The 141,817-nt window shown below is 42.6% G+C and overlaps 11 protein-coding genes and 1 long non-coding RNA gene across 19 annotated transcripts in view; 5 read left to right on the forward strand and 7 right to left on the reverse strand.

Moving 5' to 3' along the window:
- Positions 1–846: 846 nt before the first annotated feature.
- slc22a17 (solute carrier family 22 member 17) lies at positions 847–18,145 on the reverse strand. Its single transcript, XM_080793934.1, has 10 exons — positions 17,587–18,145; positions 15,267–15,813; positions 11,202–11,305; positions 9,216–9,370; positions 8,263–8,428; positions 7,302–7,426; positions 6,954–7,059; positions 5,972–6,195; positions 2,056–2,167; positions 847–1,423 (listed from the first exon to the last, which is right to left on the reverse strand). The coding sequence occupies exons 2-10, from the start codon at positions 15,738–15,740 to the stop codon at positions 1,147–1,149; spliced, it is 1,743 nt and encodes a 580-aa protein (XP_080650060.1). The 5' UTR covers positions 15,741–15,813; positions 17,587–18,145; the 3' UTR covers positions 847–1,146.
- Positions 18,146–27,224: 9,079 nt separating this feature from the next.
- Positions 27,225–29,265, reverse strand: cebp1 (CCAAT/enhancer binding protein (C/EBP) 1). The gene is made up of 3 exons (XM_080794213.1): positions 29,185–29,265; positions 27,883–28,176; positions 27,225–27,613 (listed from the first exon to the last, which is right to left on the reverse strand). Exons 1-3 carry the CDS (start codon positions 29,185–29,187, stop codon positions 27,287–27,289), a joined length of 624 nt encoding a protein of 207 aa, XP_080650339.1. The 5' UTR covers positions 29,188–29,265; the 3' UTR covers positions 27,225–27,286.
- A 1,188-nt stretch (positions 29,266–30,453) lies between these two features.
- ngdn (neuroguidin, EIF4E binding protein) lies at positions 30,454–38,050 on the forward strand. The gene is made up of 11 exons (XM_080794212.1): positions 30,454–30,487; positions 30,731–30,790; positions 32,544–32,615; positions 33,180–33,317; positions 33,725–33,809; positions 34,335–34,387; positions 34,671–34,791; positions 35,907–36,081; positions 36,925–37,078; positions 37,243–37,306; positions 37,447–38,050. The coding sequence occupies exons 1-11, from the start codon at positions 30,467–30,469 to the stop codon at positions 37,464–37,466; spliced, it is 963 nt and encodes a 320-aa protein (XP_080650338.1). The 5' UTR covers positions 30,454–30,466; the 3' UTR covers positions 37,467–38,050.
- A 1,970-nt stretch (positions 38,051–40,020) lies between these two features.
- On the reverse strand, positions 40,021–60,908 carry pabpn1 (poly(A) binding protein, nuclear 1). 3 transcript variants are annotated; one of them, XM_080794191.1, is made up of 7 exons: positions 60,450–60,908; positions 50,925–51,033; positions 50,279–50,346; positions 48,726–48,832; positions 47,866–47,953; positions 46,951–47,123; positions 40,021–40,775 (listed from the first exon to the last, which is right to left on the reverse strand). In XM_080794191.1, exons 1-7 carry the CDS (start codon positions 60,582–60,584, stop codon positions 40,586–40,588), a joined length of 870 nt encoding a protein of 289 aa, XP_080650317.1. In that variant the 5' UTR covers positions 60,585–60,908; the 3' UTR covers positions 40,021–40,585. The 3 variants fall into 3 exon arrangements, with proteins under 3 accessions (XP_080650317.1, XP_080650319.1, XP_080650318.1); XM_080794193.1 differs by lacking the exon at positions 60,450–60,908 and adding an exon at positions 59,785–59,926; XM_080794192.1 differs by having other exon boundaries at positions 40,630–42,017.
- A 419-nt stretch (positions 60,909–61,327) lies between these two features.
- On the reverse strand, positions 61,328–75,947 carry zfhx2 (zinc finger homeobox 2). Of its 5 annotated transcripts, XR_013966177.1 has the most exons (6): positions 75,049–75,227; positions 73,125–73,283; positions 72,206–72,281; positions 66,845–71,013; positions 63,419–64,788; positions 61,328–62,486 (listed from the first exon to the last, which is right to left on the reverse strand). XR_013966177.1 is itself a non-coding variant. In XM_080794290.1 (5 exons), the coding sequence occupies exons 1-5, from the start codon at positions 75,836–75,838 to the stop codon at positions 64,345–64,347; spliced, it is 4,854 nt and encodes a 1,617-aa protein (XP_080650416.1). In that variant the 5' UTR covers positions 75,839–75,947; the 3' UTR covers positions 61,328–64,344. The 5 variants fall into 5 exon arrangements, 4 of the variants coding, with proteins under 4 accessions (XP_080650416.1, XP_080650415.1, XP_080650417.1 ...); XM_080794290.1 differs by lacking the exon at positions 75,049–75,227 and adding an exon at positions 75,833–75,947 and having other exon boundaries at positions 61,328–64,788; XM_080794289.1 differs by having other exon boundaries at positions 61,328–64,788; positions 66,845–71,010; positions 75,049–75,228.
- A 658-nt stretch (positions 75,948–76,605) lies between these two features.
- On the forward strand, positions 76,606–80,585 carry thtpa (thiamine triphosphatase). 2 transcript variants are annotated; one of them, XM_080793656.1, is made up of 4 exons: positions 76,606–76,731; positions 78,894–78,963; positions 79,183–79,755; positions 80,034–80,585. In XM_080793656.1, the coding sequence occupies exons 2-4, from the start codon at positions 78,894–78,896 to the stop codon at positions 80,132–80,134; spliced, it is 744 nt and encodes a 247-aa protein (XP_080649782.1). In that variant the 5' UTR covers positions 76,606–76,731; the 3' UTR covers positions 80,135–80,585. The 2 variants fall into 2 exon arrangements, with proteins under 2 accessions (XP_080649782.1, XP_080649783.1); XM_080793657.1 differs by lacking the exon at positions 76,606–76,731 and adding an exon at positions 78,740–78,779.
- A 987-nt stretch (positions 80,586–81,572) lies between these two features.
- On the forward strand, positions 81,573–94,967 carry dcaf11 (ddb1 and cul4 associated factor 11). Its single transcript, XM_080793530.1, has 15 exons — positions 81,573–81,802; positions 83,310–83,532; positions 85,290–85,417; positions 85,738–85,853; positions 86,230–86,294; positions 86,938–87,038; positions 89,479–89,625; positions 89,957–90,011; positions 90,359–90,427; positions 90,702–90,759; positions 91,280–91,465; positions 91,732–91,885; positions 92,802–92,954; positions 93,220–93,326; positions 94,378–94,967. The coding sequence occupies exons 2-15, from the start codon at positions 83,324–83,326 to the stop codon at positions 94,453–94,455; spliced, it is 1,626 nt and encodes a 541-aa protein (XP_080649656.1). The 5' UTR covers positions 81,573–81,802; positions 83,310–83,323; the 3' UTR covers positions 94,456–94,967.
- Positions 94,968–97,013: 2,046 nt separating this feature from the next.
- Positions 97,014–100,366, forward strand: LOC308336269 (fat storage-inducing transmembrane protein 1-like). Its single transcript, XM_080793580.1, has 2 exons — positions 97,014–97,489; positions 98,670–100,366. The coding sequence occupies exons 1-2, from the start codon at positions 97,203–97,205 to the stop codon at positions 99,331–99,333; spliced, it is 951 nt and encodes a 316-aa protein (XP_080649706.1). The 5' UTR covers positions 97,014–97,202; the 3' UTR covers positions 99,334–100,366.
- Positions 100,367–100,858: 492 nt separating this feature from the next.
- Positions 100,859–108,554, reverse strand: psme1 (proteasome activator subunit 1). The gene is made up of 11 exons (XM_080794206.1): positions 108,326–108,554; positions 107,758–107,790; positions 107,514–107,576; positions 106,386–106,484; positions 105,589–105,646; positions 104,072–104,169; positions 103,518–103,586; positions 102,957–103,024; positions 102,799–102,853; positions 102,405–102,491; positions 100,859–101,318 (listed from the first exon to the last, which is right to left on the reverse strand). The coding sequence occupies exons 1-11, from the start codon at positions 108,362–108,364 to the stop codon at positions 101,238–101,240; spliced, it is 750 nt and encodes a 249-aa protein (XP_080650332.1). The 5' UTR covers positions 108,365–108,554; the 3' UTR covers positions 100,859–101,237.
- A 629-nt stretch (positions 108,555–109,183) lies between these two features.
- Positions 109,184–112,410, reverse strand: LOC308335968. The gene is made up of 6 exons (XR_013966102.1): positions 112,271–112,410; positions 111,147–111,286; positions 110,806–111,001; positions 110,635–110,713; positions 110,408–110,484; positions 109,184–110,230 (listed from the first exon to the last, which is right to left on the reverse strand). It is a non-coding gene; the product is annotated as an uncharacterized lncRNA (long non-coding RNA).
- An 8,829-nt stretch (positions 112,411–121,239) lies between these two features.
- On the forward strand, positions 121,240–136,568 carry pck2 (phosphoenolpyruvate carboxykinase 2 (mitochondrial)). Its single transcript, XM_080794201.1, has 11 exons — positions 121,240–121,841; positions 127,622–127,831; positions 129,751–129,935; positions 130,267–130,337; positions 130,714–130,849; positions 131,524–131,711; positions 132,809–132,971; positions 133,547–133,762; positions 134,077–134,214; positions 134,727–134,822; positions 135,687–136,568. The coding sequence occupies exons 1-11, from the start codon at positions 121,810–121,812 to the stop codon at positions 136,151–136,153; spliced, it is 1,902 nt and encodes a 633-aa protein (XP_080650327.1). The 5' UTR covers positions 121,240–121,809; the 3' UTR covers positions 136,154–136,568.
- Positions 136,569–139,727: 3,159 nt separating this feature from the next.
- LOC308335984 (sialic acid-binding Ig-like lectin 13) overlaps positions 139,728–141,817 on the reverse strand; it is a gene marked incomplete at both ends in the record, with an annotated part of 2,714 nt that continues 624 nt past the window's right edge. Inside the window, 5 exons of the mRNA XM_080793223.1 lie at positions 139,728–139,952; positions 140,034–140,055; positions 140,703–140,796; positions 141,060–141,329; positions 141,536–141,817. The exon at positions 141,536–141,817 is cut by the window's right edge and continues 42 nt beyond it. Of these exons, the coding sequence (XP_080649349.1) occupies positions 139,728–139,952; positions 140,034–140,055; positions 140,703–140,796; positions 141,060–141,329; positions 141,536–141,817 (893 nt within the window). The remainder of the gene's footprint in view (positions 139,953–140,033; positions 140,056–140,702; positions 140,797–141,059; positions 141,330–141,535) is intronic.

Genomic DNA, 141,817 nt, shown 5'->3' on the forward strand with positions numbered 1-141,817 from the left:
TAATTTAGGCTTTACACAACCGCTCCCCTTAGAAGTTAACAAAGCTAAGTTTAAGGTATTTATTTACAATACAAACTCCCACTCAAATAAACCCTACGTCTCTGTGCATGTCTTCTTCTAGAGGTATCCGTCACATCATGTGTCCTGTTTTAACAGAGGACGTATGGAGCAGACATGGATCAAATACTACTTGAAAATAACTCTAGTGTTTGCTTTAAATCTCTTGGACTACCAGAGGGTTGGGGTTTACCACACCGTGTGAGCTAAGCTTATTTTCCCATGCTTGCTGTGCTTTCATTCTAGAAACTTTCTCGCAATCAATTAATCGAGCACAAGCCTCCAAGCACTTCAAACGAGCAAAAGAAAAATCACTAGGTATTTGTTAATCTTCATATTTAACCCATGGTTGGTCTGCTCTGCTGTGTAGTAAGCAGCTGGTGTCTATCAGACGGATAGACTGGAGCCAGCAGGACAGGGTGCAGCAATGCTGGTGTTTTGCATGTCTCTAACACCGGGGCTCCACCGGGCGCGTCAGCGTCGCATCTCCGTCACCGTCAGGGAATGATCCCTTTTTAATCAATGAAGGGTGGCTCCACTGCCCGCGTTGCGTTGCGTGACTGCATTAAAATTCGTTCGTTTTTTGACGCACGCGACAGAGACGCAACGTGCCCGGTGGAGCCCCGCCGTAAGTGTGTGTGTGTGTGGGGGGGGGGGGCATCCGCCACCTGATCCTGATGAGACGATGCGACAAAATGTCACTGCACTTGTAAAGTGCACGTTTGAACGACAGAATGGAAACCTATGATGTCAAATGGTGGACAATCAAGCAACCCTGGTGCGTTAGGAGTTACTGGAAGATGATGAAAAGCTGTGTGTTGTCACCTTGGTTCTTTTGTCTCCATCTACACAACCAGTCACAGAGCCGATGGTTTCTCCTCCCCCCCCCCCCTCTCTCTCTCTCTCTCTGCCCACCTTTCTTTAGGTCTGCTTCGTCTCTCCATCACTCTGTGTTTCTGAATCTCGGGCTGCATGGACATGAATAGTGCTGCTGGCTGTGCGGTGGCAGGTTCCACAAGGTTAGGGGAGTGACATCATAATGACGCAGTGACCGCAGCCCTTTTTTCTTTAGGTCGCCGGCCGGGTCCTTTAGGTCTCTGGGTTGGGCGTGGCCAGCAGCGGCACGTGGTCCCGCCTCCGCCGGCCCAGCGGCGGGCGGCGGTACTGCTCCCCGTCGGCCAGCGTCTGGGGCAGCGGCTTCCTCTTGCTCTCTGGGAGCAGCAGGATGGAGAGGACGGCCAGCAGGGCCAGGGACGAGTAGACCACGTGGTGCAGGAAGTAGCCATAGTGGTTCCTCAGGTCCATGATGGGAGAGCTGAGGCGCCCGACACACCCCAGGGCCAGCACCACCCCGACGCCGCTGCCCCTGGAAAGACGGAGGCGTTCACATCGGTTTCTATAGGACATGTACTGTACTTCTATATCCCATTTTGACCCGAGATCAGATTCTAAAAATGTCTTCTACATCCTGACAGTTTTCTGAAAAAGTTGTTTCTATGTCAGTGGTTCTTTCGACTTTTCAAAAATAGCAGACCTACAAGCTCGTAGTGCACCACTCGGTGGCGCGCTATGAGCTTGTAGATCTGCTATTTTTCAATAGCTACACCAAAAGGGGTTCCCGCCCAAAATGGGATATGACAGAATGATGACTCATTGTGTAACATTACATAACAGAAGCGCTGAAACGGTTCAAGGTGTCCGCCTCCCACCCACTTCCATTTCATCTATGCAGCCACGTAAATGTGTCACGTAAATATGCTCATCTATAAGTTGCTCCTTAGTGGAAATGGACATTTTCCTGAATGGAAATGAGGAACGATGATAATGCTCCTGCCTTCCAGACACATAAGACATTACATTACCAATGAAGATTGATGGATTCCTCTCCACAATGTCCTGCATTTTCCATATTGTTCCGATTCCTTTTGGTAAAGTTGCGCTTCCTTTTTCTAAACATAAATTGTTAACCCCACCGTACCAGTACAGATGTCATGTTACCTGACAATGGTGGGCATGATCTCAGCGGTGAAGAGGATGCAGAGGGAGGCGGTAGCCTGCGAGGAGAAAAGGCCCATGACGGAGAACACTGTGATGGCTGCTTCGCTTAGATCTGGAGAGGGGAGGAAGGCAGCACAGTAAAAGGTTAAATGGTTAAGGTTAAAGTCCTACTATTTGTCACATGCGAGATTTGTTCCCCGTATTTGACCCATCTCTTGGAGCGGTGAGCCGCAGCCGTGCTGCGCTCGGGAATCATTTGTAGTTGATCTAACCCCTAATCCAACATCCAATTGATGCCGAGTGCCGAGCAGGGAGGCAACGGGTCCCATTTTTACGGTCTTTGGTATGACCCGGCCAAGGATGGAACCTCGACCTCCCAGTTTCAGGGCAGACACTCTAACCACAAGGCCACTGAGCTGGTTTCAATAAGCCTTATTGAAACTCCGTAGTATGACAGTGTTTACCCTCGTAAATTCCCATATGACACATTGACAGTGTATGTATTTGTGTGTACTTTTTTTCATGTCATCATGATCACCTTAGTAATAATTTATAAACAAGGTAAAATAATGACTACAGTTCATACAGCAGCATCTTACCACTGCCTACAGTAAAGGTGGCCTTACACTAGCTGATAATCGGGCATAAATTATAGTCTAGTGTGATTCTATAAATTCAAGAATGTTTGATATTTGCTCTGCCCCGCTCTGCCCCTGCAAGTTGCAACACCCCTCTCTTCGTCCCCTCTCCTCTTCTCCTCCTCCCCTCCCCTCCCCTCCCCTCTCCTCTCCTCTCCCTCAGGGCCGAGAATCCTTGGGTGCACTGCGCCCGAGTTGTAAAACCGTGTAGTGTGTGCTGCATAAAATAATCGGGCCCGATTATCCTGTAGTGTGTGGTGCTATTAGATTTCAGATTAAAAAAAATAGGCTAGTGTAAGGCCACCTTTAATGCCAACACAACAGTCTTTGGTTATGGATTAAAGTTTACTACCTGGCACGGCTTTGACTTTGACTGCCACTGCAGTCTGCAGTGCCCTATATAAAGTGGGGTGTCATACCCCGTTTCAGCCACAAGAGGGACTCTGAGACACAGGCAACAACAGGGCTTCAGGGTAGAGGTAGACTAAAAGGTTGCTTATTGGCAGAAGCTTGCCCTTTTCTGGCGGGGTGGGAGAACGACCACTCATTAAATTGGAAGTGATAACAAATTTAAATGAGCAGACAAATTTGGAACAAAGTTGGAACTGTAACCACTATCAAATTTAAGCTGATAAATGGGTTCTCTCTCCTTATTGGCTGACAATTTGCAACACACCTGAAAATGTATTTTCTGTTGATTTAAGAGCTGTGGAGACAGGGAGACCCCTGACTGTTACAGAACAAACACTCGATAGAGGGTATGCACGTGACATCATCGTCATACCCGGAAGTTATGCAGGAAGTGCAGGAACACCTACTGAGAGGCAAAAAACTACTTTCTGGCCTTGACTTACTTCCAAAACAGAAAGGTTCTATGTGATTGCATTAGACTACATTAAACTCACTTTGCCATTCACTTTATGCATGCGCGTACCCAGTCCATAGCAATGATTACTATCAGAATGTAGCGCTTTAACATTATTATTTTTTGGTTTTCACCAAAACGTATTACTTAACCCTACCTTTTAAGTGTGTGAATAGGCTGCTGTGAAAAAGGAGCGCTTATGTTTAGCGCATCCACCCCAGCAGTAAATAAAGGCTGGACTAGATTATGCCAATACCGGTTTCAACAACGTGTTTGAAGAAAGAACAAAAGGAACCCAAAGGGAATCATGTGTTTCCGTCGACAGAATTCACACCCATTTTCTTAGCCACATGAGCTCTAGTGTCCCATGGGCCTGCTACTCAGAACAGGCAAACATTTGGAAATAATTGCCGATCTACAGGCTATTTGGGGCAAAGAGATTCGGTGTAGCGGGGGGGAAAGGAGGGGTCCGAGTACAGGCCCCGGATACAGTCTACTGTAGGGTTTAATGATTAAAGGCATTTAACATGAATACAGTTTATACTATATAATCCACTGTTAAATCACAGAGATTTGAAAACCATTTGTCATTACATTAATGTAGCTGAATTACTCAACAGTGTCATATACTGAGAGCATAAAGCCAGTACGGTGAATGTGTTCAAGTACAAAACCATTAATTAATAGCAACAATAGGCGCATTCTTTGCCAAATGTTCATATATTTATGCTGAATGTTTGGCATATTACGACATAGTTAGACAGAGGCCTTAAAATGGTGTTCTTGAGACTTCAAGTAAGGCTGTAGTACTCAGTAATGGGTCTCAGTCTCAAGAACACGATTTTATGGCCTCTGTCTGACTGTCTCGTAAGACTGACACTCATTTCTCCAATGCTATAAGTTTAAGAAATGTACTGCCAATATAAAAGCGCTATTTTGGTTTTGGTTCATTCTCAGATGTATTATTGAATAAATTACATACCTTCTTGAACGATTACTTAATTATTTGAGTAATCTTGGCATACAAATACATTTCAAATAGATGTGCGTTTGTTTTAGTTTGTGTTTGTGTCCATTAGTTTGTGTTTGTGTCCATTACACACTGTGTACTACAGTGTGTAGCCTAATGCAGATAATTAATTTAAACATACTTTTGAATACAGACTGTTATATAGGCCTAATCATAGTAGGAGCAGTAAAGTGTTACCTAATTCTGAGTTTTTCAAAAGTCAGTATAATTGCAGTGTTTCAGATCTAGTTTTGCTCATTCTGAACACCTACGGTAAATCAAAGCTATTATCAGCTTCATGTCAAAACAAACTCAGTTTGCAGAATATTCTGTTAGAGTGAGCATTAATGGTAAAAATCGTAGACCAAACAAACAAGTAGTTGAGTAATCTTTGTGAGGTCAACAATGTTATTCTGTGTCTCTTTGTCTTTACAGGACCCTGGAGTTAAAGTTAACCTCCATGATACCGAATTCCAACATACACACAGACAGACAGACAGACACTTATGAGTGAACTAGCCTCATCAGTCATCATCCACCATCTGTTGTCAAAGCCACCAGGCTTCCACATGAGGGGTTCATTTGAGGCGATCTGACCACCTATATATATGAATACTGGAGAACTCGGGTCTGTTCTCAGACAGAACTCGGACCGGAAAGTGACGAAGAGTCGGCGAAAGGGGAAGAAATCTCGGCAGAATCTGAAGAAGAGTCGTCGCGCGGCGAATCTTCTTCACATTCTGCCGAATATTCTCCACGGTTTGCCGACTTGTCTTGAGAAGTCGGCAAAAAGGGTAAATCCGCCGAGTGTTCTTGTTACCATATATATCCTAGTCCAGTGGTTCCCAAAGTGGGGTCCGGGGACCACCAGGGGTCCTTGAGAGAGTTTCAGGGGATCCCCAGCTAAATGATAATTTGTACATTCTCAAAGTTCAATTAACTTTGATTTTAGAATATATATTGGGGTCCCAGAGATAGAAATGCCATTAAATGGGGAGCCTACTTCAGGTCAAACCTGGAGTCCTTGAAATGAAAATGGTTGAAAATCACTGCTAGAGCCGTAAAAATCTTCTCTTATGGGGGTGCTTAGCATACATTTTCTAATGGGGGTCCGCGGGCTAATGAGTGTCAATTTGGGGTCCTTGAAACAGTGAAACAGTTTGAAAAAAACCATTGTCCTAGTCTAGTCGGCGCAAATTGCCGGAGCAAAGTAGCCTTTAACCCATTTTGGTGGTATAGCATTATGTTATGCTTTAGCTATTGAAAAATGGCAGATCTACAAGCTCATAGCGTGCCACCGAGTGGCGCGCTACGAGCTTGTAGGTCTGCTATTTTTGAAAAATCGAAGAACGACTGACAGAAACATAGCTTTTTCAGAAAACTGTCTGCATCTTTTCGACCTACACTCCATCAGCCCCAGGAGGATCAGTGACGCCAGGCCCGTCATCGTCATGCCGAGCAGCAGGATGCCGCGGCGACCGCACCGGTCCACCGTCACCCACAGCAGCAACCAGGCCACGCCCCCCGCGCACACCGACAGCAGGTACGTCCAATAGAAGCCGGGCGCTTTGCCTCTGACGTCGCCGCGGAACGAGCTGTAGCAGTGGCTGATGCCATGGGAGATGAACCTGAGGGAGAGAGAGAGAGTAAAGGAAATGAAATGGGAAGGGCTTGTTGTGCACGTCCAACATGTCATCATCGCTGTCGGGGCGGAAACCTTGTATGTCCAAAACCGTTCATTTTAAGGAAATGGGAAAAAATAACCTGTGTTCCAATTATGGATCCAATATCGTTATTATTTAGTCACAAGCTCTTGTAAATACCTTTCCTTGGTTAAATATTTATATTACCACAGACAGACTTAACTGCTTTCAACGAAGGGGGATATTAATTTACAAAACGTAAAAAGTCTAAATATAGTGATAAGAGTATTCTGCCTGACAGCAATAATATCTACAGTATACTGTATATCCATAGTATCCTCCAGGAATAATGTATGCATGTGCTTGTCTGTGCACGCGCGCACACACACACACACACACACACACACACACACACACACACACACACACACACACACACACACACACGACGGGTGTATTACTGAGGGACCAAAGAAGTGCACGTGTGTGAAGTCGATCGGATGCATGCTCCAAATGGGCATGCATATCTTGCGAACCATTCTTCCGATCGACCTTTGGCATGTATATTGCTGCAGATCTATGGTGGTGCAGTGTCAAGTGTGCATATTTGATCTGCGGCCTCAAAACAGGACACTGGCGAAACTGCAGTAGGTTCCGTATCTGTGCAGGAAGTGTGACTGGAGGGCAGAGGGGCGAGTGTTGCAGCATAAATGTCAGATGCTCCTGGTGTGGTGGTGACTTACGAGGTGAAGCCAAGCACGCAAATGTTCTTCCAGATGTTCCTGCTATGAAAGAGCTCGGGGTAGGACAGGTGTGGACAGGAGGACGAGGCCGGCTCTGAATCCAGCTCTGCAGGGTAAGGAAAACAGGACAAATGTAAACCCTCAAACAAGGTTTTGCCAGATTTGTTTCAGGTTATTTATTGGCTTCGGAAAAGGCTGGCAATAATAACCTTTCATAACTATAGTGATAAAGTAATAGACATTATCAAAGGAAAATTTTCGTAAAATAAGAGCAAAGACACCACACACACACACACACACACACACACACACACACACACACACACACACACGCACCCCAATACATACCAGTGAAGCTTTCATCATCCCGTATGTCTCTGCTGGAATTCCTTCTCTCGCTGAAGGAGTTCATGTCCACAGATCTCTCAGTCAGCAGGAGCCAACGTGGAGACTCTGGAAACACCCCTGGAATACTGCAGGAAGGGAACCACAAAACACAGGCACGGATCACTGCTCTGTGTCTGGGAGACTTTACATTAGTTGAACTGTATTATATTAGGGGAGGGGAAAGAATCCCAGATTTGGATTACACTTTTCCACCTTTTCCAACAACACATTCATGGGGACGGGATGTGTAAACATCAGGGTTTCTTTCTTTGTAAATCCAATCTTATTGAACTCATGAGATCTCTCAATTAAAGCCACTACAACATTTTAATTTGTAGTTGATTTGTTAACTAATCTTGGAACAGCAAAAAATAGGAAATTTTAAAATTCCAAAAAGGTAACACATCGAAAAATTAAACAAGCGGTGGACAAAGTACTCACATTTCCATTTCTTTATTGTGGAATCATCTGATGAAGGCTGCATAGCCGAATATTTTGAATTTCTTAAATTCCTATTTTTTTATGTATACTGGATTTGGGTTGGCACTCCACTGAAAAACATTGCTGATGCGCAACCTCTTTTTCTTTAATTTCTTTAATTTAGTAATCTTGAAACAGGTCTTGCATGAACAGCGGACCTTAAACAAAGTAGCCTTTAATGCATTCAGACACAAGCTATGGCTGGCTGTGACGGGGGGGGGGGGATTGCAATCGATACGATCCAACAAAGCTCTCAGCAAGTCAGTTTGCATTTAATCAAATGATCATCAACTTCCTGCATTCTCCTGTCCTCTCCCGTTTGTCTGTGTACTACAGACAGACGCACACACGCACACACACGCACACAAACACAAACACACACATCCCGATACACGTTTTGTACAAGTCACAACACACACACACACACCAGACAGTTTCCTACCTGTAGGTGAGGAAGAGTGTGAGTGGGGCGGCCCCGGTGCCCAGCACGCCCCTCCAGGACTGGCAGCCAAGAGCCACGGGCAACAGCAGCAGCTCCCCCGCCACGGTCACCAGACCAGACAGCATGGTCACCAACATCCTCAGAGACGGGTCACACAGCTCCAGACCTAACGGTCACACACACACAGAGCGGTAACGCACAAGCACACTCAATGTCAGTGCGGCAGAGTATGCTGCATGCAGTACTTAACATCAGCATGACTGTACATGTCACTAACAAGAATCTGTATGAGGGATTACCAAGGGGGAGCCAGAAAATAGCAGCCAGGAGAATGAGACTAGCAGGACACTGCCAAAGGCATCAAAAACTGCCAGCCAGCAAACTGGTGCTCTGGGAACCAACACACGGGCATCGATCACGAGGACGCCCCACGCTAACATACGTGGATGTACTCAAGAGCGATGCAAGAGTGCAAAGTACAAACGAACTGGCCGGATGTATGGAGAATCGGGATGACTGGAAACGACGATGGAGGGCTCGTCTGAGGACGACCTAGAGAGAGCATCTCCCTTGTGTGTCAGTTACACGTTACACCAAGTGAGGCTCTTCAGTAAAAGAAATGGTACTGTTTAAATGTTCCTTTAATTTAGAACTATAGCCACCTGCCAGATGCTAAGAGTCCTCAAGCCATGGTGGCAGCTTGGTTTCAGGACCTGGTTTCAGGACTCAATAACCTTGTGTTAATTCTCTTCACTCTCGTTTGGCAGGCACAGCATCATGTGTTTGAGAAGTGAGTGCAAAGATAATCCGCCTTGATCCATTTCAGTCCCTCTGAGGGTTTTTGAGTTAAAATCACTTCAAGTAGAATCATTCTGTCGCAATTACACCTCTTTGTTTTTTATCACATCCATTACAACTACTCCACAAAACTTGGTTGATTCAAAGTTACTCACGCATGATATACAGAGAGAGGTAGGCTCCAGCACTCGCAGCAGCCAGGCAGAAGCGCATTGCAATGAAGACGGAGGGCTTAGGAGAGACGCAAACCAGCACCCCAAACACCACAGACAGAGTCAGGGAGATGAGCAGGGCCTTGGACCGACCGAGCCTAACGGAGAGGAGAACAGAAAAAGTCACACATTAGATTCATGTCAAATAGAATTCAATACTATAGTACTTAGACTTTCATTAGTATATGTTAATAATATACTAATGGATAGACACATTTCCAACAAGACCTTTAACAAAATCAGTTCTATGTCAAAAGCAAGTACTGTATGTCAATGTATAGAGAGAAGATTGTGAGCCCGGTTACGCATGCTGCGCATGGAGTTAGCCCTCGCAACAACTGTCCACGCAAAGGTAAACAGGATGCCATAGTCTTGCATACGCTAGTACATTATTTACTGGCTTTGTACGCCACATTTGTCCTTGCAATAGTTATGTCATCTGATAAAGCCTATTTGACACTATAAAGCTCTTGAAAGCAACACCAATAAAATTATTGCCGGGGCGGTAGAAGTTCCTCTAGGCTAGGCAGTGTGGTCCACCAGCTATTGATTAGAAGAAACAACACTGGCAGCCACAATAAATCTATGACTGACTTAATCTGAGGAATTCAAGCTATACAGTTTCTGATACGTGTGTATGCGTTTGTGTTGTTCATTGTGACATATGTCGTGTGTGTGTGTGTGTGTGTGTGTGTGTGTGTGTGTGTGTGTGTGTGTGTTGTACACCGAGTTAAGTTAGAGAACAAGACAATGGCGGAACTTGATAGTCATTTCATTAGAGCAGCTCGATGCAAACTAACTTGCTGCCTTGTGTTGATCCTTCAGGATGAAGACAGGAGTTTAGTGGACAGGGAGTACAAAGGATTTCTATGAATAGGTTTTTATTATTATTTTCAATATTTGTTTTCATATTGACACAGCGACTTGACACCAAACAACGTTCAGCATCACAACCATGTGTGACGTCACCCTGAACCAATCAATGACCAATAAATCCACAGCATCTCCGTTCACTGTCAGTGGAACATGTTCACCTGACCATCCCCTCTGGCTATTGGATCCGGGAGATGGTAAGCGAATTTCATGCGCTCATATTTCTCATTATTTTATTTTGTGGCTTTCACCTTTATTTTATATTTTTTATGGAGGGACAGACAGTAGGCTGACAGGAAATGGGGAGAGCGATGGGGGGGATGACATGCAGTAAAGGCCGTCGGGATCGGGAGTCGAACCCGCGGCACACTGCCAGACTGGATTACGAGCCAAGGTGCCTGGACCGCTGAGCCACGGCCCAGGCCATGTTTATTTCTTTTTTTACGTTGATTGACAAATGGCCCAAAGTGAGAGTAATCATTTACACACCGTTTATTGAAAAGAACCCCCATCTGATGAGCTTGTCAGCACTCGGAAGTCTGATTGCTAATGCAAGTTTCACATAATACACAAATGTAGGTTTCTAAAGAATTTAAAAATAGCACTCTTGTCATTCATATTAATTGATGTAATCCAATTTCATATTTTGTCAATGTGCGCTGTCAAGATGTCATATTGAGCACGTGTTATACATGAAATGTGCTGTCCCACGTAAAAAATACATAGGATAGATGCACATGTTACATGATACACATGTTACATGATACACATGTTCATATACAAACTGCAGTTGTGTTGGTACGTTCTCTTGCTTCCCGTCTCTTTCACCTCACCTCTGCGTTTTCCACAACCAACCACAAATACGTGTACCCAAACTGACAAACAACAGCGTTAAGCTTCTTGTGTTGCATATACAGAGACCTTCCCACCACTAATGGCCACGTTTCGTACCCAGCTGATCCTCTCCACCACAATTTACTCAAGTATCCCATGGGAAAAACGCGCCTTTGCGTGTACTGTGTGCGTACAGTATGTGTGCATGTGTGTTACAGTTACCTGTCGGCAGTGAAACCAAGACCCAGACAGCCAGTGAGGACCCCAAGGATGAAACAGACTTCCTCCACAGGGACCAACCAGTACTGACCACACACCAGGTCCCACTGCACAGAAGGAGAGGAATAGATTATTACTTTTTTGACAATTAACATTGATTGTGCAATATAAATTGGGGTCCCAGAGATAGAAATGTCATTAAATGTAGGTCTGTAGACTAATGCTGCATGTCAAAGTGGGAGTACTTGAAATTAAACGGGTTGAGAATCACTGCTAGAGCCGTGAAAATCTTCTCTTATGGGGGTCCCTGGCATGTCTCTTCAAATGGGGGGTCCGCAGGGCTAATTAATTTGTGTCAATTTCAGGGGTCCTCGACATGAAAAAGTTGGGGAACTACTTGGTATAATGCAATCCAATAGGATACATTTCTTGTTAGAACATCAGTCAGCCGATGTCCGTCAGGAACAGAAGGGTGGAGGGCGGGAGTGAGGAATAGTGACACAGAGGAACTGTAAAAGACACAAATGGATAGCTGTACACATGGATGAATCATGCATGATTAAGTTGACCAGTGAAAATGAGGAGGAGGAGTTTGTTGGGTAGCAGTCCGCAGTGAACTGTGCAACTGAACTGTGTGCTTCTGGGGTTTAGTTGCTTTGGCAGCTTGCATGACTCCATGGTTTCCATGAATGCATTTATTCAGTGTTTATATAATAAGAACACCTGCAGGCAGCCTCAAAATATATGTGAGGCTCGGGTTTAAGTTGAAACCTACAGCCAGTCCTTGTATCTCAAAACACGGTCAGCAAAGCCAGCAGCCCCTCAAAACCCAAAATGAAATACGGTACACTCAAATGTGGTTCGTCCAGAGATGGTCTTAGGTGTGGCTTGAGAGAATCAGTTTTCAGGGGCACTCTGGTGGCTCATCTTGTTAAAGACATGTTTTACATAATCATATAGTGATGTCATAGTATTAATTATATCAGTGATTGTATGGCCATCTTATGAAAGAAGATAATGACAGGTACTGTACACAACAGAGTATAGCTACAGTACAGGGGAAATATTTATTTTCTCATCTGAAGAGAAATTCTGCATTTGCTCTCAGATAAGAGGGCTTTTTTTTTATCAAATTAAGCCAAGCCACTGATTTGCATCAACAGCTGAGCTCTGCTAACACGCTGATGACCGCTGAAAGCAAAGTGATTTTAATGATGCAGGGAGGACTCAAGTGCCCTTTCTGAGTACAGACTGGGGGCCGATGGGAACAATGCCTCATGTAATTGGTGCCCATGCATATATAGACACATGAAAGCCTGTCAAACACATCACACACACTCGCAACGCGCAACGCGTGTTCTGAGCTAGTAGTCTGGCAAATGGACAGCACAGTTACCCATACAGGCCATACGGGTGGTGTGTGTGTGACAATAGTGGAGCAAAGAAAAGCATCCAAACAAGTTCATAAACTACCCAGACTGGTTTTGTGAGCGAGTACAATAAGCTGAAGAAGGCTCTCGGGCCCGAAACGTCCTTATTGTTGTTTGCTGCTGGAGGGAAACAAAATAAAGCTTTAATCGTTCCAGGATACTACGTGAGCGCTGGTATTATGAGAACAATAAGCACCATAAGGCCTATTGGAGCACCATTTGGACAGCTTGAAATTCTGTCTGTCGACTCAACTGTACACTCATTTACACTTGAACCTTTAACTACGCAAACTCACATATTATTATAAAATATATAAAGTTTGTGTTTAAGATCGTTTGGAATAATATTATTTTCATGGCATTTTTAATTTTAAATAATATACAGTGTGCCGACTGCTCTGACAATCCTATACAGTCATGAAATGGATTCACAAATACAGTAGAGGAAGTCTAATGCTTAGCTCGTTGATCATTGTAGATGTAGTAGATGTAGAAGTACGCTTCTGGCTAAGTGACACATTGTTATTGATCAGTGGTAGAGGCCACTGGTCAGCTAACTTCCTGCTTTGCTGCTTGGGAGACTGCAGACTCAAGCAAATGGGCAGTACAGGATTGGATTGTCACAACGACTTGAGTAATACTCGCTGAGCTAAAACTGAGCCGGGGCCTGGGTATGTCTGTCGCCGTGTCTTTGTCTCTGTCTGTTCAGTCGGTCAGTCAGTCTTTCGGTCTGTAGGTCTCTCTCAGCTTCCTAAGAGCGGCATTTCTCTATTTCCGTCTTTGTGTCTCCGTCTCATTTTACTTTTAGTGGAAACTGTGGGATGAAAGAAACTGAGACAGACTATGTGCACTTTGTGCAGACACACCAAAATACATCTGCACAGCCTCCCTAAAAAGTGTTTATATTCACTCAACCACAGTGGGGTGGAGGATTAGTGGAGACCAAATGTAGTCATGGACTGGGTGTGGTTCTGGCATCAGTATGCAATGAATTCACACACGTTCAGCCCACAGAGGCAAAACTCTGACTAGGCTGGGTGGAGTGGGCAAATCTCCTGCTGAAGCCATTAGTCATAGCTAATCATTAGTGTCAGACAGTCAGAGTGCGCCGTAAGGAATCTGTGATCTTCGGTGTTACATGCATGTTAATGCATTATACGTCTCTATTAAGCCCTAAAAGTGACACGTCATATTACAGATTATAAATTAGGCTTTACTGCCAGGGAGCTTCTAATTTTGTGCCTGTATCATTCCTGATCTGGTGTCACCACAGTTCATCAGAGAACCCTGTGGGGAAACATGGACGTACTGTTCTGCACTGCACAGGGGGGGGGGGAAGGGGCATATCAATCAACACGATCATGTTGGGAAGAGATTCAGGCCCTTCCTGAAGTGAGGAATCGGAGATTCGGGAACCCTCATCAATGAAGAAACAGGATACTGTACACGGTGTACTGTACAGGATACTAAGTCTACACTGTTAGTCTAAAATGCCCACTTTTATATGGAGTACAATTATCAATACATTTTGTTAAAATGTCATCCTGTGGAAAGTTCCACTCTCCCTTTGTTTAGTGGGATTAGGTCTGAGACCAGCAGCATGAACAAATCCAAAGCCCTACTTTTTCTGGAAACGTTCCAAATTGATCTAATACAGTTATTGTTTAGTCACAAGCTCTTGTTAATACTATTTAAGTACCGTCAGACTCAAGCACTTACAATCTAGTGTCCCTATTTATAAGTGAAAACTTTCAAAACAAATTCTACAAGCTTTTTTCTACCTTCAGTGACACTGTTATATAACGAAATATAACATAAGCCATTCATGTATGAGGAAAGAAACATTAAAAATATGAAATGCGGAGATACAAGCTTTCTGCCCGACAGATCACGATATATGAACATAGTACAGTGTATTGTCACTGGGACTTTAGAATCAGTTGAATAAACCTTGGAGGCTTGACAATATTCCTTTAGTCTCAAAATCTCCGCTTACAATAGGAGTCTCTCAACACAACTAATAGGCTATTAAGAATCACCAAAAACATTACATCCTGTATTCAACATGACTTGTCCCACTGTATCTAACTATAGGCGTGCCCTCTATTTTTGAAAAAATAACAAACATAAAGTGACTTAATAACACTCCCTGTCCCTCCTTGGCTTCTGCTGCTGACCTTTCCTTGAGGAGCAAAAGATCCCAATGAACTACTCAATCACCAACGGCAGAAATAGAACAGCTTCCAATTATTTTTAACTGTACAAAAATAAAAGAATAAAATAAATGAAAACAAAACAAAACACATCCTTAGCAAAACCCTTCACAGGAAAAATGAAGAGAGAGAGAGGGCTGTATTTTGCGTGTCTTAAGTACCAGGTCTTATTCCCTAACTTGAGTAAACTAAAGACCTGGAGGCGTGATCAATGCTCTTTGGCCACTCAGAATAGCCAAATGGCATTGATCATGCCTCCAGGTCTTTAGTTTACTCAAGTTAGGGAATAAGACCTGGTACTTAAGACACGCAAAATACAGCCCTAAATGTTTTAAAGGCATAATCCATATGTAGACGAAGTGCTTGCTAGTTTGCTACATAATGCTGCTCAAGCTCAACATCATGTCTGCAGACCGTTACCTTACCTCAGTGACGATGTTGTTCTTCAGGCCTTCGGTGACATTGTAGTCCCAGCCGGCCTCACAGTCCACCACGGCGGACTGGCTCCCGTTGGCGTACTGCTTGCACTGAGACAACCTCCAGCTGTCCCCGGGCCTCTCCCCCTTCTCCCAGGGCAGCGAGGCGTTCAGGACCTGGGGGGTCGGGGTCGGGCCCGGCAGGTGGCAGTGGTGGGGCGGGGACAGCGTGATGAGGGGGTCCGAGGACAGGAGGAACGCCAGGAAGAGGTTGGGCAGGATGGACAGAGCGATGAGCACCTTCTGCTTCTTCCTGCCCAGGGCCAACACCATCACCTCCCCCGTGGGAGGCAACGACGGCGGAGCGGGCAGCGAGGAAGAGGAGGGCGCCGGGGAGGAGGGGGTCGGGGAGGACGGGAGGGACGGGGGGGGTGCCGGGCACGGGGACGGGGAGACCAGAGGGGGCGAGTCCGGTGAGGTCATCGTCAGGGTGTGCACGGGGCTGGGAGTGGTAGTGATGGTCACTCCGGTCACAGAGGGAGGGAGATGTGGAACTCTGACAGAAAATAAATATATATATATATTGTTTTTTTAAGCCGATAATACTACAACTCAAACACTACATTCCAGCCTTCATATCATTTTAAATGAAGATGAAACTTCTTGAGATGCTTTAGTGCCTTAAATTAAATCACTGAAAGATTCATGATGTGTGTATACCTGATGATAACCACTCACGTGCACTCAGTCAAACATTTCCCAGTACAGGTATAAGCACGAGAGCCGAACCATTCTGGCTTAGCAGGTTTTTATATCAGATCATGTTCATGTGTATTAATTTATTACTTGACAGTCATCTTGTTCAGTAGGCTGCAGTACAGTACTCTATCAGCTTGGCATGTGGTTTGCAGAATTTCAGATATGTGAAAGGTAATCACATTTAAGATTATTACTCACAGCAGCAGGTGTGCCATGCAATTGGTGTGCGTGCCTAGCCTGGCACAGCGAGACTTAATCTGCCTGCAGCGCAGTGGTAGATTAGCATCGCAACACGAGGCTAGTGCATGCCATCATCTGCCATGCAATTCCATGACTTAACTTGTGCAGTCAGATTCCAGGGACTGAACATACTACCTGAATTGTTATTAAAAAAGACCTCTTCGCCCATTTCCAACCCATCTTCATCTAATTAGTACTCACTGATGCTCCTTGCAAGACGGGATTTCTCTCTCTATGTATTGGTCTGTGTCTCAGAGGAGGGCTGGGTTGTACAGTTCAGAAACCAAGAACATTTTAAACTTTTGTTGTTTTTCTTAAAGAGTTCTATTTCAGCATTCTAACTTACCAGCAAGATAAAGGCTGTAGTTTCTATTAACTTGGAATCTCTCCCTGTCAATGATGTCATTGGTTGGCAGGTTTGTGAACACAACCACAACCCACCAATGAAACACAGAGTGAGTGGACAGAAACTGTGCCATATCTTACAATGAGCATAGGATCGGGACCAATTATATGAATAATACAAAATGGCCTTTAATAGCACCTTGACAGTCATGACATATTTGTGCCATAACAAACAGACCAGTGTCAAATAGCTCTATAGGACTTCTAGAACAAAAACGCCAGGATTCATGGGCTGACTTTCTCTTTGTTGTGTAGGGCTACTATAGCCTATACACAGTAGTACACACCCCATGCCATGCGGCCCATCATGTTTAACACACTGTGCTTTATACTAGTATCAGGCCATATGTGCACATTATTGTGCTGCTATGGCAGCCAGTGTGTGTGTGTGTGTGTGTGTGTGTGTGTGTGTGTGTGTGTGTGTGTGTGTGTGTGTGTGTGTGTGTGTGTGTTCCATGCAGAGGCCCAGGAAGTCTGCAAAAGGAATTCCACAGGGTTACGTAAGAGAATTCACACCGAGGGGGAAAGAAAGTGCGTGGAGGGAATAGAGAGAGTCTGAGACAGACTGACAGACTGAATGCCCTCGTTATATTAGTGTACTGTAAGTAATAAGATGACAGCTGTGTGTGTGTGTGTGTGTGTGTGTGTGTGTGTGTGTGTGTGTGTGTGTGTGTGTGTGTGTGTGTGTGTGTGTGTGTGTGTCAACTGTCAAATAAAGTGATGATGACGTGAATAAACAATAATAACAAGCATGGGTTGGTGTCGTATTCTTTTCTGACAGACGCGCGCCAGTGCGCCACCTGCCCCGGACACACATCAGGCGATCGGGGATTTTGGACAGGACACAATGTTGCTGTGCATGAAAAGGAGAGAGAGAGAGAGAGAGAGAGAGATGTCGTGGCTGGTTGTTGTCAGTGTCACTTACCCCCGTCAAAGACCGCTCTATGTGTGATGATGGGATCTCTCGTTGTCACCCTCAAAGGTCCAAAACATCGCGGAGGGAGGAGGACCAAGACATGACCGTAGATTCAAATGCAAATGCACCGCATTTGCCTTCACCGTGTCTGTCTGTCTGTCTGTCTGTCTGTCTATGCGTCTCCTTTCCAGTCGACCGTGTCTGTCTCTTAATATTCCAGGGACATATCCTGACTGTGAGAAGTGGTGTGTTCTGTTGTGCCACCACACCGGTGATGCCGTGCGTTGAGACACAGCAAGGACACAGCCAGCCAGGAGACGGAGCCTTTTATTCCACTTTGGGGATGATGATGCGATGCGATCCGACGCGTAGCCTAGGCTACAAAAGACTGGATGCTCGGACTGTTGGTGCCTTTTGGTCTCAAGTTTATGTCTGCCGACATTACACGAAATAATTAAATAATAACATCATCTTAAAGGGGAAAGGCGCGTCGTCGTCGACTCGTCGCTTGCTAGAGCCACATTTGGAACAAAGACGGCTGGGTGGAAACCTGCAGGCTGCATTGGCAGAAGCCTGGGAGAGAGAGAGAGAGAGAGAGAGAGAGAGAGAGAGAGAGAGAGAGAGAGAGAGAGAGAGAGAGAGAGACACAGAGGGAGGGGGTGGGGGGGTGTAAGGGGGTGGATAAAAACCGACGATCCTGCTCGTGGAAAATCGTCTGAATTCGGATAAGGAGACGTCCCCTTTTTGTACTGCTGCTGCACCTTAGCCTGGTGACGCGACGTTAACTGCACCTGGGGCTCTCTGTCACATGGTGGCGCCATAAAGCATCGACCCAGTCTCTTCTGACTCAAGACTGAAAGTCAAGAGGGCAGTGGTTTTCAAACATTTTTAATTTCAAGGACCAAGGTTCCAAAATTGGACATGTCCAGAAATGACCCAAACGGCTTCCACCAACATTTAAGTGCAGTAGCATTATTTACAGCAAAGACCTTATGTAACAAATAAAAATAAGACGACCTAGGCATTTTAGATTAAATAAACTATTAAACAGTCTACCACTCTACCCTGGCTTAGACAAGGGCCCTGGCAGATCTCCCCTAGGTGCTTTACAGCTTGTTGGTTGCACCGAGCCCAACTGAATCACTGCCCTTGCAGCCTCCCTCTTAAAGGGGGAGTGAACCCTACCACATGGTATGAAATCAATTAACAGTCAATTAACCCAGATATACGTTCCCACTTGATGTTTTGAGCAATGTGTTTATATTTTGTGCAATGTGTAATGTATATATATATTTTCCGTAGGCCTACAGCACTTTGGTCGGCTGTTGACTGTTTTTAAATGTGCTTTAGAAATACAATCGACTTGACCTAACTTTCAAATTATATTGTACAATATAATATAAGTTACATTTCTCACTCATTATATGCAAAAGACCATTCAAATATTGCTCTTAAATGCAGACAGACAACAGAGTACACTACACACCCCTCCTCTACAATAGAGAGTATGTACACTTTGTACAGGCATGATTTTCCCATTAGGACACGCCCCCCTCATCTAGACTGAGTGGCAAAACATTGAGCAGCATGGAGTGTTGGAGTTTGGAAGCGCTCGTTGGAAATCACTCAACCGCCCTGCGTAACACCTGTTTCTAAATGTCACATAATGCAGGAGGCAGAACAATGTTGTTTTATGGAAAACAAGCACTTCCAAACTCTGACACAATCAAATGCAGGGCATTTGTTGACAGAAAGTAGCTCATAATGTTTCGAAAAACTTTGCAGATAGAATGAGGATAATTCAAGCTTTTCGTACAGCTGCAATGTTGGTGAGTTTAACATAGTTTAATGCAATCAGACAGGACTTTTCTGTTTGGATGAATGGGGCTGTCAAGGCCAGAAAGTAGTTTTTTGCCACTCAGTGGCCGTTCCCGCATAACTTCCAGGTACGATGATGTCACACGCATATCCTCTATACTTGGCAGTTGGCACCCTCCAATCTAGAGAGGAATGCCAGCACCAATGAGGTGAGTGACCCCTCTAGGTCGTCCTCAGACGAGCCCTCCATCGTCGTTTCCAGTCATCCCGGTTCTCCATACATCTGGCCAGTTCGTTGGTACTTTGTGCTCCTGCGTCGTTCTTGAGTACATCCACGTATGTTAGCGTTGGACGTCCTCGTGATCGGTGCCCGTGTGTTGGTTCCCACAGCACTAGTTTACTGGCTGGCAGCTCTTGGTGTCTTTGGCAGTGTCCTGCTAGTCTCATTCTCCTGGCTGCTATTTTCTGGGTCACCCTTGGCATTCCATCATACAGAGTTGTGTTTGTAACATGTGTGCTCTTATTGATGTTGAGTACTGCCCGCAACATTCTGGTGTAGCACCCATCGAGAGACTTCTGCAGGGTTGGCTTCAAGGTCCAGCATTCACTGCCATATAGGAGAACGGACTCTACCGTTGCGTAGAAGAAGCTTAGTTTGGTTTGACGGGGGAGGTTGGAGTTCCATACACTGGCCATGCCGTTTAGGGCCCTCCATGCAAGGGCCTTCCTCACTTTCAGGTCTTGTTCGGTGGAGTTGACCCATGAGCCCAGGTACTTGAAGTCATTGACTTCCTTCAAAGCAGTGCCTTCTGTTGTTGTTAGAGGTGGATGCTCTGATGGGATGTTATAAGTGATGACTTGAGTTTTCTTGGCATTCAGCCGGAGGCCAACCTTGGCACATTCTGACTCCACTCTGGTCAGGAGCTCCTGCGCTTGTTCCACGTGGTCAGAGAGCAGGCTGATGTCGTCCGCGTAGTCCAAGTCTGTCAGGACTACTGTTGGGTGTCGCCTCGACCTCCTTGGTGTTATGGTGAGGCCAAGGTCCTGCTCTCGTCCATTGATGGCCTTCCTCAACGCGTAGTCCAGGACTATGACGAAGAGGAAGGGCGCTAGGGTGTCTCCTTGCAGTACTCCAGCCACGATGTTAAACTCCTCACTGTTGCCATCTGGAGTCAACACCTTGGCCCTTGTTTCTGCGTACATGGTTTCTATTGCCCGGAGTAAGTTGGGAGGGACACCGTAGGCCTTAAGGATCTTCATCATCGTTCCTCTGTGTATTGAGTCAAATGCTTTTTTGAAGTCGATAAAACACAACACGGCAGTCAGGTTGTTCCTTTTGACCTCCTCAATGATTCTCCTTAGGGCCAAGATCTGGGCCACGGTAGTTCTCCCTTCTCGAAAACCGTTTTGGTTCTCCCTCAGATGAGGGTCGATGGCATGCCTTATCCGGTTCAGGATCATACGGTTGTAGACCTTTGCGGAGATGCATGTCAGGCTGATGCCTCGGTAGTTGTCTGGCTTCGAGAGGTCCCCAGCCTTAGGCACAGGGATGATGTTGGACAGAGACCAAATGTCAGGCTGCTTGTTGTTTAGCAAGGCAAGGTTACAAAACTGTAGGATGACGCTGTCAAAGCCGCAGTTCTTTACCACTTCTGGAGGTATGCCGTCCGGCCCAGCACTTTTGCCCACTCTCAGTGTGGCTTTCGCCCTGGCTAACTCACTGACCGTGAAGGGGCCATCATTGATGTCGAGGTTCTGGAGTAATAGTGGTATGTCTTCCTCCTCTCCCTCAACTGTTGTTCCCAGCAACCTTTGGAAATGGTTGAACCAGGTGTTCACCCTTTCCTCAGGGCTGAGCCCCTCCACCTGTCCCTCCTTGGTCCTCTTCCGTCCAGTCATTTCGTTAATGACCTTCCAGGCCTCACCGTACTGCCTCTCACCTTGCGCTTCCTGGACTCTATGCACCCTCTCCATGAGTTCCTCCCCTTTGATGTTATCGTAGGTTCTGAATAGAAGCTGTTTGGCTTCATTCAGTCGCCCACGTCTCTCCGCAGTTGGCTCTCGCGCAAAGCCAAGCCGTGCTTCCTCCACCCTTCCTCGTGCCACCACGACCTCCGGGTGCCTGGACAGGGTGGTTCTGGATTTAACCAGAACGGGCACACACAGCCTGGTTGCCTCCTCATTTGCGACAACGAAGCGCCTGTATTCATTGTTGGGCTCCTCACCCTCATCCAGCAGCTGAAAGCGCCTTGTGACCTCCTCTGTGTACCTGGCTTGCAGGCCAGGGTCTGTTGAGAATGCCTTCCAGTCATAGCGGATTTTAGGGCTTGGCTTGGGGACCCTGAGGCTCAGTCGCACCCTCATGGAGACCACGCGGTGGTCAGAGCCCACAGAGCTGAACGTGCTGTATGACTCAGCACCCCACCCATGATTAATGCCACTATCAGTGTTGTGGCAGCAGTGATTATGGGGTAGTTTCACCACATTATGGGGTAATTTGCAACTCTAGATATAATGGGATGAATCTAGAGTTGCAATACCCTCCATTGACTCCCTATTCATCCAATTTGCTTTTGCAATCTGCTTGTATTAAAACTCACCAACATTGCAGCTCTAGGCCAAGCTCTTTCAATCTGCCAAGCGTTTGTTTCTGCGTTTGTTTCTGTCAAGAAATTCTCTAAAAACGAGTACTTCCAAACTCCAACTAAGGTCACATTCCCACCTAATACTTCGGTAGACTTGATGCGAATGGGCGGAGTAATTGGGATTCTTGCATATTTAATTTGGTTTTCCTTTACACTGTCATCCGCAGCAATTGGAAAATCAGCAGGGGGGACCTTTATCAATGTGTTCCATTCATAAACCAGTCCCAGTCGGCTTTTTACAGTAAATGGACAGCACTCCATGTTTACGGCACGCACAGACAGACAGAAAGACAGAAAGACAGAATATTCTGTAGGCTATAATACACTGCAGTGTTTTTATGTGTTTCCTTAAGCAATCGTCCTCATTTCGATCAGTATCTATTTAGATAAAAGCGCTATATAAATTCACCATTTATCAATAAACAGATGCCGGCTGGTAAAGTTATAGCCAAATGGAAGCTGTTGTGTAGTTAGAAGTGTACATTGTCCTGTGTATAGGTCACGGGTTGCCCCATGACAGACCCCATAACTCTGAGAGTGTACTAATGTATGGAACCAAACTGATTTGGTTCCATACATGACATGTTGTATCAAATGTTCATTAATAATTAATAATAAGTACAGTATAATTGGAGTCCACCTTTCCATAAAAGTCTCCTTCCTTATTTGTAATTGTGAAGTCATAAGCTCCATTGTGTAGACTTGTTTGACTAACTTTCCGTGACAGACTGTGAGTAGAGGGATACTGGTTCAGTGGTTCTGATCTGTGTGAGGGAAGAGAATGAATAGTGTAAGTCATTCCTAAGGCTATCGCTCACTTGCTGTTCAATCTCCATGTGGAGAAGGTGGGAGTGGTTGGCCCTGATGATGACCTCCAGCTTCCTCAGTACACAGTTGCCACATCCTCCACCGCGTCCAACGTTGCCCCAACGACAGAGCCAGCCGTCCTCATGCAGTCGCCATACTCCAGTTTGAGGTGAAGGTGATAACTTATGATCTAAAACTGGAGTATGTACGAGCCTGTGCTGATCATAATGAATCCCCATAGCAGGCAATCGCAAAGAAGAGAACACTGGCCATTGCAGACTGATAGAACATCTGCAGCATCCTATTACACACACCAAAGGACCTGACACCAGACGACGCAGTATATAGGGTTTAAGGCGTTTCATTTTATACATAGCTATGTGAAAGAACAGAATGGATACTGGTTCTGAACTTCTGATCATAGACGAAGAGACCTGGCACGTGACTCATTGGTTATACAGACCCATTTTGAAGCCTGCTTTTCACCTAATTCAAATCATAGGGTTCTGATTAATAACATACTGTGTGTGTGAGTGAGGGAAGACAATGTCTAATAATGTTCTACCCTTTTCTCAGTAAGAGCCATTCAATTGCCACAGTGCATGGTAGCACAATTTATTACGTACTGTGCTTATGACGGAGCAGCTGCAATTGAGTTTCTCATGGCCACTAACGGAAAATGTAAAAGTAACTACCACGTTAATGGTTAGGAGGGAATAATAATAATGAATTAGCCTAATAACAGGTCTGTGTTTGCTAAACTTTGATGGTACCTTGTTGGATATTAGCATACTTTCTGTCTGTCTGTTTGTCTGTCTCTCTTTTTCTCTCTCCCCCTCTCTCTCTCTCTCTCTCTTTCACACACACGCACGCACGCACATACGCACACACACGCAGTGTGTGCAATGTGCATACATATGCTAATTATGACTGTTAGTACAGGAGTGGAACTACGTTGTGTGAATGTCGTTGTGTAACTTGGTGGGGACAAGGTGAAATACTGTCTTTCTTCACTCTGTGGAGATGTCGCAGTCCTGGGGCCGCAGATTGCCCCACAAAACATCGTGGGGCATTTCAACAGACATGGTCACACAAGAGAACATATAAATGCATTCGTGTCGAAAACACGAAATCTGTTTTGTTTTTGTGCCATTGAGCCATGCTGTATGTCGTTAGAGAACAGTTTCAAATTAATTAAGCTGATATCAGAGACAGGGGAAATGTGTGACGTAATCATCAAGGTACAGCTACTACACAGAATTAGCTCTTTCTTCTCATAGAGAGAGAGATGCATAGACACTGTGACTACATCCATGTTTTAGCTTAGATATACAGGATGGTTTTGTCTCATTTGTCATCTATTATGGTTTTGTTCTATTTAAAGATTATAATTCAAATAATGCCATTATATAAGTAACTATCATTATATTCTCAGCTGTTGCAAGAGAGTATTGATGTTTATAAATGTTTATGTTTATACATTTGTGCAAACAAGGAAGGATGCCTGAAGAAGGTCAGTAGACCTTGAAATTGCAAGTGAAAGCTTGCTAAATAAATACATTGATTGTGCGCAGATCTGAGTGTGTGGAGCTTCCCTTTATTTTTTGTGCAAACAAAATGAAAAGATGATAGATGGTTTCTGTCTGACAGCGACGATATGACGTTCCCTCCTCTCCCCCCTGTCCCCCTCTCTATGTCCCTATCTCTGTGTCCCCCTTACTGCCAGCACAGCCACAGGAAGGCCCTGGCAGGCCTAAATACTGATACTATCTCTGAAGTCTTCATATTTGACTTTGTCCATATGCTGTGTTGAAATCTAACATATCCCACAAAAAGGGAAACCGTGGGTGCCCAACGGTCCATGGCACGATGTCCGTTTCTGTGGCTAGCCAACTTATGATGTAGAATATGGTCGGGGTACCACCTGGTGAGGAGTACAATGGAGAAAGACTACAGACAAATTTGACTTGTGATTTGAATGTATTAATCATTAGGTAAAAGGAAGAGAAAAAGACCATACATTTTCTGTTTTATAATATTTTCCACCTTTATTCTATCAACAAAAAAATCTTGTCTTGGCTTTCAAAGAATCAGTATGCTATAATGAAAGGCTAAATTCTGTCATTCGTCATGTGGCTGTTTTAGGGCAACCCAAAAAGGCTATTCATCACTAAACAGTTCTAGACTTAGACAGTCCTTTGTGTTATGAAGGTGTAAATTCAAAGCACACAATGGTCGCTCATCTCTCTCAGCTGACAAATTTCTTGGGAAAACAAACATTTCAGTATGTTTGTGTGTTCTCTTGTAGCCTACTTTACTTTGTCTTGCGTTATGCTAGACAGCACTGATGAGGGTGTATAGTGTTGTAAATTTGTGTTTCATACTATATCATATTTCTTGGCCACTTTAGTGATGGTGTTGCTTTGACTGTGATGTCTTTCCATCAATGCTGTATCTACAGTAGTACTTTTTTTCTTTGCCCTGTAAGTAATTTACTACCTCTGTCATTAGCGAATGATTTCTCCCAGCAGTATCAATTAAGGTCTTATCTTATCTTATCTTAGGTAACTACATAGATGCCCTTGTGTCTGTGAGATAACAGGAATAAAGTTGGTACAAGTAGGTTACAATGCCAACTTATGATGTAGAATATGGTCGGGGTACCACCTGGTGAGGAGTACAATGGAGAAAGACTACAGACAAATTTGACTTGTGATTTGAATGTATTAATCATTAGGTAAAAGGAAGAGAAAAAGACCATACATTTTCTGTTTTATAATATTTTCCACCTTTATTCTATCAACAAAAAAATAATTCTATAGTCTTGGCTTTCAAAGAATCAGTATGCTATAATGAAAGGCTAAATTCTGTCATTCGTCATGTGGCTGTTTTAGGGCAACCCAAAGGCTATTCATCACTAAACAGTTCTAGACTTAGACAGTCCTTTGTGTTATGAAGGTGTAAATTCAAAGCACACAATGGTCGCTCATCTCTCTCAGCTGACAAATTTCTTGGGAAAACAAACATTTCAGTATGTTTGTGTGTTCTCTTGTAGCCTACTTTACTTTGTCTTGCGTTATGCTAGACAGCACTGATGAGGGTGTATAGTGTTGTAAATTTGTGTTTCATACTATATCATATTTCTTGGCCACTTTAGTGATGGTGTTGCTTTGACTGTGATGTCTTTCCATCAATGCTGTATCTACAGTAGTACTTTTTTTCTTTGCCCTGTAAGTAATTTACTACCTCTGTCATTAGCGAATGATTTCTCCCAGCAGGATCAATTAAGGTCTTATCTTATCTTATCTTAGGTAACTACATAGATACCCTTGTGTCGGTGAGATAACAGGAATAAAGTTGGTACAAGTAGGTTACAATATGTAGTATTTATTAAAGAAAACAATGGAAAACAATCTCCAACATGACAACACTGGCATAACACACCATAACACCACAAAGAATATATTCATAACAAAATCATTGAAAGCTAAACTGCATAATATTTCAAGTAATTCCACATTTAGTAACAAGTGACAGTGTTAGATAGATAAAGGCACATAGATGCATAATCACACAATCCTTGCCAAACCACAGACAGGCTATTGTGCAATCCTTATTGAGCAACTCTTACAATAATGTCTTACAATGACAAGGCGTGTAGATAAGGGTGGCATCTTTTGTCAATCTCACCCAATAATAAATTAGGCAAAGAAATCACATACTTTTGTTTCCCCATTTGGCATATAAAATCTGTATTTGTTACATGAACATATACACTGATCCAGCATGTCATCTATCTAGGATGATTCAATGTGGGCCCAAAATAAATAACGATTTAAATGCATACGTACATTTTCTGAACAAGAGTTCAAATTAGTTTTTCACCTACTGTTTCCAATTCGTCTTCTGAGAATATGCAAACCATTTATTTTACAGTACTTCACCAGTGAAATATACTATACATGAGAGAAGAAAAATAAAAACTCTTGTTTAAATGTCATCTGAGGACATACATGGACGTACAGGACATACAGACATTACCATACATGGGTGGCGTTTCAGTCATGGCACTATACTGCCATTAATCACTTGAACCCTATAGCATCCCTATTCTGGGGGGCGAGAACATCTGCCAAAAATCTGATCTACAAGCTCACAGCGTGTCACAACAGGACGCGCTGAGAGCTCGTATATTGACTATTTTGGGCTAAAGACAGTTGGTGGAGAACGAAAACAGAACGAACTCAGGTCCAGGGTGTAAGTGGTTAACCCATTTTGAGCGGGAAGAACCCATTTTGGTGGTTACATACATTACCGTATGTTATAATTTAGCTATTGAAAAATAGCAGATCTACAAGCTCATAGCTTGAAAAATCGTGAAAATGTGCCTCAAATCTTTCAGAATTTTTTTGTTGACTTCAGGCCTGAATGGGTTGGGCTCAGCAGCAGCCAGTGTCCCCGGTGGCTCTGTCTTCCTTGACCTGTACGTGGCCGTGGCGCTGCGACAGGATGTGTTTGAGAGTGTCCAGCTCCTGCGTTAGCTGCCCTATTCGCATCTGCAGCCTCTGGTTGTCCTCCTGGAGCTGCGTGGCCCTCTGCTGGGTCAGCACGATGCGCCGGCGGGCCTTGTCCCGGCTCTTTCTCACGGCCACGTTGTTCCTCTCCCGTCGCATGCGGTACTCCATGCTGTCCTTGCTGAGCGTCCTCTTTGTCACCTGGGCGCGCAGAGGCATGGGGGGCGACGGGAGGGCGAACTGAGAGAACTCCTGGAGTCGGAAATGTACAGAAATTAGGTTTATTCACCACGAAGCACACACACACACACACACACACACACACACACACACACACACACACAGGAAATCCCCTGCAGTGTGTCCATCAGATCCGACCAATAAGAAAAAGTGTGTGTGAGTGAGGAATCATTATTCATGGCCAACTTCGTAGTATAGATGGCAATTAAGCCTGTTGCTTTCATGCTCTATCTCTCTTTTCTCTCTTTCTAAGTAGACAAAAAACACACATGCACACACACCTGCTGGGCCGCGAGCTGGTTCTGGTGATGGTTGATGCTCCCTGGGCCCATTGTGTTACTCAGGCAAGATGGTCCGTAGGACAGATACGATAGTCCCGTCATGTGCTGTTCGGCCATTCTGTCTCCGCCACCTCTGACCAGTCCTTGAGACTGGCTGTATGACATCATGTCCATCTGTGTCATCTGACTGGCTGGGTTGGAGGAGATAGGGTTCAGGCCCTGGTTGTGAACTTGCCCTTGATAGGTGCTGTTCCATTCCTGGATGACCGTGGACGTCCTGGTGTCAGACATCATCTGTGTGGTTCAGATAAGAATCACAATCAAGATCTCCACTAACCACTAGACCTATACCAATGACCCAGGCCAATGAGTAGCCCCCCCCCTGGGAGTCTATACTTAAGATAGATAGATAGCATTAGTCATTCAAACAGCAATACATAAAATGCATGATTGAACAAAATACTAAAATACTAAAAACACCACTAATAAAACAGTTCAGTTCAGTTCATGTCCCTTTCCTTTTTTCACTCTACACCAAATCTCTTTGCCAGAAATAGCCGATCTACATTCTACAAGGTCACAAGCGCCAGGCCGTGACGCGTTGCAGGCTTGTAGACCGGCCATTTTCACAGACAATTCACGTTTTTTTTGGCTGAATGTTCACCTATTTATGACATATATGCCCAGAATCCAGACGCTAGAGTTCATGTGGTTAATTGCTTTCATTAAAATAAATGTGCAAGAACTTGAAGAACCCTATAGTATTGAGAACCTATATTTTAACACATGGTGCAAAAAAGGGACACCAGGCAGAAAGTGGTAAAGTCTGTGAGATTTATAAATATTTTTTAACCAATGAAATGTACTGCATTGTTTTTTCCATTTCCTGAAAAGTAACGGTTTCGGACATATAGGCTTTCTGCCAAACAGCAACAATATACTTGAGAAAGATAAAGATCTTAATGTGGCTTTGAATCTGACTTTAGCACTATGTGACCTTTCATAGCAGAGATGCTGCTATGAAATGTATAAGAAAGTACAATTCCTTGGGTTTCATCTAAAAAACAGTGGTAAAAAACAGTGATCAAATGTAATACAATAACAACTGTACTTTTTTCTTTCCAAATATTTCCTAATGTGTAATTAATATATGATGTAGTGATGTCAAACCCATAAGTGCAATAATAGCCTATACCAAATTGACCTGTAGATTACATTATGTTGCAGTTAAATTGATACGCTATAGGCTACTGTAGATATTGCAATATTAGATAAATAAAAAAATATTCTGAATTGACTTACCATGATGACTTCCCTTCTGTGCACTACCAACTAAATAACAGTAGCAGCTACTGAATGTTCCTCCAAGTTCCTCTATCTGGTGGCTGACTTGAAATGAGCTGAGGAGAAAGAGTGAGACAGGTAGACTACTCTGTGATGCTCATGAACCCTATTTATATGCCATCATCACTTCCTCGACCAGTGGGAACACACACACACACACACACACACACACACACACACACACACACACACACACACACACACGCACGCGCGCACACGCACACGCACACGAGTCACGACACACCGACCCCCAGGTGTTATGCCCCCCGGTTCAACATTAGGTTAAACGTTTTGGAATGTTTCCGAAACATTTTAATAACACACACAGATATTGTTCGGGGGTCCCTCGATCCAAACTGTGCATTTGAGGGACAGAAGTATCGCTTGTGTGGGACAAGTTGTCCCACACAAGCGATACTGGAGTACCGGGTTAGCAATGACCCGAGAACTACTTTTCTATTAAATGCCTTGATGTCATATTCGACCATAGGCCCATTGGCTATCATTTATAAACTCTGGTGTCTCACATTGTTTTAAAATCATGCTTTATTTTTTATTTTTATGCTATTTTAACATGCTTAAAAACACATCTTGCAGGAAGAGACAATAAGCGCGCTTTACAACAGAAGACTATTAGGGTTAGGGCATTTGAACACTGATGCAATTGCCTGTCATGAGTCACAATGTGGGACAGGGTCTCAATTTGTGGGACGCCTGAAAAGTCTTGGAAATGAGGGACTGTCCCACGCAAAGAGGGACATCTGGTCACCCTAGCCTTACCGCGGGTATCTTAGGGCGAGTTCGGAAATAGCACACTGAGCGCACTGTGCAATGCAATCTAATAGGTGAGTGGCGTGCGCTCCGGTGCGGTATTTCCGAACGCGCCCTTAGTTTGAGAACCACAGATTGGTCTGGTCTTTCTAATCTAATGTGTCTCTACTCTCTCTTTACAGGCTGGAAAAGCATTTGATGACCACTGGTGTTGTAGTAGTGTCACAAAATATGTAGGTTTAATTAAACAAATACCGTTAGTTTATTAAACAACATATCATTTTGCTGTTTCAACTAGGCCTAGACACATTTATTTACAATTTTGCATAGTGATTCAAATTGACGTGGGTGGTGGTGAGCCTGTAGATCGGCTATTTTCTAACCTTCGCTCTTTTCGGAGCACGACATCATCGCGCATTCGTTCCTATGCGGCTCCCGTACTGTACTGTACACACGGCATGACTTCAAAATGGCTGCCTCCATAGACAACGTGAGTGAAACTCAAATGACAATAATTAGTTTATAACGTCATCATTTATGATTTATCTGAGATACCAGATCAATTACTATATTTTGTCGTGTTCGCGAGGTTCTGTTGAATAGGTTTATGGTAAAATGGCTTTATGCTAAAGAACGTAACATCCATTAGCCCTGTTAGCATTGTGGCTGAAAATCCTAGCATTTCCATTCAGTTAAATTAGTTTGCCACATTAATGTTTGTTTCCCCCCGCAGGATTTAATTGAAAGGGATTTACCTAAAGCCGTAAATCTATTAAACAATCTCACAGAACAGGTAATGTGTGTGTGTGTGTGTGTGTGTGTCTTTGTGTCTATATATTATTATTCAGTATAGCAAAAAAAAAGTATTAAGTGACTACTATGTGACTAGATCGAGGCTTGCAGTGATTTATTTTAGAATGACATCAACAAGTGGTGTTTTATTTATGTAAAAGAAACAATGGGAAAGTTTACCTGTATAAATAAACGGTAAAAAAAACAACAACCGCAGGTTATCATTGTAAGTAGCCGCAATTTGCAACTCTAGATTTTTTTACAATGGGCTGAATCTAGCCCCGCAAGCAGAACCCGAATGTAGTAAAGTTTCTGACACTTTGTTTACTTTACCCATTGGGTCCTGCTCCACGCTGGGCTGACGCCAGTTACGCACACACAAATACAATGTAAACACGCCATGAGAAACGAATCTGCGCGCTTTTACCATGTTTATTCATGTCTTGACATACGAATGTGCGAACTATAAGTACCTTACATACCATACCGACACATCTCCTGTGTCGCGGAAGCCGTTAAGTATTTTTAATCCATGATTGATTAAAAATGTCGCTTCTTCCTACCTTGTTTATTGACACCTCATTGTACCGCCTATCTGGCTAGCTAGTGGTGCTACAGCTATGACGGAGCAGATCAGAGGCAGGGACGTAGCCCGCAAAGCCAACCGCACATCGGGAGGCGGTACAATAAACGGTAAATAAACAAGAAGAAATCAAAGCGACATTTTTAATCAAACATGGATTAAAAATACTTAACGGCTTCCGCGACACAGGAGATTTTATCAGAGGTATGCAAGGTACTTATAGTTCGCACATCCGTAATCAATCACAATAAAAAGCGCGGTAATAGCGCGCCGATCGAAGAAAGGTTGAGTTGGTTTATATCCGCGTTCCAACAATCGCATTGGAAAATCTTAGCATGACCAGGGACCCTACGTAAAGCGGCAAACAAATTTCATAAAAGCTTTATGTAGGGTTCCGAGAGGGGCTAGGCTGAATCCAGAGTTGCAATAACCTCCAACTTCCTATGCATTTTTTTGGTTTGTGATCTCCTGGTCTTAAATGACGTTAAACTCACCAACTTTGCAGCTGCAGTCCAAGCTTGAATTATCCTCTTTCAATCTGGTGTCGCTTGTTTATCATAAAAGTCCCCCGTAGACATGTTATGAGCTACTTTCTGTCCAAAATATTCCAAGAGTGACAATATCGAGCCGCCATTTTGATTTTTGCAACGTGCCGTAAAACAAGATGTGAGGGGGAGCGCTTGTTTAATAGAATCTTACCTGCGCAGGTAAGACACCCAAAGAAGAGGCCGACGCCCTAGGGAGGGAGGGACGCTATTAAACAAGCACTCCCCCTCACATCTTGTTTTACGGCACGTTGCAAAAATCTAAATGGCGGCTCGATATTGTCACTCTTGGAATATTTTGGACAGAAAGTAGCTCATAACATGTCTACGGGGGACTTTTATGATAAACAAGCGACACCAGATTGAAAGAGGATAATTCAAGCTTGGACTGCAGCTGCAAAGTTGGTGAGTTTAACGTCATTTAAGACCAGGAGATCACAAACCAAAAAACATGCATAGGAAGTTGATGGAGGTTATTGCAACTCTGGATTCAGCCCATTGTAAAAAAATCTAGAGTTGCAAATTGCGGCTACATTGTAAGTACACCGTTACTGGTGGGGAATCTGGGTGAGAGCTGGGTTAATTATTGACTATGATTTGTCTGACTGTTTTACATCACCTTTTAGGTTGCTACAGTTACAGCTCATGTCCGTGAGCTACTAAAGAAGGTCCAAGAGGGAGCATTTAAGACAACAAAGGTGAGGATACCATTTTGTCAGAAGACATTCTTCAATGGACTGAAACTTGAATCAGTTACTTTAGAGCAGTGATTTTCACCCAGTGGTCCTTGAGGGTATTCCAGGTGGTCCCCAGCTAAATGATGGAAAGTTGGTAACCAAATGGACCCTTCTAGATCTTTAACTCTTGAGAGTGTAAAATGCTGTGGAGTTACATTAATGTTAAACATCTGCATTACTTGATCAACGTTTGCCTGTTATCTCTCCTAATGGTACCAACATCAATACAGCATGGAATTGTGGACAAAATCTTATCCAACAATATAAAAATATTCGGTGGTCCGTGGCTCAAATGCGGAATAAATAATGGGCCTTGATATGAAAAAGGTTGAAAACCACTGGTTTCGAGTGCGTATTATTTGCCACATCAAATATCTTTTCAGTGAAGTACACTGGCATCTGCTATCAGCAGGTCTAAACTGATGGTAGGGATTTGAAAATTCTGTAAAATTCTAGTTGACTTACCATATGTCATGTCATGAATAAGTTTCTGTCCCTCTCATCATCTTCTCCTCTCTGCCTCAGGGGTTGTCTTTTCTGGACCTCAGGTACCACCTCCTGCTGTTCTACCTGCAAGACCTGACTCACCTCATCAGCATCAAAACAGAAGGAGGCCACATCAAGGAGAGTGGAGCCCTGGACAGACTGGTCACCATTAGAACGGTGGGATTTCTCCTTCGTTTACACCTCTCTCTCGCTCTCTCTCTCTTTTTTTAATGCTGTTTATATTAGGCATTTTGTATATTTTTAAATTACTTCAGAATATAATTGAATGATAAGCAGTATAAAATGAAAAATATAGAAAAAAGGTATATAAATGCGATAAACAAGAAAAAGAACAAGAAAAGTTAAACAGTGACAGATATAAACAACCAAACAAAACAGGACAGACACTCTTGCTCTCAAACTCTCCCGGCACAAATTGTGCCCTCTTCTCTCCTCTGTTTCATTAAACAACATTTGTTACAGGCTCACTAGAGAAACCTTTCACTTCATTTCCATTGCAGTTACTTATGAATGTACAACTTTGATGCATTAAAAAAATCATCAAGCGTGTCTCTTGTTTCAAGGTGCTGGAGAAGTTGCGGCCCCTGGATCACAAGTTGAAATATCAGATTGATAAACTGGTGCGCGCAGCTGTTACTGGCAGCCTAGGTGAGGTGACGATAAAACATCTGTTCATTAAAACACTGGTGTGTGTGTGTGTGTGTGTGTGTGTGTGTATAAAATAGTGTGTATACTATAGAGGGTATGTGCATGCATAGAGTGAGTGGCAAAGTGAGTTTTAACGTTGTTTAATGCATTCAGATTGCATTTCTGTTTGGGTGTACCACGGAATGTGATCATTTGATTGGCTGAGCACGGAATGTGATGATGTATGATGATAAGAGCGCCCCTCACTTCACACGATTTTATTTTGCCACTCGGTAGGCGTTCACGTATAACGTCCGGGTATGATGATGTCACGCGCATAGTTACCCTCTTGTCATGCCAGGTTTACATTCCTATTATGCTAAAATTAACGGCTTCCTTGGAGAGAGAGAAGAAAAAAAAACGCTAACACATGGTATGCTTTGGAATAAATGTCAAGAATGCTCAATGCTGTGAGTTGTCAATGGGTTTAACATGTCAGACTGGTCCATAGTATATTTATATATCAACATTTATTTTTCCTTTTAGCTGAAAACGACCCACTGCAGCTGCGTCCTAATCCTGAGAACCTTGTCAGCAAAGTAAGATTCTATCTTGGTACTTTCGATTATATCTAGATACCACAACTGTTTCAACTATCAGGCGTTTGTAGGTTTTGGTTGTTTATTTTTGCACAGGGTACTTTATTCAGGAAATTGTTAATGGTGTATTCTTTAAAAAAAAAAGTGTTTCATTGTCATTTAAAGACAGTCTATCAACGTCACATCGTTAATTGTTGATGTACCAGCTTAACATCACTGCATGACTTTGAAAGTTATACAGGCTGTTCGTTATTGTCTCCTCTGCTGTGTGTCAATCTCACAGCTCAGCGAATCAGAAGAGTCTGAGGATGAAGATGGAAACCAGGCAGCCTCTAAATCGAAGACGCCTGCACCCTCTGGTGGAAGGAAATATGTACCTCCGAGGATCGCCCCAATGCACTATGGTAATGTCTGTCATCAATGCAATTAATTTTCTGGTGCCATCTGGATATAATCTTACAGGTTTGAAATGGAGCCACCATTGTTTCATTGAGCAGTGACAGCTGCTGTGGTGCTGGTCCTCTCACTTGCTGCTGTTGACAGATCCAAAACACTGCAGCTTTCTTTCTCCTGTGTCATCTTTGTGCGTAGAGTGTAGTTGCACATTTCTGTTATGTTGGACACCCATGATCAGTGTTTCCCCTACCATTAACCTTGGAGGGGGACGACGACATCCCCAAGGCAAAAATGTATTTCACAAAGCAGGATTAGAAAGTCAGCCAGATAGTGAAAAAGAGTTTTCTGTTCACCTGATAATACTGCTTTGTGAAATCAATGCTAGTGTAAAATGGTGCATTTCTACAGTGTTTTTATCCAAAGCAATGTGCATTACATTCACCCATCGGCGGTGGAGGAAAGTTGGGGGTTCTGTGATTTCCTCAAGGACGACTGGCGTCAAAAAATGCAACAGTCGGCAGGGGAGTACTTCATTGATTAAAAAGGGAACATTCCCTCCACTGACGGACGCCACGATGCTACAGTGGAGCTTTGGCGTAACCCATGAGGGGCTTGATTTGACAAGCATTTCAGTTTAATCAGTCTCAGTTCAATCAGGTTTATGGTTCATTATATTTGTAACCTAAACATTACAGCAATCAAATATAAAAAATACTATAAAGAAGTAGCAAGTGAAATAGATTTGAGGAATCTTAGTTGACCAGCGCATGTAATTTGTTTCCTTTAGCAATATTAAAAATGTAAACGTAATAGTTGTAGTAGTCATACTGTATAAATCATGTTGTCCAATTACAGTAAATGTAGGTATTGCCCCTGATGTGACCAAAAATAACCCCCCAAAATTGTAAAAAAAACGTGGTGCCCCCCAATTGGCTTCTAGCCCAGGCACACCCCATGCATTCATACTGTCCAGCCTTCTAGCCCAGGCACACCCCATTCATTCATACGGTCCTCTAGCCCAGGCCTTCTAGCCCAGGCACACCCCATTCATTCATACCGTCCTCTAGCCCAGGCCTTCTAGCCCAGGCACACCCCATTCATTCATACTGTCCTCTGTGTCCAGACGGCGACCTGACGGAAGCTGACAGGAAGAAGGAGCATGTGGACAAGCAGCGTCGGGTAGCACTGCGGAGCTCCCTCATCCAGGAGCTGAGACAGCAGTACAGCGACGCCCCCGAGGAGATCAGGGACAGGCGTGACTTCCAGACTGATAAGGAGAGCCGTGATCAGCAGCACAGGTACCACCACACTGTTCTATTATTCACTCGATCTAGTAATATATACAGTAAGTGTAATGTGGTAAATGGAGAAGATATGTTATGATCACGTTCAAGATTGAATGTGTTGCATCGCATCTCGTGTACACGAGAGTAAAATTATTTGGTTTCCGACCGGTTCCTCAAAATTGTAGCAACATTAACCAAATACTGTAATACAACAAGTAGTAATTGTCTCCACCAGGCCGAAGGCATGGGGAGAGAGTATGGTTAGCAGTCTGTCCGCGTGCGTGTCAATCCGTTACCATCTGTTACCAGCTGATCTCTGGCACCTTTAACCCGCTCAATGCCAAATTTTGCACACACTCCCTGGATGAACGATGAACCTCTGCCCAAAAATTTCCAGAACGGCCTGGCCAGGAGGACGACTTTTGAAAAACCATTTTTTTAAATATTACTCATCCAGATCCCGCAAATCATTACACACACACTCTATAGTCATGTGTTCAAGCCGGATCTGTCCGATATTCCATATTCCTGATTGGCCCGTTATGAACAAAAAGCCTCAAATCATGAACTAGGCGTGCAATTTACGTGAAATCTTTCACAGACTTTCCTACTAGGCTGAGGAATATATCCCACCCTTTTCACATTGGCCTGTTCTAGCGCCTCCAACAGGTGGACTTTTGCAAAACATCTTTGGAACAAAATGCCTCAGCTCGAATCATCCAATTGCCATCCAAGGCGTAAGAAGAAATGCCACCCTTTTTCATATTGGCCTATTATAGCGCCACCCGGAGGCCACAACCTGACCTGCCCTGGAGGCACTTTATCTAGTTTAAGATGAGCTTTGCCTTTTCACAGGAAAAAGTATGAGGAGTCGATGATGATTCGTCTGAACATGCCCAAGAGTGAGAGGAAGGCTAAGAAGAGAGGCTTGATGGGAATGTCCGGTCAGCTCAATGCTATCACACACTTCAGTGACATCTCAGCCCTGACAGGTGGTGAGGGACGACAGGTGAGTTGAGCCAATCACTAACTAGATTGTGATTGCAAAGAACGGAATGGATGCCATTGTGTTCCATTGGGTCACAGTGCACATTTTATGTCCATGAAAACAAAACAAGCCCCCCGGTTATGATGACAGTATTATTTTTGACAACTTGATGAATGTCTCTGCAGGAAGGGGATAATTCCCGTCCTAAGAAAAGGAAGAATCCCATGAAGAAGAAAACCAAAAGGAAAGGTAATTAACAAATCTAAACTCGAAACTAATTGCTGCTCAGTGCCCACAATTATTTAACAGGCCGTGGTCAAATGTCATTTGTATGAATAAACTTCAGCTTGTTTTAATTTAATAACCATCCCCTTTCCTGTCCTTTTCAGCTTTCAAGAAAGCCAGATAGAAATAAAAACCACTGATGCTGGGAGAAGACGGAAGACAAGGCAAACGGCATTAGATTATGCAAAATGTAGTTTTCCGTGGATATTTCAAATGGGTTTATTTCTATTGTTTTGGGAAATAATAGCAAAACAAAAAAATAATAAAAAAGACAACTACAATATCTAGACTACATTTCTGGAATGTTTAATTGTGATGTCATGTAACGAAGCTTGGTAAGATTTCATTGTCATCGTGGATTTAAAATGAGATGATAAACTAGATACAGCTCCTTCCCAATTTATTTTAAATATTTTTGTAAAAGTTCCATTTCTTCCGTAATAAAATTCAAAAAGTGAAGTATTTAAAACACTTTGATTATGGCATACAGCTCATGAAAATCTCAAGATTTTTTTCATCAAGAAATGTCGACCATCTGAAAAGTATATTAATGTATGCAGTCAATACTTGGTTTGGGCTACTTTTGAACAAATTATTTCATCAATGGGGCATGATCAGCCTTTGTCACTGTTGGTGTTATGGAAGCCTAGGTTCATTTGTATGCTGTATATTCTTATTCACTTATTAAAATGCAGGTGCTTCACTTTATATTGTATTGGGAATGTCAATATACCAATCAGTGGATACTACTATGCCTGTACGTGCCATGACTTATCTATGCTTCTTAGTGGTGATGGGGTTGTTGGGAGAGGAGTAATACATTATATAAATAACTATATATAAAATGGCTAAGGAAAGACAAGCAAGTCCAAACAAATCAAGATTTAAGTCAAGCAAATGTATTTCAATAACAGTTCAAACATGGGTGTGTGTCTGTGTGAGACAGTAAAACTGATCGTGAATACAATGAGAAATTAGCATTACTGCTGCATAGGACCAAAACTGTCATAGGTTTATTTTGAGTCCGACATCTCAGACTTGATAAAAATAAATCTGACAGTCTTAAGGTCCAAGGCTACATGAGAAATGTTGTGTGGACATGTTGAAGGGTGCACATACCAATGCAGAACAGTCCATGCTGTCTGTAGATGAGGGAAGAGGGAGTTTGCTGATGAAGCCAACCTTTGTAAGCCTGGTAAGCCCTCACCATCTAGGGCTGACCTGACGTGCTGCATCAGCTGATGACTCCCAACTCTGCCACAGGAACCACCAGGACATCCCATCAGACAGGACGAGTGTCACTAAGAGGTCACACTATGTCAACAGAGTCTAGGCATGAAACCCCAACAAGCTCTGAATCATCCCACACTGGTGACAATGGGTAGTGCTGCTTTGTGATTGAACATACAATGAATGCTGCTGGTAGGCTATATGGTTCAATTAGTCAGAAATAAAATCACCAACATTATGGGGGATCTCCAGGCCGATGGTCTGCTGACTGCTGCCAAGTGGTTGAAGTGGGATCATCGATTTGCGATCTAACGAATGGAATTCAAAGCATTGCTCATGTCTGATGATTAGACAAATCTATAGCATAAAACACAATCACCCCATCAAAGAAAATGTTAATTTTCCCCCTTAAATGTCTTACATTTCTATGATTTCAAATGATTGGTATCAGAAGATTAATTATTTACATGCGGTCCCCAACTTAACAGCTCTAGTCTAGGGACACTGATGTTATACCGAATTTTGTGACCCCAAACATAGCCCAGGGTTTAGAGAAGAAAAATAACCCCCAAAATATTTGTTTGCAAATCTGCACTGATCTCATTAAATGACTGAAATCCATCCCCAGGACTTTAAGCCCTGCAATAGCCACAGTGTATCTCATTCTGAGAACATTTTGAGAAATCGAAAAAAGAACTTCACAATTATTTTAATCTCAAGGACCTCACATGGCCAGGCTCTGGAGACTGGTTCAGCAAAGACATGGACATAAATTAATCTGAAATAATTCAAAATAATAAACAAACAATTGTATTTCTGTCTGAAGACATTTGCTAAATATTTGTAGTATTTACACACGCGCACATATACATTTCACCCATCCTATAAACAAGGAGCAGTGAGCAGCCAGTCCGGCGCTCGGGGAGCAATTTGGGGCAGAGTGTTGCTCAAGGACACATCACTGACCTGGTATTGTACGCGTGACAACCAGGGGCTCTGGCTCCCCAGGCGGGCCCACTAACCACACAGCAATGGCCCCCACTTTTTTTGTTGTTCAAATATCACGATCATAAAAACATGCATCTACTCTGGCCAGTTCCTGCATCAAGGCCCTTTCAGACAGACGGACGGACAGGGGTGGGGGGAGTGAAGTAGGCGTCGGCTGGATCAGCGACAGGTGTGGGACATTTAAACGTCCCGGGATGTTTAAAAATAAATTAAAAAAAACTCACCACAATCTCGGTCTAGTCGCCCGCAGGCTTGACCAAATGAGTGCGCGCGACAATTTCATAGGTTAGCGAAAAATACGCTTGCGTAATCGACCCTCAACCTCCAAAATAACACGCACACCTCATTGAAAATGTTTTACTAGGTACGTCAGGTACGTCGCTCCCCGTCTGAAAAAGCCTTTAGACATTCAACCAGAAAAGACTCACACGCACAACACATCATTTTTACACAATGTCTTTATTTTTTTCTAATTACAGACTCATGGGTTAAAAATAAAAATAAAAAAGCAAAACATCTTTTTTTGTTTGTTCAAACCCACTCCCCTATTTTCAAAAACAAAACGAAAACAAAACAAACCTTGCCACACAAAACCCTCCCCTGACCCCTCCCCCCAAAAAAATAAAAAGCTCCGCCCTTGCTCCAGTATATTAAATTAATAATCAAAGCCATTTAGCCCCTCGGCCTTTCTCAGACCTTGCCGTGACTGCACTGCGCATAGTCAGAAAAGGGGGGTGCCCTCAGGTCCTAGTAGATACCCCCCAAAAAACACCCCATTCTCTGGTCCTGCCTTCCTCACTCATGTCAACTTGCCTGCCTGCCGCTCAGCTATCTTGGCTCTCTCTCTATAAATTATGTGTCGGGTGGTTTTGATTGTGTGAGTGCGGTCTGTCCGTTTGCCTCGAGTGTTCATGTGTAGGACTGTTATGTGTGTGTGCGCATGTGTGTGTGTGTGTGTGTATATATGCAGGTGAGTGAGGCGTGTTATTAAACGTAAAAGCGTCGTCAACGTTTGTTGTTGTAGTAAATGCCCCCCGCCTGAGGCCTGTGGTCGCCCTGCCCCCCTCCCCCCCACACGGACAAGATGGGGTGAGTGTGCATAGCGGGAGCGGAGAGAGAGAGAGACGCTGCGGAGACAGTGGGGGGGGCCTGCGCCACCTGGGGAGGGGTAGTCAGCCTCCACTGGTCCTGAAACCTGAAACGACAAGAAGTGGTCTAATATACAGAGAGAGGAGGAAGGGGGGAGGACAGAGGAGAGGTGACGAGGACACGGTTGAAGGAAGGAGGGATGGGATGGATGGGAGGAGGGAAACGCAAGTAATACTAAAAGTACAATTTTTTTAAAAGTAGGCGGCACTCCAGCCATGAAGTAAGATATAGACTTAAAGGGAGAAACAAGGAAGAGGGGTGCAGTCTGAAAAAAAGAAAAACGAACATGCACGTGTGGGAGTCTGCCAAACACGGTCCACATGACAGTGGATAATACATACATATGTAGGCCACAAGTTGGAGGCATGGTTAAGCTAACGATGGATTAAATGGATAGGGGGGGGGGATGATGGGGAGGGGGGGAGGGTGTGTTAGGGGTGGCACTGATCAAAGAACAGTAAAGACAAAGAGGAGGTAGGAGAAGGGGTGGTGATGTACTCCAATATCACAAACTAATAAAACAAAAACATAGTTTGCTACAAGTACATTAAAAACAGATAATCATAAACATCCGTTTTCTTGTTGTTTTAAAGTTTCTTTTTTTTTTTGTCTTCGCTTTGTTTTTGTTTTGCGGTCGTGGGTGTAGTGGAGGTGGGGTGAGTGGAGGCTGTGTTGGTGGATGGTGTAAAAAGCAATAAGTCACAGCCAGACTAAAGGAGACACATCTGCAGCCTGAGATACCATCAACTTCCCTCACTCTTTTTTTTTCTTTTTTCTTTTCTTTTTTTTCCCCACGCCCCCCTCCCCCCAACACCTCAAAACAAAAAAATGGAAAATAATAAATCATGATCATACGTTAAGCCACCAAATTCTCCAACGCTCCCCTCTCCCCCACACGGCCAGCAGATACCTTACCAGCTGTGACCGCCTCACCCTCTGCACACGCACGCTCACACACAATCGCACACCGCGGCCAGTCAGTCTCTCTGTCCAGATGGAAGGGGGTTTCTCTTTTTTTTCCTTTTTTGTCTTTTTTTTTTCTTCTGGGGGGGGGAGGGGGAGGAGGAAGGGAGGGAGGGTTGGGGGGGGGGGTCTTCCTTTATTGAATAGGGGAAAAGGGGATGGGAGACTTTTTTTTTTTTTCCTTTTCATTCATTTAGTATTTAAAAGGGAACCAATGGGGAGGGGGGAGGTTGGGGAGATAGTAAAGTGTGTGTGGTGGTGGGAGGGGAGGGAGGGGGGTGTGTATTAGTAAGGGGAATACCACGATGTTGTTCGCCCTCGGCCCCTGGAAAAGAGAGAGAGAAAAAGAGGGTGAGTTTTTTTCTGCTTTGCTTAAGAAGACGGAACACCAATTTCCAGGTGTGTTGTAGCCATATACTGTATAAATATGTGTAGGTGTATATGCACTTGAAGAATGGTCTGTGGAAATTACAGTCCTTGAGGTAAACTGAGAAGGGGGAAATTAAAATACATATTAAAATACATAAGTGTTTAATTAACAGGAAAGGTTCACCAATCACTATTATAGACATAAATACCATTTTAACGGTATCGTGCCTTTAGTCTTAACATAACAGCTCATATTGGAAGAATCAGACTAGAGTGCTGAAGAGAAGCTGAAAGCAGCTATGCCAATGGTGAGGGAAGAAAAAAAAGTGTGTGTAATTTTGCATAGATTAGGATATCGATTAGTGTGTGAGGGGACAGCAAAGGCACTCTCTCCCTCTTTCTCTCTCTGTGTCTCTCTCTCTCTCTCTCTGTGAGAGAGCCGCCTCTTGGGGGGGGGGGGGGGTGGTCACTGTAAGGAGAGACCATGAGGACAAACAGCACCAATCATATACCCCCAGCAGGACACACTCACACACACACACACACAGTCACAGACACACACAGTCTCACACACAAAAACACATAAGCGCAAACACACGTACAGGGAATAAAAGCAAAAGGGAATCACATGCATAATACAATTTGGGTGACAGACTTCACTTATTAGGACTGCAGCGCCACAACTTTCTTTTGCATACACACTTCAAAAATCAACACATATCCAGCAGTAGCACAAACGCACACACCCCCACCAAGTGGCCACATGAACACAGTGGTTGGTTAAGACTAGATAGATGCTGAGGTCAGGCTGCAGGAATGAACCCTCGTTTCCGGGAGTGAAAGCTGTGGAGGTACAGGTGTGTGTTGACCTTTTTTGCCGAATATATATTTCAAACCGTGACCTTGTAAACCAGGTCAAGGTTTGAAATATCTTAGGCACACTAATCCTTTGTAGAAAAAAAGTCATTTTGGGCACCTACAGGTGCGTCGGAGCAGGCAACAGTCTTCACCAGGGCTTAAAGCCAAAAACAATCCCAAGACTGAAAATGTTTTTTTTTTTCTTCAAATCTGCACTGATCTCATTAAATGACCCCTATGAGATCCTCAGGACTGAAATCAGTCCCCAGGACTGAGAACTTTAAGCCCTGCTTCACTTATATGGCGGCAGTTTATTAAGCCGAGTTACAAAGTTTCAGTCTCACAACCTTCATCAGGTATCCTAATCCTATCCAACACCACTAGTTGGCAGCCTTCTCCATGAATCTAGACAAAAAAAAGCTTTCCAGTGGCAAACTAGGTGCCATATGGAATCCTGCAGGCAAACTAGATGCTATATGAAATCCTGTTAATTAATTTAATTATAAAAAGGGACAGACTATAGTGTTAAACATAAATGTCACCATTTGATGCACAGTAAATCAGTGTTAGACAGTTCAATGTGAACTATCTGTGCATTTCAATTCATGTTAAATCTCCCATATGCTCACAAGGGACTAAGACAAAGCAACACATCAAACAGACCGCCCCAACAAGTTCAGAAGTGGAACAGTCCCATTCTCAACTACCAGAACTACAGCCTCTGGTGACAAGGCTCCTTACAGAGCAACAAGTAAGTTCTTCAGCTCTGCTGTGCAAGAGAACGGGAACAAAGCCAGACGAAATGGAACAGCCTCTGGGCACCCATTTGTGGAGAATGCTTCTCAGATTGCCATGTCCAGTGAGTGGATAGAAGCGCTATCATCAGTGGACGATGTGTTTACATGATTGGAGGGTGATGGAAAATGCGCTGCATAGTTATCCCCAACCTTCCCTAAAGCACACCGATTGGTGTCTGCTGTGCTGGTGATGCAGTTACACTGTTATCACATTATGTATAAACAGAAGAGTAACCATTGGCAACAGCAGTTATCCAAGTCTCATTTGTAATCTTAGTAGAGCCTGATGATTTTATGTGCCAACATTGGCCTATCACAATCACAAATGTATCCATGTTGAATATGACCAGATCTAGAAGTTTAGTGCAGTGAACATGATGCGCTAAATTCCAAGATGACTGTGGATCTAATCAATCCTGTAGAGAGCCTATGAGGTTAAACTAATCCTTAGTCGACACACTGAACTCTGAATAAAATATCAGTACCTGAATTAGAATCCTTATTTTCCTCTCAGCCTCTGCTCGACACCAGGGGTGCCTTGTTCTGCTGTGAGACCAAATCTCAGTGTATAAATTGGCTGAGTTAGGGTTTCTTGGTATGTGTAGGAGTGGTTGGGGTAAGTACACAGAGTGATTAGAGAGACTGACCTTGAGGCTCAGACGCCTACATTCACAAAAGAATGACGGGGAAAGCCCAACACTTTCTGGCGGATATTTCATTTGATGGTGGGCACTCTGGTTATTATGTTGGGTTTTTTGTCTCAAATATTCTTCCACTGATTCCAAACAAAAGTAAGTCCTCAACCCCACTGCACAATTACTGCTGCTCTATCTAGACAACAATACAGCTGTGCTCCCAAATCTTTATCATGATTGAGAAAATAAGTGCTTTGCAGTGACTGGCATGATTAAGTCCGAATATCTCCCATCTCAAAACTGGCATGTTGAACTCAGCTTCTGTCTGAATATAGTACAACATGGCTCCCTCCACAGCTCCAACTCAACCCACAAGAAGCATATACGTTGAGACTCGCAGTAGACTAGTCTCTCAACATACACACGGATGACTAGCCTGGGCCAGCACAATGCATGGTGATCATTGTCACCCTAAAACATGAAAATGTATAACCACATTTTCTGCAGAAAATACCATCCACTCTTTCAAAGAACAGATTATATTTTTATTATTACATTCCATTCGAATTTTCAGCTGGTCCCACTGAGAACCAGTTGGCCCTGCGAGTTTCAGGCTACAATGGAAGCTCCACCAGAAAGAGAGACAGAGTAACCTGGCAGTGAGACCCACACCCCATTACCGATGTGTGCAGTGAAGCAAACGGAGCTTTCCGTTCCAATCATTATAGAAAGGCCGTACAATAAACATTATGTGCAAAGCCAAACCCTGTGCACAGCACTCTGATCTTCACCAGGCTTTATATTAATATATATGGTAGGGCATGAAAGGGGGAAATTAATGCTCTCCAATGGTTTGTATAGGATAAGAGCAGAGTAGTTGCTTTCTAGGCAACTATAGGAACCAAATACCATATCACTTTCATAAAATTAAAAAATCATCCATAGGAAAATGACCAACAGGATGTCATAAGTAAGTGCCTAACACAAACAATCACTATTAAACGCCTACTTGGGAGTATAATAGAAAGGATATCCATCAAGGCATTTTTGTGACGGAGTACAATGTATTACAAGAGGACTTAAACAGGCGCCTGACAATTCAAACAGGCATGAAAGTTGTTCATGCAGTGTGACCTGGGAGAGAGCATGTTGCTGTGCACAGAGAGCCTGCTTTGACTTCAGTGAAGAGTGTTGTGGTTGGTGATGTTGCATGCAAAAAGCCCAGTCAACTCTAATACAACAAACACTGGTGCGATGTGATTCAAACCACTTAAAACTCTATATACACACTTCAATACTTTATACTATGGCCCCTACATCTACAACAAATCTCTTTGCCAAGATGGCCAAACAACTAACTCACTACACAAAGTGTTGTGAGCTTCTATATCTGCCATTTCTACCAAATGTTCACGCCCAGAATATTGGGGACATCAGGACTGCTTGTGCATGTATAGGGTAAATAAATACATAATGACCAGGAATCATTACTCAAGTCATCTTATATATCTTTTATATGATCAACATCAGAGAACAGTAATTGGCCAAATGGCCGAACATTTGTATAAATGTTCTTGACTCTTCACATACTTGCCCTCTCTGGCCTTTACATATGAACCCTCTTCTCTACCATCTTTACCACGAACTCTCACTACATTTCTAACTTCTATTGGCATTTTCCATTGCATAGAACAGGCTCAACTCTCACAAAATAAGATGTTGTGCAATATAGCCGTCATTGACACATCGCCTCAATGATACATTGTACTCAACTCGCCTTTTCAGGTTTTCTATTAAGCAAAAGCACCTTTCTGGCACCACTTCCATGGAGGTTCGAGGTGAGCTGAGGCATTACCAAAAGGTGATGTAAAAACACTGCAGACAACTCATCGGTGTGAGAGAATAGTCACTAGGGTGATTACATAAATTGTGACAGTATGGACTCCCTAATACTGTATAGAAGAAGCTACTAAAAATTGTTACTTCAAACTACACACTACTAGTCTAAAATGAAATAATATTAAGTAACTGCATGGTGCATGCCCCATTTTATTTTTTAACTGTACACGATAAATAGATTGTGTCCAGACATCATTAGCCTTAACATTGTTTAGGACTCTCCTTTGGAGAAGGCTGGACGTTGTGACCACCGGCTACACCGAGGGGGTTCTATCTGCAGTGGAAAACCAAGCTGGTCAAGTCACGCCGGTTCTATGCAACGGAAAGGCCACTAGTTGGCAGACCCTATGCTGACTCCTCCAAGGCTGTTCATTCCTTTCCATCCATAGATCCATCCCTGCCATTTCCTGGTACAGCAATAAAGGGGAGACAACATGGCTCAGTCTGTTTACCTGAAACACTACATCTGCACTTGACTGTGTGATCCAATTCACACAGCAGATGTCAACAGATCACAACTCTATGGGCAACAAGAATGGCTCCTCTTCTTCCATGCTGGCCCTTTCCTCTCTCTCTCCCTCCCTCCCTCCCTCTCTGGTGTCAGAGACAGTGTGTGAGAAGGTGGTGTGTGTCTGTGTGTGTGTCTTGTGCTCCCCAGGGTGTGCTGTGTGTAAAGTGGGTCGTCTCGGCATTGGCTCACCTGAAGGCCCGTCCTCTGCCCCTGGGTGCTCCCGTATAGCCGCTGTAGTATCGCGCACGCGACGAGGAGAAGTTTCCTCCGCCACCACCACCACCCCGTGAACGGAAACGCGCCCGGGGGAAGCCGCGGTCTGTGGTGCTAATGCCTGGCCTGTTTGTTCTCTTAGCGCCGACCTGAGGATGAGAGTAAGGGAAGTTAATTAGGCACGCAGGTGACACCATTGTCTAAAATGAAGACAGTGTCCAAAAGGGGAGGAAAGAAGATTGACATATGGCAGGATAAGAATTAGCCAGATGTCTTAAAGTAAAAGGTGATTTTCCACTTTTAAGTCTTGACTGTCTTGGAATTCATACGAATTGAGTGAGCATCAGACAGTACAGCTACAAGCATCCGAAGGTGAAGTGAGCATCTCCTATCCCAGAGCGCACAGGCTGCATCGATCCACCCAAACCTTTTTAGTGATTATACCATCAGTTACTTTTGATTAATTGAATAATTGAGAAGCAAGTTATTATGCAGATACTGTGCTTAATATTTCAATTCAAATATATTTTTTATAAATAGACTAGATTACTCTGATTAACCACGTATTACTTTAGCCCCATTTTTCTTTTCTTTTTTAAACTGCCGATCTACAAGCAATCATCTCTGTAGAGGGCTTGTAGATGATTTGCATTGTTTCCACTATGAAACTAAATGGTTGCCTTTGATTTAAATAGTTTTACTATAAATTAAGAAAGTCCCATTATTTTCCGATGCCTGTTGCAGCATTACTGTCAAAACCAATTTCTCAATATTGGATTAATAGTTATTTGTGCCTTTTATAATGGCTTCTTTTATGTGAGGAAAGAAAATGTAATCATGATTTCTGGATACCTTCCCCCAAATAATGCAGTCAGCCTGTTAAACTCTCACCTTAATCTGCCTTCCTCTGAACAGGGACTCGTCCAAAGCCATGGCCGTCCTAACAGACTCCTTGTCTGCAAACTCAATATAGGCAAACCTGGAGAAAGAGACATAACATTTGAATGAAAAAATGTGGAACATGAAGGTTCACTTGTTGAATTACTTCATTAAGGAACAACAATACCAAGACCTTATACCAAACACAAATACTGGCATGCTTTTGGCCCATAGTGTTATCTCTTCAAGGTCACAACACCCAGTAACTTAAGAAGTATTGAGTTAGTCATAATAATTGGAGGGGGTAAGACTCAGTATCAATCCAACCGATTTAGGCAAGAGCTAGGCATAACCAATGTGAATGTCGATGTCGGCTTTGTTGGTCGTTTCAAATGCTTTGTACACCCTCATATACAAGAAAATGCAGTGATAGAAATCTCTACTAACTTACTGGTGTGAATTTGGATTTTAATTATTTATTTCCATTTCTGCTAAGCAGTAAGCTATATTATGCTTAGATGATTTCGATATATATTAGGATACATTTGAGCAGCTTCACTTCTACATTATCGCTTGCTCACGATCAGAGCTTCAGACTGTTGCCTCTCGCAATTTTCAAATGCTTCCTCCGTTTGGCAACGCGAGAATAGGAACATGAATGATGGTGATTTTCTTCTTTAGCTGGAAAGTTTGTGTGCCATTTTGACAGGAGATAACTAATCATAATTTGACACACTCTACTTGAGTGTAGTGTGTCTACACTCTAGGATCTGCATGGCTGACTTTGTTTTGGCCAGCTAATGTGACCCTGTAGGACAAAACAGTTTCCAGGAAGGATGCAGGACAAGTTGATATGTATTATTAATCTTTACCCTTTGGGATGCCCTGTAAATTTGTCACACAGGATGGTGACTCTGTTGACCGAACCGCAGCCGTGGAAATGAGCCTCCAGCTCCTCTGCTGTGGCTCCGTAGTCCACCTGAAAGGACGGGAGAGGTTACAGGTCTCATTCACAACTAAACACTCATGCACAAATCAAATCACTTTAAAAATACTCCATTTACTTTGCATATTATGTAAAAGTAAGTAAGTAGCCTTGCCGAGCCATGAGGCAGGAGCCCATCTCCTGTTTCTGTAGCGTGAGGCAGCTTGATGTACAAGTACACCCCCTGGACATGACGCTAGTATGTCGCAGGGACTTAACCCCAATCCAACCCTTGATGCCGAGTGTCAAGCAGGGAGGCATCGGGTCCCATTCTTACAGTCTTTGTTATGACCCGGCCGGGGGTTGAACCCCGACCTCCCAGTCTCAGGGCGGACACTCCAACCACAAGGCCACTGAGCTGGTTGGTTGCACATAATGTGCCAACTTTAAAAGCACCCACAGAAAGGTCGATTCATTGAGGCGATGTGTCAATGACATAGGGCTGCCGTAATTGTCCAAAAATTGGATTCGGATATTAGTTTTAAAAACCCACGTGGATTTGAGCAATTCGAGCCATTCGGATTTCAATTAGAGCCATTCGGATTTTTTAATAATTATATTTACACCAATACAACCTGAGACATAACATTTAAGATCGCATTGCTGGCGCAACCCTCTCTCTCTCCGCGCATTGTTGTTGCTGAAAACTTAGTTGGAACACAACGCATACATTCTCCCTTCTCCAGTAAATTTTTTTTCTTAAATGAGCAATCCTACCACACAGCCTTATCAAAACGAGGCACGGAGGCAGAATTAATTCACAGAACAGAACACTGCATTGCTGCTGCTGCTGCCGGGGCACCACATTTCATCCTTACGCATTTTATTTATCTTTTTATAATTTCCTGAAGGATAAAGTCGCTTCATGATTGAAGATTGATGAGTGATAGATCTGTGTGTTGTCTAACAAGTCCAAATTGATTAAATCAATTAATTACCAGCAGCCAGCTGCATTATTATTATCTGTGGACTGTGGGTCTGCTGCCGACGTTATGAAACTCGAACTGCGCTGCGCTGTATAGTCTGTGTTTAGGAAGAGTGCGAGGCAGCTGATTTATTCTTCAATGTATGCCGTTGTGTCGCGTGGCAAATATAACTAATCTACAAGCTCACAAGTCACAACGCTTACCCATGGCACCGAAAACTAATTATAATAATAAATAAATATTTTTTATTTTTTATTTTTTTATTCAAACCTTAATTTTATATATTCGGTTATTAATTAATTTTTTTGATTCGAAACTATATTCGGATATAGAATATTCGTTGGCAGCACTACACAGCTATATTCTACAACATCTATTTTGTGAGAAATTGTCTCAAATTATGCCTTACACAAATGTGAACACAATTAACAGGGGAAATGTAGCTACACCTGACCTGAACCTGAAATGAAGATAGTTATTAATTATACTGAGACAAAAACTAAGTGTGACCTACATTTCCAACGTAAATTGATCTGCCGTCTGCTTCCATCTTTTCCTCGATTGACATGATGACAGGACCGGCTGGACAAAAAAAAAAAAAAAAAAAAAAGGGAGAAATGTTTTTTCTACATCCATGATCAATTCCATGGAAATAACCCCATCATCATGACTAATAGCACAGTTCTTTAATTAATTAATGTATGCCTAAATGAACATCAATCACATCAATCATTTAATTGTGACTCCTTCATCCTTCATTGAGCCGGATCCAGAGAAGCATCTATAGCAATTAATATGCTTGTCTACATAGATTCTACACATGTTATGCAGGTGGTTCCATTAGCACCAGCTGCTGGTTATGATGGACATGTGTCCATAGCAGTCAACCATTTCCATCATCAAGGAACATGGGACCGTCGCAGAGCTGATACACATCGCCACACATTAATCCTTACATTTTTTAAATATTAAATCCAAGAATTGGTTCATTGCCAGTGTTACATTAACCTTCTGGACCAAAACCTAGAACTCTATGCAATCCTACGTAGTAACGTGCATATTGGTAGGTTTCCATAATATACACCTAAACCATTGGTACCCCGACAGACCTGCATATAAACCCAGACCTTGTATTGGCACTTTGTTTCCAAGACTCTTACCTGGCGGAGGGCTGAGGTTCATCTGTTTCTCCACCTCGTTCTGAAGCTCCTTTAGTTTCTCCGCCTCTTCCTCCATCTCTCTGACCCGGGCTTTGATAGCCTCCAGCTCCTGAACAAAGAAAACAATAGAACAATGAATGGTATGATCAATACATGCTGTACAGTTGTGGACATGGTCCAATTGGTCCACACTAGGGTTGCTGCGGTGTCCGGTGTTACATGGTGTGCGGGCTGACACCGATATACACAAGTCAATTGCAGAGAGGAACTGTCTCACTGGGAATGAGAGGTGAGGCTGCTCCATGCGAGCACTGTGGTGTGTGTCACGGTCAGAGCAGTTCCTCTGGTCTAGTAGAGACAAGAGTCGTAAGAACACAAGACTGGGATGTTTCAAATGAGTTTAATATTCCAAATCAATATGTAGCGTATTGAGAAATGCATTATGGGCTCAAACAATTAAAAATAAATATTTTAACTTTCAAACATTTCAAAATCTTGTAGCACGAGAACGCTTTTTGGCACACCCACCTAAATTTGAGGGGGTTTTTTTATGAATAAAAAACATCATAACATTGCGGTTTACTTAAACACATGGTAGAATTTATGCAAAATCTTGGGCCAGGATTTAAAAATGTGTCCTGGTCCTGACTGTCTGTCAACCAGCAATCTCTCTGAGACAGAGGCAACTCCAGAGGACTCTATACTGATACATCACATCTTCAGCTGTGGTTTTTGTTCACCTTTATAGACCATTTGGATAATATAATTTGATTAGCAAATGATAATTGCAATGTAAATGCCATGTGTATGAGGGTGCATATTGCGTATGGTCTACTCCCGTCTCTAATCCCATCAGATTATTTTTGTGTTCTCAGACATTTCTCACTAGGCATCTTTCAAAAGAAACTCATTTTCCGAAACCTACGAGACTCGATCTCTGCCTAGTCTCATTCACAGACCGCGTTTTCCTTTCCCTCCGTAGCCAGCTCGGATCCTTTCACAACTTCAAAATACTTTGTGATGTAATAATGAACTTTATATGACATGCACAGGGTTTGACACTTAACACCTGCAGGTAAATACAATGGTCGGTCAGGTTGCCTGAACGGGGCAAGTACACATTTTGAGTGGGAATGTCTTTAGTTCGCTATAAACACAACATGAGATATAACTGTCTTGAACGTGGTCAGAGTGCTCTGTGTCTCTCTACCATGTCCCTCTCCCTCCCAGATGCTTCATACAGTCCCACAAACCCAGCTGAACCAAGATGATGTCACCTACCCTGTCTGCCCCGCCCTCTTCTCTAGACACTTTTACATCCAGACTCAAAAACACACCTGTTCTCCCTGACCTTTGAACCCGTTTAAAACATTCATACCATGTACGCCACATTTACCTTCTGTTCTTTGTGCCGTTTGTGTTTTAGTTACATTTTATGCAGTGTTAACTCTTGTGTTTTAACCTGTTATACCAGCCATACCCGTATTTGTTTTGCTGGACGGCCCAAAATATATTTAGCATAAACAACCTGGTATTCAATTCTAAAAGGTTGAGAATCGACGCCCAGGCGGTGTGGTTTTGACGCCAAGGAGAGTTATGTAATGTTGACCCCTAACTGCAGTCCAACAGGCTTGCTTATCGGCCTGGATCTGAATAAACATGCTACTTGTATTTAGTCTGCTTTAAAACAGCCAGTGGGACACACGCAGCCACAGTAAGACTGCTATTAAAGGAAGTGTGACATTATCCAGTAAAGAGAGTTATGGATCATCTCTCATTGCTGGCTCTGCTCTGGGTGATTGCTGTGAAGAAGCGTAAACAGTGCCGCCTGCCTCCTGGACCCAAGGCGCTTCCTCTCACTGGAAACCTCCACCAGCTGGACAAACAAGACCCATTATTTAAGAGCCTGGCCGAGCTCAGTGAGACCTACAGGCCGGTGATGACGGTGTACCCGGGCCCCAAGCGAACCGTGTTCCTGGTGAGATACCACGCAGTGAAGGAGGCCCTGGTGGAGCAGGCCGATGACTTTGCAGGCTGGGGTGCACCATCTTCACCTTCATAGACGCAGTGATTAATGAGATCCAGAGGTTCCTGGATATTGTTCCTAACTACACAATACAAGACATCTCCTTCAGGGGCTACAAGAGAACACTGATCATCCCCATGTTGCACACAGTCCTGAGAGACAAAGGCCAGTGGGCCATGCCATGGTCCTTCAAGTACCACATCATCGCACACACACACACACACGCACACACACACGCTAATCTCCGGCACCGTTGGCCCGGTCGCTGCCAAACTGTGTACACAATCCATGGATGCCAATTCCGAGCCTCTGCCCCAAATTCAGTTGAAAGTCAGATGGACCCTCCTCCAGGTGCATGCATGTTCAGTGCTCCACCAGCACCACAAACCAGGGCCTTTTCACCAGGTTGTCATAGTGTTTGGTAATTGGGAACAATCTGTACAGATGAAACCCACATTTGTATATGAAACAAATTGTGTTGCTGCTTGTTGCACACACATTTTGCTATTGCTGTTGCACCATATTTTATCATTGTGTTCCACTGTACGCAATGTTATGTCACAGAATATAGAACACGCACAAAATAGAAGTGATTTATACTGTATGGAAATACAGTAGTTCTGCTCCCTTCCATAAAAATCAATACGAAACTGCTTTCTAATGCTAAAATGAATAATGACCCATGAATTTGTTGTCAGTCATGGCACTGTGCGAGCAAGATACTGGATCACTATGTGTGTAGCAGGAGTAAAAAAGTAAGAAATAAAGGTGACTGGCCCATAGGCAACCACACTAATAAAGTGTTACAATTACAATAGTCTGGTTGCCCTCACTAATAGTGTTACAATTACAATAGTCTGGTTGACACTAATTAACGATATTTTTGGGGCAAGTGGATATGACCTGAGGGCAAGTACAACATGACCTGTACTTGCCCGACAGGAAAGTGCTTAGTGTCAACCCCTGCATGCGGTGGGATCGCACATAAATCAGCGTTCAGCAACCCAGCAACGGAACAACACTGCTCCGTTACTACTGCTAGTGGTTTTGGTTCACTTGGCGTGCGATGCAACCCTCTCTGACATCATGGATATTAGCAGCTGTGTTGGACATAACTATGCCTTTTGGTTGATCAATACTGAAAAATATATAGAACAAATATACATTCCTCCCGTAACTAAAGAGACTCTATGCTCGACAGGCAGCTAACTTACAGTTCAAATCGCATTCTTTGATTGATTGGTGTAAACATAACTGACAAGTTGCAGTATCCAGACATCAGTTAAGAATTGAGTGCGAGACTGGTCAGCTTGCAACACGCTTTGCATTCTAACCAGCTACAGTAGATGGGTTTCATTTTGTCTTTGAAAATATAAACAAGGCTTTGCGGTCAGAAACGTACAGTTGCTGTAGTAGTCAACTAGAAAGGATAAAGTTATTCGCTCTCTCCTCCTCCTACTAATTCAGTAACAGCATTTGCTAAATAAAATACTAATATAGTCCCCCCCCAAAACATGGCACAATAAAACAGATCTTAAAAAAGAAGCAGGAGGCTAAGAGATTACAGACATTTCAAACAACGGTGATGAATGAATTTGAAAACACATATACAGAGGCCTTGGACCATCAACACCAAATCTGGAGAAGGGAGTTTAATGAATGAGCTTGTCGCAATGGCAGCCATCAGTAATAGTATGCCAGAGGCTGGCTGCTGCAGCCTAAGCTGACCCCGTGTGTTTGTGTGTAGTGACAATGTGGACTGGATAGGCAGGCTCACATTATGACCTCATGTTGAGGTGAGGCAAGTTGTGACTGACTGAATGTCGCTTCCCGTCTGAGCATAATTCTTTACAAGAAAAGTAGTACCATGCTAATTTTTGTTTAGGGCTTCAGATTGCACCCATTTTGGGCACACATGCACTCACAAATCTGTCCAGTTCATAGGCTTTGGTGATTAAACTGGTAAAAGAGAAAAAAAAGGCACCACCTCTAAAGTACTTCACTCCAATTAAAACTCATTGACTGCCTAGGGCGAGTTTAAAACAAGACATTAAACCGTCCCCCACAAACTACACTGGCTCTCAGTCAAACACAGAATCCAGTACAAAAACCGTTTGACCACCTACAAGGCACTCAATTTGGCTCCCCCCTACCTCTCTGATCTTCTCCAAAAGTATGTCCCCTGCTGTTCCCTCATGTCCAGTCAATGAAGCCAAACTCTTGGAGGTCCCCCAGGCCAAGTACAGTGCCTGGGGGATAGGGCTTTCCCCGTTGCTGCCTCCTCCCTCTTGAATGCATTCCCCTCTCCCTCCCTTCCTTCCTTCAAATTCCACCTCTTCAGGATAGCTTTTCGTAGTTGAGCTCTAGTTAAGAAATTAACCCATTTTGGGCAGGGACCCCTTTTGGTGTTAGCATTATGTTATGCTTTAGTTATTGAAAAATAGCAGATCTACAAGCTCATAGCGCGCCACCGAGTGGCACGCTACGAGCTTGTAGGTCTGCTATTTTTTTTAAATCGAAGAACCACTGACATAGAAACATAGCTTTTTCAGAAAACTGTCAGGATGTAGAAGAGATTTTTAGAATCTGATCTCAGGTCAAAATGGGTTACGGTCTCTCCAACCAGTGGCCCCAACACAATTGCGTTCTGAGCCATGCTAGTTTGTCTCCAACCCATGCTTAACCCACTTAGATCATGATTTTTTTGTAAATCAGCCTCAGTTCTAAGTTTCCTGAAAAACTTAGATCAGGTAGAGAAAGCTCTCGTTTATGAACACTAGACCTGTTTGGTAACTTTAAAAAAAAAAGACTAGAGGGGAGCTGAATGCAATAATGTAACCTACCACAGTTGTTGCATGCACGAAAGGGAGCATTTCGACAATGCATAGACATCTGTCCATAATGCATTGTATTAAACCCAAATGCAATACCTTTGCATGTCTGCACCGAGTCGAAACAACACAGGAGCCGTCCTGAGCTGCTGGCCTGGCGCTGCCAGACTCATAGTGGGGATTCACTGACGCTTCCTCCCCACATACGATATATATTTGCAGGTAGGAAGTGTCAGTGAATCCTCGCTACGAGTCTGGCCGTGCCAGGCTAGTCAGGTGCTCTTCCACCCAAGGGCCAAGTTAAAATCCAATTCATAATAATACGTTTGGGAAACTCAAATCTCACTTCCATAGAGTTAAAATAGATTGAATAGTCTCACATAATGATAATACGTGTATTCAATGTGCATGCAACTTCTCAGTCTATCGTTGCCGAAAAGGCAGAGCTACAAGGTCACAACACGGTGCAACCAGACGCGTTGTGAGCTTGTAGACTGGCTATTTTTGGTGCGTGACACGTCTGTCTGTGTCCCACATGGAGATCTCTGTATTTGACGGTCTGCCTGTGTGTGAAGAGTGCAAAAACTGACTGAAAAGTAATCAATTTGCAGGTGTGGGGTTTCAATGGCAATCAATTGGCTGAGGCAGGGGCTGGAAATGTCACAGGTGAGGGGATTTAGGCTGATTAGGCCCACTGGCAGAGCTGACCAGAGCCTTTTGTGGTGGTTCTGGAGAACCGTGGGTCCGACCGACTTGATATTGGGCACTGCACTCCCTGTGGCGGGTAGGGCAAACGGTTCTTGAGTTATGTGCATTACAACCGTACACACGCACACAGACACACAGAGACATGGCGCATTTATACTAGGATATACAGTATAATCAGTCTGTGTGCTGCAGTCTCAGCTTCACGTTGTGGCGTTCAGAGTATGGGTTTTATGCCGTTCAGACTATTGGCACAGAGGCAGCCTAGAGACGAATCAGCCAATCATGAAAAAGTGTCAACTACGGTCGATACAAGAAGTAGTAGCAAATGTAGTCCAGGCCCTTTTCAAGCACCTGGCAATTATAGTAAAGTCAAGTTACTTGACCCAACACTAAATACATAATTGAAGTTTCATGTCCAACCTTGCTTTTGTTGGTGTGAACTGTGAATAATAAACATTCTATCCCTCAAAAATAAATATCCATTGAACTGTGTTGGGCATATTATACTTCTATTATATTGCTATATAAGCCTCATTCGCTGTTTTTGTGGTATGAGGTCTTCGAGTAAACCTGAGACCGGAAAAACACACCCAGGATCCCACCAGAAGCCGGCTTGGTTCCATCCACAAGAAGTGACTAGGGGACCGAGTTTGAACCACTACCTCGGGTCTCTGACAGTGAAATTACTTTTCCACTAATACACGAGTGGACCTGGCGATTGGCTGTCACAGCTTTTAATCACCCCCGCCCCTCCTCCCTTATTTTCTCCTCCGGCCAGTGGGAGGCAAGCTGCCTGCATGCCTTGTGTCACATGACTTTAGTAAAGAAGTAGTAGCGCAACTGTGTGTAGACATTAGACAAGAAATAAGGCACGATGGATCCAGTCTTAATAACGTTGGCATTTCGGGGCCTCTGTGTTGTAAAGGTAGAGTCCAACATCTCTGTACTGCTCGGGGCGGAAGTTCGGAACTCATATTGCATTAGTCACTAATGCAATTATTAGTGTCCAAGTGTCGGAACACCTAATTGCTCCTGATGTGCAGGTTGGTGCCTTGCATGGTTTCCTCCACCATCAGTTTATGAATGGGTTAGTGTAATGCACAATGTAAAGCACCTTGGATAAAGGCGCTATATAAATGCACCATTTACCATTTCTAATAATAGCCATTCGGCTCTGGGTACATTTTTACAGGTCTATTTTGGTCAAATTGGACCCATGAAGACCTCCAGTTTGAGAATTGTGTGTTAACATCTTCTAAACAGTCTCAATCCAAACTTGACAGACTTCCAAGAGACATTCAGAGTCAATTGTAAATAATGCAAAACGGATTTATTGAAATCCAATTCACTGGTGAATACTGCTGCACGATGGTTGAGTAAGAGTTAATGTTTTTGTTATTAATCGACACTGGGTCAGTGGCTCGGGGCCAGCCCTCTCCAGCTCAAATAAATAGTGACGGGCATCCTATTGAAATGCTAATTCCTCATCTACTGTATACCGAGCCTGAGTGATTTCTGGCCTGGGGGGGGGGGTGGTGCCGGCGAGTACAAGGCGGTGGATTGGTTGGTTCACCAATCTGAGTGCCCGTCTCACAGCCTCCCTGGTAGAAAACAGAGAACACCAATGTCTGCCCAATTTGGAGCAATACGCCTCTAGTCTGCACCGACTTCGTATGCCAAATTTTCCAATGGATTTCCCCAGGCTTTTCTTTTTGAGCCGCAAGTGAATGAAAATAAAAGTCTGGGTACCGGTGAGGCTAGTATACTATATGCATAAACGAATTTAAAAAAACTGGGGCACTTTATCTTCACAAGTTCACATTTTATCTTTTTTCTCCCCATAATTCATTCAATTATCCTGTTCTGCCTTTTTCAGCAATACAGCAGTAATGGCACTCCAGCTCTCAATTTAAATAATTTAAAGGTTGAGTAACTTCTTGACCAAGCCAGTTCAAAGGACAAAAATCTAATAATGACATGGAAACACTATATAAAATAGAATCACTACCCAGAATGTGTCATAATAGGATGACCATTCAAATGTTTCACTTTGAATCGAAGGGGGTGACCAGTTCTGAGATCAGACCGACCCGACCACACACACACTGTGACACAGTAAAACTAAATAATAATAGATAAAATAAAATCATACAATGAACATGGGGGTGCATGATTCCTCAGTGGAGTGGGCTCTCATTTTTGACAGTGCTGCACTGCAGCACAGTGGGAGTTGCTCCAGCTCCATCCAGGGTCGCTACCATTAATGACATGGATTTGTTTTCAAACGAATGTCCGACTCAGAGTCCTAACACATGGGGTACTTAGCATCAGATCGGTACTACTACAGAATACACTAGTTGATGTACAAAACAATTATTGACATTTGGCTTTTCGCCCTTTATAACAAAAACGTCTTCCTGTGTTTAAACCTTAAAACACAAGACAATGGTGGCAGTGTGACAGCCAGTCACTAGTAGTAGCACTAATACTCCTCTTGCACTTGTGACCTACAATGCTTTGACGGATCAATAACCTCCATTAATATATCTGCAGCTGTACTAATTCACATTTGCAGCAGCAGTTTGTGGTATCTTAATGGGGTTACATGCATCTGGCCATCACTGCCTCGCCATGTCTCCCATTTTTGTCGCATATCCATAGAATGGTCTTTCGCTCCCTCCCCTTCCTCGTAGCTCCAGCAGAAAACACTGAAGGATGCAAAACCCAGCCCCTAAAATACCGCAACCCTTTGCTTCTGCGTTTTGAGGTTTCACCATACAACACACCGACCGGCTGACCAACCGTGCCTATCAATGGATACACAACGCATACAACTATGCACAGGCGATTTGAAGTTTTGAACCATATGTACCAATCGACCACCCAAAGAGATTCGTGTCCTGCAATGTGAATTCAAGCTACGGATGGCCAGTCAGGTGCAGCAACACGTCTGCCATCTCTATTCTCCACCCCTAGCTTTGTCAGTCACTCGGCTAACTCGCTAGGAGAGAGCATTGACATTAGTGTAAGCAAGCATCTCTGCAGACTGCATGCAGCTTGGGCAAAGACAAATGTCTAGCTGCACCGACACGACAATAAAGAAACGACACATTCCATCATTCCGGAACATCACGTTCCGTTTCCTCAACAACAGACGGAGACGATGAAGCGATAGCTAGCAGACTGGCTTCGCTAGCCTGCTACTAGCTGTCGCTCTTCGTCGTCTCCAGTGCTCGGAAAGCTGTCGCCATACGGCGACGGTCAAGAATAAAATAAAATATGGGTGTTTTATTACCGTGTAGCAGCAGACAGACTGGCACTGCGGAGGCTAATGGCGGCGGCCTGTCCTACCCTCCTCGCCCCTGACCGTCTCCTACATCTCCAAGCATTTTTTTTCCTACGCCGAGGAGGATCCCCCCCACCACCTCTATCACCACCAGGTCCGAACGCTCTTTGGCGCAGAGAAACTGGCGGCGGGCGCCGCTGTTGCGCCAAGATGGCCGCCGGCGCCACGCGAGTCACCACCCATTTCTACTGCACTGCGTGAACCACAATGGCGGCTATTGTCGATCCTGGATGATGGCAGTTAACGCACACACTCACACAGCATGTGCCTGACTGCCACCACGAGATTTTTTAGACACTAAATATACAACTACGACTCCATTTTTATAAACGGTTAACTTGCACTCGAATAAACTTTGACATTATGGATAGGTGTACAGACTTTGAGCGAGAAAGTCGCCTGCTTAAAATAAAATCGTTATTTTCAACCAAACCGACGTGTTCGTAACGTGTTCGCGAACTCGCATCAGCACTTTTGGCCATTTGAGAATACGGTTTTACAGTTAAAAATACGTCATCTTTGTCAAAGCGACACGATCGCGCGACTTAAAAGGTTATTAAAATGATTCATTCCAGACATGATGATTCTAAAACAATGCCCTTCACTCCTCTTACCGGGTCTTCAATCGAGGCCTCTCCCTCTTCTAATCCCGGCTCCTCGTCACCGACACCCGGGTCTTCCAACTCTGGATGACCGGGGTCCGAGTCTAATAGCGATTCCTCCGCCAGTCCATTGCCGAACTCCGCCATGGCCCTCCTATTCGCGTCCGTCTGTACCGACACACCTCGGGGGCTTAAACCTAGCCGGGCCCCTACTCACAGACCGGGGGGAAGAAAGGGGGAAGAAAACGGCGCAAAACGCCGCTTTAGTAGTAAAGTTAAAATGGTGAAATTAAAAAAGAAAAATGTCCGCTTCTATTCCTCGTTTTTCCACCGCTCAAAAAGAATTACACGGTGTCTATCGTTAACGTTTAAATGGCTCGCTCGCTGGTAGTGGCCGTGCTTTACAGTTTATTTACTTGATATAAATGTGTATAAAAAACGAGGTGGACTCAGCGCGAGAGCACGGTGTCTCTTCAGTTCAGAAATGGAAGCCAGGGGGCGGGCTTATTGCTCACTGCAGCCGTAAACGGGAGCTCCTATTGGCCAACGGGCGACTCTAGACCCGCCTTTTTTCTGTGTCGGTGGCTCGTATTGGACAAGAGGCGTTAACATTCCGGGTTTTCTACTATCATGGGCGCACCTAATAGCATTACTTTGCTGTCAATCAATTACACGGCAGACTGCCATTTGTCGAGTGAATTAATTCCCAGCACATTATACAGACTGCCAAATTGACTTCTCTAGTGCCACCTTGGTGACCTTTCTGTGAAAATATAAAAGCACATTGCCTGCAGTACAGTTTACAGTAAAAAAAGAAAAGAAAAAAAATCTACATTATAAATTCATTACATTTGACTAATCTCCATGACATTGCAGTTGCACAGATCAGATTTTGTTGTTCAATGGATTTTATTTCTTTCTGTATATCAAAGAAAGCAGAATGGAGATCAAACACAAAAAAGCAGGTACAGTGAGGGGGGAAAAAAAGCTTAATCAAAACTAACAATAACACAGCCACCATTTTTGTTCAATATTCATACCAATACCAAACTTGTTTTTTGAGCAAAGTGGTGGCATTAAAAACCGTTATGGATCAATAATCAAAACAGTGATGAAAGTAGTAATGAGAATAGGATAAGTAGTATAGTTATAACAATAGTGAGAATCAAAGTGACAATGGAACATGATTAAAGAATAAAAAGCAGATCTCCATAAAAACCTATCTAACTTGGACAGTGCAACAGTGTCTGTGTTTGTGTATAATCCCAGTCATGAGGCTCAAACACCGCCATCCAATTCTGTGTTTTAGACACTAGCTACCAAGCTTCTGACACCAATTGTGAATTCCCAATTAAAGGCCATTGTTTGTAGCACTTTTTCCATTTCCAAATTGTTAAAAACAAAGTATTTTCTGTGCTGTTGTGGAGACGGCTGTGCATCTTTTTTTCCCCCCCAAGCAGAGATAAAAAAAAAACCCAAAAAAAACATACCAAGTGGATTGGCACAAGTGTTGAGCCATGGGATGTCCTTTACAATTTGCATTTAGGAACGCCTCTCTAGGTCTCTGTCAACCTCAGATTGCTTTTTGGTTTTTCAAATGACAGAAAGCAAAGGGAGGATTACTTTGGAATAATCAGGTTTTTCCTTTCTTAATATATTTCTTTACAAAAAGTTTATTTTTTAGTTTTGCATTTTTGTTAGAACTATTGATAGTAACATTAATAACAATATACAACTTAAACTGAAGGAAAACGTCTTTAGTATAGCATCTCCTTCAAAACAGCACCATCTTTATAATAGCTCTCAGTCAATTTCCCAATTTGCTTCTTAGACTTTGAGTACCCATAATCCCATAAGGCTACTGGAGAATAATACCCCCCTCTGTCTAGCATGTCTATTAGACATTGTTGCATCTCATTTCCCAGCAGGTACATAAGCAGAATTAGCAATTATGTATCGAGACAAAACCAAACAAGAAGGGGAACAAAACACACAAGAGACAAACCCTTTCAAACCCTGCTCCCAGTATCTCTGCATGTTTGGCTTGACCTAAAAAAAAAAGTATGTCAGTTTATAGCATTTGCTTGTATTAACTCTAGATATAAAAATCTATACATTGAGCCAAGTAGTTATTTTCCTGTTTCACACACACACACTATTCATGACAAAAAGAAATCCCAATGAATTCATCAAATTAAAGTGGTCAGGCTGTGAATGGACCCTATTCAAACATGAGTAAAATAGCCATTTAATTTATTTGCAAACATTAGATGAGGAGCACTTTCGGTTTCAATTAATATGCTTAGTAATATTTCCCCTTTTTAAGGCTGTCAAGTATTCGGCACAGCTCTAATATTGAAAAATACTTGTAATTAGATTTAGATGTTTGAGGAGTTCCATTCCAAAATTAGACCATTTTGTCGTTTGGAAACATGGCATCGTCTCATTCAGAGCGATAAATGGGTAGAGATTAGATTAGTACATTAGTTGTTTACTGAAGATGTTGGCTGACAAAACACCAACACCGTTGCAGTCAGGTTCCAATATATTCTAGATATGGATTTTATGGAATGGTGAAATTCTGGTCAAATTGAAACCCCAAAATGGATGCATAGCATTCTGGAATAGAACTCTTCATTTGTATGCACAAATGCTTCTTGTACAATGGTACAGTCACAAGCAGCTAAAGCATGTTCTCGATCGACTAGCAAAAGAGGGAAACAAATAATCAATTTAACTTGTAATTTATATTAAGGCATCCAACATGCACTAGCGTGTCTTTCCATAAACAGACACAGCATTAGAATGCTTAAAAACATTTCATACAAGTAAAATGTGTCAAAGTGCTGTCAAATAAACTACCTTCCTCAGCATTCCTCTCATTTTTCCCTGTCTATTTGGATTGTCATGAAAACAGTGAACATTAGAACATAGACCCATATTTGGGAAAGTGTGAACAGCCCTATTTCTTGTTAAAGTACCTTCAAAATCCCAAGTGAGTAGACATACAATGCTCTTTCAGACCATGATGTCTATTAGCTAATGAACTGGTGAAGAACAGTTTTGCTCCTCTCCCGCTGGATCAATCCACTCGTCTTATATCCAAAGCAAATTTTGCAGTAAAGGAGAAAGTAGCATGATTCCATAGGAGACTCTTGGTGAATCTACTCTCCTTGTCCCCCAAAAAGTGTGCCAGGCCCAATGTCAAATGGCCCACTTCCAAAGACAAGAATATTATTACATTTTGCATCAGTCTTCAGGATAAGTACGTGTAGGACAACAAGCATGGCAAGTTGAGTGACTAGAAATGAGAAGTTCTCATAAGGAAGGTAATATAACCACAGGCCTTGGACCAAAAATGTTTCAAAGGGTGGTGGATTTAGGGCTTGGGATAGGGCTGCACAGTTATGATTTATATTAAGATTATTTTTGGTGGAAAAAGATTTTATATTCTTAATGCATTCCTTGCCCATTGTGAGTCTGGTGGATGGGAAGATGGGTTGTACAGTGTTGGTTATTAACCCTTGTTTAATGGTGAGGAAATGAAGGTGAGATGCCAGATAAGATGTTTGAATTCATTATATAGCTTCACGGTTACAGAATTGTGAAACAGAATAACTTTTTCTGATTACTTTCAGTTAATTGTGCAGCCCTAGCTTGGGACATGTTCATCATTCATCTGAGAGCTGTTGAATGAAGCAGTGTGATTATAGTCTGTTGTATAGGAAGCGGGTGAACTCCATTGTTAGACATCAGTTGTTCAGTCAGTTAAGGGGAAACAAGGGGATAGCCGGTGCAGGGAGAGAAATAGTTTGAGGATTAGTGCTCAAAAATGTGTTTCTTAAAATCTGAGGAGCCCAAATGGGTGCAAGGAAGAGTTATTTGTAGATCAACCCTCATCCAAGTCTTAGCTGCTGCTGGTAGTCGCTGGTGATGGAGGTGATTCGACGACAGTCTCACCTACAGAACCACCACCAGAACTGGCGATCGGACTGGAGAGTGTGATCTGTGACCCCGGGATGGTGCCACCAGGTCCACCACTGCTGGTTCCATTCTTGTTGAGTGTCGCAGGCTGGCCAAAGTTAGTGGTTCTCAGGGTGGCCAGGTGTCGCGGAGAGAACACATGGGATCTGGCCGCAGCTCTGGACTCGAAGGTGATGTTACAGACTTCGCAGCGACCAGTCAGGGTCTCCTTTGGCGCTGTCGGGGGCTGGCCCGCCACGGAAGGGGCCACGGATTCAATAACCGTCAGCTGCACTGGCTTTGGCAGGATGGGTCGGTTGGCTCTGAGGGCGTTGTACTGTAGGTAGCTCCCCGAGCTCATGTCCACTTTCCCCCCTGACACAGGCGACTGTGAAGAGGAGGGAAAGAGGAGTGAGGTAGAGAGCGAAAAGTGAGTTTTAGGTAGCTTTTTCTTTGTCGTAATCCTGTTGTTTACGACAGGTTCAGGGGTGGGCAAACATTTCTGCCATGTGATCTACTTTGTCATTTATAAGGTTGGAGTGACACCATTGCCAGCCAAGGTGACAGTGAACAAACATATCCCCGACTTATCTGCAGATCAGAATAATGCAAACACAGAATAGCTAATCATTTAATATTAAAAGTGGTGCAATTGCCTGGGGTTAAAATAAGTATTAAATACAATAATAGATATATGCCACTTTATGGACTTCTGCAAAGATCTGACTCATTGCAGGTTGTGGGGTTCGGCAGAAGATGGGCTGGGTGGGGTGGGAATGGGTTATGGTTTAAGAATTTATAATTGTATAATGGATGTTTGTGTGTTATGTATAAGTGTATAGTTGTATACTTATTACTTCCTCGTTTTATATTGTCCTTTTATGTTTGAAACTCATATGCATATATTTCTACAGATTTGTATGCAAGAAAAATAGAAATAGAAAATAGCTCTTTATCATTGCTATGGAGCAATGATATTTGAGCTCATGTACCAGTAGCATATTTCAAACTGAAGGACCACCCCACCTCTCCACATGATATAATATACATTCAAATGTAACATTAATGGCCTTAGTTGTGTGCCAGTATTGCGCAATTACAATACTATATAAATAAATACATATATATATTTTCTTCCCCCATGGTCCACCTGTAAATGATGCCGACCATTGGTTGAGAAACAGTTCTATAGTGTTTCAGTAACAGGATTATCACCATCCCTTTAGTAAAAAGAAAACTCATTTTCTGGTCAAGATACCAATTGTATCCAATCCAAGCTGATAAATGGATTCTGCCTCTTGATTGGATGAAATTTGTTTCCCACCCAAAAATAGCAGAAGATGGTGAGGCACCAGTTACTAAACACTATAGCACTGTTTCTCAAGCTTTGGTCCATGGGAAAATATCTGTTAGTGAACATACTACACTCCATATGGCAATGATGTTAAAACAAACAAATATCATTAAGGGTGCTCCTGGTTTGCCCAGAGAAAGAGAGAAAAACCACTGCTGAATATTTTAAAACACAACCTCTGAGAATTCCATTACCGTCATTTAAAGTAGCATCCAAGTTAGTTCTCAGTGATTTTGTGGATTGTCCCACAATGAGTCAGGACCCATTTGAGAGTCTCAGACCACTTTTTTGTGTCGAGTAAATATCCCTTCTCTTTACATTGTTTTTAACACATCTTTTACTAAATTATTTCAAAAGATTTTGACACAATTGAGAAATAAAAACCCATTTCATAAATGTTCTCGGAAATAAAATCCATATATGTGTAAAACGTTTGAAAATAGCTGATCTCACAATGAGTCACATTATGTCTTTAAATAGGGCTAAACTTATGTATTTTTGGAAATGTACAAAATTATCTTCTGGATTTCAGCTGGAAAAGTTTGGGAACCACTGGAATAGACTGTATGCCTACAATATGCAGAAATATAGAGCAAGACATTACTTTAGATTAGACAAATTAATATACAGGGGGAAAACAATGCAGAAGTTTTACTTCTCGTTCCAATATTGTTTGGCTTTGCACCGTTGGACTTCATTTCTCTTGTCTTTCTTAGGACGAGATTGATTGACTGTATTATTTGTTTATCCTGGTTTGCTCCGCAGTATTTTTATTAGCATCTTCTCTTTCTTTTTTTCGTTTCTACTGTATACTATAGTACCTTTTCTTATAATTACGTGTAAGTTGTAACCATAACTGCTGTGCCGCCTCTGGGCGACTGATTTTCCCCCGTGGGATAGTAAAGGTATCCAATATTACTTTTTGTAATAACTTATTGCTGTTATGTGCACAAGTGACAATGCAGTTAACATGAACACAACGCCGACTGTATGCAGAAATCTAGATTTTAGAAAAAATTATTGGTATATTGTTCTAATATAACTTTTTGTAATAACTCATTACTGTGTGCATTTAAAGCACTACACCTACCATTTTCTCCTGTTGCAGTCGCCAGCGCTTTTCTTTTGCCCTGGTGTTCTGGAACCAGATCTGCACCACCTTGAGTGGTAGGCTCAGCTCCGTACCGATGGCCTCACATTCCATGGCGTTGGGGTGGGCGCAGGTCTCGTAACAAGACTGCAAGATGGACAGCTGCAGGCAGGAAAGGTGTGTGCGTGGTCTGCGGCTGCAAGAGTGGAAGCTGTTCTCCGTAGGGCTGGATTTAGCCATGGCTGGGGTGGTGGGACTGGCCACTTTGCTGGGTATATTTGGGCTAACCGGTGCAATGCTAGGGGTCGGAGGAGGGGGGATTGTGCGAGATGGGACATTGTGCATGGGAAGAGCCAGCTGTTCTCTTGATAGCGTGTTGATCTTAAAAGAACCCTTGGGGGTCCAGTAGTTAAGTCCGTTTTGTTTCTGTTGCACCATTGCTGTGGCGGGGGGCTTGTTGTTGATAGGCGTGGTGGGGATTTTGGGTACCATGCGGTTGGTGGCTCCTGGGACGGGCCTCGTTTCTCTTTCACTGTCTTTCTCTTCATCCGTTTTGTCATCCTCACTCTCCTCTTCTAGCTTTAGCTTCAAGACTGGGCGAGGGGCAATGGGCAAGAGCTCCTTGGGGGTCGCAAGGAGGATGGGCGTGTTCATTTTGGGGGCAATTTTGACCATAGTGAGGTTGCTGGTGGTTTCGAGTTTTATCTTTGGCACTGATGAGGCAACACAGCTCACAGGAGAGATCGTGGCAGAAGAGACAACCTCCTTAGGCTTTATGGGAACTGGGGTTACATTTTTCACCACATCCAGTAGTCTGCCCATTTCCACAGGTTCTTTCTCCGTCTTTATGAGTGTGCGGGCCATGGGAGTAGTGGTGATGCTCCCAGGGCTGCTGTTGGTAGTGGTGGAAGGTTTTTGGGAGAATATGGGTTTGGAAAGAGGCCAGGTGAACTTGATGAGCGGTTTTCCCAGCGCCGCCAGGGTTCCATCACTGATGAATCGCACCTCGCCCTTGCGTTCCCTTGCTCTCATGTTCTGGAACCAAATCTGGACAACCTTCTTTGGAAGATGGACCCATTCCGAAATCTGCTCAAACTCGTGTTTCCCAGGGTTGGGGTCTTTGAAGTAGCAGCCATAGAGAATATCAAGCTGGTCAGCTTGGATGATGGTCCTGGAACGCCTCATGTCCCGATACCTTCTGCCCTTTGACCTCCTCTGCTGCTGTTCCTTCTCTTTCTCCCTCTCCCTTTCCCTCTCCAGCAATGTTGCGTTCATTTTCTCTGCTGCCCTCATGTAAATACTTGACTTGTTCAAGCTATTGCAGTTCAGACTGCTGTTGGAAGCTGTAGTGGTTGAGCCATCAGGTTTCACCTGGACAACCACCAGGCCTTTGGATGTGGGCCTCAGACCCAGGCCGTCCAGCAGACGTCCCTTCTGCAACAATGTCCTGTCGACCATGGAGGTCGAGGATGAGGAAGAAGTGCTCCTTTTCCCTATGCTAAGGTCCAAAGCTGATTCACAATCACCTCCATTGGACAGGTAATGGGAGATTTGGCCATGGGAAGAAAGAGACTGAGTGATGAGAGGCTCTGCAAAGCGCGTTATATTTGGCGGGTTGGAAAAGGTGGGCAATTTATCTCCCAATATGGAGGGAGGAAGTGAGAGGACATAGGGACTGAGGAACTGTGCAGAAAATGGAGCGAGGGACAGAGAGAGGGGGAGGGAGTGGAGCATGCCACTTGGAAGCCCTGTGTGGTCCATAGAGTGGGCCTGAGTGCTTGGAGGATCCCCTTGGGCCTCCAACTCCAGATCCACATCTGGATCCTGCCTTTCCTTTTTGACCTCCACTGCTTCCCGTTCAAATTCCCTCTTTCTCTTTTTCAGATTGGCCCTCTGACCTCCTCCGGCATCCTCCTCTTCATACTCGTCCTCCGCATCAGAGAGGAACACGGTGGTGGAGCGCAGCACCTTCCCCCCACTGGGGCCCTTATTGCCGGCAGGCTCCCGCTGTGCTTCGTCTTTCGCGGGACTGTCGGGCCCCTCCTTCAAGGACCCATTCTGACTTTCATCATCAGACACAATGACAGAGGTGTACACTTCTTCAGTCTCAGAATCGGAGGTCAAACAGGTGTCTCCTGGGAGGCTGTTCCTCCCAACAGCCTTCTCTTTTCTCTTCTTTCTACTACTAGACAAATCAATTACCTGACTGCTGGAGGCTTCAGCTCCATCCTCACTTTCCGCTATTATCAGTGAACTTTCATCCTCATCAAAGTCATTATTTAAACCTTCAACTTGGATGTGCGTGGGGAGACCTGCTCTGCCCCTACTGTGCTCTGATCCCATTGCTCTCCGTTTCACTTGGGCGTTGCGTGCTTGGCATAGCCACCTGCGTACCTCTTCCTCAGTGAGGCCCACCTCTCTGCCCAGTGCCTCACAGTCCTCACGAGGAGGGCTGGCAGCATGTTCCTCACTGCGGGACTCAAAGAACGCTGACAATACCTCCGACTGGAACTCGGACAGTATCGGCGGGCCTGGAGAAATGTTGCGCCCCTTTGTGTTATGACAAGGACGAGTGTGGTCTGGGGAATTGGAGTTGCTCTTATACGGGCTGGTTTTCAGGGAGTCAACTGAGCCGCTAGGGCTTGTGCCTGCTTGTGATTTCTGTGGGGTAGAATCCGGGCTAAGTGTAAGGTTTAAATGTATAGGGCTGAGGCTTGAGCTTCGTACAGACGTAGAAGGTGAAAGGTTCTTATTGCGGAAGCTTTTCTCTGTTGCTGTCGGGGAGGTGCTCAGGATAGTTGCTTTATCTCCTCCATCTAGCCCCGACTGATCTGTCAAACTGTCCCCTCTGTCCGTTGTGCCATCTATATCTGCCCCCTCCATCTTCCCCTCCTCTCCATCTTTCTCTAGCTTAATCATTTTGCTCATCAGTTCCTTAGTGTCTTCTTCCTCACCTCTCTCTCTTTTAACACCCACCACAGGCCGATTGTCCCCTTCCTCAACCTTGACCTCCTCTTTAACCATTTTACTCTCCTCTTTTACCGCCTTATCCTCCTGCTTGACATGCTCCTCCTCACTTCTTCCGTCCACCTCTTTTTGCTCTTCCACACAGGACTGTGTCTTTTCTTGGACTTCAACAGTGGGCCCCTGGTTCTGTAAGCTATTGAGTCTTTGGGCTACAAGGGCTTGTTGGGCCGGGCTAAGACCTAGTAATGGCACACACTGGGCCAGGAGTTGTCCTTGCTGGTTCTCCTGGCTCTGCTGGGTTTGGGCCTGGAGCCCGTTGAGGATCAAGGGCATGAGCATCTGAGGCTGAGGAACCAGCTGGGGAGTGGCCACACTGGGAGCTGCGCCAGCCGCAAACAGGGAAGGAACGAGGGAGTGTGATACGGAGCCGGGACTAGACGTAAGGAGGGTGAGAAAAGCAGAGACCGCCTGAGCCGAGGCCACAGGGGAGGCGAGGAGGGAGGGGGCTGCTGTCGACGCTGGGATCTGCTCCCCCTCTTTGGCAGTCACCATCAGGCTCCCAGGAGCAGAGGAGCTTGTTGTGGTGACTAGCTGCGAGGCTCCGCACACCGGAGTGCCCACTGCTGGGCTTGGAACGCTGTTGCTCCCCGAACGCCCACTAGCTGCGGCGGCATTGGCAGCATTTCTGCTCCGGGTCTGGTGTAAAACAGACTTCATATGGCTCTCGAGGGTGATGGCATGATTGTAGGAGACTCGACACACAGCACACTGATAGGGCTTGTTGGACAGAAACGGCCGAGCCAGAACAGGAATCACGACATTCTGGTTGGTCTCCCCGCCTGTTTTCATCTGTTGAATGTGGGTGTCGGAGGAGTAGTGAACACTCAAAGCTGTCTTGGACAGAAACGCCTCGTGACAGGCGGTACATTTAAATGACCGGGTAACCTTTGGAGGTACTACATTTTTATCAACCGAGGTTGCCTTGGCTTCTGCCATCGCTGCGTTCTCCGTTGTGTTTTGCTGCGTTGCTTCACCTGTGGGTTGATTCCCTTCCTCTGGTTGAGCTCCACCTGCCCCCTGGTCTGTTTCACCTTGTCCACACACCTCCATCACTTTGTCTTTAAGCTGCTGGACAGCGTGTGAATTCTCAGTTTGGCAGGGTTCTGAATCTTCACCATGCTTCACTTGTTGGAGGGCAGCTTCTGAAGAATAAAAAAATAAATGCAACACTCAACTGTTATGTTGTGGTAAACAGAACAACTCATTTAATAAGATTAAGGCTTTCAAAGACGCAAATTCATGCCAGGTCAAACATCAAGCACTGTAGTTCTACTCAATGTTTACCATTTACTAACAAATACAAGGAATGTCACATTTATTATAATTAATCGAATTATATACAGTATATATATATATATATATATATAACAAATGCAATATATATTCATTTATCCATATCATTATGTGTCTCCTTTATTTTTCCTATATTGTCTGTCTGTATACATCTGAGAACATAGTATTTCTATTATGTGTTGCCAAGTCTAATTTCTTAAATGCTAAAACATAAAATCGGTCAAACAATTAACCCTTCGCCAAGCCCCACCCACTATGCGATGGCAAGCTGTCCTATAATCAATCATTTCAGTAGCAAGAGCTACAAAGTGTCATCAGGCTGTCAGGCGCGCCCCCCCCCCCCCCCCCCCCCCCCCACTACTGATCTACAAGCTCAAAACGTGTCCCGGTGCGATGCGTTTTGAGCTTGTAGATTGGCTATTTTTGCTACGACAGTAATATGCAATGTGGCTCCTTTGGATTGAGTGTGGAAATATAGTGGCCCTCTCCATCGTCAAAGTTGTGCGTCCCTGCACTACCTCAACATGGACGCACGCACACACATACTGTGAAGTATGTACTCAACTGCTGCTCTCTCTCTCTCTCTGGCTGAGCAGTCCAGGCACCTAGGCCGGTAATCCAGCCTGACTGTTATGTTATGTTATGTGTGGGTGTGTGTGTGTGTGTGTGTGTATATATATATATATATATATATATATATATGTGTGAAATGAAGAAACAGTATCCAACTGAATCACCTTTAACAACCGTCCGACAGGAGTTTTCATGTAATGCACCGTAAGACTACAGTACAGTGATTAGTACTATTATTGCCATCACCAGGTTGGGTCAGTCGTGACGTTTTTCCCACGACGCTAAGCTGTGTATGTGTTCAACAACACAGCCATGCAAAATAACACTGACAGCTATGAGGTGATGGAAGCTGGCCATATCCTTAGCAACGGTTGCTAAACTATTTGGATTGGCATTGGACAATCGCTTTTGGGGTGGGGTTTAGCGAAGGACACATTTCTGACTTGTTTGTAGATACCTCTCACTAACCTGTGGTATTGTGAGCATCCGTGTCCTCAACCTGCCTCAACCCGCCACTGGCACATTGTTTAGACTTAGCGACAGCCTGATAAAAAAAGGAGGGAAAACATCAATGGGATTTCGACAGTGAAAAAAAGGAAATCATAAATATAACTCCTCTTTTCACATAAAGGTGAATGCTATCAGTCACGTGGTGGCTGATTGCCATCCAGCTTGGTGTGACTCATTGAAGCATAGCAATGTTACAGTGCAACCTGACCCAGCCTTTAATTTGACACATAAAATTAACCCATTTTGACCTGAGATCAGATTCTAAAAATATCTTCGATGTTTCAAAAATAGCAGACCTACAAGCTCGTAGTTAAAAACAAGGCTCTAAAATTGGCGATCGTTTTAACTGAAGACACTTCCAGGTTCTGTAAGTTTTAAGTGTTAAGCTAATATTTCTATCAAAGATTTGAGATCTGCCTGGGTAATCCAAAGCATAAATGAATCATATTACTGAATTAAGACAAGAGTAAGACGCAGTTGAAGGCTGAAATGCCTTTGTCTGACTGTCTAATTTGTCTTGTTTGATTAATATTTGTCTCTGCATATTTTCAAGCACGCACCCGGGAGTCGTTACACTACAAATTACTTTGAAGTTACAGATTTTCATTTCATATTACTGAATTACAATGAAATAATAGCTTCAACATGCTTAAAAACAATGCTTCTTGATTGCTAACTTAATCTAAGACATTAAACACTAAATACAGTGCTAGTTGAATTTGCTTTATAAGTTTATATTGATGCAACACTTCGGTTCAGAGTTTTACCTTCCATGAGCTCTATGTATTCTGCATAATTGGTTTTGCAGCTCATCAGTGTCAAACTATTTAAAAAAAGGGACTACAACTGGTGTGATATTTTGTCCTTGTGTACTTACAATGTCCAGCAGTTTGTCTACGCAGTTAGGAAGTACTTTGTGTTGTTCACTGAGATGCAGAGATAGAGACGATGGGTCTGGTTGCCCTTGTTGGCACAGGGGGCACAGCCACTCCGCCACCCCGCTGCTGTCACTGATCACAGACTCTCCAGACTCCTCCTGGCCAATAAATATAAAATGAAAGATATGGCAACATAAAACCCTTTATCCCAAACGGATTGAGTTATTACAGAAGAACAAAGTAATGAGTACCATTACAACACAAGTAAACAAAAACAACAAGATTGTTAATCGTTTTTCACACTGCAAAATTTGATGATTCAAATCCACAATGTGCTGCCAGATGCGTTTGCTGTGAGAATGTTATGACACTTTTTGCATTAATAGCCCATATTGTATAGGAGTAAAATGGCATAGATGGTAGAGAAAATGCGACAGGGGAAAATGCATTCCTTGTTAAGCGAAACCCTGATCCAGCTTCACAGAACTATGAAAATACAGACAGTCTTGATTCCAGCCATAACCACCTTTTATAGGGAGTTTCCCCCCTCTCAGCAACCACAGTATCAAATTACACCTCATTGTAATGATTGCAGGGACTTTTCATTTGAAAACTAACTTAATTTAAAGCCCCCAAGAGCATACCATAACATCTTCAATACTGTATATCACTATATCACACAAAAAGCAGATACATTGTTATAAAAGTGCATGCAACTATAGGCCAACACTCCTAAACATACAATCTCTGGTTGTACCTACTGTACAACGAGTATGGTCTCAAAATATAGCAATTATGTCCAAGTGTCCTGATTATTACAGCCTTAACGCATTTTAATAAGACTATCTGAGGTCACGGTTGCTGCATGCATGCATGACCGTAGCGAAGCCTGCAGCATGCCTCCGATTGTGAAACACCTTCCATGCAATTTAATAAATCATCCAAATCATACAGCCTGCCAAGGTGGATCGTTCCGTGTGGAGTGAATAACGATCTTACCATACAGTAACTGCTCATAAATAAATCTGCAACATGGATTTAATGGGCGTAAAAATGTCCTCATGAGAGACCAACACAGATCCTGATCACTTCCTCGTCATGATGCCAATTAGCAAGCTAGCGAAATCTCCAAAATAACTCCAAACATTAACGTTACAGATTGTGTACAAGATGCTCATTCCGACACTACCAATGAAAAACACAAAAGATGCAACTAATATGACCACTCTAACACTACCGAGCTGGCTAATTAACGAGCGGTCTAATTAGCTATCATGCCGAACCAAGTGATGAATCAATTAGCTAGGAAGCTAGGTTGCCTCAGCGTCGCATTACAGTGGTGTTCCACAAAACGCTGCTTCTTAGTAGCTCATTTACTGACGAAGATAATTACCATAACAACCACAAACATCCAAAACTGCTCAAACACGAGTTTAACATCTCACTTACCACGCTGTTGCTTCTCCGCTAAAAGCCAAAAGGCTGGTTTAATTAATAAACAAAATGGCTTAACCTCATAACAGTCGTGGCACTTCTTTGCTAGCTAGCCTGTTAGCAAAGCAGCAGCAGCAAGCAGCAGGGTAATTAACGTCCCCTCCTCAAACAAGTCTCCACACTAATAAAGGCTCCCTTATGAAATGTAACGTTATTTCGACAAAAATGTCGCGTTTTCCGGACGAACGAGTGTCGACACGCGTCACGTCGACACTTTTAGTTTCGAAATACGTAGTTTATGTCGCACGACGACGAAATACAAATACAATTAAGTATGAAAAGCTTGATTAATAAACTACTGCGCTTGACAAAAAAAAGGAAAATAGAACAGACCTACAAGCTAACGACGCGTTGCGAACGCGCCGCGGTGTTAGCTTGTAGATCGTTTTTTTTTTGGTCAAGCGACACCGGCCTAGAGTCGTTCCTCACCCCGGTGGATGTGTGCTGCCAGTCGGGCATCTACAGCGATCATCCAGCCAGCAACAAGCGCACCAACATCGAGGCCTACAACTACACGCACGGACCGAAGCCATTTAATTAATTAATGCATGTACGTGCATGATCTGCTGCTCCTCCGTGCAGATGTGTGTATGTGTGTGCTGATAGGAAGAAAACACACACACACACACACACACACACACACACACTAACCTCCTCACAACCCTTCCACCCACAATCGCGTTCCTTCCTTCCGCGGGACCCCCACCTACTCTTTGATTATCATTATTATAATCACTGTTATTATTGTTGTTGTTGTGAAAGCATTCCAACACATTTTCAAAACAGTCGCGATCGGTAGAACTAGGTAGGTGCGTGCAACATGCTAACCAAACAAGGGTTTCGTTGCGGTGGTAATTGGCGAAAAGAAGATTAATTAAAAAATGCTAAGCTACTTGTGTGTGGAAAAGGGACTAGTTAGTACCTCTCTTATGGAACAGGACGGCGATGGGGGTGGTGCAGAAAGAGAGGGGGAGGGTGGAGGAGGGGTGGGGGGAGAAAAAAGGAGAGCCGAGAAAAAAAAAGTTTTGGGATTTTTAATGTTCGAAATCTGTGACGGATCGGATTAGTAAAATGCTGCATCAATCCACCCCCGGTGGTCGGTCGATCGACCCTCGATCCGCAGGCCACTGCGCTCAGGCCACGTCGGCGCAATAATTAAACCGATCGTTGTTTTAATTAAGTTGTGGGGAGAGCAATTAGCTAATGCGTTTACCTGCATGGTCGCCCGGGCTCCAGCAGTAGCACGCTTCCCTCTCTCTCGCTCCTCGGGACTGAAAAGTTTTCTTCTTTCTCTCTCTCCACCTCCTCCGCCTCCTCCCTGGCTTGGTTCTCCCCTCCCTCTCATTCGCCCTCTCTCTCTCGTTTCTCCTTCCCCTGTTTCTGTCTAGTAAACACACGACAGCTCCCCCCCAGGCTGATTGCTGACATTCGCACACGATGGATGATCAAATCTCCTTATGTAACATCATGGATACTAATAATCATTATATTATCAGGGGATTTGAATTATAGTTGACTTAAATTTAATGAATCATCAAAAAGCAAGATCATCAAGGTAAACGTATTGAATAACGTAGGCTATATATAAAAGGTGAAAGTGACCTGCATTATTAGACATAATAGTATTGAAATCCGCGCGGAATCCTCATCCAAGGCGAAACAAAATTAATCTCTTATTGCCCTAAATGATTGCGTCAGTCAGGAATAGTATAACAAATCATAATTTATCGATAAATAGACTATATCACAGTTTTCACAGATGCTTCGCTGTTATTGCACATGAACAACACAATATTTTACATGCGTTTCTAGTTTCTGCAGTAAGTGGCGTACATCAACGGCAATAGAATCTCTGTGCAGAATAATGCATATTTATAAAGCAGAGAGGATTAGAAATGCACCATCTGTATGCGCTTGTCCGTTACTGAGACAGGATATGATTGTCCTGAATACTGTGATAGGTGTCTCCATTGTGCCTGAGTAAAATATATTCCTGTCGCGGTTTGGTAGTTTGGACTTTACATGATTTGTTGCTTAAGCCAGTGATTTATTTTATATATATTTTTTTTGTGTACGTCAAGTGAATTTGGACTTCTAATTGTGAATTTAAAGGTCTGTATTTTACAGTTAGTAAACTTATAACGCTGTATGTGCATGAGCTCAAGATGCACTGAATGACTGGACCCATTGACTTGTAATGGTGTGAGTACCAGATCTCTTGTGGCTGCCAGATGTCTGTGGGGTCCTTCGCGCATGAGACCCACGTCATCACGTATCACGTACGCTCAAAACAGCATCACGTATCAATTCAATTCAAAGGGCTTTATTGGCATGAGAAAACATACGTTTACATTGCCAAAGCAGAAAGAACAAAACAACAGTACAGCAATACAATCAAAACAAAAATTATGTACTTTGAAGGTCAGAATCTTCAATAGATTACGTACGCATATCACGTACGCTCTAGCCAAACAGATGTCGTTGGTTAGCCAAACAGAGCTAACCTGTTAGCTCTGCCTTGTCTATCTTCAATTTAGCATAATCGTTTCAGGAATTTAACATCACAATGCAACGTTTGGTACTCCGATATCATGTATTATTAGTCAGTTAAATTAACAATGATTTTACAATATAAATTGTGGTCTCAGAGATATAAATGCCATTAAATGGGGCTCCGTAGCCTGTTGCATGTCAAACTCGGGGTGCTTCTTTGAAATTAAACTGGTTGAGAATCACTGCTACAACTGTAAAAATCTTCTCTTATGGGGGTCCCTGCAATATATTTTAAAAATGGGGGTCCGCATGAATGATAAGATCAATGTGGGGGTACTTGGCATGAAAAAGTTTGGGAATCACTGGTCTTGAGAACCTATTGAATATATTTTCCCATAAATTGGTTATTGCTGGACACTGCCAGAAACTGTGGCTTTCTAAACATAATTGAGCTATAGATAGTCAGTCAGTCTGGTCAAGCTGGTCAGATAGACCTATTTGTTACAGCAGATCTGCTAGCTCACAATGTTGTGATCTTGTAGATCTGCTCATTTCATATAGGCAATGTATGTAGGGTAAAAGGTTAATAATTAGATGTCATACTGTGCAGATTGTAGATTGTACTGCTGATTGGACTGTAGGCCTATTCACATGCAAGTAACTTTAGGCAAAAGTGTCACAAAGCAACAAAAAAAGCACTGGTGGTAGTACTATATCATACTGTATGATATACAGAGTGCAACTCTGTATATCATACAGTATGATATAGTACTGACTGACTGACTGTCTGTCTGTCTGTCTGTCTGTCTGTCTGCCTGTGCAACTCTGTATATCATACAGTATGATATAGTACTGACTGACTGTCTGTCTGTCTGTCTGTCTGTCTGTCTGTCTATCTGTCTGTCTGCCTGCCTGCCTGGGTGTCTGTCTGTCTGTCTGCCTGCCTGTCTGTCTGTCTGTCTGTCTGTCTGAAAGTGCCACTACACTCTCCAGTTGGCGGGTCAGCAGTGATTGGCCAAGTGACTCCTCCAGGCTTTCAGCTATAGACGAATCCACAGAGTGACGCCCCGGGCGCATTACACTTATTACACTACACTATTACACGTATTACACTATGCTATTACACTACGCTATTACACCACCACACTTATTACACTACGCTATTACACTACTACACTTATTACACTATGCTATTACATACGGAGCCCCATTTAATGGCATTTATATCTCTGAGACCACAATTTATATTGTAAAATCATTGTTAATTTAACTGACTAATAATACATGATATCGGAGTACCAAACGTTGCATTGTGATGTTAAATTCCTGAAACGATTATGCTAAATTGAAGATAGACAAGGCAGAGCTAACAGGTTAGCTCTGTTTGGCTAACCAACGACATCTGTTTGGCTAGAGCGTACGTGATATGCGTACGTAATCTATTGAAGATTCTGACCTTCAAAGTACATAATTTTTGTTTTGATTGTATTGCTGTACTGTTGTTTTGTTCTTTCTGCTTTGGCAATGTAAACGTATGTTTTCTCATGCCAATAAAGCCCTTTGAATTGAATTGATACGTGATGCTGTTTTGAGCGTACGTGATACGTGATGACGTGGGTCTCATGCGCGAAGGACCCCACAGACATCTGGCAGCCACAAGAGATCTGGTACTCACAATGGTATCAGATGCTGTACCTATATGCTACCAAATACCAATTAAAACAGGCAGCATGTAATGAGTAATGACAGTTATTGATCCCTGTTAAATTGTGTAATTTCAGATGAGTGTGGAAGTGGAGAGAAAATTTGTATGTGATGCTGACATTCAGAAAACATTGGAAGGCATTGGAGGTTTGTTTTCATATGTCATTATGTCCCCATATAGTCAGACATAGGTCTATATGGTGGTGTGATGTAAATTGCCTCTTATTAACAATTAAGTTTGTTAAACTATAGTCTCCTATATGTATATCAGCATATCGATTCTGATGAAATACATCATTGTATGCTATCATTATAGACTATTCTATAATAACTATATAACTACAATGTATCTCTCTTTTCAACCAGGAGTGTGTATTGGTGAGCATCAGTTTCATGACAAGTACTTTGACACACCGGATTTCTCTCTCACTTTGAAAGACACCTGGCTGCGTCAACGCAGAGGTTGTTGGGAGCTGAAGTGTCCAACAGCAACAGTCGGCAAGGCAGAGAACAGTGGAATAGAACAGCCTAAACAGGCTGCACTGTGCTCTCGCTACTTAGAGATAACTAGTCTGCCAGAAATTCAACAGAGAGTGAAATATGTCTTAAAGGACAGTGTCAGGGATGGCGAAATGTCATGTCAACTGCCAGAGGAAGTAACAGAAGAGGAGACGCAGCTGGTAGCTGACCGAGATGGGCCTAAAACAGCAGATAAAAGCTCCTCAGAGGGGGATGAATCTTGGCTGAGCAAGCTGAATCTGGTGTGCTTTGCAGCGTTTACGACAGTGCGGTGCTCATTCACTCTTGAGGAAGACGTGCATATAGATCTTGACAAGGCTGACTTCGGTTACTGTGTCGGAGAGATAGAGGTCATCGTACCAGAGGGAGAAGACATGCAGCCTGCCATGGAGAAGATCGAGAAAACGGCACAAAAGCTGGGTAAACACTAAACCTTAACTGTATATATTTAACCACCTGACCAGTTTAATACTTCTCCAATATTATATTCCACTTAATATTATTTGAGAGGGATCTAAACAACCCCATTACTTAAGTCAAAGTATAAATACCTGTGGTCAAATATTACTCCACTGTGCTCTTGACCTGTACTAATAATAACCCTTTCAATAACCCTTAATAATAAAGGGTAATAATTAATAATAATAACTCTTATTAACTATTTTAATATTAACCTCTGTGTTTATTTTTATTCACAGGTCTGACTGGGGATCAGCGTGTTCAAGGAAAAATGGACGTCTACCTTCAAAGATATTGCCCAGAGCATTATGCTAAACTACTAAGTGCAAAGATTTTGTGAGAAATTTGATTGAGTCAAACAATGCAAAAATGAGCTGCACATTTCTTAATTGATGCATGATTCTTATTTTGTATAGCGGAGACTGTGGAGTGTATAGTCATATGTCTGTATCCATATTAAAATGTGTAAAAATGATAGCTTAAATGTAATTTAACCCTGTAATGTTGAAAATTCTGAAGTACTAAAGTAAATGTATTTTGTTTACCACAACAATGATAGACTGTGAAGTATACCCGAGTAGTGAGTCTGGCCTATATCTGTTGGAAACTTATATGACTTTTACTACACTACATTTTGAAAGATAAATAGGTATAAACGCCATTAGATTTCCAAGAAGGTAGATTGTCTTTTACTCACTATTCTAGCTTGGCTTTTAATTAAGTCAGCTGTTGAATTATTTTTCCTTTCTAAAATGCTTCCTAGTTCCTCATAGGGCAAACCACTGGCTGGCACCCGCTCTCAACCAATGGGATGTATTCAAAATAAAATCTCTCAACTAAGATAAGTCTGACTGTCTGATTAAGTACAGTGGCAGACTGGCAGTGGTAATGGTGATGGATGGAGGTGTGGACATTTTTTACATTGTACCCAGAGTAATCTAAAGAGAGTGGTGACACGCCGCAAAGCGGGTGCCTATGGGCTATAGTTCCAAACATTGGAACTATTCCATTGAGATAGAATGAGCACTTCCGCATTCCATTGTTAATTTGTTACAATGCGAGTCAACAGGAGTGTCTGTCATTACTCTCTTAATAGATTACTCTGATTGTACCTATTGAACCATGCAGTCACTCAAGTTAAACCTAATGCTGATTGAAAATGTATTCACACAACTTCAAAAACAACTTATACTGAAGTTAGTACTACGAATGTTTTACCTTGAGCCTGCCTGCTTGCTAGGTCGTGTCCAACCTGACATATTATAGACACAGGATCAAATGTTTCAAACAAGGGAAACCAATTCCATTACAATATTGTATTAACATACAGATTGAACAAAATTAACATTTCTTCAAAGACAAAATACATACCTGTAAGTGTAATAGAGGTAATAATAGTGCAACATGCATGCAAAATCCTAGCCCTAGAACGGCTCTTGTTGTTACATACAGTATGCAGTATAATTAAATGATCACAGGCATTCTAGGTCTAGCAAAATCCATGTAGATTTTCTTAGTTGTATTGTTTGTATTGAACGATATATTTATCTTGAACATACCAAAGTCGCTAGCCAAATACATATCATATTCATTTAGACGGAGGATATCAATTTCGTTAACATGAAAAGTTGAAAACTCTTGGTATGTAGGTCTACTACAAATGGATATTGATTACCTGTCTAGACTAACTATTCGTTTAGACAGAGGTGGGGTCTAGGGGGCGCTGGGTGGGGTCACGTGACAGGAACAGGGCAGGGGCTTTCACGGGGGAAGGCTGCCTCTTACATTTTGTAAACAACATGGCGCTTCACGGATTGCAAAGGTTGATAGTTGCTCGGTGAAAGATTGCATTGGAGAAACGATCCACATTTCACATGACATGAGCTCAATATTTTTCTCATCTGAACTGTACTGATAAACCGGACGTGTAATTAAGTGCAAACTACACCGCCAAAGGGCTCTGCAGCCGAGCTGTCAAGCAGAAGACCGTTCGACTATCAATATAGGGGTAATGTTAGCCATCTTGCTAATGGTAGCTTCCTTAGATAACATGAAGAGACTATCTTATTCTTACATCACCGATCTACTGCAACAAACACACAGAGTTGCAAGTTGACAGCAAGAATAAGTTGTTTATTTTATCATGTGTTGCATCGGTGAACAGACAAACAGCCTTGATATGAGCCGTTCATCAGTAATCCTTTATGACTGCTATATAACTATGCTGCTGTGCTCTGAGGCCACGTAAACTACGTAGTCTCCCTCTCTCTGACTGATTCAAGTAAGACTGTAGGACTATAAGCCTGCAGATCCCCAAATAGTCTTAAAATATCTTAAAGTATTATTATATATAATTATTGTATTCCTGCTTTATTAGCACTGGAAAATAGTTGTATATTGAAACTCCTGTTTTCTCAATCCATCAATGGCATTATCTAATTGAGTTGTGTAATTGTGCAGATCAGATCATCATTAGATTTTACTCCGGTCTGTCTTGCTTTTTTTGCACTGTGATAAAGAGACTGTCAACCTTCCTTGCTAAGTTGCTAGTATGTAATCTCCTAGCCCTAGAATGTCTCTTTTACATACATTGCCAAGAATTTCACATACAGAGCCATAGATCGATTGCCTCAGCTCCTGGTTTGCAATGAAACATTGCATGTGATTACTCACCCATTAAATAATTCCAAAGACTTGGAATAAGATATGGTCCTCTACTTTCATATCCATGTTAAAGTTAATTCTGGCACAAAACGTGTATTTAGTCAATTATCTCCACTTTTTCCCGAGCTGTACCCAGACGGCTTTCTCTCTGGACAAAGGGGCCTGGAATGACAGCTGAACTTCATTTATCAAAACTTCCTTTGGCTCTGATCATCACAAACGTCATCAGGGAAACACAAAAGTTTGGGGCACACAATTGGCAGGTGGTGTGATTAATTACCCAGCACCTATCGCAACGCACCTGCCAATTGTGCCCCAACCATTTGTGTTACCCTGGTCAATTGGTGATGCAGTTTGTGATGATCAGATTGATAAATGAAGTCCAGCTGTCATTCCGGGCCCCTTTGCCCGGAGAGAAAGCTGTCCGGTGCAGCTCGTGAAAAAGTGGACATATTTGACTAAACATTTTATGCCAGAACTTTCACATGGATATAAAAGTAGGGGACCATATATGACTCCCAAGTCTTTAGAATTATTTATTGAGTGAGTACACACGCCGACCACATTCATGCCTAGTCATTCAAGCCTAGTCATGCCTAGTCATTCAAGTCTATAGATGCAATCTATGGCTGAGCATTCAGGAATATATGAAATACTGTACATGTATGATCACAGACATTCTAGGGCTAATAGTCTCCCTGTTGCCGTCTACTTCTGTATCTCACTCTAGTCTCTGAGTTATTGAGAAAGTGCATTTGTAAGCTTGGGTTTTCTCAGAACCAAACCCTTTTTATGCTTACCACCTCATTGATTTACCATAAGTCACAGACAACTCTACCCTGCCTTGCCAGGATCTCCTCGGTCTATGGGCTCTCAGTCCAGTTCTGGGATGTCCGGTGGAAGGGGATCCTCCAATGACAACCCAGCAGACGAGTCCGATTCAACAGAACCCAACCAGAGCAGCAGTGGTAGTAGCCGAGGCCGCAGGGCGGCTGACAGGCAGCAGGCAGAAAGACAGTTATCATCAGAGGAGGACGTTGATTTAGCTGAAGTGCTGGCTCACTTATTGAGAAGGTGAGTAGGTTTAGTTGAGTTTACATTTACATTTGACCATTTTAAGCCAAGTGTCAGCTGATGCCTGATGCACAGAGGGAGTGATCTGGGAAGAATGCGATGCAGCAGAAACGATGGTAAAGCTTTGCGTGTCACTGGGATGCACAATGTTGTCATACAAATGAATGCATTTATTGAACCTGTGGACAGGAGGACACTAGACACGTAGCCAACTGTTACTTTTCTGTCCCTGGTAGTTGCAATGACACCAGTGGTAACAATCATGTCAGATCACACAGCAACCAGCATGTGGTATGGAAGATATTGTTCTCTTCCTTGAGTCCATTCCCTTAATAAGTACCCCAGAAGCACTATGGAGCCAGACACAGCTGAGTACAGCATGTAAAACAGTGGCACATGCTGCCAAAAGCTATGAATCTGTCCTGGAGAGGCAGAGAGATACTTCCTCACAGTGGAGCAACAGGGCTGCAGCCAAGCAGGAGATCATGGACACTTTGATTGATTGTGTTGCCATACATCTGTAAATTAGCGAACTCCTGATGGAGGTTATTTCTAAAGATGTATAGCGAATGAATTGCTGTGTGTGTGTGTGTGTGTGTGTGTGTGTGTGTGTGTGTGTGTGTGTGTGTGTGTGTGTGTGTGTGTGTGTGTGTGTGTCCTGTAATTGGTTGGTTGAGTCACAGGTTTTCAAAGAGGGGTTGGTGGCGCCAGGGGACCATTTGGAAAATATAGCAAAATGATATATATATATATATATGACATCTGCATTATAACGGTTGCAACAATAATTGAAGTACCATAGCAAAAATGGGAGGTGGTGGGTCAGTTCAGAATAAATTGATTGAAATTTGTATTCACAGTATGTAGAATGGGTACAGTTCAATGAAAATACAGATTTACTTTGTAAGAACATTTAAAGACGTACAAATATACACTTCTATGCAAGCAAAAAAGGGAAAGACGAGTACAGTATGGAAAAAAGGGGGGGACGGGGGGGGACGACTTACAGGTACCAGTCTCGAATTGCAGCCACCCGGAAGTGCTCTTTGAAGTGCTGCATCTTCATCCAGTGGTATTAGTACATCCAATAAGATCCAATAGAAATTAATTAAGCAAAATTTGGGAAATAATCCTCCTGCTCCTCCAGCTCTCTCTCTCTCTCTGTTCACAATTTCACTCTGAACTGCCAGAGCCACATGCTCTCTCTCCAGGTGCCACAAACATTGTGAGTGCCAATCACTCAATCAGGCTAGTCTGGTTAGTCTTGGGCAGGGTTTCTCAATCAGACAGACATGCACCTCAGCCATACCATGAATATGAAAAATAACTCAATGGATTGACTTCTTATAGAACACAGATCAGCAGATTGCTAGAAAAAAAAAAAAAAAAACTACATAGAAACACATGTGACTCTGGGCACAGAGGTTACAGCATGACATTGTCACATTTTCAGTAAAACGTCCAAAACCATTTCACAAAAATGGCAACAAAAAGGAGATCTACATGTTCAACACTTGGTGGAATTTATAAAGTTTTTGTTTGATTGTTTTTTTTTCTTTTTTTAAACTATTTTGCAATGGGGCCTTCAGGCAGAGGCTATGGCTATTTGGCATTTGCTGGTCCTTGGCATGTTAAGGTTTGGGAACCACTGGATTGATCGATTAATTGGTAACTTGCTTGATGTAATGATGTGGTATTTTGTGTGTAGGCCGCCAGGTAAGGCTGATTGATGTGATGATGTGGTATTGTGTGTGTAGGGGCCAGGTAAGGCTGATCCATGGCAGTGGGGCCACAGCTCTCCAATTGGTCCAGTCATACTCAGATTCTGACGATGACAGTGATGGAGCCTGGGAGGGCCGCCTGGGACACCGATATAATCCCCCCGGTAACTCATCATTTATATTTGTATCAACACTGCATAACTTAACCCATTTTGACCTGAGATCAGATTAAAAAAATGTCTTCTACATCCTCATAGTTTTATGAAAAAGCTATGTTTCTATGTTAGTCGTTCTTCGATTTTTCAAAAATAGCAGACCTACAAGCTCGTAGCGCTATGAGCTTGTAGATCTGCTATTTTTCAATAGCTAAAGCATAACACAATGCTAACACCAAAAGGGGTTCCCACCTAAAATGGGTTAACAACCTGCATAATAATTAAATGATGATTTTCATACTGTGAACGTCTGTTTGCTTTCCTGACAGTGGATACCCAGCCCGACACAGAGGAATTGGATCAGAGTGAGATCCGAACCCAGATCATGCTGGCCACTGCCTCCAGCCTGAGGGGGCGACGCGGCTTCACTCACATGCTCACAGAGGTAATAAATAATACATCAATATTAACAGAGGTATGATCACTGACCATGGGATATATCATATAGCAGATATACAGCGGTTCAAAAAACGTTTTAGCTTCAGACTTGGGACCCAAATGTACAAAAATACATTATAAATAAATTATGTATGACCTATTTTAACGCATCCCACCGTCGGTTACACGTTGTGAGCTTGTAGATCGGTGACGATTTTAGACAACTAAATTGCGACCCAAAATGGAGCACAGCCCTAAGTTTGGGTAACACTGCACCAATACTACATTATTATTACCAATGAATTCGCATTCAGTTCCAATCGATTGTAGAAGTTCTTGTAATGTTGACTGTCTTTTTTCTCTGTGCTCCATGTCTCCGGCAGAGGGAACAAGGCAGGTGTAGAGGATCCAGTTTTTCCCATGGCGAGTGCAATCGCATACGCACACAGTGAGTATGTCTAGACTAGGCATTATGCAACCATGCACTCCTACACTAGGCTAGACAAACACCTCCTCTGCTCCAAGAGGAACAGCATGCCGTCACGACAGCCGCCCTACACTGTCTGTTAGTGTTGGACCGCCCGCCCGCGCATCACTACTGTCTTTTACTGCAGTCGTAAACAAAGAAAATAAATTGGGTAATTCATGTTCTATTGACTGGGTCCTTGAATTTCCTAGATCCTATGCCTAAATGTTTTATCAGTTCTGGTAATTTCCATGGAAACTGAACTGTGGTAAAATGAATGCAGGCAATAAAATGTACCCCCCCCCCCCCCCCCCCTTCCAAAGAACCAGGTATTTAGTACCAACACCACTTGGTTACATAAATCAATTACCAGGGGCCTGAGGCAGAGGTCTTTTCTGTCTGTGTGACCTACAGTAGGACTTCATGTAGCAGAGATCTACATGGTCTCACAGATATGGGACTCGTCATCAGTGACAAGCTGTGTGTGTGCGTGTGCGTGTGCGTGTGTGTGTGTGCGTGTGTGCGTGCGTGCGTTTAAGACCTTTAAGTAACCCGCCACTAGAGACCTGTTTTAATGGACCATGGGTTTGTGACATACAGTACAGTAACGTATTCCTTCCAACAGCTTCCTGCCAAACTACGTGTCCCACAAGGATACGTACCACCAGAAAGCCTTCTGTGGCGTGTACAATGAGGACGGAAACATGTTCCTCTCTGCCTGCCAAGGTAGGAAGTAACATAAGTAATATATGGCAGGTCTCATATTAATGCAGTAATGATTATAGGGTATGCGTGTGACATCATACTTGGAAGTTATGCGGGAACGCCTACTGAGTGGCAAAAAAACTACTTGCTGGCCTTGACAGCCCATACATCCAAACAGAAAAGTCATATTTGATTGCATTAAATGACTTTAAAAAACATTAAATTCACTTTGTCACTCACTTTGCGACTTGATCGGCCATTCACTTTTGTGCATACCCTGTATTGACATAATTAACATTTATTGAACTGATTTGTTAAATACATTGTGGTTATGGTTCAGTTATTATTATTATTTATTATTATTATTTATATTATTTAACAAATTTGATGGCACAAGGTCATATGTGCGTTGAGCCCACAGAAAACGGAGGGCTGTTGCACCAGCTGTGGTTGTCCTTGATAAGTCTAGTTGTTTTTGTTGTTTTTCTAATTCTCTTTTTAGAAGATTATTATTTAATTAATGTGTAAATACAATTTCTTTATTTTTTAAATTATGTTTATATTTTGGTCAATGCATACGAACACAAGCAGATTTATCAAAAACATGACATGTTATGTTTGCTCCTGTTCATGTACTCATTTCTTGCAGATACATTTCTCAAGTTCTCAATGGTGACCAAAGTTGCAACATTTTTTCCAAACTAAACGAGAAAAATAATAAGACAAACATCTTGACAGCTTTTAAGGAGAAGGGGGGAAGGAGACGCTTTCACATACTTACACTTATTTGAAAACAAGGTCAGCATTGTGTACATACTGTAACAATTTCATAAGTGCATCTTCTGTGTCCGTTTGACTCCCCCACGCAAGGAACAAAACGGACTATGTAGACTAGAGGTGGTAGCAAAGCAATGCTTTTACTGACTGAACGCCAATCAAGTCGTGTGAGAGTAGAACATTGCATTGGCTCTGGTTCAGATATGACACCAATTTTGTTCTACTGTGAATACCGGTAGTCAGGTTTCACCAACCACACAAATTAAGTCTTCTCATCTTTCAATCATCATATAAGTGAGTGGCGCTCTTATCATCGTACATCATCATTGCTCAGACACTGATGTAAAATTGTCCATTCATTGTCAATGGGAATTAAATGTTTGTGTAGCTGTAGCACTAGCCCCTCCTTTGTGTGTAACACAGAATGTGATGATTTCATTGGCTGAGCACGGAATGTGATGTATGATGATAAGAGCGCCCCTCACTTCACATGCGTGTGATTTCTTAAATTTTCTAGCTCTAAAAATGTTTCATACTAACAATTTACACTAAAGTTTGACTAGTTAGGACAATTGTTATGTTTCAACGGTGCAACCAGATTCAGTAAATTGCTTGTTTTAAGTTGCATAGAACTTAATAATAATGGTATTACAAGTAGCTGGTGGTGCACACTCCATATGCTAGACTCATTGGTCTACCAGGTGATGGATAATAATACCATATTATTATTTTACACACTGTATTGTGGTAGGTGTCATCATGTCTTTATATAAATGGTCTGGAAACAGACCCTTATTTGGGTCTCCTCGCAGTTGCAGACAAAGGTGAAACCATGAACAAAGTCACTACAGCGAGCGCCTTCAATTTTTTAAGATTCAACATGACTCAAAATCCAGCACTTTGCTATAAAAGTGCAGTTTTATTTGTACGTGTTCCTATTATGTTATATGCCTTCTCAAGGAGTCTGGAACTTCACTTACGAACTCTGTACTCCGTACTCTTGGCTGTCACACGAATGCCACGACTTTCCCTTTGATTAGAAACACCTGTTGTTTTCCAACCAGAGGCTATGTGATGCTGAGTGATCACTGCTGGAGCTGAATGCAAATTTGTTGTGCTTAGCACTTGCCACAGGAAGCTAAATTTAGATCCGTCAAGTATTCGGAAGAAATTGGCATAAATAACTTGTTGTTAATATTGCCACAGCTTCCCTCTCGCATGCCTGCAATTTAATCCAGCGGGAACGAAGCATTGCATTTTTGTCGTTACACAATATGCACTGTCCACAAGATGATAGCATCCCATTGAGCTCTTTATGAAAAATATAAGTATTAACTGACTAAACACGTAAGTAAACCTTGCCGGGGCCATGTGGCCCAAAGGTTGAGGTAGCTTAATATATAATGATGTAAAAGTACACCCTTGGACATGACGGTTCGCAGGGAGCTTGTAGATCATCTATTTTCACCGCGGAACACAGACGCATGACGGGTATATAATACAAAGCATATTATAAGACCGTGGCTATTTTTGTGACATTTTGCCAATAATGAAAAAAATCAGACCGGTCTGAAGTGAGTGGTGCAACAGTGCCCCCTGTTGGTACTCATAGGACATAGTCACATTGCTGTTCCTTGGAGTTGTTGCACCACTCAAAAACATATATGAATGAATCCCTCTGCAGACCAGAACATCCGGCTGTACGACACCAGCAGGGGGCGCTTTAACCTGCGAAGGACGGTGAAGGCGCGAGACGTGGGCTGGAGCGTGCTGGACGTTTGCTTCACCCCAGACACACAGCACATCCTCTACTCCAGCTGGTCTGACTACAGTAAGGCCTAGAGCAGTGGTTTTCAACCATTTTCAAATCAAGGACCATTTTTTGTTCAGCATTTGAGCCGCAGACCACCATTCGATGACATTTATCCTCTCAGAGAATAGTCTGTTGTGGTTGCCACTGCTGGAATTAATTCCCAGGCTTGGCTCAACCTATCAGAGCCACCCTGCGTCGTTACAACACTGCTTGACTCCTCCTTGGTCACTATGCCTACAGTTAGCTTTCATTTCAACTGCAATCCTACCCCAAAATTAGTCGGTTCTGCAACACAGTTATTCACGACAATTGTGTTCATTATGTTCTCTCTCTTTCTCTATCTCTCTAGTTCACGTGTGCAGTGTAGACGGAGACAGTGAAACTCACACCGCCTTGGACCTCAAGTTAGTGTTTCTCCTCCATAGTAACTTATAGCATTGCAGCTCAGGTACAGTAACCTATCAGTGCCAGCTTCTCTACCTCCATTACTGCATGGATGAATGATGCTGACAGAGTTCCTCACATCACATCACATCACTCAAGTCACCAATTATAGGGACTATTATGGCATAGCTGCATACCTCTGTTCAAACCCCATAGAACGATTCCAACAATATGGTGATGAGTGTCTCGTTCATGCACGTCGTGGAGTAGCCTGGCGCAGCATTTGTCATGTTGCTGATGTTGTGTGTCGTCGCCCTGAGCTTGTTGTGTGACAGACGGTGTGCGTTTGTTGTGTTGTGTTGTGTAGTCCCGACGAGAGGAGGTTCTGTGTGTTCTCGCTGGCCGCATCTACGGACTCCAAGGAGATATTGGGGGGGTGAGTTCAACATTTCTATCCATATATTTATTATACACTATTCTTAAAACTATAGAACTTTAAGAGATGTATTCTATGCGATCATGTGCATTACAAATAAAGTGTAATGCAATTCAATTATAATTTCAGTTCACATTTCTGTTGATTTTAAAAAGGCAGGTGCTACATATTCAGAAGAGCAATTTATATACAGTACCCGCCTCAGTAATCGGTGTGAAAGGTCCCCGTGGAGGTTTGGATGAGAATTAATTCAGTCTCTCTCTCACGTTTTCAGAGCAAATGATGGCTGCCTCTACGTCTATGATAGGGAGCAGAATAAAAGAACACTGAAGGTGAGTGTGTGTGCATCTTGTTTGTGTGAATTGTGTTTAGCTACAGAACCTGCTCACAAGTCATTGTTCCACCGTTCTGTGACTGGTGATCAAGGTGAGCTGAATGCGTGTCATCTCACACAAGGCTTTCCACTGTGTCGGGCCACCTGTGTCTGCTAGCTCCGCGGGGGATTCGGTGGCACCTCATTTCTCCTCCCCCTGTTTCTGTGTGGAAGTGACCTCCGCCATCTGTTTTCTCTCTGTGTCTCGTTCATTCTTCCCAAACCCCCCCCCTCCCCACCTGTGTTTCTGCATCAGTGTCTGTAGTACTTTGTCTCCTACTGTATCTCTCTCTCTCTCGTGTCCATGCATGCCCTCCACCCGTACCCTTGTCCGCATGTCTCTTAGTCTCTCACCTACTGCATATGAACAAATATTCAAATTCACTATTGCACTATTGCATATTGTCCCATTCGCAGTCACACTTGACACACATTTCCCACACACCCTCACCCTACCCTTCTCCCTGTGCCCGGCTCAGATCGACGCCCACGAGGACGACGTGAATGCGGTGGCGTTTGCCGACAGCTCCTCCCAGCTGCTCTTCTCCGGCAGTGACGATGCGCTGTGCAAGGTGTGGGACAGACGGACGCTGCGTGAGGAGAGGCCGCAGCCTGTAGGACAGCTGGCTGGTCACCGAGATGGCGTCACCTTCATCCATAGCAAGGTAGCTTACTAGCTAGAGGGATGCGTGGTCGTGGTGGAGGTGGGTTGTCCAAACAAGATGGAGGCTGGAGTTTAATTAACCTGTCATGGAGGTAAACAAGTAGTTCTCCATACTGACAAAACAAAGAAAAATGGCCAAAGCTCGGGGGGGGGGGGGGGGGGGGGAGCCCCCATATATGAGGTTTTTAGTATGTGGAATGTTATGGTTGTACTGAAATAGGCCCTAATATTGTACTGTTAAGTGACGTCTTACAATTTCTGTACCAGGGCGATGCGCGCTATCTCATCAGCAACTCTAAGGATCAGTCCATCAAGCTGTGGGACATCAGGAAGTTCTCGCCCAAGGAAGGGCTGGCTGCCTCACGCCTCGCTGTCACCCAGCAGAACTGGGATTACCGCTGGCAACAGGTCCCCCAGAGAGGTGAGGATACCAAAGAAAGAGGGTAGAAAGGTCTGACAGACGAGTGTTAGGAACAGGAGGCCTACTGTATCTGGTCGATCCTGCCAGTAGCATTTGCTTGTCTCAAAGATTAAGCCATGCATGTCCAAGTACAAATGGCTCGTACAGTGAAACTGATTTCATTTTATAGAATATATGTTTGTATGTATACACGTAATATCAGTATCGGTCGGGCTCTTAAGTTTTTTTTTCACCACTTAACTATTTTTATGTACTCTCACTAAGCATCACTAAAGCATGACAACAAAATATTTTCATTATAGCATGTTTCATCTAAAGAACAAAAGTATATTTTTGAAAGAGGCGGAGGTATCTTCAAAACCAGGATATTAAATGGACCATACCAGCGTTGATACATTGTCTATTCTCAGCTTCGGCCATATATTGTAATGTACATTAAACGTTACCTGACTATTTTAATCGGTATTAGCAAAGCATCGTGTGGGTAATAATTAGTGATGGACTTTTCAATTTAATTTGTAAAAGTTCTCCAGGGATTATTTTCAGATCAGACTTTTCAAAACATCAAAAAATAAATGATTGTGTTGGATTAGTCAATGGATATATTAACCCATTTTGGGCGAGAACCACTTTTGGTGTTTTAAACATTGTTATAATTTAGCTATTGAAAAATAGCAGATCTACAAGCTCAGCGCGCCACCGAGTGGCGTGCTACGAGCTTGTAGGTCTGCTATTTTTGAGAAATCGTGAAAATATTTATTTCAGAAAACTAGAGGATTTAGAATATTTATTTTTAATGTTGAGGTCAGGCTTAAATGGGTTAACTGTTGTACTGCAACATTGCCAGTGTGCTATTGCACATTCACTTCACTATTAATTTGCTCAACTCTATCTTACTTTATTGTCCCAATAACAGCCTTGAAAAGACACAAGCTGACCGGTGACACTTCAGTGATGACGTACCGTGGCCACGGCGTTCTGCACACGCTCATCCGCTGCCGTTTCTCACCAGAGTTCACCACCGGACAAAGATTTATCTACTCAGGGTGCTCTACCGGCAAAATCATAAGTGAGTCTGTGTGTGTGTGGATAGATATAGATAAGACAGTCACTCATATCAGCTGAGACACATACAGTACATCCCCACTCAGTGTATATAAATATGTGTGACACCTAATATGCTCACTGACAGACATATATATATAGATCCTGTATGTATGACAGTGAAATATAAGCGTAATGACTATATTCTATATTTGTATGCCATGTACAGTACTTTCTCCCAAATGGAGGACATGCAATTAGTCTACATTTCTTTCCCCCCCATTACCCAGTTTACGACGTGCTAACGGGCACCGTGGTAGCCAGGCTGGCGAGTCATGATGCGTGTGTGAGAGATGTCAGCTGGCACCCCTATGAGGACAACATTGTCAGCAGTTCTGTGAGTACTGCTGTCTCTCTCTCTCGCTCTCTCTCTCTCTCTCACAGATGTTATGATAGACCCAGTGGTTCTCAAAGTGGGGTCCTGGCACCCCAAGGGGCAGTTGTGGGGGGGTTCTAGCTAAATTAGATAAATATAGCATAGCTTCACCACTTTAACCCCATTTAACACTTACAAGATCACAAGAAATTGCAATGTCGGAAGAGACGCCTGCTCTAGGTGTTTTTGGACGCGACAGTGTGCCTGCGCCCTTTGTGTGTCTTTAGCACGGAATGTGATGATTTAATTGGCTGAGCACGGAATGTGATGATGTATGGTAAGAGCGGGGAATCATTTTAAGATTTTTTTTTTGCATTTTCAACACATCTTATTCCTGGCACAAAATATTTTGTCAGGTCAATGCATAAACTTTCCTTAATGATTATCTGGTTTCATTTATGATATATGTTCTCTATTATTAAGGTTATTTTTGCAGTCAGTTTGTATTGGTGGTGGGGAGGGGGGCGGGGTGGGCCAAAGCATTTCCGGGGGTCCCCGGCCAAACACGTTGAGAACCCCTGAGTTAGACCACAGGCAATGTGATTATAATATATGGCATATAATATAGTTTATCTACAGTACCTTTTTCAAAAAGTGTATTTACAAAGTCCTTAACAACAACAGATGATGTGAAGGTAATGCAGAAGTGCTTTTTTTAGAGCAAATTGTTAATATAATGTTCAAATGAACTGTGAGAAATCCATGAGAAAAACATTGTAATGTGGGGTTTTTATCAAGACCAGATAAATTACATAATCCTAATCTTCACATTAGCCACAATGATGCATCCTCATTTAGTAGAGTCGACAACGACCTAAATCGGACATGATTTCTTCCCTCGCGCCCTTCTCTATAACTTCCGCTGTCATTCCTCTCTACCTCTCTCACTATCTTTCCCTTATGCTCTATCCTATCTCTCTCTCCATCCTTTCCCATTTTCTACTTCTGTTGTTTTCTCTCTCGTTCCTTTGCATTCTATTGTCGTATTCATCCCTCTCTCCTTCCTCCATAGTGGGATGGAGTGGTACGCATGTGGGAGCACAGACAAACCCACCCGATAGACGAGGAGGGCGAGAGGGAGCGAGTCTGAACGCTGGATTACCCCCGCACGGACGCTCCCCAGTTTGTTACGAAAAAGAAAACGGCAGTTTGAACCCTAGTGATGGTCATCATAAGTTAAATTAATGTTAGAAATGTACTGGAGCAAACAAAGTGTGACAATAATGACTATAACTGTATAAATGATGTATAATATTTCAATGTTAGGCCTCTGTTCACAGAGTAAGTCATGGGTGCTGATTTGGAATCAGTGTGGACTTTCTTATTGAGAAAACCGTGGTCTCAGACCGAACTCAGACTTTGTGGACAACTTTGTTCTCTGGTTGGACAGAAATATATAATTTTTGGACAAAGCGAACATGTTTTATTCATGTCGAGGCCAAGACTTTGTGAAGCGGTTGGGATGCAGATATATACCTTCATGCATACTTAACATACATACACATTGATCTGTGTATGTGCTATTAGAGTGTTTATATCAATATCTGTGTTTTATTCCCAAACCTGTTTTGCATTATCAATAAAACATTTCTTTAAATGTAATTACATAGATTGTTTTAAAAATGTATTTAACTTTTGTGTAATTTGAGCCAAGGCTTGAATCAAGGCTTGAATCTGACATGACTTCTCAACGAACCAGCCACTGAATGGTTGGTTGAATTCCACATTTTCACTGACCAATTTAGGTGATAAGCCTTCCCTGGGGTGCCTGGTGGCTCACACAGTTAGTGCACAGACCTCATATTCCTTATGAGTTGCAAGTACCCGGGTTAAGTCCAAATCCCGTCAAGTCATGCCTGGCTGCCCCAGGTTTATCTAAATAAAGCATTAAATAATATAACCTGACCTGAGATTGTCACAGTTCACTGGGAAATCAGTATTTGAAGAAGTTATCACTTGTTTAATTATTAACCACTTTAAGCCCTATATATACACTTAGTTTAGTTTTGGAGTTCCTCAGGGCTTTACTTGTTACGGTCCTTTTTTTCCTGCTACACCCAATCTCTTCGAAAATAGCCGATTTGTTCGTTTGTATTTTTGGGCGGGGGGCTTTGTGCCTTTAATTGATAGTACAGTGGAGATTGACAGGAAACGCAAAGTGGCGACATGCAGCAAAGATTAAGTTAAGTATCGAACCCGTGACTCACTGTCAGGCTGCAACAGAGCCTATACGGTACAGGCGTTAACCTCTCGGCCATGGGCCCCCAAAAATAGCCTAATTACAATCTCACAGATTGTCGTTACACACATTTGTTGAATGAGCATTTACCCAGGGGCCTTAGTAAAGAAGCATGTAATGACAGGAATGCAATAAGTGCTCTAAAATTAGACCTAGACATGGAGGGCCTAGCAATCAACGTCTTATAAATAAAAGATGTTTATGATGATGCTATAATTAGCAAGCCAATGCCAGTGGTGGGTTTTTAATCGACTGGGCCGAAGTTTCGATGGAAGACAAAGCATTGTAGAGGCTTTATTATAAATATACTGTAGTGACAAAGTAAGGGAGGGATCAGAAAACAACGACAATCTTTAGCGGAGAACAAAGGTTGGAGATATTTTTCTCCTGATTGACTTGCTGGGGTGAACATCCAACGAAAATAGCAGAAAAAGGTGTGTGCTTAGTATAGACCTGTGGGCAACTCCTTGTCCAAAAGGTATACTGGGTTTACTCTAAGTGGTTGTAATGCGCTGATAGCTCTTTTCCTATTAGTGTGTTGCATGCCTTAATCTGTCAAGATGCATGGAAATTATGTTCTAATTATGGTACTTGCAATGGGCAAAGTTTCATCATGAAAAGCCAGCCTAACATGATTTCTAGGACCATTTTAGCGAGTCCAAATACAAGTAAATACATTTATATTTAAAATAAACAGCAGTTTTCCAAGAGAGACAATATTGTCAAATTTGGCTCCCGGCAGCAAAAATAAGAGACAGAATTGGCTGTGAGAAGGGCAGCTGTTCCTGGTGCCAAGTGCCAACTGCAGATTGGCAATGGTGAATGACTTAAATTAGTTTTGGCATCAACAGCTGACTCTAAGACTGGAGACACCAGAAGGGAACCATCCAGAAATTTCCAAATAAGGAGCCAAGGAACCATTTTACGCAAAGATTTCTACATTTTAAAAACTTGGTGATGAATTCTGATGAGTGAATAGTACTACATTACAGAATTGAATACCAAATCAATCACAGATTATCACACTGCATTCAGATGTTTTAGGCCAGGCTAAATACTTGTGGTTTCAATCCCCGATGCCAGTTCAGCTGTGCATTCTTTTACTTATTAACAGTTTCAAACCAAACATCACTCTGTAATAGCCTTGTTTTTGGATTAGTAGGTAGGTACTAAGGAAAGGTAGGCTACTATGTTTACAGCCAGGCCCTGCTCATAGAACATTTCATGGTAGGGGACTAGCGGTTCAAACTTCAATGTCACATTAGATAGATGCTATAAGTGTCATTACTGTCACCAAGGTTCCAGTCTGGGCTCTGGATGGGTGGAGTTTGTTGAGGTGAGAGAGAGGGGGGGGGTAGAGTAGAGTGGTATTTTTGTAGACCATGTGCTACAGGCCTGACAGTGATAAGGGGGGTTCCACTACACAAACAAAGCACCAGGCAGACTCCAAAGCAGCTAGGCTCCCATTTGGGATACAATTAATTGGAAGAAGGGAACAGAAGAGAGAAGAAGGAAAATGGGGCATGTGTGTTAAAGATCCAAACCTATAACTGAAGATAATTGATAGTCCAGACAGGAACGGGGAAAAAAGGAACAAAATGGATCTAGAATGCAAAACCACATCAAATGGCTTCTTCCCAGAGATCAACTTGGATAAATTACACAAGACGGCAGTGGATCTCCTCCTGCCAGTGAAACTCGTGCTCAGACTGCTGAACTGGGTTCTGGTGTTCGTGACGAACTTGTTGTCCAGAATTTTAAGCAGCAGCCTAGTGAAGGAGCATTTCCACCTGATGCTATCTGGTCTCATACTGTTTGGACCACTGCTGAGCTTATCGGTGTCTAAGTACAGTATCTTTGCCAATAAGCACCACTTCTTGTACAGGTAAGAATTTCTGGGGGGGGAAATGTTTGTTTCTGTATAGATCTGCTCTCGGATAATACAAATCTGTTCACTTTTACATATTAAGAAATATTGGCAATTTAGTTTACTGACCCACACTCTTGAAACAGAACTAGCTATAGGACCCCTTTATGGGCTATGATGTTATAAAACTTACACAGTATGGGTGAGTGAGTGCACTGAAGTATTATCAGGGTATTTATGTAACTCGAGTCCATCTTAAATTAAAAGATGTGGTCTCTGGTTTGGTGTAAAAGGATCTCACCTGAAATATGAGTTAAACATGGGTCACTGGTGTAAAAGGGGATATACAGTAAGTTGTTAATGCAAAAATTCTGTCAGTGGCTTCAAAAGTGCTGACATAAAGGTAATGCAAATTAGTTGGCTGAACTATGTATGTAAATAGACAGAAATAGATGCTTGCAAAAGACAGCTTGACTCACTCAGGAAAGTGATATAAAAACGTCTGGGTTTCCGAGACTGCCCTAATGTCCTTCCTGGTTAAAACAATGTTCAGAAGTCACTACGTCAGTCAGTCCTTTTTGCTCTCTCATTAACTCAGATTCCTGTGCATTCATTGTACATTGAAAACAATGTATTGTTAGCGCATACATATGGAAATAGGTTGATACAGTAGGCTACATGGTTACACTTGAACCAGTTTGTGATAACAAAACTTAGCCTCTGTTCTATAATAAATAATACATTCAGTAAAAGAACACATAGGGATAAGTTGCCTAACATCACTGCAGCAGTGCAATCATGCATCACTGTGGAACATACTGTATGAGCTTTGAGTGATCTGCAGTTGCTGGAGCACAGCACCCTGTGCTCTGTATCTCAATCAGTAACGGAGTCTCTGTCCTGTAGGTCAGGATGTACGCAGTATGCAGTACTGCTGCATGGGAGGGGGGGGGGCTGCCCTCCATATGTTTATGGGGTCACAAAAAGGCATGTAGGGCCCAGGGGTCCATTTACAGTACAGCTGTTACTGTAAAGGCTGCTACTGTATATGTTTCACCGGAGTCACCACGACTGCACCATATATATAGTATAACTGTAATATGATAACAAATACTAAATGGATGAGACTAGTATTTGTATCTTCTATGTCAATATATACTGCAATTTGACTGAATCTGTTTCAAACACCATCTCCCAGGAAGTTCCTTCAGTCAGCTTGGGGATGGACCTGCATCTTGACCGGCTCCTCCGTCCTTCTCGCCTCCTTCTCTGCACGCCGCTCCCTCTCTCTCTCCCTCCGCCACGTCTCTCGGATAGCGTCCGCGGCGGCTCTGTGGTGGGGCTGCCGGCGGCTCCTCAGCCTGATGGAGGACGCGTCGGGGACATGCTATGAGCCCATGGCTGCATCCAAGGCGGGGTCGCCCCTACTGCTCCTGCACGATGACCAGACCAAGGCCTCCTGTCTCAGAGCCGGCATGGTATGGCGCGGCTACGAGGTCTCGGAAAGCAGCCTCGTCCTGTGCCTGTGTTGCCTCTTGCTCGTTGAGGAGCTGTCCGTTTTTGGGCCTCTTCTGAGCCGGGAGAAGGTCATGCAGAGGTCGCCGGGAGGTGCCCTGAGAGCGCTGTTCCTTCTCTGTACACTCATGCTGTCTCTGTGGATGTTCCTGTTGCTGTGTCAGCTCGCCCACTTCCCGCAGTTTCCCTCCCAGCAGCTCGGGGGAGCTCTGGCTTGTCTGGGATGGAGAGGGCTCTATCAGGGGTGGTACCGCCTCAAACCCAGCTGGGGCTGTCCCGGTTTGCCTGGGGAGGGACTCTTCATAGACGATGATGATGTTGATGATGACAAGCAACCGGAAGAGTAATAATACAAACTTGCTGCAATACAATACGTTTCTCACAAGTGGGATAGGCTAGAGGGCATTATAGCTGTTGCCAGACCTGGGAAGACAGGCGCGGCCGTTTTCAGCTGTCTGCCGGGTTTTTAGACAGCTGGTGGATGGAAAAAAGAAGATCCACCCACGCGGCAGATTGCCGCGATGGCCAGAAAACGGCCGTGCCTGTCTGCTCAAGTGTGGAAACACTGTATGGCTTTTAAGATTGCAGTTCATAAGATAAAGAGACAGGCTTGGCATTAGCACAAATACTGCAGCTTTAATGCCCTACACTACCTGGGACTTGAACCTGGGTGTCTCGCATGAGACCAAACGTCTTCCGCTTTTCCATGCCATAACCGTAATCCCCTGTTTAGGTTAAATATGATTATATAATCGAAATGGTCGTTTAGACATTAGGAGATGGTTAAGTTCAGGTTGACTACTATTATCTGGTTTAGAGTCAACAGAATCAATGTTAAATGGTTGAGTTAAGACATGGTTGTGTTACGGTTAAAAATGGTTGTATTGAGATGTTAAAGTTTAGGTATAATAAGGTTAAGTTAAGTGTTAAATCTCATGTTGGAGGACACAGATACTTTAAACAGCCAAAGACACAAAGTATACATTCTGATAGTAATCATTGCTAGACTAGTGTTTGATCACTAGCAGGGGTCTCCCTGTCTCTGCAGATTTTTAGTGAATTCTCAGGTTGAGATACCAATTTTATCCAATCAGAAGAGAGAACTCAGAGGCTACAAAATGAACAAGTGATGACACAAAGAAACGAGAAGACAAAATTGGAATGGGAACACTATAAAATGGAAGCTTGATAAATGGGTAGTATTTGGGTACTCTCCTGGACCTTATTTGTTGGAAATTGCAACCCACCTGAAATTCCAAAATAAAAGAATCTTACAAAATAAACTGTGTTCAGGAGCCACATTATTATTATTATTATATGTGTTGTAACATAAGAGGTGCAAAGTTCGACTGGCATCCACCGAGTCTGTTTATAGTTGTTATGATGGGTGAAGGTTCCTGAATGACTGGCTGATATATTTGGGATAGAGTAGAGTGTAGACCAGGGGTGACCACACTTTTTAGACTTGAGTTACTTTCAAAATGACCAACTCAACCAGATCTATACACACCAAAAGTATATATTATCCCATTGCTGAAAGTAGTCACGTATTAGACAAATTAAGTCACCTTAATTCAAGTGGCAGATACGAAAAAGTTTATTTATTTAAATTATATATTTTAGGGGCATGTCATGTGGTCTAACTGCACAGCCTGTGTGATCTACTGGTAGATCATGATCTTACCTTTTGGGCACCCCTGGGTAGACTATCACAACTTCTTCAGTCATTTGACCCTGGTGTAGAGTGCAGGCTCCGGCTGGGTTTCTTTAGCTGTAGGTGAACTCTCTGAACTTTAGGGTGTTGGATAATATAATAACTAGTATCCAAGATATTCAAAATATGGCTATATTACCACAAGCATCACAGTTGACAGATATTTAACGTTTTAGACATATGTATACAATATATTTCCTTTCATTTCATTATGATGCCAGTATGCCCACAACAAAAATATATATTTGTTATGTTTGCGTAAATACTATATTACATTAATGTTACATTTTATATGACTTATTTCTAGGCCAACTCTTCCTCAATTAGTCAAACTTCTATGAGTATGAGGCAGGTTTTTGGAAATCCAATTTTGGACAAAAAGGAAACTAACCACAAAAAAACCCACCTGCAAACGGCATTAATTTTTCAGAGCTTTATTTTGTAAACTGATCATGTCAAACGTTTGGCGTTATCACGCATTGTATTGTATCTGTATGAAAGTACTGTATGTCAGTTGGAGGTGTGTGTGTGTGTGTCTTAGTAGATAAGAGCCTTGCAGTCCCCTCTTGGCTTGTTTATCTTGTCATAGTTCTTGCTAATGATGTCATGCAGCACAGCCTTCAGGACAGCAAAAAAGAACAAACATTATATTACACAGAAGCATAGACTGAGAGGAAGACAGACAGAAATAGAGAAACAGATTAAAGCAAAAGAACGAGAGATATACGGCCGGAAAGATAAGGACACTGCAACAGATGGCGAAAGCGAGAGAGTGATACAGCAAGAAAGGAGGGGCAGGACACTGAAACAGAGGGAGAAAGAGAGAGGAGGGGTGCCAGTCCTTTCATCACAGCCTACACCTGCTCTGCATTGTACATTAGCAGCATCAAAACACAGGAACAGATGGAGACATAATTGTGATTAATGGACAGAAGATGGAGCTCCAATCAATCAGCATGTTGGCACAGCAATTAGCCCAATTATCTTTTGAAAATCTATTAAAATGGTGTGTGTGGCTTCGCCTTCTACTGCGCCATCCAGTTCCCAACGTGTATATTATGCAAAGTGGATCACATGATTCCAAACATGTACAGGTTCCCTGTTGTACGTCTTGAATAGTCACATAATCAGTGTAGTGTAGCATCTGTGCAAGCTTTGATAGTGACAAACTATAGCCGATGCCGATCTACAAGCTCACAATCTATGTCCTTGCATAAAGGCGCCATATAAATGCAACATTTACCATGTATAGAGGGTATGCGCGTGACATCATCATCATACCCGGAAGTTATGCAGGAACAGAGGACAGAAAACTACTTTCTGTCCTTGACAGCCCATACATCCAACAGAAACGTTTTATCTGATTGTATTAAACAATATTAAACAACGTTAAACTCACTTTGCCACTCGATTTGCCATTGACTTTATGCATGCACATTGCGCATACCCTCTATTCATTTACCATTTAATGTGTTGCACAGTGCACCGTGGCATTGTGAGCTTGAATATCTGATGTTTGTACAGAATGTTCGACTTTGTTCGCCTATTACGATATGCCAAAAAGAAGGCACACTACAGTTCACTACGGTGCTTTAGGAGCTTCAGCTTTTTAGATCATTATACAAGTAATAAAAAAATAGTAACACATAAAAGATAAACTTTGCAATGGGATGTGATATATAAAGGTGAACATGTATGTCTTACGTATGCATTTCGGATCTCCAGGACTACAAGACGAAGCTCAGAGTACTGGTACTGATCCAGTTCATGTACCAACTGTCTGTAGTCTCCCTAAAACACAAGCATGGCATTCAATCAAATAATCATATTCTTTACATAGCTCTGTAAATAGTCAGTCATGTTCTTCAATACAATTGAAATAAAGTGCTTTCATAATCAAATGAAAAGGTAAATGCACATATAGATGGTGAATGCCTACTCAGATGTGCATACATAGTATAACACTATACAGTACAAGCATTTGTACAGACATTCTCTCTTGAAGCTATAATTAGCACCATGTGATACTCTTATCAACTATCTTACACACACACACACACACACACACACACACACACACACAAAATGGGACACTGACCACATGGGGTTCTTTGGAGGCCTTGGCCACAGCATCTCCTCTCTCACTGTAGTATCTGACAAAATATATATATATATTATTAAAAACAAATAATTAACCCTCATTGAAATACCAAATGGAAACAATAATCCACTCGATTGTTTACTCCACTTGCTTACTTTGAGATCTGAGTCTGGAATCCCTCGATCTTGGTGCGTGTGTTGGTCAAACACTCAAACACTTTTTCCTGTTGGAGGACACACAGATATAGAGGGATACTTTAAACAGCCAAAGACACAAAGCACTAGAAAACCAAGCTTCTGTTTCACTTCCACAGAACAGAAGATGTGAGATCAAAGTGGAACTTTGTTCTGCAAGTATCAGCCCACACTCTTACTGCTAATCAACAGTAAAGGTCCCTGCACACAGAGCGCGTTTTTCAGATTCTTAGCAGCGTTTCTCTTATCAGTTGCAACCACCTTTACAGTCTGTTCACAATGCAGAGCTTTTTTCTGCACAAAATTAAATGATTTCTTAAGGATGTCACACTCATTACCAACTAGAAGGGGTTGCGAGATGGCTCAATTATTTTTCTACCCCAGGAAAGAGAAAAGAAAATAAGCATCACTCTCTTGAGAAGGTTACCATTTATATTTCTTATTATACCTTTAATCATAAGTCTAAAAAATGAACGAAGTTCATTGCTTTCACCAAATTAGCATCACCAATCAATCACTCACCTGTATGGCCACTCCAAAATTATCACCGTCTTCAATTTTAGGAATGTTTAGCTGCACCCACATGGAGACCTACAGTAAAAGGCAAACAATTATTTTTAGGCATTCCTGTTTGTTACTGAGATAGTGTGCAGAGAGAAGGAATGGCATGTACTAACACTAACTCTGGAGGGGGGAAATCAGACCTTTGTTTTATGTGGTTGGTTGTACTGTAGAAATACAGCTACTGTACATTATACTGTACCTTAACAGGTCTGTGTAGCCGTTTATAAACCTATGGCTCCATCTATGGTACATACAGGCCTAATTACAGTTTATGAGATTATGAAAATATAATCAAATATTGATTGATCCGTGTTGGAGATCAGATGGAATCATACTGTATTTAAATGTGAATTAATAGTTGCTTTATTTAAAGATAATGCAGCATCTAGGTAGTACAGTATTGCCCCAGTATTAATTAACTGCATGTTGATACTGTGTAAATGTGTCATGCACGTATAAGCCAAATCAATTCCTTGTACCCGATGTCAAAGAGACAACAGAAACAGACTCACCGTATTGAGTTTCTCCTTCAGGGTGTGGATCTGTAGCTTGACCTCCTTCAGAAGACTCTCCACACGCTCGTTACAGCAGACGGGACCACACGGAGGGCCTGTAGGATTAGGTCAAACCCACGGCATTCGCAATATAGATTCATTGAGCCGAGCAGTAAAATGACCTGGAGCAGTTTCTCGAGCTGAAAAGTTCTGCTTTTCAGCTCGCCCCAAAAGAGAAAAGTTCTGCTTTTCAGCTCGCCCCAAAAGAGAAATGTGGCGTTTACGCAGACATACAAAAATATATGAATTTTCACTTAAAACCCATTTCAATATTAGTGAAAACAACTGATCTACAAGCTCACAAGGCATCACCATTTTCCCCCCCATTCTGAAATGGTTTTGAATTCATAGTTTTTTCCCCCCATATAAATTGTCATTATTTAATTACAGTTGAATTTCATTTTAAGTTATTTTATTGGTTACTAAGAATAAAATATTTACTCAGGACCCATACAAGTGGCAAATGGGGTTGCGACTGTCTTGCGACCGAAACATGGGTCCCAACCCAGTGTTGGGAACCCCTGCCCTGCAGGGTATTCTGTCATGTGATTGTGGGCACACTGGGCAGTGATGCATCCAAGACCGCCTGCAGACGTGTAATGATTTTATTATTCATGCTTTCATGACAACCTGTGTGTGCTTTGTGAAAGGTGGTCTCTCTCAGTGTATACAATATTATAAACACAAGCAATACATTTGAAGTGGTCCACTAACTCCTTGGTTACTAGTTCAGCAGCCGGGCTCATAGAACAAGTCTAGGATGCTTAACAGAGGACAAAACGTTGTTTAGTAGATACTCATAATAATGCCATGATGATACATTATAGTATACTGTACAACATCTTTGAATTAGCTGATTTATGATACATATTTTAATCCTATCACCTATCATCACATGTAGTAGCTGTAGAGTGCCCTAGACTTTCATTTTCATTGTCTCAAATTACCTTTTTTCTAGCCGTTATCAGAAACGGAAAGTATAGCATTCGATTCCTTTTATTACAAAAAGAAAATTGTGGTCAAAAGATCAATGTTACGATGAGCCATGCCCATGCAGCTCAACTATGAACAACCATAGGTTGCCCTTGTTGGACTTTTTATTTATTGTTATCGAACGGAAGCAATCAAGTCGAGTGGCATATTTACTGTATAAAGTGGATATTGCTCTCCTGTTTGTTCCTTCCTTCCGTGTTTCACTGAGCATCAGGCATCTGTTTTATAATGGTCTGTATCTCGCCATGAGAGATTTATGAAATGTGCATTTGTGAGTTATACCCTGGGGGTCTATATCGAAAAAAAGACTGTTTTCTGTCCAGAGATGAAAACTACCGTTTGCAGGAAACTGCGATCACATGGGACATATCAACAGGGGACCCCTTGTTTGATGAAGGAACAGCCATGCAGTGTTTCAGAACCACCACCATGGGATATGAATAAATAAAATTAAAAGACATCTTTCATATCCGTTCAGTTACCTGCATCCTCGTCTTCTTTATCGCCGTCCTTGTCTTTCTTGCCCTCTTTAGCCTCCCTCTGTTACACAGAGACATGTAAAATGGTAAATGGTGCTTTTATATAGCACCTTTATGCAAAGCGCTTTACAGTGATTGTGCATTACATTCACCCACACACCAATGGCAGAGGAAACCATGCAAGGCACCTATCCACACTAACTCTAACTCCTATGATTTCCATGTTACCCTCACAAAAAACATGCAGTAATCCTGGTCTCTAAAACTACCTCCCCCTGGCCAGGTGGGAGTAGTTGATTTCCCCGCCTGATGGAGGGGAAAGGAACTCGTTGGAATAGCGTGTTCCTTCCACACGCTACGTCCGGCCGGGGAAACTCCCCCCTGTCAGGTGAAAAGAAGCAGCTTGGACTCCTCATGCATAGAAGGAAGCATGAGGTCAGTCCACTGCCCTTCCCAGGTTGGCAGAGGAAGTGTAGCAGCCAGGATTACATTAGATAATTGACACTGGGAAAAATGTAGGGAAAACAAAAAAGATTTCCATGTTGCCATAAATTAGTAACTATTTTATAAAAGCCGTAACTCACTACTTACTGACCATTATTGTGATTCTATCACACCTAAAGGGGATAAACAACACCCCTTAGCTGTGATATAATGTAATGTCCCCTTTTAAAAACCAACACTGTTTCGTATAGGGGCCATATGGAACCATTTTCAAATAAAAAGTGGCCAGCTAAAATAAGTAATATTAAAGTAACTGAATAGCCTACCCTACAAGAGCTGATGATTATGATGCTTACCTCCTCCTTCTTGCGCTTGGCTTCTTCCTTAGCTGGGTCTGGTAATGGGATGTCCAAAGGAGCCTTAATGGAAGCCAGGTCTTCAAAGCTGAAAGATGTCTGTGGACAGAAAGATATTATCAGCTTCCGTCCAGTGTATATTCCTAAAGGTTTTATAAGAATCTCCCAAAATGGCGATAATTGATTGAAATATTTATTAACAGTTTGCAGAATTACAGTACATTTCAAGCACAACTCAATACAAAGACCCAATAAAGCATTACACTTGTTTACAAGAGCGTCCACCTTGTTCAATTCATCAGGTAAGATAAGATAAGGTTCTTATTGGATACTAGCAGTAAAATAGTGGTGTTTTACGATTAACAGGTGGATCGCAGGTGGAGTGCAATGTAGCCGGCTCTTGTTGTTTCATACAGTAAACAGTATTTCACATACAGAGCCATAGAACGGTCCCACTTACTTTCTGGTCGGGTTCCAAATTGGCGTCCTAAATGTGATAAATGCTCTGTTTGTACTCACCCATTAAATAATTCCAAAGACGTGGAGTGAAATATGGTCCTCTAGTTTTATATCCATGTGAAAGTTCTGGCACAAAAAGGGGAATTAAGTCAATTATATCCACTTTTTCACGAGATGCACACGGTTGTCTTTCTCTCCGGGCAAAGGGGCCCGGAATGACAGCAGGACTTCATTTATCAAAACTTCCTCTGATCATCACAAACGTCATCACCAATTGACCAGGGAAACACAAAAGTTTGGGTCTTGCGATAGGTGCTGGGTAATTAATCACACCACCTGCCAATTGTGTGACCCAAACTTTTGTGTTTCCGAATTCGTGTTTACGAATTCGTAAAATCAGTCCATCGATCATTCTCTTGAAAAAGTGGAGATAATTGACTAAATACACGTTTTGTGCCGGAACTTTCACATTGTTGTAAAACTAGAGGACCATATTTCACTTCACGTCTTTGGAATTATTTAATGGGAGAGTACAAACGGAGCATTTATCACATTTAGCAGGCCGCCAATTTGGAACCCGACCAGAAAGTAAGTGGGACCGTTCTACTGTATGCCTCTGATACATGAACATTTAGTGCCTAGTCCCTAGTGCAATGAAACTGCAACAACCTTCAACAGCATCTGAAGCTCTTCAATCTTCTGAGGGAAAAAAGTTGAAACCAGAGCTTGTGCCTGTAATGAAACAATGACCATTAGGTAAATAAATAAAATGAATCAATAAGATGAATCAAGAAGGGATAATTCTGTCACTTAAGTTACTCATACAGGTTGATACAAGCAGCAACAACTTGGTGGAACATGGATGGACAGACAGACAAACATACAAATAAATATAGATTTATAACCAAATTACCTCTTTGGTAAGGCGCTGGCTGAAGTCATCAAACTGTAAAATGACATGAAGATGATAAAAAAATATAATTGGATGGCATTTTATATGTAGTTATATGCCTATACTTATATTGTCATTTTCATACAGTCGCCACAAATGCATGGAATCCAATCAGACGTCCTGACTCCTCACAACAAAGGATTGGATTAACAGACAGATAGAGACAGGTCTATCAAACAGATAGCTCTGGTCCATATCCCTAATGCCCTTGCATGCATTTAGAGCTATGGATCAGAGTTATCAGACAGACCGACTGACTGACCAAAGCCTTCACATGTCATTCCATCTGATTGTATGATAACGGTCATGTTTATTCGTCCAGACGCCTGCCTTGCATCATGGTAGCCTAAGCTATATGACTACTATACGCCTATCAGAATAGAGCTATAGCTACCGTTTAAGGGCTGATGCATGCACCAGAGATTCAAATCAATGTTTCAAAAGTTCCAAATTTGCCTGCAACAAACCAGTAGCTCACAGTCACTATTGTCACACATGGCACATCATGCACACAGTCAGATCCGCTCACCTGCTTCTTCGATTCTGGTCGAATAGATAAGGAAGCCATCTCGTTTTTGGATGTGGATAACCCAAATGCAAATGTATCTTTTGAAACAGTACAAGAAAAATACGCGTTTCTCCTCAATTTTACGTCATGCACGACACGTAAAGGTTAAGTTATTCAGTATAAAAGTGACAATGAAGTAGGCTAGACTTCCAAGAAGTTCCGTACTGTCTTTCCAGTTTCCATCTTTGAGCCTGAGTCTGGTGCATTGTGGGATTTGTCGTTGGTTTACTTTCGTGAACTACTGGTACTCGTTAGCCTGCCCTAGTCAAAAAGTCCAATAGGATTCCGATAGAAAAAATCCTATTGGAAATCCAATAAAAAAATCCTATAAGAATTTGGAACAAATCCTATTGGATATTTTCTTATAGGATTATAATCCTATAAAAAAATCCAATAGGACTTTTTCTATGGGATTATTATCCTATAAGAAATTATCCAATAGGATTTGTTCCAAATTCTTATAGGATTTTTTAATTGGATTTCCAATAGGACTTTTTCTATGGGATTATTATCCTATAAGAAATTATCCAAAAGGATTTGTTCCAAAATCTTATAGGATTTTTTTCTCATAGGATTTACTTCTATAGGATTATTATCCAATAAGAAATCCAATAGGATCCCATTTGATTCTTGTACTGGAATCCTACTGGATTCCTCTGCTGGATTCCTATAGGATTCCTAGACTATAATCCAATAGAATTCTGAAAATAAATTCTGAAAGAAATGAAAGCAAACACAATCGAACAGTAGGCTAATTTATTTCAGTTTCAGAGAGATAGAAATGTCATTAAATAGGACTGTAGACTAATATGCATGTCAAACTGGGGGTCCTTGAAATTCTGTTTTTTTTATTTTATTTAAGCTGTATGCAATACTTGCCATTAATATAGTGGTTGCAACTGTATTAATTGATTGCCCGATTGAGTCCCGTGGTGGGAGTTCTGCTCTGGTTTTTGTCAACATTAAGTAGTTCCGGTCATTTTGTGGGGGGGCACTGGAGCCATGCAGTAAAAGTAAATTAATCCACAAAACTAACAATTTTTATTGTTGACCTTTTTAAAATATTAGTTTGACTATGACCCCTCTATCACATGGAACTATCTTTTGGGTGTAGTGATACGGACACAAAAAACATAGTTCCGTGTGATAGAGGGGAAAACAATTTTGCACTAATATTTTAGAACAATAGAAATGATGTTGTGGATTAATTTACTTTTAATGCGTGGCCCCAGTGCCCCCCCACAAAATGACCGGAACTTAATATTTCACAAAAACAGAGCAGAACTCCCACCACGGGACTCAATCGGGCAATCAATGAATACAGTTGCAACCACTATATTAATGGCAAGTATTTCATACAGCTAAAGTTTTAAAAAATCCCTTTAAAGTTCTTCTCTGTGAAACAACATTATAATGGTCAACAACACACTTGACTGTTTTTGACAGTCTTTCAGGATTTCTAAAACAAAATGTACACTCCAGAATTAGAAGAGGCCCAGTCCAGTGGCAAAGTCCTTGCTTTTTAGCGGACTCTCAAGTGGCCATCCATTCCAGACATAGAGAGAGAACACTGACTCCTACGTACATGCTACTCGTAGATGGAGTTGTACACTCTTTTTACTGTGACAGGAAGTTTGCCTGCATCCTTCAATTTCAGAACAACACACTCCAAAAAGGTCAGTGTCTTTTTCAGTCCTTTAGGGTACTGGATTCTGAGTCCCAGTGCCATTGAGATGTCCACACTCTCCTCTGTGATTACCTGGTCATCCATCGACAGCATAATGTGGTCATATTTCATGGGGTGACCCTCCCTGCAGCCTTTCAGCATCATCTTTGGTGTCTTTCAGTGCTGGTCTGAGCTAGGCCCTGGGGAGAGGGAATACCATTAACCATCAGACAAACACACACCCTCTGGCTAGTCTCCTGCAGAGCCACTGTGTCAAAAACAGAAACAACCATATGATAATATAAAAACTAATGCAATAATAAAATGTGGTTCAATTACATAGTGCTTCTCCCACTAGTGAACGGTTCATGGCTCACCTCAACTTCAAACGGAAACTCTGGTTTCTCCTTGAATAGTACAGGCAAGAGCAGAATTGCTGCTTCCGATTGGAGGCCTTAATAAAAAAATATACAATAAGTTATTATAATAATGTTATTTTCATAATCCTTTAAAATCACGAGAACAAATGTCAGTCAAGTAGTGAGTGAGTGATTCAGGGTGCTACTGCCATCAGTCAGTTTTTGTTACTTGATTCTGGCATTACCTTTTTTCTGCCATCGCAGCGAGCTTATTGAGGATTTGTTTGTCCACATCAATGTGATATCTCTCAGATCCCAAGCGAGCTTTAGAAGGCAAAGTAGAAGAAACATGTCTAAAATATAGTCATAACTCATGCAATTAAATAAGGAGACAATTGACACATTATTGTACTTACTATTTTGGATAGTCAGTCTGAGACATGGGAACTCAGAGAGCGTCTCTTATGTGCTGTGGTTGGACACAAAGTTTCTGCGGTACAATTTGATTCGTGTCAACCTTTCTTGAGGAGCTCTAGGTCTGGACGGACCTTCTCCGTTTCCTCTCTCATGACTCTCAAATGTTCTTTGAGAGTCATCTTCTCCTGTATCAATCTATAAATCAAACAAGTTCTACAGATTCAAGTAAATTGCATAACATTGTTGAAAAATACACACATTGGACCTTTAAATGTATCAGCATAAAGGTCCCAACGTTCATTCGGCACAGACTAGTTTTCAGCTAAAACAGATTTTTTACCATGGTGCTTGGATTAACCTCAGCTGTCGAGGTCGCTTCCTTCCAGTCCATTTTTCTGTTATTTGTGCCATTTCCTTGTTAGACACAAGTAGCTTCCTTTCTTTTTTTTATTTATTGTGCAGTGAATCAAGCATGGCATCCTGTGAAACAAAGTTTTTCAAGTTGTTAAAGATGAATAGAAACACTAGAATGCATCCCTTACTAGAAAACCCTTACTAGAAAGTAGGGGAAAAGTGCCCCTATTCTGACACTCACTGAAAATAGCAGATCTACAAGCTCACAATGTGTTATGTAAACACATTTTCATACCAATACATCACTTTCATACCAATACAACAAGTTATACATAACATAAAATAAATAAATACATACTAGTAGATAAGTACTAGAGCAACTAACTTAACATTATATTACTCATGTTGGCTATTCAACATAATATCTGGTCTCAAGCCCAATTTTGCACCAGTGATTCCCATAGGAGATTTGTGGTATTAATTCAAAATTAATCAGGACATTTCACAAAGTTTCAAGGAAAATAGCTATAGCCTAGCCCAAATTTTTAGATTCTCGAATCTACAAACTCACAGCCTATTGCAATGCAATTGGCTTGCAATGCAATGTTATGAGCTTGAGGATTGGCCATTTTCGAATAGCCAAAGTATAACATAGTGGTCTAACAGATTCTTTGCTATTTTACCTGTACCCCGTCCCGGCCCAGGCCCCACTTTGAGAACCGCAATGCCCTACTATAGTCTACTTGGCAGCCCATGGAGCCCCATTGTGAACCCGGACATGTTGAGTACACCAAGGTTTTATGTTAGAAATGTTGAGTATGGGTCCCCAGCATGTAAATTAATAATGGGCCTGCCCTGATATCGTTGGGCAACTGCACCCGAAGATAGTTAAAGCCTGTGTTTTTCCTAAATGGAAGGCTTATATTAAAAATCCATAAACAACCATTTCCACCGTCTTCAAAGCAACCACACCAAAACACGGTACAAAATAACCCCTCCTCCGCGGTTCCATGTGTTAAACTTATGGGACAAGTATAAGTATGCAAACAAATAGCAAATCACCTAAATAAAGTTTCCCCTGTGCTATTTAATAAACAGTTAAACACTCACCTCAAAAAACGCTGAATAAACTGCTGAAAGTGGGAGTCCATCAGGCATCAGTCCAAGACGTGACGCAGTTATATATTATTTCCTCTTCTGAAAAGTTCAAAGCTCGCGCTAAGGACAGTCGGTGTACGCTTGTCAAAAACGAACAGATCTACAAGCTCACTCCGCGTTGCGACGCGACGAGTTGTTAGCTTGTAGATCTTAACATGAAACCGTGACGTAGTGTCAACCAATAACAAACAAAGAGACCGTTTACGTCTTGCTTGAATCACGACAGTTTTCTGAGAAATTCTAGACCGAGGTGTATGTGTGCGCGCGCATGCGTGTGCGCGCGCGTATCACCCCATCTCCCATAAATTCCATCCATAGTAACACCAGCGCCTGTGTGTGTGTGTGTGTGTGTGTGTGTGTGTGTGTGTGTGTGTGTGTGTGTGTGTTTATCACTCCCATTGTAACAATAAGCAATATTTTATATATATATATATATATATATATATATATATATATATATATATATATATATATATATATATATATATATAATATATCTACTATACAAGTGAAAAGGTGTACCCATACTCATTCTTCATGCTCTATCTCCGACCGAACCACACTTTCACCACACATCTCTATATGCAAAATAAATTCGCCACCCTCCCCGAACTGACATAGCCTATTTTTTAGCCGTTCAAGTTTCTTAGTTACTCTGCAAATATTACTTTTATGAAAATCACGATCGAGCCAGCAGATAAACGGGTGCCACAACACGCCGAGAAACAAGGAATTTAACCACGCTACTTGCATACACTGCAACTCGCTTACAATTCGCAAACCTGGCAACACTGCCTGCCTCTTACGTCACCAGCTCTGTTCCTCCTGGCCTCCGTAGTCCGTCGCGCTCACAATCTGTCGCAGCCATCTTGCTTTTCTTTTGGATGGGCGAGTGGACATTTAATGCTAATAAATTAATTATAGGTCCAGCAAGCAAATCATGATGGTCTGATTGTGCTCAATAGGTCACAATAACATTCCGAAATTAGGTGTTGTGTTTTGTATGGCATTTTCCCCAGTAGTAGTTGCATATCTATCTCAGCTTTTGCCTGATAGCACACATGCTAACGTCAGCAGCCATAGCAACATACAGTGTGCGCAGACATAACATGAGTTGTTTACAACACAAACACACGGCCTTTTAACCACGCAATACACACAACAGCTCGGGAGTTATTAAACCGAACGTGGACGCTGTTTCAGTGTTACATTTGCTGCGCATATCGGAATAATTGTAACGGCATGCATGATAAATGTAACAACGCTAAAAAACACCATTAAACATATCGTTTTCAGCTTAAAGCTATTACATTTCATTGAAGCAACTCCTTAGCATTGTTTTCATACCATGGATGTGATAAGATAATGTATCAAACATAAGGGAAATATTAAATAGCATCGGGTGTACCAGTTTGGCCATTTCTTTTTTTTCAATGGGCCAATACATTGATTAAACAAACGTTTGATTGATTGAGTTGTACAACGTTATACAACCCTAAACTAATTTTAGAATACACTACACAATACAATACAATTTTAGAACATATTTTGCACGTTCCATTTTTTTACTCAGAGATCCCTTTAGCTACACATGTCATATTTCCAGGCAACGGACCTACACATGTCAGCTACCATAAACCACTTCAAGTTATTAGGACGAAATAACTGACAGGAGTGACGGTGCTGTGCTGTGAGTAAACTAATAGGGGAGAGCCGCCAAGGATGTAACATTTTGCACGTTTCATTCTTTTACTCAGAGATCCGTTTAGCTACACATGTAATATTTTCAGGCAACGGACCTACACATGTCAGCTACCATAAACCACTTCAAGTTATTTTTTTGATAAAACAGGTCGGGAGTTATTCAACCGAACGTGGACGCTGTTTCAGTGTTACATTTGCTGCGCATATCGGATCAATTGTAACGGCATGCATGATAAATGTAACAACGCTAAAAAACACCATTAAACATATCGTTCTCAGCTTAAAGCAATTACATTTCATTGAAGCAACTCCTTAGCATTGTTTTCATACCATGGATGTGATAAGAAAATGTATCAAACATAAGGGAAATATTAAATAGTATCGGGTGTACCAGTACCAGTTTGGCCATTTCTTTTTTTTCAATGGGGCAATACATTGATTAAACAAACGTTTGATTGATTGAGTTGTACAACGTTATACAACCCTAAACTAATTTCAGAATACACTACACGATACAATACCATTTCAGAACATATAATATTGGCCAATATGTCAAATATGTAAATATTACATATAATGGCATTGAATGGAAGCGGACCATTTGTAACACATGTTACAAATGACCCGCTTTTGCAAGTTTTCTTTGCAGTTGCTTACAGACCAGAATGAACGTGAATTCCGTCTAAACACGATGCAAACTAATGAAGAACATAAGCATGAACACATCCATGTGGATTTTTATTCACCAACACCAAAGACAAAAATTGTACCACACATATACTCCAGGTGTAAAATTAGACGCATTTTGAAGGTAAACACTTCAAACTTCAAACTCCTGGCCACGTAGAGTACGTTGCTGTACACATACTGACGCGATGGCGTCATGGTGGCGTTGACCAATCAAGATATAACGTCCATGTTACAACCGTGAAGCGTTACAACCTTGGCGGCTCTCCCCTACATTTGTTACTAACATTAGGTTGTGGCGAAGTAGACACGTGGCCAGCAGATACTGTGTTTTGGACAAACAGGCTAGGTATTGGTGTTGATTTGGGTCAACTGGACAAACAGCGTGGTGTTGTTTTGTGTCTGTGTTTGTGTTGGAGCGCCTCAGTGTGGCCGTACAGGTCATGTGCAACCTCTTCCACAGAGAGATGGAGACACTAAATCTCAGCTGGACAAACATGTTTGCATGCATGCATCGCTGCCTTGCATGCTGTGTGCTACTGTTGAGTCTGTCACTTACTTTGACTGATTTATGGCATTGTCTTTCTGTTAAAATCCAACTATGTTAATTTAAGAACTCTGGGCATATAGGTCATTGTTTATTCACTGTGCACACGTGTAGCCTATTGTATGTCAGACTGTATGTCTGTCCCACAGTCACAATCCTTTAGTACTTAGGCTGTGGAAATATTCAGGACAAAACAATGGTACATTTCCAATAACCCATTCGTTACTACATGTGGAGTCAACTCCCGCCATTTATTTCTTCCCATAGTGCGTGGCAAAGTCGCTCTGGGATGAGTGCGCGCGTAGCGCGCACGAAATTCTAGTATATATATATATATAAATACACACACACACACACACACATAATATAGGCCTAATATAATTGAAGGTCGCAATTATATTATTATTATTATATGATTATCAAAGGTTAACTATAGAATCGTACATCACCCAAAATCCCATACATGGAAAACCCACATTGTGCCCAGGTCTCGTGACAGCATTATGACATCATCAGGGATGATAGTAAATCAGGGATTATATAGTAAATGCGACCTGCTATGGAGATCCTGATGTCATCAATATTAATATATGGATATATGTCAGAACCTGTTCTGACATTATGTTGATCGTTCCCCATCCGTCCTTCCTCTTCGATGTCTCCCTTTTATCTGATACCTGTCCATTTAAACTATAGACGGGCCTTCTCCAAAGTTATGAGTGCAGCCGGTGAAAACTAGAGTTCTAAACAGGCCTGAAAATGAAGTCCCGGCCCTACCTGTGCCCTCAATGCCTGTTCACTCAAGACACTGCCCCCGCTGCCACCCTCCAGATCTCCATATTTGGAGCTGACCTGTTCTAACATTCCATATGTTGATCTGACCTCATCAAACATGTACACTCAAGACACACTCCATATATGGCCAGTGCACACGACCTCGCCCTCAGGCGTCTTACTGGATTATATAGTTGCGACCGTAGGCCACAGAGCACCGTTGTATTTGTTCTACATTAAAAAAAAATGCTACATTTGTTTTAATGGGGATGATTTTTTTTATAAGCAAACACACTTATATTTCCAATAGGCTTGACTTGAATGATTTTGTTTAAAGGCTTTGGCTGTTGGAAAATAATCCTATAGGGTTCTGTTGAAACAGAACAGGTTCAAATGGAACTTCAGACAATCCTATTGGAGTTTCTGAAGTTCCAATATAATCCTATAGGGTGCTGTTGGAACTTTGGACATGGCTCCAGGTTCAATTGGAACTTCAGAAAATCCTACTGGAGTTTCTGCAGTTTCAATGGAATCCTATTGAAACTTTGAAAAATCCTGTTGGACTTTCCAAAGTTGGATATAACCCAATAAGATCCTATTGGCACTTTGGAAAATCCAATTGGATTTTATAAAGTGCTGACACAATCCTATAGGATAGTGTTGGATATGTGTAAAAATCCAATAGGATTCCTATAGGATTTCAAAATCCTGTAGGATCCTATTGGACATTTCGAAGATCCTATAGGACTTTTTGACTAGGGTGGCTCCAGCCCTGAATGGCTATCCAGTGAAACGAAATTAGTCTCAAACACTCACTATATAAAAACAAAAACAATTGGGCTACTCATTCAGCTATGCATGATGATAACTTAATTATTATTATGTCACATAGAAACAGTGATTTCTAAACTACCGGTAGGTGTTTTTTTATTCATACGCAAAAAACCTTTACACGTAAAAACCTGCTGCAGTTCTAACTATGTACTGTAGGTGGGGTGCTTCTCCTTATTGAGTTTTTACACTCACTTTTGGCATTGCAAGGGTCAAAGTTATAACTGGCATCTCTTGGGCTTCTAGCTATATCTTCAGTACAATGGCACAATGTTTTTTTGTTTTTTTTAACTCATCCATCTGAATAATGTATCTGCAGCTGAATAAAGTGCTTGACAGTGTTCAGTTAGCCTATAAGAATATAATGTTATGTATTTAACACAAACGGTCAGTAACATAATAAGTGCCTAATTAAGTTTAACATAAATACAAAAAACAAACAAATACATTACAATATTTATATTCCCGCCGTATGGACTTTTGATTTGTGTATATACATCATACCTTACTGTACAAGTCAAAGTATCTATCATGTCAACAACTTCATTGTTATACCTTAATACTGTAACTGCCTTTTGTCACATGGGGCAATAGTTGGACTCACTGGCTAAGGACAGGTCTAAGACAAATATAAGTCTACAACGCCCTTGAAACCACCCTTTGTAAACTAAATCCAAAATCAATCACACTGTACATCAATCATAATGCCATATTATTAATATCCAGTAAGGGTTAAGTGTGAATATTCAAGCAGAGGAACAGCATTTACAGATCATTCAGGCCTAGATCTCCGGCTCCTGGCCTGGGCCAACCGTTTTATCATATTGTATTGACTATAATTCATTGCAATTCATTTGGATACATGTTATCAATGACCACAATGGAAATACGGTAAGCTTTTGGGCTTTTTTCTGTTTTATCCTTTTTACAGATATAGATGTACAAATATGTTCATATATGCATTTTTGTCAATAAAACCCTAAATCATTCAATCAATCGATCAGTCAATTAATAATCACTCTTATTCATTTCTGGGTATTTGTTGAGAATTATTCTGGGCTGAACAGATGCGATGGGGGAAAGAAAATACATAGACACTGACAAAAAAATCAATAACAGCATCTTTGTCATCATCTTTGGTGTGTGTCATTTAAGCATGTTCTACAATCTACAGTTCCTGTATTTTACCTGACAAAGGCTTGTAAGGTTACAGACTGACCCATTGCACTGCCACATTGCACTAAATACATTGTCAATATGTGCTTATGTCACAAGTCACAACCATAGACTGTAGGTCACCAGTTTAAGCTTCACTGCATTGGCTTCCGATTGTTTTTAGGATTGATTTTCATTCTAAATATGTCCCAAACCACAGGTCTTCCACTGCTGGCCTGCTCGTTGTGCCTAAAAATGGCATCTAAAAAACACGGTGAAGTAGCTTTCTGCTTCTACGGGCCAACGGTGTGTAACAAACTCCCACTATACCTTCGACAGGAAGCCTCTGTAGACATTTTTAAAGCACATCTCAAGACCTACTTGAGCTGTGCTCAACACTCTACACTGCTTTTGAATTCCTTGTTATTCATGTCCTCACTGTATTGCATTACTGCTATTATTTTAATGTTTTATGCCTTGCTTTTCTGTTCTTTTTTTCCCTCCGTTGCTCTGTAAAGCACTTTGAGCTGCATTTCATGTCATAAAAGGTGCTATACAAATAAAGTTTTATTATTATTATTATTAACATCAACAACAAGACCCCAATGACACATACCAGGTTCATGCAAGGAAACGTCTTTGGTACAAAGTGCCGTGGAAAAGTTGAATGTGGGTAAACAGTATTGCATCAGAGCAACATGACATTGTAGAACAATGCAACACATGCAGACTGACAGTAGAATATACAAAGCCCATTGATTAATATTACGGAAGCAGTTGCTAAATATGACGTGGAAGTGACGTAGCTCTACTGGTTCACTTACTGTAGGTTATTTTTATTTGTGTGTGTGTGTGTGTGTGTGTGTGTGTGTGTGTGTGTGTGTGTGTGTGTGTGTGTGTGTGTGTGTGTGTGTGTGTGTGTGTGTGTGTGTGTGTGTGTGTGTGTGTGTGTGTGTGTGTGTGTGTGTGTGTGTGTGTGCGTGCGTGCGTGCGTGCGTGCGTGTGTGTTTATGTAATCTTCATGCATGGTTGGCTGCTGACTCTGCTTGTCATCAATGATCAGAGCATGAGGTCTGGACTCTGGAGTCTAACCAGAGACACTCACACTTTGGACTGTCACCTCTGTCTCTCCCTGTAATTATCATTTTTGTAAGCAGCAGACTAGTGCTGCACTGCCTGCACATACGTCTCCTTGTTCTTTCCTGCATGCAACTAGTGCATGGTGTGCATACTGTGCAATATCTAGTGTGAACAATGTTCAATACCTATGTAAATACAATAGAATTTGACTATTGATCTGTAAAACAGCCATAGCCAAATGTGATGAGGTCAGCACATTTGTGGATATGGCCGTTATTAGCCCAAGGAGTGTTTTTTTGTGCAAAGCTAATGCTTGGAATGGATTCAGAATCATGAAAACCTCCTAGTTTGATATGTCACATAAAGCATAATGAAAATGTATCTTGCCTTATATAGGATGTTAATGGTGCCGGAGATTAGCTGGTAACAGACGCACAACTGTTACCATGTGCAAAACATACTCTCTCCCCACGCCTTCGGCCTGGTGGAGACAATTAGTTAGTTATACAAATGAAAATTACAGGCTATGGTTATGGTTGATTTGATAGCCATACATTTTAAGAAGTCCAGTGATCCTTCAGATATCATCTTAAATAACTATTCAGTTGCACCGTAGCGGCCTAATTAATAGCCTCATTCATTTTATTTATTGTTCCTGTTCGCAGACGACTCAGCACTGCTGGTCTCGGACAGGAACAAACTGCAGTTTGAAAAGACCCTCAGCTCTGAACTCGGTAGAATCTGCACCTGGCTTGCTGATAACAAACTATCCTTACACCTGGGAAAAACTGAATCCATTTTCTTCGGATCAAATAGTAATCTCAGCAAGGCTTCTTGTTTAGAGTGGGTGACAACATTATCACACGAAAAGATGAAATTACCTACCTAGGTTCCATCCTGGAGGCCAATCTTTCCGGTGATAAAATGGCCACCAACGTAATCAAAAAAGTCAATCAAAGAACAAGATTCCTTTACAGGATCTCCTCACTGGTCAACAAAAACACCTTGAAGACCTTAACAGGAGCCCTCATACAAGGTTTCTTTGACTATGCAATATGCATCCACCTCTTGGTACCACAGCACCTCAAAGGCCCTTAAAACAAGGCTCCAGACCTCCCAAAACGGTCAGGCTCCTACTTGGCCTCACTCCCCGAACCCACCTCACCCCTGCCCACTTTGACAGGCTGGGATGGCTTAGGGTCGACGACAGAGTACAGCATCTTGCAATGGGTCTGGTCCACAAGATTCGATACACCACTAAGATACCCATGTACCTGTCTAAATACTTCCTTAATGTAAACGAAGTCCACACCCACAACACCAGAGGGAGTGCAACAAACCATGTACAACCCAGATTCGGCACAAACAAGGGACTAAATTATTTTCGCTCCTATGACACCAAAATGTGGAACGCCCTACCAACAGTCATTAAGACATGTGAATCCCTTGACTCCTTCAAAACCGCTCTCAAAGGGCACCTACGGATGGCTGCAATTCGAAACTGGCCTCTGTAAAATCTGAATCCCCCCCCCCCTTTCCCCTCACTGTATATGTATCTTTTCCCCTTTTGCTTCCTATATGATGAATTCCTGTTCTGTTCTGTAACTACATAGAAGTGTCTATTTGTATGTCTCTAAATGTTTTGATGAATTGAACAATGTGGACCCTGTTGTAAACAAGTGTAACGCTTAATTGGGTCGTCCACTCACAGTTAACAGGCTTTGTATTGAGTTTGTGCTTGAAATGTACTGTAATTCTACAAACTGTTAATAAATATTTCAATCAATTGCCTAGCTAGCTCCTCACCTACTTTACCTATATACTGTCACCATATCTACCGGGTAGCATATACCAGATATCCAGCTAAACTATACCTATAGTTCAATTTCTTCTGATTCTAGACTACCATGCAGAAGTTAACCCCCAGACCCCAACCCCTGTCAAATTGCCCAAGTATTCACCTCCAGGTCAGGCTCCCCAAGTATAGCCCAAGTACACTGGATCAAAAGTTGTAGGAAGACGACTTGTTTGTAGTAACAGAGGGAACTTGCATCAGCCACAGAGCTCAGCCACAGCCAGCAGGGGCGGTCTGATTGTGTGATCGGTGTCTCGTCATGTTGCAGAACAGAAAGCACAAGAGTGTGGCGTCAACCACTGGCTGGAGCAGAAAAGGGACCAAATAATGATCATAACCGCGTATGAGATTGAGTAACATGACGTGTTTTTAGTCGCCGTTCACTTTATATTAGATCGATCACCGACGCTGAATGAATCTGGTTTTATAGATGCCTGGGACTCTGGGAGAGAGATTAAAGACGTTCGATGCAGCATCACAACGAACTTCAGGAAACTACTGAGTTTAGCCTACACGTGGAGGGAATACGGCATTGACAGTCATTGATTGTCGTCGCTCAGGGATGTTGTTGTTGTGTGCATTAGATTATTAATGCCGCCTCCTGTAAAACAGTACCTGTTGCATCAAAGGGGGGTGTCGGTCGGTGTACACGTGTTTAGAGTGCAAGGGTCTCTCTGTAAACTCAGCACTGGACTTAGTGGACTTCAACACACGCCGCAGACCAGTCGCACATGAGTTGTGATCTGTTGTAGCCACCACAACTCGGTCCTCTCTGTTTTCCTTAGTTATATGTGTATATCAGAGTTTTATAAACTATTTAATTATTATAGCTAGATCTTTTTTTATTACCCGCCAAAGATGTCGTGCCTGTTACTAGGAGTAATACGAAGGTGAGTACTGTGTACATAATGCAAGTATTATACTGTATGTAAATTATTATATAAGTGGTTGTATCTCTGAAAGGGGGCGTGTTCATTCATTGCATTTACACTGACGGTACATGGTGTACTGTTACTGCGGGCTACTCAGTAGGCCTACTATTTTAATCGTTCTGGCTGAATCTGGCATCGTTTCAGTGTGATGTGATCAGTCAGTGTCGCTGAATAGGCGATATTGTTCAACTGTACGGTCAGGACAAATATTTCAACAGTACAATGGCTATACAGATAAGCTACCTATATTTGCAAACCTATTTCAACTTCAAGATATGGCCATTGGCACTCTTCCTAGATACATATTCTATTCATATGTGTTTAGGACACAGTTATTAGGGCACACACATAACCTTTCTTGTCCACATTGGCAATATTTGATTCATATATTGATTAATATAGATGTAAAGTATTATTAAAGACATTTATTTGGTATGTGTGTCATGTGTGATAGATAACAAGTTGGGAAATGTGTTGAATCTTCTCAGCTGTGTTAGCATACCGGTAACTGTCAAAACTCAAAATCTGACACAGGAGTGGAGCTGTCAATGACACTGACAGGATAGGACAACAGCCACCAATGTGTTGTGTTGTGTTGCTTGTCCTTATTGTATCCTGTATCCAAATCTCTACAATTCCTGTTCTTCACTACTCTCTTCCTACTCCTAGGTTGTGTGGTCCAATCACACAGGGACCGAGGAGTACATACTGTGAGCACTCCCATGTGCGTGCGTGTGTGTGTGTGTGTGTGTGTGTGTGTGTGTGTGTGTGTGTGTGCTTGCCATAGTATGAGAATGCATGTCACAGACCATTTCACAGAGAATGAATCATGTGAAGACTACTTTATATTTATACTTAGATCGTGGTGCTCGCCAAAAATAACGCTGTGACACGGTCGTACAGCATAGATTCGATTTAAGAGCATTACAGATCAGAAAGAAAGTCTAATGTTAATTTGTTTGTGTTTGTCCTGAAGACATTTTGAAGGACATGCCCCATTATAACATGTCCCATGCGTTTCATTGCTCCTAAGGAGCATCCCATGTACTTCCCCTGAATGAATCCCCCCTGCACTCACCACAGCCACGGCATGTCTACTGTCTAGGCCCAATGTAAATCACAGTAGGCTGGCTGTATGCAAGATGTGCATGCAATGTAAGGCTCCACCTACATGCTGTTATGGCTTGCTTCATGTGTGTGCTGTGCTGTAACTAGACTATGCCCTGTGGAACTATTGACCGATGCGGAGTAGTGTGGGTGTGCGTGCTTATGGAGCATGTGGATTGGCCTGCTGATTCAGAGGTGTGTTTGATCGTACTGGGGTGGGGGGTAAAGGAACTGTGCTCAGCTCACCCGGAGCTAAGCGACAGCAGGGGAGGGCGCTTATAAGAACTGTTGCATATATTCCCATGGTTATCTATCTCCTCTCACTATGCATCCAGCCATCCACTCAGCTAGGTGCTCCGTTCTTGATAAGATCCCTGGTTGCGCCCCGTAGTTGGTTACATCTTTGGACTGCCAAAAATGCAAGGAAAAAATGTTTTCTCTTTTGGTTTGTCTTGTTCAAAAATGTTAATAGTACACTACAGAACAATCACAAACTTGTTTCAAAAATAGCTGATCTATAAGTAAAACGCTGTGTCGCATTGTGACGCGACGTGAGATTATAGATTGTCTATTCTTTCATTTCTTTAAGGGCAGTGTGCAGCAGCAAAAAAGATAGCTCAGCAATTTGGCACAGTGCAAGCTTCACCACTATGCTAAATGGAACCATGTTTAACTTGTGTAATTGTTTAACAGACTCGGGGGATGGGGCGAGGAGAGATGAGCACAGGATAGGGGGAGGGAGAGAAAAAAGAGAGGGAGAGAGTTTGCGAAAGAATGAGTGGAACCCTTTGGGCATCAAAGGTCATCAGGGGATGATGAGGTCTTTGAAGGAATGACATAGAATGAGGAACAGTGGAGCTACTCTCTCACTTGTTTGTTTCCCATCTGGGTCTTTTGTCGCACCAGCCAGTGTCTCTACTCCTGTAGGCAAGCAAGGACCATTCTGTGTTTATTGATTCACTTTGAAAATCTGACCTATAATCAGATTTCACTTTCTAATCAGATTAGAGCTTTGACTCTGAGCACTGCACACATGATTATGGTGATTTGTAATGTGATCGAGCACAGGGGCCATGATTCTCTTTGGCGATAAGGAGGGGACTGCCTGTAGTTTGAAGAAAGGCATATTGATCTATTTGTGGTGGAATTATCCTCATATATTTGCGACCCGACTATAGATAAGCGGTTGAAGATGGATGGATGGACATTTATGATCAAATGTCAAAAATGTGTATCGTATATCCGAGGGAAATACATGTTTCCATCGTGACACTTTCGATACACTCTCTGCCTTACGTTGTGTGACCAGTCTTTTCTCTTTGCAGATGAGTAAGGCTGAGCCCGAGGCTACTTAAACCTTAATTTGACCAGAGTCCCCCAGTGGTATTTCCCCCCCTAGGCCACACCAAATCTCTTTGCAGAAAATAGCCGATCTACAAGCTCACAACCCACTGTAGATGTGCTGATATTTAACCATTCACTATAATGATGACATGCCCAAAGTAGGGGTTAAGGAACAGGTTAAAGTTCCATGTTCTATAGTAGTCTGAACCTTGAGGTTGGGTAGATGTTGTTCTTGGCATTTTGCCCTCTCTCCTTGAAGTTACAACTACAAGTTATCTTCTCACTGTGGGCTTATAGGCTTGGCTATAGTATATAGCCTTTGTACTCGCATGCTGACCAAATGTGTGTGCATGCGTGACTTGCGTGTGCCCACTCCGTGCACTTTCACATGATGTACATTGTACAATGACGCCCTCAGTGCTGCCAATTGGGAGCTGCATGTTGGCTCTTTCAACCAACCGCTCAAGTAGAAAAGTGTGATTTATGTTCCTAGTTGTAAATGAACCACCGACTTCTACGTGAAGCGCACGTGTGACTGAAATTATAAAGCAAATTACTAGAATTACACAATTTATTTATCAGTGTCAGCCTGAAAATATGAAGGCTGTAGAAATCAGCACATCTATGTTGTGGAAGGGTTGATGAAGATTCCATCTGAGGTCACCAACAGTAGCAGTGGCCCCCCCCAACACGCATACTCATTCTTGCACCACTATACTTAAACGTTCAACTGATTTCCTTCCATTGACTACATTCATTAAACTCTAACCCCTAAACACCCTAATAAATCCATGACTCCTAACCCTAAAACATCCTCTTGAAAGGTGAGGACCAGCACAGTGTCCTCAATTGATGTTATTTATCTCCTCTTGCTATCCTTGTGAGGACTTAAGGTTCATTAAGTGCATGTATTGTACGTACACACACACACACACACACACACACACACACACACACACACACACACACACACACACACACAGAGTATTTCAGGTTAAGCCAGTCATCACTATGCACTGGTGCCTTTTGTTACTGTTACAGCAAACTATAGGAAGGCAGAGAAAGGGATCACACACACAGGGCTTCTGTTTCAAACAGCGTGCACAACTGAAACCCTCTTCAGTGGCTTGGTGTTGTAAATACTGTGCGCTGTTAACAAACAATAGGCTGGCCATCTCCTCTCCTCTCTCATTATGTGACTGAGCTCATTGCTGAGGTCTCAGGTTGCACCGACTAACCCCAGGGTAAAAACGCAGGCCGGGCAACGGTAGGCATGTCACCGTCCCTGCTGTCATAGGAATGCCCTGCCACCGTAGTTAACAGCATTGGACTTCCAAAAATGCAAGGGAAAAAAAGTGTTTTCTCTTTTGGTTAATTACTGTGAGGTTATGAATGGTTAATGGGGTGGTGAGGTTTTTAATCAGATGGTATGCACGCACTGCACTCCCCCTGTAGATGACCACATGTCTCCACGTTCGGACATGCTAACAGTCCGACAGTCATTAGTCCGACACCCTAACCTAACGCTAACCGCAAGCACGACGCAACACATGTCGGACCAACGCATGTCGGGAGCAACGGGTGATTTACGCATGTCAGACTTTTGGTGTATCGGATAAGTGTGCGCACTCCGTCTCCACCACTACTGTGGGCTCTGTCTGTGGTGCAACTGTAGTCCCGGTATACCGGAAGTGGCATACCTGTTACAGATCAACTTCCCATAGCTTCACTTGATTGGAACTGGAAACAGTTCGAACAGAGTCGAACCCGCAACACGATTTCAGACTGGATTACCAGCCTAGGGGCCCAGACAGCTACGCCAGCCGCCCGGCCGAGACCCGGTTTTGATACCCGACCAGACCTTTTTTTACCACATGGCAGACCCCTGGGAGATCGACCCAGTGCCCATGAAATCATGCCGTGACCGTGACCTTGTGGTCCAAAAGTGCAAGATCTACCAACTAAGCTACATATTTGGCTTATTTTGGCAAATAATATAACCAATCTACAATGTACTTGGCGAAGAGAGGGAGTGGACTTTGTATCATCCCCTGTGGTTTTTTCTGTGGTTAAGAGCAGATTGGAGATGTTAACACTGTTATAATAAAGAATCCCTTGAAAGGAAATAAATCTGACAAGAAAAACTAGGCCTCCAAATGGTAAATGATTTATCCCTCAAGTTGTTCTAGTTGTCAATCTGTTCCAGTCTGTCTGCACGGAAACTGTCTGAGCAGTTTAGCCTGTTCAACCTCATTCACTTAAACCTTATCGTGGCCCCAAATAAAACAAAAAAATGATTTTTATTTGCTAAATTCAACGCCGATAATTTAGCAAACTATGGTTATATTTTTATTTTTATATTTCATTTTATGTTCATTTTCTCCCCAATAGAGGGTATAGTGCGCGTGACATCATCATACCTGGAAGTTATGCGGGAACGCCTACTGAACACTTACTTTCTGGCCTTGACAGCCCATACATCCAAACAGAAAAGTCCTATTTGATTGCATTAAATGACTTTAAACATTAAATTCACTTTGCCACTCAATCTGCCAATCACTTTATGCATACCCTCTATTTAGTCGTTGCCAATTCCCCCCTCATATTTGTATTGGTCCTTGTGGGAGGATGTGTAAACAGTCTCATGTCTAACCAACCACTAGTACAGTGCGTGATGGTGATTGACCCTGCCGGCTTGCTTTCCACTCACGAACATGACCAATTATGGTCAAAACGGTGGCGGACAGATACTTTATGGTTATTATAGTTTAAAGCCCAGTTCACCAAGGGTTCTCGCAACTTGCAACAACTTGCAACCACTCTGACCTGCAACGGGTCAATACAGACTTCTTCAATTTCTTGCAACTGGTTGCAAGAAATGATACTACCAGTAGTTTTGTTGTGTTAAATAGATAGATGGCAGCTAAGACAAAGACAAATATCATTCTGGTATTTTATCTTCCGTTTCCATTTTACTTTGATTTGTTCGGTTGCATGAAATAAGAATAACATTGATGCAATAATTGATGACCATTTCATTATCCCAGATGTATTGCTTGCTGTACTTTAAATTAATTTAACTACCAGTCCAGTACCCAATATTGGTACCCAACACAGACTAAGAAAAACATCCAAACGGACCCTTAAACAGGTCTGACTCTGAGGACAGGAATTGACACCTACATAACGTGTCCCATTTGTACACCCTCAGTTACGGGGGTACTTGAAATGAAAAAAAGTTGCAATCCACTGTCCTAAACAATCCATTCATGTCTCTTGTCTTCTAGGCGGGGTGGTGTTGGGGCCATCGGGGTTCGATCCCTGGCCTCCATCCCCTCGCTGCCCCCGGCCGTTGCCGAGTTTGTTAGGGGGGCGGTGGACGAGTGCAAGCCTGCCAGTGTACACGTGGTGACGGGCACACCAGAAGAATCGGCAAACATCCTGGCTAACCTGGAGAAGGAAGGGATGGTTAAGAGGCTGTCCAAATACGAGAACTGGTAAAACACTGTAATGATGATCAGAATCAAGTTTATTTGTGCTGTACATTTGTATTACAGTTTCTCCGTATTCAGGTTCATTTATTCGTTTGTCCCTGTGGGGCGATTTGGTTTACAGCTAGGCATAACACAGGCAGGTAACATGAAACACAAACACACAGTAAAAAGGCACATAGTACAATAAAACAGGATGGCAGTTCAGGTATCAGTGTAACATAATTCATAACATTTTCAGAACAGTTGTATAAATGGTGACAAGTTACCTCCTCCTCCTATCGGCATTTAGAGCCTGGATAGCTACAGGCACGAAGGAGAACTTATACCTATTGCTTTTGGCAAGAGAAGTATTAAATCCTACTTGTCTTTTTACACCAATTATTAGAGAGCGTGACAAAAAAGAAAAATAACTAGATTATAAAATGGTCTGGGGGTATTCACAATAAACTTGGTTCTAGTACCACTTTGCGCTTTGTGAGACTCACCAGCCACTTATCTCCAATGTGCACATTAATCCATAAGTACCTCATAAGGAGGACACAGACACCAATCGACCTCTCTGTCACGCTCTCACGTCGTGTACACGGAGACGACCACGGCGTGCCAGACGCTGCGCTCTCATAAAACCAGATAAGAAGGAATAATACATAGTCTATTATTAAATGAACTTTCATCCCAGAGGATTATAGATGCATTTACTGTACTCATTATGGGGATCTTTATTACCCGGACACATTTATCTCAGTTTATGGCTGTGGTTGTAGATGAAAGAAAGTCCTCTTTCTGGGACACTCCTGTGTTACAGTAGCACTGCAGATGCTATTCTGATGCTATCTGACACACAGGGACACAGGGAGGCTGGCAGAAGCTTCACCAAAACAGCCGGGACAACGCTCTGCAGACTCACTCCCAATCATCCGCCGTAGTCTGAAAACAGGCCTCTTCAGACTCCACCTTAGCCCACAGCACTTGCCCTAGCCTCGACAACCTTGCAGGCATATGCAAAGGCTAAAATTATGTAATTTAGATATAGCATTCTATAGTGTTTCCTCATAATTGATTGTACAGACATTCTACTGTTAGATGATTATTTGTAATGTATTTGATGTATTACCATGTGTTGTTCTTGCTTACTGTAAATTACTCTGCTAAATGTCCTAAATTGTATTTGTAAATAAGGGCTAATAGGTTATAAAGTTCAACTGGAGCCACAAACCACCAGGAAACATGGATTTCAAATGATCCGGTTTTATTTGCAAGATAATGAATATTGGGTTCACATGATGATTGCCATGATGGTTCTATAAATAAACAAAGAAACTAATAATATCTTTCTATATAAACATTAAATTATGAAGTATGGCCTTTAGATCATATTATACATTTCCTATTGCATATTCAAATAATAATTAGCCACATATCTAGTATAAGAATATAAATCAGAATATCAGTTCAAATCAAATTAATCAATCTTAAATATAACCCACAACATGGAGGTGACTTACATTGAAACTAGTTCAAAGACGCTTAGGCAATCATCGGCATCAAAGATCATGCACACAGCAAACAAGGGTGGCTGTGGTTGGGGATGAAGTGAGCAAATGGGCATCCAGGCCTGCTTTATTGAGAGGAAGTGAGAGGGAGGAAGTGAGGCACTGCCACAAGTACTTCCTGAACCAACTGTGGAGTCTCCTTGTGGAGCGGAGGTGAAATTGATCTTACAGTTTGTGACAAACATGACCTAGTCCTTATTTACAAGGATAACTTCTCTATATTATCCAGCTCTAAAAGACTGAAATGCCATATACAATATACAGATGTCATCCATATAATATATAGTAGTTGTAGTCTCCACTGGGTCTCTATTTTCACTACTTCTGTCTGCTGTCTACTGATTCTCAATGGGCCTTCCTTGTTGACAGCTGGCTGGCGCGCACAGACCCCAAAGACGTGGCTCGAGTGGAGAGCAAGACGGTGATCGTGACCAAGAACCAACGGGACACCATCCCCATCCCCGCCGGAGGAGTCAAGAGCACGCTGGGCAGCTGGATGAGCGAAAGCGACTGGCAGAAGGCTAGAGCGGAGCGTTTCCCCGGCTGCATGGCAGGTGGGGGATTATACAACATCATATCACTACGATAGGCTCTGCACACAGAATAACTCTTCCTACTTCCTTCACAGGTGTTACTTGATGATAATAATTAAGGCTCTGTTCCATTCTGATCAAAAAGAGTCAGGGTGCTGCTATTGTGCATGTCGGCTCACTGGAAACGCTCTGCTACACCATTGGGACATATACAATAATACAGATGTCTTCCATATCAACGAGAGCTAGGATATAGTAGTCTTAGACTTATTTAATACATTTTCTCCATTTGCGAGCTTGATGATCATCACTTATGTATTGTATGACCCTCTGCTCTTTACCCTGTCTGCAGGTCGAACCATGTACGTCATCCCCTTCAGCATGGGTCCTGTGGGGTCTGCACTGTCTAAATATGGTGTCCAGGTAACGTTGCATGAATGTGACTCCCAAATAGCCATACGGTACCTTGTAGCCGTGGCTCCTTTTTTTCCCAGGTGTTGACAAAAACATCAACATCTTAAATAGAAGAATCAATAATAATCTATCCCTATTTTGGGCATGTCATTATAGGCAAAAAGTTTCAAAAAATGTGAAATAAGTCAAAGAAATTGTTTAAAATATTAAGCTCACAACGTTGAGTTGTCAGCTATTTTTGCTACTTTTGCACGACACAAAATATATATTAAAAAGAAAACCATGCGGCTTGACTATTCGATGAATCGAAAAAAGATTCAATGTACTAATCTCTAAGAAAAGAATAGATAGTTGTGGCCCTAATGAAGTGTTCTCCTCCCGGTAGGTGACGGACTCGCCGTACGTGGTGGCCAGTATGGGCATCATGACGCGCATGGGCACCCCCGTCCTCAACAGACTGGCAGAAGGAGAGGAGTTTGTCCGTTGCCAGCACTCCCTTGGAAGCCCCCTGCCACTCAAAGGTATCCCCACCAAGCACTTCACAATTACAGGCCAATTACTGTCATGCACACAATTCATTGAGACCATCGCAATAATCTTTGCATAATCATCACAATCGTTTCCAGTCATCTGTAGACGATGGCAGAAAAGCCACTTATTTTGTACACCCACAACGTGTCCAGATGCGAAAGCTGGTAGCTAACTTTAAGAAAGTATAAAATTGCTAAATGCATGGCCTGTTTAACCATAGTAAGTTATTTGTCATATCTGCCCTGAGCAGTTTTTATACTGGGTCCCCTCCTCTTCAGTGAAATGAGCTGCAATCACACACAGTCTTACTGAACCCCAACTTGCCTCCAGTGGTTGCCACCATTGGTGTGTGAATGTGGGAAGTGAGGACGCTGGTGTTGACTGTTCGCCGCTTCACCTCCCAATGTATGAATGAATGGACCATTGTAAAAGCACTTTGAGTGTAGTGCATAGAAAAGCGCTATGACAATGCAATCCATTATCGTAGCTGATTTTGTATTGACCTGTACTTTTGTTGAACTGTACCCATTCTACAAACTGTTCAATCAATCAATCACAATGTGTCACAACACTTGAAGATTGGATTTTCTTTGCCAAAGGCTCGCCCCAGAATAGTGATGCTAGAGCTCATGTGGTTAATGACAGACCTCTCTCTCCTCCCCAGCTCCCCTGGTCAACTCTTGGCCCTGTAACCCAGAAAAGGTGCTCATCTCCCACCTGCCAGACTCCAGACAGATCGTCTCCTTCGGCAGCGGCTATGGAGGAAACTCTCTTTTGGGGAAGAAATGCTTCGCTCTCCGCATCGCCTCCCGCATCGCCAGGGACGAGGGCTGGCTGGCAGAGCACATGCTGGTGAGAATGAGCTTGATGGAGAGGTTCACTTTGTGAATATTTCTGTGGTTTTCCATTTTCAGAATTTAATCAGTTTCATGGAGATTTAGCTCTTATGCATTCTTCATCTGCTACCACACCCCGTCAGAAATTCCAAAGGGGACGCAATAAAACAAGGACATCTGTACCCACGGGATGCACTACTGTACTCAGCATGTACAGTAAATAATACATACTAGCTTTAGTTATAATAATTTCTTCTTCTGTTTTCTACATGAATATAACCACATTATAACCATATAAAATGAAATGGTAGTTAAATGCTGCAATTTGTAAAAATGACAAAATATGACTTAACGTCGCTGAAGTGGGACTCATCAAATGTCCCTGGGACTCATCTAAAAGACCATCCCTGCATCCCGGGACTCATTACATTGAAAACCTATTTACATCACTGTTACTGCAGAAAGAACAATGATTCTGTGCTTTTGATGTCAGTTCTGATTACAGAGCATTTTGTACTTCTGTAATCAATAGATCTAGGTGAGATTAGTATTACTAATGTGATTTCATTTGCGGCTGGAGAGAGGCTTAAACATTACCTCCTTGGCCTAGGTAATAAATGGCTAAAGTGAAGTGAAACGTCCCTCAGTAATTATTAGGTCTGATAAGATAAAACTTCTGTGCTTCTGAGTGGCGTAAATGTAACACAGAGTCCGGTTTGGCCGGATGTTGCAACAAACACAATTGGAACCTGTCACAGCCCAGGGAGTGTGTTCTTGTCTGACTGTAGTGACATCTGCTGGTTGGTTGGGACGCCCCACCTGTTCAGTTTGGAGTGAATCTAGGGGAGATGATATGAACATACTTGTGCATCACACACAGATGAAAAGAATAGCCTGTGTCAGAGTAAGCATGTGGTTGTCTACACCCTCCCCAGACCAAGAGTGGTGCAGGGGTTTTAGTATTGTCTAGTTTTCAACTAATACCATGGTCATGTTTTTGGGCCACACACCTCACCTCTCTTGCAATTGCTCTTTCTTACACAATTTCCCCTCCCCCTCACCTCTTCATTTCCTCTCCTCTTCCCTTCCCACGGCCACTTTGTCCTCTCTCAGATCCTAGGCATCACCAACCCTCAGGGAGTGAAGCGCTACGTAGCAGCGGCCTTTCCCAGTGCCTGTGGTAAAACCAACCTGGCCATGATGAAACCATCCCTACCGGGTTGGAAGGTTGAATGCGTGGGAGACGACATTGCGTGGATGAAGTTCGACAGCCAGGGTGAGAGGGGAGAGGAACATGTGTACAATCACAAGCATGAATTTAAACAAACACACACAACATGCTGGTCTGGTTGAATTCATCTTCATTTATGTTTTAACAGTACTAGTCCTTACCCGTTCTGAATATATGAATAGCAAATGATGTTCAGTGTGGTGTCGAAACAGTGCGTGTGTTCACGTTAACATGCCCCGTCCGAGTTGTTTTCCCTGTGTGGGTCTGTTACGCGGAAAAGTGTGTCCCAGTATTAATCTGTGTCTGTCCCAACATGCATTTCACTGGTGACCCGGAATAGGACAGACACACAGCGATCAGTGAATTTAGTAATGATGATGATCACTTGTTAAATACAAATTATTTCATTTTAATTATAATTAAAATAATGGGTTTTTTTCACTGAAGTGCAGAATTGCTCATTTGAGGATGGCCCATTCAATCCAGGAAAGCATCTGTGTCATTTTAGCTATAGCATCATACGTTTTTCAGAAAACTGGATTTAGAACGCCTTTTTAATTTAGAATGGGCCTCAGGTCTAAGTGGCTCTCTCTTTATGGCCATTCATTTCTTTGTCACAGGAAAACTGAGGGCCATCAACCCAGAGAATGGTTTCTTCGGCGTTGCCCCGGGTACCTCCGACAAGACCAACCCGTACGCCATGGCCACCATTGCCAAAAACACAGTGTTCACCAACGTTGGCGAAACCAGCGACGGAGGGGTGTGGTGGGAGGGTCTGGACGCCCCCACGGGTGGGGTCACTCTCACAGACTGGCATGGCAAATCATGGAAACCAGGTAAGTTTTAGGCTCTAGACCGGTTCTGTATTATGAAACCTGATGCGCGTTAGGCCAGTGATTCGCAAACCTTTTCACGTCAAGGACCCCTAAATTATTTGGCTGCGGAACCGTGTTGTTAAGTTTCATAATTTTTCCACACGTTTTGCAATTGTCAAAGAGGTCCCTGTAACCCCTGCTTTAGGCTGAGGTATTTTATTTGCTCACAAACTGTCAGTATACAGTGTTTAAAATGTTGTATTTTTGTTGAGCAACATAGTTGTCAATCAAAGAATAAATTAAAAGATTTAACTATTTACTATGGTTTACCACAGGCAACTCTACTCCATGTGCCCACCCCAACTCCCGGTTTTGCACCCCGGCCTCTCAATGCCCCATCGTCGACCCCCTGTGGGAAAGCGAAGCAGGTGTTCCCATCGATGCCATCATCTTTGGTGGCAGGAGACCAGAAGGTGAATTGAAAAATATATATATAATTTTTGTGGAGAGGAGATATCTTCTGAGAGAATTGTACTATGATGGAATGTCATACAAACCTAAAGGAGAGCACACAATCATGTATTGCACACTTGGTATGGAAAATATTGACCTCAAAGCTCTGCTTCACTGTGATTTCAGTTAAGTTCAGTTTATTTCAGTTGAATAACCACACGACTGCGGTCTGTAGAATATGTTTTCGGTACAGCATGGTTGTACGCTCAGTGCAATGACGACATCAGCAAGGTCAAACATGGACAGACGTCAGTATTCACTGTCGCAAGGCAATGTTCACAGGCAATATTGACAAGTTTGACATGGTCCTGGACAGTGTTCAAAGTCCTTGGTTGTTTTTCCCTCAGATTGACTGATTCTGTTCTAGAGAGTAAAATATGTTCTAAAACACACTATAACACCACAAGCCATGATTGAATGATAGAGTGAAGATGTATACATACAACATAGCTAACAAATCTTTATCTTCCAGGAGTCCCTCTGGTGTATGAGACATTTAACTGGCGTCACGGTGTGTTTGTTGGCGCAGCCATGAGGTCAGAGTCCACAGCAGCTGCTGAGCACCAAGGTACACACACTCACACACACACACTTACTTTATGTTCAAACGACTATTAGCAGGGATTGATTTGCAAACAGAAGGGGACATTTTCCTAACCACTTAAACCCTCTTTTTCCTTTTTTGGGCTGGGCTTTCTCCCCAATTTAGTAATTATGCCAATTAATTCCTCTGTGTGTGTGACTGTGTGTGTTGTCACTGCTGTTGTATCCTACTGACTCACCAGCCATTGAGGAATCCTACTCCTCCTGCCCAACACTAGGAGTACCTGCAGTGACAAATAAACACAGGCCAATTGTGTTCGTACAGACGCTCGACAAAGCCGGGATTCGAACCTCCAGCCTCCGTGGTGGTGGGCGGGCACTATACCACTTCACCACCCGGGCGCCTAGTATACTTCTTCATACGACAAATGGCAAAAAATAGTAAAGCAAGCTCACAATGAGTTGCATCGTGACAAGTTGTGAGCTTGTAAATCTGCCTATAGCTATTAAAAAAAACTAAAAAGGATAACATTCCTCACATTTCCACATACATTGTGTCTCTAGATCGGATACTCAGAGCTGTCATACAGTTTGAAACGTTGTACACTCTGGATATTTTGGAAAGGATGATGTTGATCATCTGTGTTATTCACACATCTTAGAAATGGGGTACAATAGTGATTTGTTATTTGGCTTGATCTGTATTCTACCCCCAGCTACAGCTAGGTGAGGGAACACTGACTCAGGCCTGAATAGAGTGCATTGCAATAATCAAATCATGAAGAAATAGGGGCACAATTAAAGGCAATAAAATACATATATTTGTGTAATGATAAATTTCCTTTTTATAAGCATTTATTTTATGATATGGCTTGTCCTTTTCCTCCAGGCAAGTCGATCATGCACGACCCCTTTGCAATGCGCCCGTTCTTCGGCTACAACTTCGGCGACTACCTGGCTCACTGGCTGAGCATGGAGCACCGCAAGGCCCCCACCCAGCTGCCCAAAATCTTCCACGTCAACTGGTTCAGGAAGGACCCCGTCTCGGGCTCCTTCCTCTGGCCAGGCTTCGGCGATAACGCCCGCGTGCTGGAGTGGATCTTCAAGCGCTGCGGCGCCCAGAGCGAGGACGAAGGGGCCAAGAAGAGCATGATCGGCTGGTTGCCACAAGACGGGGCAATCGACTGCTCCGGTCTGAGCAAGGTGGATATGGGCGCCCTGTTCGACCTGCCCAAGCCCTTCTGGCAGAAAGAGACCCAGGAGTTGAGGGCGTACTTCACCCAGCAGGTGGGAGCTGACCTGCCTGCTCCGGTGGAGGCCGAGCTCAGGGCACTGGAAGAGAGGGTACGGGATTAGAACCTGAACCCAAGCGGAGTCTAGTGGGAGCATGTAGAGATGGAGTCATTAATGACACGGGATTAAGCAAGTAGGGGTACAACTGCAACCACTGATAGATAAGTCCGCTTCTACCGCTTATACAATGTTAAAGCCCTCATTCCAGGACTAAAGCCTAAAGTTATGCTTCATTGCACAACGGTGTCCCTTGACAAGAATAACAGTTTTTAGGATTTTAGAATCTGTTTTCAGCGAGCAACAGCACTGCACGGTGAAGCATAAGTTAAATTTAAGATGTGTTTTCACTTTTCTCACTATAACAAATTTGTATCCAACTATCCACAATATATTTTGTCACTTCAAATGGCAGTAGCAGAGCCCTCTGATCTGGGTGGCTCTGACTTATCTTGTGTTTGACGAAGGCCAGAAAGGCCGAAAGGGTAGGGTGGGGTGGGTGGGTCCGGAATCACTTTACATTGATACTGTGTTTGGGGGGTACTAGGGAAGGAATGAATGAACTGTTTTTAAACTCACACTGCTGTTGCACCAAACAGATTTCAAGATTAATTTTAAGATTTATATTAAGCTAAATGATAATTATGCAACATTCCTGTCTTATTCCTAAGCTGCAATGCAAACTGAATGCAGAACACTATATATACTATGGTCAGTAATAATAACACATGACCTGGCATGATGACTAGGGGATCAAAGCACAATCAATGTAGTCCAATAGTGCCTTGCCGACTTTTATTCAGTCTCTAGGCTCCTAATGTTTACAAGAAGTATCCTCAGCCAGGTTCTGATTTTTCATATTTTAAATAACCCTTTGCTCAGCTCCGAGTCTTCTGAAATGCTCCTTGTGTCAAGATGAATTCAGCTTCGTCTACCAATACTGTAAGAACATTTTATCAGTGTTCTGTTCAGTGGAAATACACTAACAATATTTTAGAAGAATCCCATCGTTGTTGATGGTCATGTAATTTTTGTTCTTTCTTTTATTTTGCCACTTTTTATATTGACCTCTGATATAAACACATGATTCCTCATAAAGTTTACACAAGTCATAGGTGAAATGTTGGACCAATAAGACAGACTGACATTACCACGGATAATGTGAATGTCGAGATTTTTATCACAGTGCAATGAATAAATGACCTCCAATTGAGACAGTGTTGGGTCTTCATATTCAGGTTTTAATTAATACAAACGGATGGACACACACACACACACACACTTCTCTCTCGCTCTCTCTAGTGTTAAGAGTTTCTGTACTATTAGAGTATATTCTGATAGCAAGCATTCGTAGTATAGTCAGTCTAGCAATGATTGCTATAGAGCTATTTAAGAAATATTTTAACAAGAAAATCACTACTGAACCTTTCATGCTTACCTATTTGTTATCCGCAATTTCCATTTCCACCATTTCCGCAATTACCATTTCCGCAATTTCCATTTCCGCAATTTCCATTTCCAACTATTAATGGCAGCTGGGTTTCATCATTCAAATAAAATAGAATTCTGTCCGTTTAGCTATAAAATTATGTCAGGGAATAGGGATACACAGTATATGTCTTTCATTTGCATTGCATCTCCCCCCCCCCCCCCCAAGCTTTTATTTTCGTTCGAGTAATAGTACAACTCTAATAGTATTACTTATAATAATGTAATTAAAGATAACTTCATTCAGATTTATTTATTTTTATTTCATTTTCCAGATTCTTTCTTCTTTTTTTAGATTTTCATTGGTGGGCCAGTCATAATGGTCCCGCGGGCCTGATGTGGCCCGCGGGCCTGAGGTTGAGTATCACTGGTATAGAGTATGCACATGCATGATTTTCCCATCAGGACACGCCCCCCTAATCTAGACTGAGTGGCAAAACATTGAGCGCTCGTTGGAAATCACTCAACCGTCCTGCTTGTGAAACAGCCGTCCTGCTTGTGAAACAGGTGGTGGTACACCTGTTTCTAAATGTCACATAATGCAGGAGGTAGCAAAATGTGTTATTGAAAACAAGCACTTCCAAACTCTGACACAGAAAAATAATCAAATGCAGGACATTTCTTGACAGAAAGTAGCTCATAACGTTTCTACGGTGGATTTTTATGAAACAAAAACTTTGCAGATAGAGGATAATTCAAGCTTTTCGTACAGCTGTAATGTTGGTGAGTTTAACATAGTTTAATGCACCATGCATGCTTTAACCTTCAAGCTCTGTTGTTTTTTTCTACATGAATGCCAAATGTGCAATTTAATCGAAAAGATAACCGTAACAGTACAGAGACATTTGCACACAAACAGATCACTTTATAATCAAAATTTAGGGAAATTATACATGAAATCAAAATGGATAATATGGTAATATATATAATAATTTAAAACAAAATATAATACATTCCGGTAATGACAGAAAGGCAACTCTGTTTGTAAAGAAATAAACTAGAAAAGGTGCCCCTCGGGGAAAAGGTCTCCACCAGGATAACAGCATTTGTGATGTTTGAACAAAATGCATGTGTAGGAGTAATATAATGAAGAATCTAACAGATCTGTATTGAACACATGACTATAGAGGTAATGTATACTGTATACCGATTATGAGTAAATAATATAAAGAAACGTGTTTAGCAAAAAATGGCCTCAAGATGGCACTATAACAGGCAGATGTGGAAAATGCAGGGCAAAGGTTTTTCCTTGGCCTCTAGGATACCTCGCCTCACCAGGCTTTCCACCTCGGAGGAAAGCCTCGTCTCTGTTCCAAAAGTGCCGTGTGAACCGGTCTGGAGCGGATGATATCGTTACGTCATGTTGTAGTGTTGATTTGTAGTCATCAGGCAGGAACGATCAAACGGAATTTCCTTTTCCCTCAAACCGGAAGAATAACAATAAAAGCTCTCGTAGCCTGTAGGTTTTATTGAGAAAAATCGGTTTGAGGGAAAAGGAAGTTCCGGAAGATTGATGACTACAAAACAATACTACAACATGACGTAGCGATATCATCCGCTCCCGACCGGTTCATGAATCCGAAATGGAATGGTGCCCAGGCTAGCCTCTAGTCTAGGGAGTGTGCATACAAAGTTGTACGGAAATGGAGAGAGAGATGGGGGTGACATGCAGTAAAGGCCATCGGGATCGGTTATAGGTGAAAACATGAATTGGCCTGTTATAGCGCCACCATGAGGCTGATTTGATTTGTTTTAAGTGGCATTTCTTCCTCTGCCTAGTGGGAATGTGCGACGTGCGTGCATAATTTCATGCTGTGTTCATGATTTGAGCCAATGGGGATGGAATATGGGAAAGCGGATCACATGACTATAGAGATAGTGTATACCAATTTGCGCGATGTATGGATAAAATGTGTAATGTAAAGAAAAATGGTAGCGAAATAACAGGCCATTGTGGAAAGATCGGGGCAGAGGTTCGTCGTTGGCATCCAGTGTTCACAGTTTGGCATCGACCGGGCCAACGGTGCCAGAGATTAGCTGGTAACAGACGGACGGACATACGGACGGAGTGCAAAACATAATCTCCCCATGCCTTCGGCTGGTGGAGACAATAAAAAAACAAAACATACATTCCCAAAACAGGGACAGCAAGTCAGTGCTTCTTCACTTGGGCATATAAATCATCATCTCGCTCGTTACCTGTCTCTGTGACATTAGAGCTAGTGTGCACAAGCTGTCCTGCTTTGACCTCTGCGTACTCCGTATTCGGTTCTGGTTCCGTGACCCGCTCTGACCCGCTCCTGTAGATCTGCAGCTTGGAGAAGTCGATCTCGCCATAGTGGATATCCTCGTCCCCGACCCCAACCAGCTCACTCTGCTGAATACGTGAAGAGTAAAAGCAGTGAGTGACATTATGTGCTCAAAAATGTTCATGTCATGTATTCCAGTGATTCTCAACCCACAGGTGGGCTGTGAGGATACTGCAAGTGGACCGCCAAATAATTGGCAAAATACTAAGATTTTAATGATAATGTAACATGAATATGTTAAAAATATATACCGGTATGTAAAAATGTCATGGTATTTCTTTTTTAGCAACTACAATCCGATCTTCAGTTTACAGTCACACAGCTTTTATAAAGCACTTTATTTATATAAATGCTCTATGAATAGTTTATTATTATTCAGATTATTGTTATTTCCCATGGAAAGAATAGCCACAGGAAAGTCAGATTTGTGTCAAAAGTATATAAAACTGTATTATCTTTCTAACCTGTGTCTGTCGAGGTACAGCTGAACGTCTGCTGCCACCTGAAAGACATTAATTTGCCATTAAAAACATTTGGGATTAAAGAGTGGACAGAAAGAGAGGGCACGAGTTGAAATGTTGTTCTGTAATCTTAAAACTTGTGTGATCAAGAGGCTCCCTATAGAACCAGCTAGGATCCAATCTGGTCAGAGCCTCTTCTCCTATCAGTGCCTCCCTGCAATGTTTAGCCACAGGGTAAATGTATACAAGATTTTTTACAAACCCTGGAATGGACATTGGGTATAATAAACGTACCGTATGTGGACATTCCATTTTAAATATGTAGTCTGAGCCTATCATACCATGTTACACACTTACCAAATGAAGACGACCAGGCAGATGGTTAAAGTAAGCCCAGTGATCGCTCCAATAATAGCTTGAGATGATACCGGATAATCAGGCTGAGGGTTTTCTGAAAAATGAGTAGCAAAGAGTCATTCTTTATAAATTGCAGAATGGGCAGACATGGAAAGAAAAAAATTCCTGAGACCAGAACATGCCAAATCCGTACCTTTAACCCGTCTCCTACATTTACTACTAACAACATGGCAATCTTTGTATATTTTAAACAGTATATAATGTAGCTCAGGTTAAAAGTAGGGCTCCGCTGTACATGCTGTATCCAACAACCTGAATCTCATCCACCATTCCACATAGAATACTTGTGGGTTTTACCTTCAATCCGCAGATGAATCTCTGATGAAGCCTGAGTTCCGAGACCATTCCTGGCCTCACAGTAATAAGCTCCACCGTCGGCCGCAGAGCTCACGTTGAAGCTGTAGAATTCTCCAACAGACACATTGGTGGGTCCGTGTTGGCTGGCCTTGAACCAGATGAAACTGTGGACAGCTGGTTTGGCTGTGCTGATGCAGGTCAAGTTCACGCAGCTACCTACTGACACCAAATCAGCAGGACTGATGGAGGCTGAGGTCCACCTGGGGGGGTCTGTGTGGAAGATTTGAGAGGAATTCTAGGTCAAATAAATGGCATTTTCATCTGATTCTGTGTGGGGAGATTAATGAGAGCAGATAGAAGAAATAGTCGCTATTTCCATGAGCAAATGTATCTTCCACACAACAAGAATATGATAGCGTGGTTATAGGATTAACATTATCAAGCATTTACGCGTTGAGAGAAAGAAAACATCTTACATGAAACATCAAGACGCAGCAGCGTCTTATTTGTTGTTTTGAACTTGAAGTTGTTCACAGGGTAGTGAACTGAACAGCTGACATTCACGCCATCGTGCTCTGCTGCGAGTGTGAGCGTCATCTGTGATCTGACTGTAACGGTCCGATCTGCATTTTCCTCCGACTGTGTGTGCCTGTCGGCATCCCGTGACGAGGGGTTCCACTTCAGGACAGGCGGGGATGTGGGACATGGAGCGATGGCTGAACAGGTGAAGGTAGCAATGTCACCTTCCTTCACCTGCG

The sequence above is a fragment of the Protomyctophum bolini genome, assembly GCF_963924005.1.
Source record: "Protomyctophum bolini genome assembly, chromosome: 21".
Lineage (NCBI taxonomy): Eukaryota > Metazoa > Chordata > Actinopteri > Myctophiformes > Myctophidae > Protomyctophum > Protomyctophum bolini.

What these genes read in the sequence shown, in the direction of transcription:
- slc22a17 (XM_080793934.1), bottom strand. Translation starts at nt 15,740, where the DNA reads ATGACCTCACCGGACTCGCCCCCTCTGGTCTCCCCGTCCCCGTGCCCG. An exon ending in TGCGTGCTTGGCTTCACCTC is followed by an intron (nt 6,196 to 6,953) that starts GTAAGTCACCAC and finishes TCTCTCCCTCAG; the next exon opens with GTTCATCTCCCATGGCATCA. An exon ending in ATCATGCCCACCATTGTCAG is followed by an intron (nt 1,424 to 2,055) that starts GTAACATGACAT and finishes CCGTCTTTCCAG; the next exon opens with GGGCAGCGGCGTCGGGGTGG.
- cebp1 (XM_080794213.1), bottom strand. An exon ending in ACCAGCTCGCGGCCCAGCAG is followed by an intron (nt 27,614 to 27,882) that starts GTGTGTGTGCAT and finishes TTCCGACTCCAG; the next exon opens with GAGTTCTCTCAGTTCGCCCT.
- ngdn (XM_080794212.1), top strand. Translation starts at nt 30,467, where the DNA reads ATGGCTGCCTCCATAGACAAC. An exon ending in GATCGCCCCAATGCACTATG is followed by an intron (nt 34,792 to 35,906) that starts GTAATGTCTGTC and finishes CTCTGTGTCCAG; the next exon opens with ACGGCGACCTGACGGAAGCT. An exon ending in AGCCGTGATCAGCAGCACAG is followed by an intron (nt 36,082 to 36,924) that starts GTACCACCACAC and finishes GCCTTTTCACAG; the next exon opens with GAAAAAGTATGAGGAGTCGA.
- pabpn1 (XM_080794191.1), bottom strand. Translation starts at nt 60,584, where the DNA reads ATGGCGGAGTTCGGCAATGGACTGGCGGAGGAATCGCTATTAGACTCG. An exon ending in AGGCCTCGATTGAAGACCCG is followed by an intron (nt 51,034 to 60,449) that starts GTAAGAGGAGTG and finishes TTCTTTGTTCAG; the next exon opens with GAGCTGGAGGCTATCAAAGC. An exon ending in GAACCTCAGCCCTCCGCCAG is followed by an intron (nt 50,347 to 50,924) that starts GTAAGAGTCTTG and finishes TTTTTTGTCCAG; the next exon opens with CCGGTCCTGTCATCATGTCA.
- zfhx2 (XM_080794288.1), bottom strand. Translation starts at nt 75,078, where the DNA reads ATGCCCGACTGGCAGCACACATCCACCGGG. An exon ending in TAGACAAACTGCTGGACATT is followed by an intron (nt 72,282 to 73,124) that starts GTAAGTACACAA and finishes TTTTTTTATCAG; the next exon opens with GCTGTCGCTAAGTCTAAACA. An exon ending in GACTGCAACAGGAGAAAATG is followed by an intron (nt 64,789 to 66,844) that starts GTAGGTGTAGTG and finishes TCCTCTTCACAG; the next exon opens with TCGCCTGTGTCAGGGGGGAA.
- thtpa (XM_080793656.1), top strand. Translation starts at nt 78,894, where the DNA reads ATGAGTGTGGAAGTGGAGAGAAAATTTGTATGTGATGCTGACATTCAG. An exon ending in AACATTGGAAGGCATTGGAG is followed by an intron (nt 78,964 to 79,182) that starts GTTTGTTTTCAT and finishes CTTTTCAACCAG; the next exon opens with GAGTGTGTATTGGTGAGCAT. An exon ending in GAAAACGGCACAAAAGCTGG is followed by an intron (nt 79,756 to 80,033) that starts GTAAACACTAAA and finishes TTTTATTCACAG; the next exon opens with GTCTGACTGGGGATCAGCGT.
- dcaf11 (XM_080793530.1), top strand. Translation starts at nt 83,324, where the DNA reads ATGGGCTCTCAGTCCAGTTCTGGGATGTCCGGTGGAAGGGGATCCTCC. An exon ending in TCACCTTCATCCATAGCAAG is followed by an intron (nt 91,466 to 91,731) that starts GTAGCTTACTAG and finishes TTTCTGTACCAG; the next exon opens with GGCGATGCGCGCTATCTCAT. An exon ending in ACAACATTGTCAGCAGTTCT is followed by an intron (nt 93,327 to 94,377) that starts GTGAGTACTGCT and finishes CTTCCTCCATAG; the next exon opens with TGGGATGGAGTGGTACGCAT.
- LOC308336269 (XM_080793580.1), top strand. Translation starts at nt 97,203, where the DNA reads ATGGATCTAGAATGCAAAACCACATCAAATGGCTTCTTCCCAGAGATC. An exon ending in AAGCACCACTTCTTGTACAG is followed by an intron (nt 97,490 to 98,669) that starts GTAAGAATTTCT and finishes ACCATCTCCCAG; the next exon opens with GAAGTTCCTTCAGTCAGCTT.
- psme1 (XM_080794206.1), bottom strand. Translation starts at nt 108,364, where the DNA reads ATGGCTTCCTTATCTATTCGACCAGAATCGAAGAAGCAG. An exon ending in ATTTTGGAGTGGCCATACAG is followed by an intron (nt 103,025 to 103,517) that starts GTGAGTGATTGA and finishes GTCCTCCAACAG; the next exon opens with GAAAAAGTGTTTGAGTGTTT. An exon ending in TGGAGATCCGAAATGCATAC is followed by an intron (nt 101,319 to 102,404) that starts GTAAGACATACA and finishes GCTGTCCTGAAG; the next exon opens with GCTGTGCTGCATGACATCAT.
- pck2 (XM_080794201.1), top strand. Translation starts at nt 121,810, where the DNA reads ATGTCGTGCCTGTTACTAGGAGTAATACGAAG. An exon ending in CTGTCCAAATACGAGAACTG is followed by an intron (nt 127,832 to 129,750) that starts GTAAAACACTGT and finishes CCTTGTTGACAG; the next exon opens with CTGGCTGGCGCGCACAGACC. An exon ending in GGCTGGCAGAGCACATGCTG is followed by an intron (nt 131,712 to 132,808) that starts GTGAGAATGAGC and finishes GTCCTCTCTCAG; the next exon opens with ATCCTAGGCATCACCAACCC.